The 144,179-nt window shown below is 36.5% G+C and overlaps 1 protein-coding gene across 2 annotated transcripts; it reads left to right on the top strand.

Annotated features, from left to right (window-relative positions):
* The first annotated feature begins 41,975 nt into the window (after window positions 1-41,975).
* GABRG2 (gamma-aminobutyric acid type A receptor subunit gamma2) lies at window positions 41,976-124,163 on the top strand. Of its 2 annotated transcripts, XM_084884118.1 has the most exons (10): window positions 41,976-42,327; window positions 65,641-65,792; window positions 67,338-67,405; window positions 69,970-70,190; window positions 73,721-73,803; window positions 76,830-76,967; window positions 114,958-115,110; window positions 117,870-118,075; window positions 120,327-120,350; window positions 121,729-124,163. In XM_084884118.1, exons 1-10 carry the CDS (start codon window positions 42,221-42,223, stop codon window positions 122,002-122,004), a joined length of 1,428 nt encoding a protein of 475 aa, XP_084740244.1. In that variant the 5' UTR covers window positions 41,976-42,220; the 3' UTR covers window positions 122,005-124,163. The 2 variants fall into 2 exon arrangements, with proteins under 2 accessions (XP_084740244.1, XP_084740243.1); XM_084884117.1 differs by lacking the exon at window positions 120,327-120,350 and having other exon boundaries at window positions 42,015-42,327.
* The last annotated feature ends 20,016 nt before the right edge of the window (window positions 124,164-144,179 follow it).

Raw genomic sequence — 144,179 nt, 5'->3', positions numbered from 1 at the left:
TATTGTTAACATTAGGCAAAACATACTGCATAATTCTCTTTTCATTTTGCATAATTAAAATTGTATGTCCACTTACTACCCCTAGTCCCTGTCAGCATTTCACCTTCTGTGAGTTTGACTATTTTTGGTACCATAAATATCAGTATTTGTATTGCAGTATTTGCCCTTCTGTGAATGGCTTATTTTATTTAACATCATGTTTTCAAGGTTCATCCATGTTACATATGTCAGGAATTCCTTCTTTTTAAAGACTGAATAATAGTATATTGTATGTATATACCATATGTTCTTTAGTCATCTGTATGTGTGTATGTATATACATAAGTACAAATACATGGATTTACGGGTGGATGGATAGATAGTCTGTCATAGTAACCATTGCCATACACAAGAAAATCACAAAAGTATTCCACCTGCTAGTCTTCAGTCAACCTCCTCTCCTTACCTCAAACATCTGGCAATCACTGATCTGCAATTGTTACTATAGCCTTGACTTTTCTGTATTTTTATATAAATGGAGTCAGATAATATGCAGTCTTTTGGGTGTACTTTGTATCATACTTTTGAAACTCATATTATTAAATGTGTCAGTGGTTCCTTCTTTTTTATTTGAGTAGCATTTTACAGTTTGGACATATCACAATTTCTACATCTTTTCACCAGTTCATAAAACTCTTTTTCAAATAAAATTCTCAAAAGATTTTTGCTTCTAAATGTCAGAAGTGAGCAACATTTTAAAAAAATGTACTCAAAACCTGTCATCTTCCCAAATCCCCATCACCTTCCAAAATCTACACCCCGGGAGTTCTGGTATATGCAATAGTCATTGAGAGAGCACAGTATGCCAGGCATTTTTGTAGGGAATTCACCTTATCTTGTTCCTAAATGAAGATTTTACAAAATAATAATAAAATAAATGAAACATATCATAGATTCTCTAAAAAGTTTAGATACATGTCTGCATCATATCTGGAATTTCCTAACTCAATTTTGGTTTTAGAAATAAGTATTTTAATGCCAGTTACTTCCAAGGTAATCTTGAGAAGATGCTAAATTTCTTTGTATTCTTCAAGTGTCACTTTGACACATTTTTGTTCCTACCCAACAGCAGCTAGTTAGAAGCAACTCTCTTTTTAAATGTTAAAAAAAAAAAAAATGAACAAGGTAGTGCAGTATCCTGGTTAAGAACACAGGCTCTGGAACATGTCTGATTTTAAGGCTCATTTCTGCCATTTATGAGCTGAATATTTGGTCATGTTGCTCAGTACTGTCCCTACATGGATAAGCTGGAGAAATAATAGTAACCACCTCAAAGGGTAAGAATTATATAACAATGCATAATGATGCTCTAAAAACAGAGCCTTTTGCACACGCATTTCTCACTATTAGCAGAATTAACCGGATAATAGACTTAGTTCTGTTAATTGTATATTTTATGTAAATAAAGGTTATAAGTCTAATAGAGAATTTAGCTATTAAAATGAAATAAAAAGAAATAGTTCTTTAAACCAAGTACTTCTATTGTGTGTGTGTGTGTGTGTGTGTGTGTGTGTGTGTACTGCTAAGCTCAAGAGTTGGTTCCACTGAGTCAATAGCATTCTCCCTCCATTCCCACAACCCTTTCTCCTATTTGTTTCAACTCTATTGAGTTTCATTTTAACTAAAAGAAAGTGTGAATCTGCAGTGTTTCCCAAACTTTTGACATATGTGTATCCCTTCTATAATTTTCGTAATGCTGAGTTCCCCTCGTAGTCATGAGAATGTAGAATTAGGCGCAGCTAAGCATGGTGCAGTGCATATTCCCACCAAACTTCGCGTACCCCTGGGGGTACGCGTACTACACTTTGGGAAACACTGGTCTAGAGAATTAAAGAATGTGAACCTTGCAGGATTCAAATGGAACCACATTCAACAAGTTGGCTACAGTAGTTTGCTTTGCTTCTGGACAATTCCCAAGCCTGCTCTCATATACACAGCCTGGATATCCAATCTGCACCCCTGCCCATTAGTTTTCCTATAAATTATGTTTACTTATCATCACAATGGAGATATTGAATCAGGAGCCTAGTCAACTTATGAAGATATTCACAAGCTTTATGGAAAGAGATTACAGATCTCTTTGTAATGCATATTCCTTGTAAAGAAATAATATTTTGCTTTATATTCCTCAATATCTTACCAAATCAGATATACATGCGGCATAAGTCATAATCCTCTTGCCCAAGGCGTACACTCACAATACTCATTTTCTTTTGGCATTGCTTCATGCCCTAAAACGTTTTAAAATTAGTATTTTAAAAATGTCCTTTAATCAGATTTCTCATGGTCTTTATCCTTATTAAAATGTTGACTGTCTTACACTGTACCAGAGTCTAGATTTGTCTCTCAGACCTTTGACTATAAAATAGATTTAATTACACAGTTAAAGGATCCATAATCTGTCTAAGCTTTGTTAAAAAATTCTTTGGTTTGGTATTACAAAAGAAAAGTCAAGTTATGATAACAAGCTAAATAGATTATAGATCCTTTTCTTCAAATAGGTTTCATTTTTTACTCAAATTTTAAAAAGGCATTATATTATGATTAACATGTGATTGACAATAAAAATTTAATGCCAAGTTTTGGTCTTTGTACCATCTGAGATAAAAGTAGAAGCACAAATCTCCTATTTTCTTGATTGCTAAAGATATTACAAAGCACAGCTAAAAATAACTCCATAAAGCAATCAAATTTGGCCTTTTAAGGTTCAAAAACGTTTTAGGCCATCTTTTTACTTTTCTGTTTCAAGAACCAAATGTTCTATAAAGAAGTTGAAGGAAAATGAGATTTAATCCTCAAAATATACTTTTTTCTTCTTCCAGTTATTTCAAAATAACTTAGATTTCTGTATAATTACTATCTCATATATTCATTTTCAAGGTAAAGTAATGGATACATATTATAATAGTAAAATAAACTAAATTCCCTAAAGAATGTAGACATAGATATTAATAAATGTTGACTTATTTCTAAAGAACTAATTACAGAGGCATACATTAAATCTCAACATAAGAAATAACATTCAACACATTTAGTGAATTTAGTGCTTCAGCTGTCTGGATAAATATGTCAGTTTTTTCAGGCAATGTGGACATGTTTTTCCTTAATAAAGAATTAATATTACTTTATTTTGTCCTTTCTAGGTGAGCAATCTTTCAGACTCACAGATGTTTCTAATTCATCAGAGAACTAATGAAGTCCCACACTGTGTAAGTTCATGTCCTGCAAAGAACATAAGGCCAACGTGGTGCACTGAAGACATGAGGAATAGTTACTCTCTGAATAATTTATCTAAGGTCCTGTTTTCCAAAACGCTATGTCTTTTCAATTTTTGCCAAAAACACAGATTATAGAGTCAAAAAGATACTGTTTTATTTTGGTCCCCTCACCCAAGAAATACATATTGCTATATTTATCTATTACTGGTTTATGTAAAAAGTGCTGGACCAATGTTAAACAAATGTGGAAGAATATTTGAAATTATTTATGTTAAGGGCACATCTTCCTTACCTGATAAAGGGGAAGTTATTGGTGGTTGAATTTCTGTACTTTTGTAAAAATATTCATGGAGTTCCTTCAGAGCACAGTCTTTTGAATCTAGCTGAGTTTGAAGTGCCACCACTATAAGGCATTAGGACAAGTCTTCAATTGTTATCAGCTCCAAGTTTCTCATCTGTAAAATGAGAACAATAATAAGTTATATACATCAGAGGGTTATTAAAAGATTAAATGAGATCATGTAGTTGAAGTAGCCAGCAGAGAATCTGGCATATAGAAAGTATTTGATTAAGGTTAGTTAGTTAGTTAGTTATCTGTATCACTATTATTCTTAAGGTAATTGCTAGTGCTCATTGACTGCAAATAAATATGAAATAAACCAAATTTGATTTCTGTATAACACTGGTGTAGATAGAAGGCATTTAACACTGACAATGAGAATTTTTTCCCCCCTGGTGTCACTAGTTCATCCATCAAATGTACTTTAACAAAGAGCAGCTATGCACAATTATTCCCCATCAATCAACACATATTCATTAGCAACCATTGTCTATTTAATGTCTACTATGCAATAATATGTAATAAAATAATATGTAAACGTCCAATGGGAGATATTTTAGGGGTATAAGGCATGGATGGGCTGGATTAGAGAAGACTAATTCATATGGGTTACTCGTGAATAATATAATAAATTATAAAATTAAAAGCTAAATATCAAGGCCTAGAGTATTAATGTTTTAGTGTATTTATAAGAAGTTCTCTGGAGGCAAGTACAAAATTCAATTCAAATTAAATGAAATAAAAGTATGCACTTATTGTCTTACATAAATGAAATAGCTCAGAGCCCTGCACTCAGGGAAGATATCGGGTATGGTTGGAATAAGGGACTCAAACAATTTCATTAGTCATCAGTTTCACTCTATGTTCCTATTAATTTTTTTTCTGCATTGGCTTCATTTTCATGGAGGCCCTCACCATAAACTGATTAAATTGTTATTGGCATCTCCTGACTCAACATCTCAAAATGCAGCAAGAGAAGAATGTGTGCATTGATCTTGTATATCATGCTCACCCTGAAACTGTGAACATGAAGATGATGGCACACAGTCAGGCCTGGCTCCAGCTCTTCTGGAGCTGGAAAACATGGGTCATGGTGGAGGAATAATTTCCCAAATCAGAAGGAGCTATTTTCAGTATTATATAGCCGAATCCCTATTCAAACAATATCATGAGACCTTTTCTCTCTTCTTTCTTCTTATGTATCCATTTTCAGTCAGCTTTGCTGGACTTGCGTTCTACACATTTTCTTTCAAGCTCTGTCCACTAGGTGGTCCCTGACTGTCCAAGGTTACATCCTCCCCACCTCAAGGACAAGGATTGAGAAAAATATCCTTTTAATCATCTCAAAAAATAATCCCATAACTATTTCATCTGAATCACAAGTTCTGGCTTGGTTGCATGCCCATCCTGAAGTAACCAGTTTCTATGGATGAGAGAAAGGGTTGCAATTCTTTTTAAACTGCTCAAGTCTGAGTCAAACAGTTACTGTGAGAGCCTGAGGTGAATTCAATACCAGAACCAAATCAAATGATTGCCATATGAAAGGAACCCCACCCTGATGCAAAAAATTAAAAATAATAATAATGATATTATCAAAAGAAGAATGTATTGCCTGACTGGTGCAACTGTTAGTTGAGCATCATCCCATGCATTAGTTCGATTTCTAGTCAGGGTACATGCCTTGGTTTACCAGCTCGACCCCTAGTAGGGAGCTTGCAGGAGGCCACCAATCAATGATTCTATCTCTCCCTCTCCCTTACTCTTTCTCTAAAAAAACAATAAAAACATATTTTTTTTTTAAAAAAAAGGAGACTTTATGGATAACTGGAACATTCCAAAATAGAAGTTCATTACACCGCTGACAGCAGGTTTGACTCCAGATCACCAGCTCTTGCTGTAGAAACCCCAGCACTGCTCCCGCAATTCCTGTCAAATCTTCAGCAACAACTGCTTGATGAGTAAGCCCCAGATAGTTTTACAGTGTGCTTTCAAACACTCTGAAACACTTCATTTACATTACCATCTCCCTTGGCAGATGAGGAACCTGAAGCATACCTGAGATTTGCACATGGCCAGAGGGCAAGTACGACATTGAGCAAGTACACAAAGCCCTGTCTGTCTAATTTAATTACCTTGCTATTTTAGGGACATCAGCCTGCATTCTCTTCCCTTAAGTCTGGAGACATAAATTTCACTGCCTATAGGAGTGAGGCAGGTAAAATAAATTCATGGAGAGAGCAGGGTGGAGAGGAACAAAGTCACAGGGACTCAGGTCTTCTCCCCAGAGGGCACAGCTCCTCCTCAATGTCAGATAATTGCTGTGCAAAAATGTAGGCCATAAATGCCAGATCTTCCAAATGTTAGAGAGAGTCTAAATACTGGAATGTTATGTGAAATGTCCTCTAATTTAAATCGAGCATTCTATTTATTAAAATTAAAAGCTGAGGGCTAACACAAGATATTTCTTATGCTATCCATGTGTGCCCTGCTACTTTAAATAGCTCAGTGCCCTGCACTCCATGTCAACACTGCAGAATTAAGTGTGTTTACTCTACGTTTCTTAACCTACTGTTACTAGAATGAATAATTTCACAGGAGCATAGTACTATTTACTAGATAAATGAGCAGCATACTGTAATCTTGCTCTTCATCATTTCTCTTTGCTCTCTTTCTCCGTAGCACTGTTATTAAACCTCCATAAATTGTGAAAGAAAGTAAGGAAGAGGGAATCGGAATAGAAAAAAAAAAAAAAAGCAGAATGACCAGAAAGATTCTGTCTAGTTAACGTGGGAAAGAAAGGAGAAAGATCACTTAAGACATGTTTCAGAGGGAGAATTGAAAGGGTTTAATCCCATTGGGTAGCTGAAGGAAAGAAAGGGATGGGATTGTCCCTCTTGTTACTAAATGAAGAAATTGAGGTCAAGGGGGCTTATTTAAATCCACAACTGATGGCAGAGATAGACCTAAAAACAACCCAGACATTTTGCATTTTGACTCCCAGATGTCCAGATGTCAGTTGCTTATCTGTTTAAAACTTCTAATAGGTTCTTTCCCTCTGACTCTCTCAGGCTGTGTGTGTGTGTGTGTGTGTTACACAGTAAGGTGACAAAATGTTACAGACAGATGGACTCATTTTAGTGCATTATCATAGGATGCAAATGCAAATGAAAAATGGATAATGGATGTTAGGCATTAAAAAAATCAATAAAATAACAAAACATGTGGAATCTCATAGGGAAGGCAGAGGTGGGTGGGTGAGAAGAAATCAACCAAAGATCTTGTATGCATATATACATAACTAATGGACACAGAAAATAGGGTGATGAAGGCCTGGGGTGGGTTGTGGGACAGGCTAGAAGGGACTACAGGGGGGAAAAGGGAACATATGTAATACTTTCGATAATAAAGAATTTTAAAAATAACAAAACAAACACAATATCCTTTTAAGTCTTCTTTTAGTAACCAATCTCCTTGTTCTAAACTTTCAAAATTCACTTTAAAGATCTAAATACCTATCTCCCTATGATTACCTAAAAAAAAAGTTGCATGCTCATGATGTTTTATCAAATAATATATCTTTCAATTGAACAGATAAATGTCTGCCTATCACTTTATCCTAATGCCCCCTCTCTTTCTCCCATCTGACTTGCTCCAGTCATGTTAGCATTCTTTCATGTTCCTTACACTAGTAGCTCTTCTACTGCCTGAAATTCTCCCCCCCCAAATTTTCACATACTTGTCCACTTCTCTATATTCAGTCCCAGTTAAAGTGTCTATTACTACTCAGTCTGAAGTTAACCCCCTTCAGTTAATTCCTCTGTCTCATAACATTATCATAAAAACAATTAGTATATTTTCTCATTGTGCTTTATTATGTGTCTCTTTCCCTAGCATGCAAGTTCTACTTGAAGAGCCCTTATCTGTCAGTGTCACCACTGCATCCCAGATCTAAAGAGTGACTGACACATTGAAAGTCTCAGTGTCCCTGAGGGGACATATTTTCCACACGTGTTCCAAGACAAAAAGAGCGAGACAGAGACAGTGTGCAGATAAAGGTCGAACCACTATCTACATTACCAAATGGGAATTAGCTGACTCTCCTTCCCTGACTCATGCCACACCAGACTGGGTCTGACCTACTGCAATAGAATATACCCGTGGAGGATCAGATGAAGTTCCTGGCTTACAGTGAAAAAAAACAAAGAGCTGAACTAAGCCTGGCCAGTTTATTCTTTAACAATTTTTAATTGATTTCAGAGAGGAAATGAGAGGGAGAGATAGAAACATCAATGATCAGAATCATTGATCATCTGCCTGCTACACACCCCCTACTGGGGATGGAGCCAGCAACCCAGAGATGTGCCCTGACAGGGAATAGAACCCTGACCTGGTTCATAGATGGATTCTCAACCACTGAGCCATGCCAGTTGGATGGCAGTTTATTCTTTTCAATAAATTCTAACCAGATAAATTTGCCACAGCCCCAAAGATACAGTTATGTGAAGACACAGAAATAAACCAACAGGTACATTAACTAATCTCCTTCCCAGGGAAGGAAACAGCTAGAGTGAGAGAGCAGCATATCAATCATATACCCAACATATCAATCAATAAATATTATTGGAATGAATCCATTTTTTAGATCCAATTGCAGATGGAGAAAAAACAATGATGTAGGATTAAAAGAGATCCCTCCAAGTTTATGTACAGCGGGTGTTCTGCTTTCTAGTCCAATATTTCCCCACAATATTGTAAAAAACAGTATTTCCAACTTTGAAGCTTCTTGGTGACTTGTGAAGGTCACAGGAACTAATGCTGAAGGGTGAACAAAAGAAGATAAATACGCCTCGAAGTTTCAACACAGAAAACGAGAGCAAGTGTTTACATTCTGGACACCCATCAGCTTGGGCCCCAAAAGCTGGTTTCCTCTGCTCATCGCTGCTCTTTCAGAGTCTCCCTTACTAAACGAAGACAAACAAACCATCCTCGGAAGCTCATCTAGCCACATTCAATTAAACTGTGAAGCAATTACTTTTTTCCCCTCAAAGAGTGCAATTAGTCCCCTTTGAAAATGTATTCCAGTTCCGGGAAGGAAAGCAGAACCTCTGAAAATGTATGCCGAAAGCAAACTGCTCTGAAGAAAGTCTCGTCAACCTCTCTTGCCCATCTGTAGCTTCTGTTCCCCTGCTTTGGGCCCCGCTTCCCTTTCTGTGGTATTGGGTGCCTCCCTGAGATGATGTCCTGCATGTCACCTTTCACAGGTGGCGCTTTTGGTCATAGTTCAGAGGCTCCGAGGGTCAGATCTGAGAATGCATAGAGGCAGCATGGCACATGCACTAGAAGCTCTCTGGATCCCGAAGACAAACTCTGATTTCTGGCTCTTTGCATTGTGACTCTAGGCAGCCCAGCTTCCCACTCTGGGCTTCAGCTTTTTAATATTTAATTTGAAGCATTTGGGTTCACCTGGGTGTTATCACAGAACACTTTTTTTTTTTTTTAAATGTTCTCATCCAACTCTTAACTAACAACCCCAAATTTCCAGCTACTCCAGTAAAACAGGTGAGGCAGTGGGGGCTGGGAAGAGCAAAACCAGGGTGTTCCCTCCTGCTAATACCTCAGACCCTCTCAGGCTCTTGGGTATATATGGAGCAAGCCATTGAACTAGACCAGCCTTCAGGTTCTCTCATATCTAACATTGCTGATCCTTCTAGTCTAGGAGTGGGGTCCATGGGAACCAAGAGATCTTTAGTTGTATTCAGGAATCTGTGTGATCCTTGGAAAGTTATTTAATCACTCTAGCAGATAATTTCCCCTTTTGTGAAATAGGGGGAATAAAAATAAATATCTCTGTGTTTTTAAATCTTAGCACCCTTTTTCTGAAACGTTCTGTATAATATCTTAGCAACCTTTCTGGAAAAGTAAATCTAAATCTCCCTCATCTTCATAACTACTTCATACTCTTTTCCATAGCATAGATATACCATAGTTACCATATTACCATTCACATATTTGCTGAATTTAGGGTGTTACATTTTTTTCAAATATTTCATTATTTTTTCAAATAATGCTGCAATAAATATCATCCTTGTGTCTCCTTCCATAGGTGCAAATGAATATCTGGACTATGGACTTGAAGTAGAATCAGATATTCAAACACCTGATTATCAGTTATTTTGTCAATTTATAATCCCAGAAAGCTTGAATTAGATTACCCCTTCTTACTACAAATTTACCAATATTTGAGTTAATCATATTTTTTAATTTGGCAACTTGAGAAAATTTGTAAGTTTTGTGTTCGTTTTTGTCTTATTTATAAACTAGTGCAGAACCTAACACATTTATTTGTGTTAATAAAAATGTATTTGAATAAACCTCTCGTTTTACCTGTTTATGTATTTAGTATTTTTATTTTTGTAGTAAGAATTACTTAAAATTAAAAGCTTATGATTATAGATAATTAGAAGTTAATGATAATAATATGAAAGGTTAGAAGTTAGGTCTAACAGGAGATGTAGTTTCATGCAGAAATGAGCAATTCAGTATTACTCTGAAGTTGGACAGATAGAAATTTGAATTTCAATTCTCTTTTCATTAGTTATGTTGCCATGGACATTTTAGTTTATCATACTAAACATGTGTTTCTAATTTACAGAATGCAGATTGCATAGGCTACTTTTTCAGAGCTACGAAAAATATAATTCACATATCTATAATACTGAAAGCATAATAAGCTAATTAGAATGGACGGCCAAACAGTGGAACAACCATCTGGATGACTGTCTGGACAACCTTCTGGACCACCTTCCACACGAAGCTGGGGGTGCGAGGGCTGAGGCGGCTGCTGCAGCTGCAAGGGCCGACCCCCTTGCACGAATTTCATGCATCAGGCCTCTAGTAATAAATATGTCTAATTTGGCCCATAATAGCTGCCAGGTATTACTGGTCAGGCCTAGATCAAACAGATCTCCTAAGACAATGCCAGTCTGGTGATCCATGCTACAGACTTTATATATGTTCTTCATTTAATGCTCCCCAAAACTCTCTGAGATTATATATATATATATAATATCTCAGAGAGTTTTGGGGAGCATTAAATTGCAGAATTTGAATTCAAACTCTGTTTGTTTTTTATTTCTATAATATACAAATTAAAAGAAGATATTCTAATGGTGAAATAATTGTATTTTTATTACTTCCCCAGCAGTAGTGAAGAAAAGTATGATAAAGTTTGCTTAATAACTTTTGGGTAAACTTGGCCTCAAATTCTGACTGCAGAATGTACTAAGGTCTGTAATCTAAACAAGGACATGCAAAACTTCAGCATTTGTTTATCAGTTCATTGTCTGGAAGAAAGATCTAGAAAGACTTGAGGGTTGGAAGATGGGGCAAAACAATTAGAGTGCGATTTGCTCAATTATTTTTAATTCCTTAATTAAGACAAGAGCCATCTGGCATTTGGCAAGGGAAACATTCATGCACTTAACTCTTGGGAAATTCTCGGGGCTTGAAGAACATTTCAAAAGATGAAGCCCAAATTCCACATAAATAAAATAATAGACTTGCTAACTCAGTGTTCTCCCTGTGTTCCTACCAGCATCTGACACCAAGTATCTCACTACCTAAAATGCCATGGTCACATTCCAAGTGGTCTTCATCAAGACACTAGTTTGTTTTTGTTTTTGTTTTCAAACAAATAGAGGGGAGTTAATAGAGAAAGATACCTTCATAAGCTATTATGTCACAATACTGCCCCACTACAAATTTAAATAGATTATTTCAATGCATTGTGAAAAACAATATCCATTGCTGTGTGGTTATGAAACCTTTACAACCAAATGTTGATTAACCCCTATTCTCTTCATTTTATATGTTCTACAAGCCATTATAGATGGTCTGATTCATAATTGCCTACCAAATTTTCTAGTATATACTTTCATCGTTAAGCAGGGAGAAACACATCCCCTTCTGAATCTGGTCCAGAGAACTCTGGTCCTTCTCCCATCCTACTTTTCACTAGATTCTTCAAAACCAAAACCACTTGCCCCCCAAAATGAGGCAACACTTTTTTCCATGTTGTGAAAGGAAAAAACAAACAAACAGCTTTTGTGAGGTTGTCATCTTCTTTAGGAACAGGCTGATGGGAAAGGCTCAGAGCATGGGAGTCCTGGCCATGTGTGCTGGTTGGTGAGAGAACACAGAGAAAGGAGATTTCTGCCTGTCTGTGGGTGGGAGTAGGGCAAGAGTGGACCAGGAAAGTGTATGTTGGAAGAGTGAAGAGTTTTCCATAGGGAGAAAAAATGAGCCTCAAAGGTACCTTTCTCTTAACTCTTCTAATCCATATTTTTCTCCATGCCTCTATTGCTTCATATGATTTGTGGTTGTCTGTGGCATCTATACATTCTTTCTTCAATCATATGATACATTCCTTGAAGGTAAAACTATGTATTACACCTACTTATTATTCCTAACAGAGATATGTATTGAATTATAATTACTTAGCAAAAGGTAGGCAAGGGGAGAGTTGGACTGTTGATGAAGAGGTGATAAAGTTGATATCATTCCTCTGTCTCTCATCGATTAACCTAATCCTTTTATGCTAAATTCAGATTATGCTTTATACTTAGACATAGCTATAGAGAAGCCTTCAAAATCTTCAGCTCATAGAAGGAAAATGTGGTAACTGTAAGTCTCAGGATTCTTCTTGGAATAGAAGTCCGGAGGAGGGAAATTCCACAGATGATCAGATGTATTATTTGCAGATTAGCTACCATATGGCATGTTTAATTGCATTCCTAAAATGACAGTGAGACTAAAATTGATGGTTCATTTTTAAGTTTCAAGTTATAGAGCCTTTTCATTCAACTTCATTTGAAAATGTCAATGTTTTAGCTAACTGTCCAAATTGTGGAGAGCATTTTTCATCATTTAAAGAATGAATTGGAAACTCCAAAATGGTTGAAAGCTTAAGGAGAAAAAATTACATTTTTAAAATGGGTTGACTTTTCATTCATCTCCTGAAATCACAATCTCCTTTCCCTCTTTCTTTTCCTTTACTTTAAGAAAACCACGAATATTAAATAAACACACATTGCTAGAACCTGAAATTTATAGTCGTCCTTGTTACTCATCTGAACAACAAGTGTGGAAATTTAGCGAAGAAAACACTAACACTAAACTCCAGAAAAAATGTCATTCAGAATCCGCCCTTATATCTGGATGATGATATATAGCTGTCTGGATGATGAAGAGACCTCCCTGCTCTTAGACCTTGCTGTGGTTCACTGTCACTACAGGGAGACATTCAGGACTCCATAGGCAAAGTGGACAAAAGTTTTCATATCACTCCACTGCAATGCCCACTTTCTTTCCACATAATGACTTTTACAGCTTTTAGAGCTCTACTTGAATTTCTGGAAGTGTAAGAACCTCACAGCTGGCGCCATTACTTGCTTGAGGGAAGGGAATAGTGACTGCCAAACTCTCACTGATATATTTACAGATATATATTTATCAAAAAAGTAAGTGAGGAATACTCCTAATCAAAAACGAACCTTAACCAACAGAAGGATGAATATCACTCATCTTTCCTAAGGGCAGATATGCAACTGATCATTCATAAAAAGTAAATTGGTTTAAGAATTTTAGTCCTTATTTATTAGCATACCTTTTTCTTAAAAAAGGAAAAAAAAAAGTATCTTCCTATATTATAGATAGAATGTTTGTGTACCACCAGCACTCCCAATACACGTTGAAAGCCTAACCCACAGCATGGCTATATCTGGAGACTGGGCCTCTAAGGAAGCACTTAAGGTGAAATGAGGTTCTACGGTTGGGCCCTAGACTATTAGGATTCAAGTCCTTATAAGAGGCACTGGCAAGCTTACTTTCTCTTGCTTTCAGCTTGCTTAGAGGATAGGCCATGTGAGATAAACCAGTGTCTCAACCTAATCCCAGGATTAACAAAATTTCCTACAGGAAAGTTAGCCAGAATGGTAACAGCAAGGAAGGCAGTGGCCAGCAGGCAATTCACTCACCTCAGACAGATGCTGCCAGTTCTGAAATGCCACTGGCCCCCAGCACATCCCATTGTCACTGCATTGCATTTGTCCTCTGGTCCCTTTAAAACATAATATGCGTTATACGTTTGGCTTGGCCTTGCAGAAATATGGTAGAAATTATGTGAACAAATGCTATCAGAACTTTCCTAGTTTGTTACTTTAAAAGCAAAGAAATCATGAAATATATTGAATTTTATCAGATTGTTTTCTGAATTTAACATCAGGGGCTTTCTATTTTAATCTCTTAGCTTGGTAGATTATATCAATTAATTTTCTAAAGTTAAACTACTCACTTTATCTTCTGTCATGCCTGTAAATTGCTTATTATTCATGTTAAGTTATTGGTTTTAGTTTTATATTAATTTATTAGGATATTGCTGCATTCATAAAGAAGCTTGGAAATATTAATAAGCACATGCAGATAAAATATAGGTAGCCAAATCTTATAAAATAAAGAAGTAATATGGAAATTGACCCTCACACCCCACAAAATGGCTGCCTAAGACCAGATTGGCAGGGGGGTTAGTGAGGGATGACTAAATGACTAAACAAGCAGGCTGTGTGGGGCAACCAAGCTGGCAGGGGGGTTAGTGAGGGACAACTTAACTGAACAAGCAGGATTCATGGGGCAATCAAGCGGGCAGAGGGGCTGTGAGGGGTGACCAGGTCAGCAGGGGAGCACTTGGGGGTGACCAGGCTGGCAGGGGGGAAAGGGGGGAACATTTAGAGTCAATCAGGATGGCAGAGGCAGGCAGTAAGAGGCAACCAGGCCATGGCGGGGCGGGGGGTGGTCGTGGGAGGGGGCAGTTAGGGACAAGAAGGCCAGCAAGGGGGTGTAGTTTGGGACAAACAGGCCAGTAGGGAGGGGACAGTTGGGGTGACTTGACCAGCAGGCAGGTGAGCAATTAGGAACTAGTGGTCCAGCATTGTGAGAGGGATGTCTGACTGACAGTTTAGATATCCCCCAAGGGGTCCTGAATTGGAGAGGGTATAGGCTGGGCTGAGGAAAACCCCTCCCCCCATGCACGAATTTCATGTTATATAAAGTATTCCTATATAAAGTAATAATTCTTATTATTTTTTATAAAAAGTAAATATTCTCATTTTTTAATAAAAAGTAAGCTTAGAAGTCATATATGACCCTTTATCACCTTATTGTGAAAATGTCAATTAAAAGTATTTAGAGACTGCATTTAGATGTGTGTACTTTTCACTCAAATTTACTATCATGATTAATTAGTGCTATGAAATGTATTCTGTGAACTCTTGTTCTTTATTCCAGGAAGAACATTTGGTATAAATTCAATAGACCTGTGAAATGCACTGCTCGGCATGTGAACTTTCAATTTCTCAGTCACTTCATTGTTTTCAAAAGAACATGAATTCTTATGCACTGACATGTGTACGAACACCTACCAGATGGTACCTTGTTCCTAGCATTTCCTCAAGAGGGAGCAGAATTTGTTTAGGCTGTGGCTGTGTCATTTCTAAACGAAAGACTCTAATTATACTTGCCATCTATCAGGATGGCTCTTAAATTCACAGGGTGACCACACCCTGGCTTTAATGCCTCAGAGTTCAATGGATTTGAGGCTGTCCTCAAGGACTTGAAGAATCTGTGTAAAAACGCCTTCAGGATATTTTAACAATGTATCCATTCTACTGTGGATAAACCTTTCAGCTATTTTTAATTTATACTGTGTAGAAAAAGAAAACAGCTTAAACATGCTGACATATATTGAACTTTCTCAGAATCTGTAAAATGATTTTCCAAGTGGCAGTACCCAATTATTAGCAATGAAATGGGACATTGGCAACATCTGGTATTATCAATCTTGTTAAGATTAGTCATTGTTGTTGGATGCATAGTTAGTTGTATTACATTGTGTTAATAATTTGTATTTATCTGATTATTAATGATATTGCTCACTTTTTGTTGATCTATCAATTGACAACCTTGAGAAGTGCTTGTTTGGGGCTTTGGCCAATTAAAGCTATATTTTTAATTACTTAGTAAATTTTGTTTTTATTTTTATCTTTCTTAGCTATGAGCGTTTTGTCATTTTTGCTCTCATTTTTATTATTTTTAATGCCCTGTTACTTTTACTGACGAGTAGTATTTCATTACATGAATGCACCAATTTGACTATCCATTCATCTATTGAAAAACAACCTGTTGGCTTCCAGTTTTGAAAATTATAATGTGTATACATTTACATGCAGGTTTGGCAATGGATGTAAGTTATAAAATCATTTTCTAGTGGTATCTATGAATGTGATCACTAGAACATGGTTAGCATTGTAAGACACTAGCAACTGTTATCCAAAGTTGCTGTACATTGGAGATTAAACCCTTATCGGAGATAACATTAGCAAATATGTTCTCCCATGCAGTGGGCTTTCTTGTTGTTTTGTTTCTGCTTTCTTTTGCTGTGCAGAAGCTTTTCATTTTGATGTAGTCCTGTTTGTTTATTTTCTCCTTAGTTTCCATTGCCCTAGGAGCTGTATTTGTTAAAAAAAAAAAAAAGATATTGCTACAACAAATGTCTGCTATTTTGCTGCCTATGGCTTCTAGGACTTTTATGGTTTCCCATAGTACTGGTATGCATCCATATGAGCAAAACCAATGGACACAGATGGGGGTGGGAGGATGTGGGCACATGCTGGGGTGTGGGGGTGGCCTGGGAGAGGTCAATGGGGGGAAAGGAGACTTATGTAATACTTTAACAAATAAAGAATTTAAATTAAAAAAAAAAATAACAAAGTACTATTTTGCACTTACATCCCCAATAAATGAGAGACCCCAGAACTTTGCACTTTAGTCAGTTGGTATTGTCAGTTGTTTGGATCTTGCCATTCTCATATGCATTGGGGTGACTGTTTGAATTTGCATTTTCCTAATTACAAACAATTTTGATCATCTTTTCATATTTTTATTTGTCATCTTTATCTCCTCTTGGATAAAATGTCCATTAAGATGTTTTGCCTCCCATTTTAAAAATCCAGTTATTTACTTTCTTATTTTTGAGTTTTAATATTTCTTAGTTATTTTGTATGTAAGTTATCCATCAGGTATATTTTGCAAACATTTTCTCACAGTGACTTTTCATTTTATTAATGCTTTAGTAGAGCAGAAATCTTTCATTTTAATTAGCTCTAACTTATGTGTGTGTTTTTGTTTGTTTGTTTGTTTTTGTTTTTTTCCATGAACTATGATACTGGTTTTGGTATATATATATATATATATATATATATATATATATAACCACAAAAACTCAACACCACACCCAAGTTTATAAGGATTTCTTCTTTGTTTTCTATTAGAAGTTTTATAGTTTTGTATTTCAAAATTATTATATACTCCATTTTGAGTTAAATTTTATGAAAAGTATAAGGTCTATATCTTTTTTTTTTTTTAACATACAGATATACAATTGTTGAGAAGACTTTTCTCTCTCCATTAAATTGCCTTTGTCTTTATCAAAGATCAGTTGGCTGAATTTGTAGGTCTGTTGTATTTCTGTACTCTGGATTCTGTTCCATTAATATAGTATTTATTGTTTTTACTAATTCCAGCTGTCTTCTTTACAATACTTTTGTAGTTAAGTCTTGAAATAAGATAGTGTCTTTTAATATTATCCTTTTTCTTCAATATCATATCAACGTCAAGATAAGATGTTTACTGGAATTTTGACTGAAATTATATTTGATCTAGAGGTTAAAAAACAGTTAAATTGACACCTTAATAATGCTTCCAATCCATGAACTAGAATAACTCCATTTATTTTGATCTTTTACTTTTTTTATCTGTGTTTTGTATTATAGTTTTCCACATATAGACTACCTATATTATTGGATTTATACCTTAGCATTCCATTTTTTGTTAGTATTATAAATGATACTGATCTTTAATTTTTTTTAAATTCCAGTGTTAGTTGTAGCATACAGAAAAGCAACTGATCTTTGTATATTAGCCTTGTATCCTATGGTCTTATCATACACACTTAATACTTGGAAAAGGTTTGGTTTTTGTTCGGTTTTGTTTTTCTAGATTCTTTGAGATTATCTACATAAACATCCATGTCCTCTATGAATAAAGACAAATTCATTTCTTTTAATATGTATAACTTTCATATTTAGATATCTTATTGCATTATATAGAACATCCAAAGCAATATTAAATTTGAGTGGTAAAACAGGACATTGTTGCACTGTTCCTGATTAAGGCAAATGCATTCATCCTATCTCTTATGACTAAATATGTTAACTGTATCTTTCCTCCGATTTTATTTTCTGGAAGAAATTGTAGAGAATTGGTAATAATTGTATTCCTTAAATTTTAATAAAATTCACCAGTGAAACCATCTGAGCCTGGTACTTTATTTATTGGAGCATTTTAGGTATTAACTCAATTTCTTTATAAATCCGTGGCCATAAATTTGTTTGTAGTATTCCTTTAGTATACTTTTAATATTCATGGAATCTGTAATGAGAAACCCTCCTTTATTTGGTTTTATTTATTCTCTCTGTTGTTTTCTTGTTTTCATTTATTTTGGCACTATTTTTTAATATCCACTTTCTTCTCCTTGCTTTAGGGTTAAATTGATCCTTTCTCCTGATTTTATAAGATTATTATGTCAGATCTTTTCTCTTTTCTAATATATGTACTTAAAGCTATAAATTCCCCTCTAAGAATTGTTTTCACTGCATTCTACAAATTGTGATTATTTATATATTTTTCATTTAGTACAAAACATTTTTTAAAATTTATCTTTGAAATTCTTTTTCGATCCATGGGTTATTTAATAGTGTGTGTCTTAATTGCCAAATATTTGGAGATTTTTCTAACTCTTTTTAATAATTGTTAGGTTAATTCAATGTGGGTCTGAAAACATACTTTGTATGATTTATGCCTTTTAATTGTGTCAATGTGTGTTGTATGGCCTAATATGTGACATTTAGTGAATACGCCATGTAAGCAAGAGAAAAATGTTACAAAATGTTGTATTCACTAAATGTCAATTATATCAATCTGATTGGTAGTATTGTTTGTTCACTTTGTTTATATCCTTACTGATTTTCTGTCTGATTGATCTATCAATTACTGACAGAGTGGAGGTTGAAGTTTTCAATTATAATAGTGGATTTGTGTATTTCTCTTTTTATTTCTGTCAGTTTTACCTCACGCTATTTGACATCTGTTGCTAGGTACATACACACTTAGGAATGTTACATGTTCTTAGAGAATTTCCTCCTTTATCACAATGCCCCTCTTGATTACTTGTTATTTTTTCCCTCATATACTTTTTTTTTTAATGTTCACTAGTGCAGGAACCCCAATCAAAGTACACCAGATGTTCAAGGCCAAGTTGAGTGTGGGGGCCTGGTCCAGAGTACGCTAGATGTTCAGGGCCAAGTTGCCATACACAGTTGCAAAAGCAAGGACACAGTGATAGTACTGTACACACTGCACAGGCCTACTTTTCTATAAACCAAATACTGATGTCACCATGTGGCAAGAAGCCTCTTTGTGTCCAAGGTGGAAGAAAGTGTGTTGCTGACCATCTGGTACGAGGCTGCTTTTCTGGGCTGCTGTGTCTGCAATGGCTCCTATGTGTGTGGAGGCTGCTTTTTGTGGCTACTGCTCTGTAAACTACTTAAAAGAACTGTTTTTGTCTGATGAGTCCTTGTTAGCAAAGGTTACTTGGCCTGCAATAAGCCTCTCCTACAGGACTATAACTTCTCCCATCTTCTCTGTCTAATGAAGGTCCATGAAGGTCCAGTTCCTAGCAGGGGAACTAAAGCCCCCACAGTTGGCATAGTTGAGCAGGATCAAGGAGGAACTTATTCCAACAATTAGGCATTATGAAAGACACATGGTTGATATATATTATGTTATGTTCAAAAAGTATCATAATCTGTCAGGCAGTTAAATTATAGACATCACCTTGACCAAGTCAAACTTTGGTTTTAGCCTTTTTTGATGAGCCTATTTCATGTTTGTTTGTTTGTGCTTTTTCCTCAAAACTATGTCATGATCTTTATTCCTAAGCTATGCCTCTACTAGATGTCTCTGGAGCTGGGCTCAGTTTTTAAGTTCTATCACTCAACAATGAGCAAACAATGACACATCTGCCCAGCTCTCCAGCCTGCAGTCATCTTTCCCTGTGTGTATATCGCTGAGGAGTTGGTACAGAAGCCAAGGTGACCTTTGAAGCTCTTTCCCCACTTCCTTCCCTTTGTGGCCAGGTTTCCCAAATCCCAGCTTTCTGGGCAGTCCGCAACTCCAACTCTTCCTGCTCTGCCTGATGTGCCCACTACTTCCTACTTGAAACCACATTTTAGAATAGGGCTTGTGGAAAATTCTGAATGGAGATGGTGGCTATAGTTTGCTGACCCCCTTTTTACAACATGCTTTCAGATTAGAAATCAAAGTAAAAATGGAGTTCAATTCTGACACATCCCTTCTATCAAAATATTTATATGCCATCCAGAATATGGAAAAGAACAAACAACTGGTATTCTTTAATATCCATTTAGCTTTTAAATTCTTGTTTTGTTTTTACCCACATGTGTCAAACACAAGGCCCGCGGGCCAAATCCAGCCCGCCAGGCCTTGCAATGTGGCCCGCACCGCGCTGTCATCATTGCACTCCGCTGCCAGTTTATGACATTGTCAGTTTATGACTGTTCAGTAAACCATTCGGCCCGTGATTTAGGCTGGATTTTAGACTTTGGCCCCTTCTCTAATTGAGTTCGACACCCCTAGGACAGATTCTATCTTTGTCAGGACCAGTAATCTTTTCTTTTTATTCTTATTTCCACGTGAAGTTTATATTTTAATTATAACAAAAATAAATACCAATTATACTGTAGTGATAAATTTCTGCTTTGATTTCAAAGGCAGATTTGAAGCATAAAGTTTAGAGAAAGAGGTGGAAATGAAAAAAGAAGTGAGGAAATTCCTATAAAAATTGGTTTTGCTTCAACCACAGAAGTTACATTGTCACTCTGTCTCAAATTGCACATTTATGTGAATAGCAAGTATGTTTGCTTAGAGCTTTCTAATTTGGCTTGAGTAATTTCTTATTCAATTCACAACAAACCGTAGATACACTCTGATTTGAGAAATATATAAATATCTCAGAGTAATATATAAATAATTTGAAGCTTGCTTGAAGTTTGAAATTCTCCGAAATATTTCCCATTTCCATTAACATGTATTATTAAGAGGTACTCAATTATGAGAGGCTGGTATAGTCTCTTGATATTTTTTTCTGCAAGAGTATCTGTATCTAAGAATACATCGAAAAGATGTATTCTGAGAGCGTTCTGTTCTAGGATTTAAGTAATAATATTTGAGAATAAAAGTTACTTAATGCAGTTATTTATTTTACTTTATTAATGCTCACCTGAGCTTATTTTTCCATTTATTTTTAGAGAGAGTGGAACAGGGAAAGACAGAGAGAAATATCAATAGGAGAGAAACACATCAATTGGTTGCCTCCTGCACTGCCCGACCAGGGCCTAAGCCTAGGAGAAGCCTCCAACTGAGGCAGGTGACCTTGGCTGAAATCAAACCCAGGACCCTTCAGTCCACAGGCCAACATTCTATCCACTGAGCTAAACCTGGTAGGGCAATTCAGTTCATTCAAAAGTCAAATATTTTAACATAGAACTTATTTTTTCCTGAAGGATATTTTCTAACCCCAAAGAAAAGAAAATAAGTGATAGTATTTCCTAAGTAGCTTTATGGAAAGTATTGGGGAAATAACTCACAAAATTTATAGACAATATTTATGTCTCAAGGTCATGCAGCATTCTGATTTTTACTTAATTCAACTCACATCCTTCTCTCCACTCTAAAGCAATGTTTGTGAATGTTAAAATAAAGCCAAGTGTTCTGTATTTGCCAGAACTACATTTGTAAAATCACAAACCTATTGCAAGGAAATGTCCTTGATTTATAATTTACTTCAAGTGAGCTCAATCCAATATGAAATAAAGGGTATTCAATTGCATATACAGACATTCCTTGCTGCAACTGCCTGTGATATATTTATAGAGAAGAAAACTTTGAAATATTTCTAAAATATAGGTGGACAAATTGCCTCTGAGAAGAAAGTATATAGAATCTCTCTGAGTATAGTGTCAAATCCTTACTTGTCATATAACTGATGTTCCCATTCTAAATATAAACTTTGACATGTAGAATTAAAGATTAAAGGATATAAAGGAATATCCTATTTGACGTTTGTTGCAAGTGATAATCTATGGACAGATGAATTCACTGTGTACAAGAGAAGAGCCCCACAGATATCCTATTATAAATCCCAAGAGTTACCCCTTACTGAATCTTCATACACTGCCAAACATTTATTATGTCAAACACATAGGTGACTGTTTTAACTTTCCCACTATGTCGTTATAAAGAATTATCCCCAGCTGAAACCGGTTTGGCTCAGTGGTAGAGCGTTGGTCTGCGGACTGAAAGGTCCCAGGTTCGATTCCGGTCAAAGGCATGTACATTGGTTGTGGGCACATCCCTGGTGGGGGTTTGCAGGAGGCAGCTGGTCAATGTTTCTCTCTCATCGATGTTTCTAGCTCTCTATCTCTCCCTTCCTCTCTGTAAAAAATATCAATAAAAATATATTTTTAAAAATAAAAAAAGAGTTATCTCCATTTTGTAGCAAATTAAACAATTCTGGGAGCTAGTCATTGAGCAAGCAATGTTCATCCCAAGTCACTCAGAATCCAAAGCTAAGGATTTCAATGCCTCTGCCATAATATAAGAGGAGAGAGGAAGACATAAACAAATGGAAGAACATACCGTGTTAATGGATTGGAGAATTAACATCATCAAAATGTCCATGCTACCCAAAGCAATCTATAGATTTAATGCACTCCCCATTAAAATACCAATGGCATATTTCACAGACTAGAACGAACTTTCCAAAAATTCATATGGAATAAAAAAAGACCCAGAATAGCTGCAGCAATCCTGAGAAAGAAGAACAAAGTAGGTAGGATATCAATACCAGATTTCAAGCTGTATTACAAAGCCACAGTTCTGAAAACAGCCTGGTACTGGCACAAAAACAGACATATAGATAAATGGAATAGAATAGAGAACCCAGAAATTGACCCAAACCACTATGCCCAATTAATAGTCCACAAAGGAGGCATGAATATACAATGGAGTTAAGACAGTCATTTCAATAAATGGTGTTGGTAAAATTGGACAAATACATGCAAAAAAAAAATGAAACTAGACCACCAATTTATACCATACACAAAAATAAACTCAAAATGGATAAAGGACTTAAACATAAGATGGGAAAACATAAAGATACTAGAGGAATCCACAGGCAGCAAAATCTCAGACATATGCCAAAGCAATTTCTTCACTAATACTATTCCTAGGGCAAGAGAGGCTAAGGAGAAAATAAACAAACGGGACTACATCAAAATAAAAAAGCTTTTTTCACAACAAAATAAACCATCAACAAAACAATAAGAAAGCCCAATGCATGGAAGAACACATTCGCCAATGTTATCACTGATAAGGATTTAATATCCCACATTTACAGGGAACTCATACAACTTAATAAAAGGAAGATAAACAACCCAATCAAAAAATTGACAATGGACTTAAATAGATACTTTTCAAGAGAAGGCTGAAGGAAGGCCAAGAGACATATGAAAACATTTTTTTAAATCACTAATTATCTGAGAGATGCAATTCAAAACGACAATGAGGTACCATCTCATACCTGTCAGAATGGCTATCATGAACAAATCAGCAAACAAGTGCTGCCGAGAATGCGGAGAAAAAGGAAACCTCAAACACTACTGGTGGGAATGCAGACTGGTGCAGTCACTGTGGAAGACAGTATAGAGTTTCCTCAAAAAGTTAAAAATGAAACCCCCATTTGACCCAGTAACCCCACTTCTAGGACTATATCCCCCCCAAAACAGAAACACCAATCAGACAGGATATATGCACTCCTATGTTCCTAGCAGCACAATTTACAATAGCTAAGATTTGGAAACAGCCTAAGTGCTTATCAGCAGATGAGTGGATTAAAAAACTGTGGTACTTCTACACAATGGAATACCATGCTGCAGTAAAAATGGAGTTCTTACCATTTGCAGTAGCATGGATTCAACTGGAGAACATTATGCTAAGTGAAATAAGCCAGTCAGAGAAAGATAAATATCATATGATCTCACTCATTTGTGGAATATAATGAACAACATAAACTGATGAACAAAAACAGATCCAGAGACAGAGAAGCATTGATCAGACTGTCAAACCTCAGAGGGAAGATAGGGGAGGGTCGGGAGAAGGGGGAGAGATCAACCAAAGGACTTTTATGCATGCAGAGAAGCCTAACCAATGGACACAGACAACAAGGGGGTAAGGGCATGAGTGGGGGGGTTGGAGAGATAATAGGGGATAAGGATACATATGTAATATCTTAATCAATAAATAATCAATAACAGCAGGATTGATTAGTATATAACTAAAATAAAGTATAGTTGGCATACAATATTAAAAAAGAGTTATGCAAACTCAGTTAAAAAAATTTTTGACTAGCAATTAAACTGTAAGCTCAGAGAGAGACTAATTCTAATCTACCTCAAAGTGGTGTTCATTTTTATTATTTTATTCAGTCATTTGTTAATTTATTTGATAAATATTTATTGAGTGGAGATTCCTTGGACATTAGGTATTTAAAACAAAACAGATAAAGTACCTGCTTTCTGGAAATCACATTCTACTGAGGATGACTGAAAATGAGAATAAAGAAAAATAAACAAATGTGATAATTTCCAATAGTGATAAATTTTATGGAAATAATTAAATATAGGGTGTCCCAGAAAATGTATATACACATTTTGAATAGGTAGTGTTTATTAAAAGACATTTCATTTTTTTAAAAAATTGAGCTATCAGTTGTTAAAGTGTATATACATTTTTGGGACACTCTTTAAAACAGAAATGACATCTTATTTAATTCTGCAAAAAAAGGAGACACCCCTCCTTTTTTGCAGAATTAACATTGGAATTGATAAAATGCATAACACACTGAACATTTTGAAGCCTGGATTCTATGTCTGTCAAGCCTGGAGATTGGTTCATTCAAATTCAAATTTACTACCTATTTCTCTAAAATTGATTCAGAGGAAGAGTCATTGAACTCTTCAGCTAGAGATGCATCCTTCTATTGCTAGTATTCTTTTTAATCATGGTTATTGCTTTATAGTAAGAATATGTTTTGAAAAGAATAATTGGCTCCTATGATAGTGTAACTTCAAAGAGAACGATACTTGTTCCTTACCATTTCAAAGGCCCCCTTCTCCCATCATTAATCTCTTTGAACATGGTTCAAACAGAGAGAGTGATCTGCTTAGTGGAAGAGGTGTGTCCATTTATGCCATGGTGGTGAGTTTCTTTTTTACTGATATGTTAAGAAAAGTGATAATCAACCAAGAAAATGGGGGAAATGTAGTCAGAATACCCAATAGTCATTTGAGCACTATTGTGTATTTGGTTTTCCCAAAGTGAGTAATTGTTCATAGCTTGTATGAACCAAACTATTCCCTAATGTTTACCTGTAATGCAACAAAAAATAGTATAGGCTAAAATTACAAAAAATAAAGACATCACAAAATTCTTAACACTATAACAATACACTGCCAAATTTATTGTCTGCTTACTATATTAAGGTAACCTTTGAGTTAAATGTTTATTTGCAATGTTGCCTGATAGTATCAAATAAAAGCTGTCTGTAGAGGTAGTGAGAAACTTGCCTAACACTGGGGAGAATGGATCACTCATGAGAAAGGCTTTAAAAATATTATTTATTCAGAGGACAAGATATCCTATTAAAACTCTGAAATAGCATTGCAAATTGTAATTACATATTGCTCTGCTATGGCAAACTATGATTAAAAGAATATTTATATTCTTATTATCAAAAAGGTGCAGCACATTTTTCTTCTGCTTCCTATTAATTGAAGTGATATAATCTCTAAAGGTGCAAGTAGAACCATCTGCTTTCTTCACTTCCTTTAATTATTTTGTGTTAGCTTAGACAAGGTGTTATTGGAGATTTATTGCAAACAATTTCACCTCACTGCGGCTTAGGTCTGATTGTGTAAGCATGGCCAAACCTGAACTCTCTATGGTTTCTGTACATCATTTTGAAATAGTTATTCAATATATTTCCAAAACAAAGCTGAATATCTAGAAAAGAGACAAGATATGACAAGTGCCAAATATAACGCATGATTGCTAAAGGCAGGATTTGATAACCAAAATTACTTTCTTGTTAATTCCTTTATATCTTGCTTGGATAATCATTCTATATCACCGAGTTTTTGTTCCACAGATGTTAAGTCCTCTGTTTCTGTTGTACCTTCCTGTAAAGTCCATTAGGGATGATTATTTGAAGAATAAACGTTTCCTGTTCCTCCAAGCCACACACTTGCTGTCTCTTTGTAATAGTGTTAGGTAGTGATACTTTCTTGCCCCAGTCAGTGGATAGAGTGTCAGCCTGTGGGTTCAATTCCAGTCAAGGGTATGTACCTCCATTGCAGGCTCCTCCCCAGCCCCAGCCCTGTTTGGGACGTGTGCAGGAGGCAACCAATTTGATGTGTTTCTCTCACATCAATATTTCTCTCTGTCTTTCCCTCTCTCTAAAAAAAAATTAATGGAAAAATATCCTCAGGTGAGAATTAAAAAAAAAAAAAAAAAAAGTGAGACTTTCTTCTCTAAGACTCATCCACTGAGCAATGCTCCCCAGGTAGAACGTATTCTTACCAGACATTAATTATAAGGCATACCAGCCATAATTGCATCATTAGTTCATTTAAGAACATATCTATGGCTAAAAAGATGTAAGTAAACTTTAAAAATACCATCTTTTTAAACATCATTTTAAATATATTTTAATACAGAAGTCTTTAAAGCAGATACAAAGGAATACTGATTGATTGTGATTTGTTCCATGCTAAATACACATGCTTGCTAACCTTGCATTTTCATTTCTCATTTTGTGTCTTTTGATTTTTTAGGGTATATTTAGTAATCAACAATTAAATATATCTCACTCATTATATATGATACATTTATTAGTTAAATGAACAAAGGTGATACATATATACTGTGGGAAGTTAGCTCCATGCACTCATAGAAATTGCTATGTGAATATTTTGTGAGGGAATATGTGATGAATGTAAAAGTTTTCTAAATGAGAGGACAAGGATTCTGCACTTAATCACTGATTAGAAACGATAAAGATTATGTACTTAATCATGGCTTAGAGACTATAAATGGGTAATCTTAATGCCTCTTTAAAAATCATAAGTAGATATCAAATGTCAGTGACAGTGTCGAGCTACTGGAATATATATTGCTTGTGGGAAAGTAAATTGATGAAATAACTTTGAAAAATAGTTTAGTAAATACCTCATAAAAAGAATAATTACATACTTTTTGAGGCTCAGCACTTCCATTCCTAAGTATATGCCTTCTACATTCTCAAAAAGACTTTTAAAATGTTTATAAAATAATGATTTGAATTGAAAAAACAACAACATTGAACTTTCCAAATAACCACCAATCTTAGAAGAGGTCAATGATATACAGTATACTATTTCAATGGACTAGTCCACAGCAGAGCTAATTGTGTTATAGCTACATAAATAACATGGATAAGCCACAATATGCAAAGTGAGTGAAAACTAAAAAATATATGGTATTATTCTATTAAATTTCAAATGAAACAGAAAAAATTAAGAATATAGAAATAAAGAAATTCAGCATACTTTAGTGGCTATGCTGAGGATGTAGACAAGGAAGTAGAAAAGGAATTGGGTACATAAAAAACTTCAGGCTGATGATAATAATCTTTTAATTAAATTGAATGGTGTGCTCACAGAGAATTACCACATCTTTATTCTTTATTCTTTACAAATATTACATAAATATTCTTTTGTATCTACTCAATCTTTAATTTAAAAATCAGTTAATGAATAATAATAGAAAATAGTATAATAGTTGTGTTTAAAATAGGTATTTATTTTAGTAAATAAAAATTCAAACCAAAATCTAAAAAAGAGATAAAACAAAACAAATAGTATGTATTGATATTCCTGGCCTTAGCTACTATCTTTGCTGCCTGTGATATGGTTGCAGTGAAGACACAACCTTTGCCTATCTCTAGATCTTATTTGTGGCGTATATGAGATTTTTTTAAAAAGAGAAAACTGTTAGGAATTATAAATGCTATCATTTTGACTCTCACAGAAGGTAGGATTTTAGACAAGCTTAAGTCTGTATGCTTTGGGGGGTAGATTTTGTATGTGTGTGTGTGTGTGTGTGTGTGTGTGTGCGCATGCACACATGCACATACTATATGCACATGTACACACACCATAAGCAAGCAAGGCACTGAACACTATAACTGGTTTAACACTTTGATTCATTTGAGAAGCTATTTTTGTTTCAGGAGCTATGAAATATGCTTGACGAATTGAATGAAACCTGACCACTTGATGATATATCACCATTATTACATTGTGAATTGTCCCTCGCAAGGGGAGTCATCAATACCAGGCCCCCAGAAAGAGTTGTGGGAAGTAGAAAGTAGTAATATCAACTCACAGAGGTTTTTGTTCTCATATTATATATGAAATGTGCAAGGTCCACCTCACTACTTCCTGAACACTCACAACCAGCTAGTTCTTTACCAAAAAGTTGATTCCATTTAAAATAAGTTTTGCAAAATGTTTCCAAAGTAAGGTTGGGAAATACATTGTCAAACAAAGACAGTGTTTACCTCAGCACATTTTAGAGGATGTGAAAATCTAAACTGCATAGTGATTCTCCTCTAAGTGGGAGACATTATACACATTATTCCTCAAATTCATTTGATTATGATGACTTATTCCTCCTTGGAGAATCACACTATGGGGTTAGTGATTTATGTACTAGACTTTGAGAAATGCTGCTAAAATTTATCCTATTCTGTTCTCTACCTTTTCTCTTTTAAAAAAATATATATATATTATTGATTTTTTACATAATCAATAAAGGAAGAGAGAGGGATAGAAAGTTAGAAACATTGATGAGAGAGAATCATCGGTCAGCTGCCTCTTGCACACACACTACTGCAACCAAGGTACATGCCCCCAACCTGAATCTGACTTAGGACCTTTTAGTCCACAGGCTGCCGCTCTATCCACTGAGCCAAAGCAGTTTCGGTCTCCACCTTTTCTTAAAAAATATATGGTAATTAAGAAAGTTAGGCCATGTCAACAGATTTTTAGAACTTATTTGCGATGGCAGAATGGGAAGAGAAGCAAACTGAAATGAACCTGGTAATATATATACTCTTATTAGGAAAATCATTTTATAAAAGCATATTTTATATTTTTATCACATAAGGTGCTATTAAAGGTTCTCTTTGTCTTTTTGTAATACTACCTGTTCATTCTATTTTCTCTCACCCTATCCCCCACCATCAAGATTCTAAATTAATTGATTAAATTTAATCTGGTCTCTAGAGCTAAAGAAGAAAAAAAAAGTAAAAACAGAAATCTTTGAAAAGATTCACCTTCTCTTTAATCAGGCCAAAGGATTTTCACTTTAAATATAGAAATGTGTCTCACTCGTGCTTCTATACAAATATCATGAGACCCACATCCTACTTGGTTGTTTTTAGAATCTTAGTCCTCATAAAAGGATAAGATCAAGAGGTGAGAAAAGTCAGGTACATGTTCTGAATGGAATGGAATAAAACATTATTTTACACTCCATGGAACTTTGCTTTAAGTGTGAAATTTGGATAAAAATAAGCTATCATGCTTTTATTATGACTTACAGGTTTTCAGAATTTTAAAGTTATTTCATGCCCACGAACTTCCTCCACAAGTTTATTTAGGCTATAGATATATTTAGGATGATTATTTCTATGTAATGACTGGAATGTGCAAGACAACAAATTTAGATAACCTGTATAAAGTTACAGGGGATAGTATGACACATAAAATGAATGGGTTAAATGAAATTAACATTAAGAGATGAGTTTAGATTTAACACTATTTGGATTCTATACCATAATAATGTTCTTTCTGGTCACACTATATTCCAGTAATATCAAGAAGTTACAGCAATAATGAATACAACCAAGACGATATCTCAGGAAGAGGCTTGATACTTGATAGTAACTATTTACCACATTAATTAATTTCTAAATCAGCCACTAATCTTTAGACCAAATGTGATGGCATGTGTGGACTTACCTGGGGGTCATTTGTGCCCTACTTGCCTGGGGATGGGTAGGCACAAATTATAAAGCCTATGTCTATAATAGGAGGAATCCTGCCTGCTACAAGTACATAAAACAAATTAAATGACATTAAGATGCTGGGTGGATTAAATACATTAAACAAATATAAAAAATAAGGCAAATAATGAAATGCCAAATTCCATAATTCGTGGTCTAATGATGAGATTTATAGTTTGTGCTATGAAATCCCCAGAAAGTGAAGACTGGTGGTAATGTCAGCTATTGGGTAAACTACTTGCAAGTACATATGATTATGATTCTTGCAACTTCCACATAGACTGTATACATGAGCAAAGGATAATCAGGTATTAAAATTATAAGTATTCTCCAAAGTGTAGAAAAATATAGGGGAAGACCTATCTTGTGCTGAGATTACTCTGCCAACTGAGAACTTGAAGCAAATCTCTGGTTGCAACCTGCACCTCTTAAAAAATTAGGTGGACAATGGCATTACAGAACTGTGGGAGGGTAAATTCCAATGTTCCCATGTTAATTAAGCCTTTGAAACAATTATTTCAGAATACTCTGATTGTTATTCCCATTATATACAACAGGAAAACATTCCTCGGACAGGTTAAGAAAACTAAAAGATTTCAAAACTGAACATCTCTTCCACATTAGGTGCCTCTAGTTTCGGTAGAATCATCATTATAGTTGATTATAACGAACCCATTTTAGTTATTTATCATTTTATTTTAGACTTTGAGCTTCAGTTGTAAATGAATGAAAAATTCCTAAGAAAGTCAAACTCATAGCACAAACTATAACCAGAATCATCATGCCTTAGAATTTAAGATTTTGAGTGCTGGAATGAGAAACATTTGAATTGGATTTCTGGATTGGTCATTTTCAGTTTTAAAATCTGTTAGTTTTCTTAACCTGTCCGAGGCACCTAATGTGGAAGAGGTGTTCTGGAACCCTGAGATAATATCGTTGTGATTCCCTGTGTGGAAAGCCAATTTGCCCCACATTTCTCTCACCATCAGGGAGAAATTTTGACATATGTCGATGTGAAATTCAGGATACTAAGATCTGAGGCAGGTCACATCTCCTGTTTCAGAACTCAATTTCCCCATTCATATAATAGGAAGGTTGGAGCAGATGATCTTTAAGATTTCCCTCAAATTAAACCCTGTTCAAAATTTCATCACAACTTTTCCTTTAAGTCTAAGATTTAAAAACTCTTCTAATGCATGATTCGATTTGAAAATGAGATCATACCATAAATAACTAAATAAATGTATTGACATTAAGACTTTTCAACCTAAACATAATAGTTCTTTCTACCTTACTCATTTTCATTTTTGTATAGTACTCCAAAGAACTCAATGGTGTCCCATAATACTATATATATTATGGGATAGCATAATTATATAATCATATATGCATACCTCCTCCATCCTATTTACTTATATAGGAAAATATCACAAACATTTCCCATATCTCTAAATATTAGTGAATAGTCTTGGTGAATATATATATTCCCTGTTTTTAAGATTATCTTACTTCTCTTATCAAAGTTGATTGTGCTATTTTTATTTTCTTCTTAATTAAAAGCTGTCTCAACGCAAATACACAAATTAATATTTTAGCTTCTTAAAAAATAAACAGAAAAGCATGGAATTTTACTCAAGAATTATTCATAAAACAAATCAAATATGGCCCTGAATTTAATTCTGTAATCATATATTAAATATAAATTTATAAATACATAACTCATTTAAAACAGTCCCTTTAATTTAATAGCTACATATCACATAAAGTTTTACTCTCTTAGGAATTTTTTACTCATTTACAACTGAAGCTCAAAGTCTAAAATAAAATGATAAATAACTAAAATGGGTTCTCCTCAGGCAGATGGAGATGACAAAGTTAATCTGATCTAAAGAAAAATGAAAAATGTTTGAAAGCATGAATTTTTATTCTTCATTTTTCTTTGCACATACTTAATGCCGCCCCAGTTGAAATGAACACATTTTTCTCAAATAGAAATAAAACTTGAAATCACTGCTTACATTTCTGTAGATGTAAGGTACACAGAGTACTTTTTAAAAAGTATCCACAATAAAAGGTTTGACTGTCAGTTCACTAATTACCTGGGTAGAATCAAGATTCCAAGAAAGAAAGAAAATTCTCTGAAGGGAAGAGTAGGAGGCTGAGAATGTCACCAACTCAATGGTTCAAATCAAGTTCTCTCACTAAACTAGACTTTAACCCACCAACACCACCTAACTGAATCCCACCCCCATGCCTCACAATAAGTACTCCCTTCTGCTGCATCCCCAGTATCATAGTTGATAACCATCATACTGCTACTCAAATAGTTAAATGTCAGGATTCAAATAAAGAAAATCTTCCTTTGAAGACTGGATTAAATAAATAGGAAACAATCTCATATATTGCAGAGTACTGAATAAGAACTGCCCTAGCTAGTGTGACTCAGTTGGTTGGAGTATTATCCTGTACACCAGTACACCAAAAGGTCGTGGGTCAGGGCACATACCCAGGTTGTGGGTTTGACCCCAAGTTAGGGCACAAACAGGAGGTAACGAATTGATGTTTCTCTCTCACACTGATGTTTCTCTCTCTATCTCTCTCCCCCCACAACCCCTGCTCCTTGTCTCTCTCAAATCAATAAAAACGTATCTTTAGGTGAGGATTTTAGGTGAGGATTTAAAAAGACTAAAAAATAAGAACTAAAATATAAATACTTTACAGGGATAATCTTTATCTTTGTCTTAAACTACAAAGTGAAGTTATTTTCTTGGGGGTAAATAGTTGGGGGCGGGGGGTGGATATTTGAGGCCCAGCAAACAGAAAATCTGCATTTCTCTTCCTGGTTCTGTCATAAATCAATTCAGTAATTTGGTATCAGACATTAAATTTCTCTGGACTTAAATTATTATTATTATTATTTTTTTACAAAAAGAATCATTGGGCCGAAACAGATTTGGCTCAGTGGATAGAGCGTCGGTCTTCTGACTGAAAGGTCCCGGGTTGATTCTGGTCAAGGGCATATACCTTGGTTGTGGGTACATCCCCAGTAGAAGGTGTGCAAGAGGCAGCTGATTGATGATTCTCTTTCATCGATGTTTCTAACTCTCTATCCCTCTCTCTTCCTCTCTGTAAAAAAAATCAATTAAAAAGATAAATAAACAATTAAAAAAAAGAATCGTTGGTTAAGTATTTTCTAAAGTCAGTACCAGGTCTAACATAACTTTTACTGAGTAATTAATTTGACATTGATTAATGAACATGAGGGAGAGTAACAAAAGTATGAAAGTATTTAATTTGACTAAGATAACATCAATGAACTACAGTGCTTTCAAAAATTTTTCATTGACATTCTACTCAATATCAAATCCTACAACCAGCCATGTGTAATTTCTTAGAAGGCCAACAAATATTTTATCATCTTAATTGTTTTCAAAATGTGTATACAGCGCCTTAAAAGTGAACACCAGACTTCCTTCCTGGTGAATCTGTGTGAGGCTTAAGGACAAAAAATCATGCCTTTCTCCCTTTCATATCCCCAGTACCTGGCAAAGCATATGAAACTGTAACAGAAGATCAGTAGTATTTGTTAAATGGGTGAATGAATGGATTGATGAATTGATTTGATCTGGTTTGCCTTGGTTTCTGAAGATTAAGTGTAAAATGATTTCTATTAGAAATAGGATTCCATCAAGTAGAAATAAACCTTATTAAAAAGTGAAGTAAGTAGCTGCCTTATTAATATGAATTGAATTAATGACAAAGGAATTATCTCTCCTATTTATTGTCATAATGTTGTAGGACCATCACCACCATCCAGCTCCAGAACATAATTGCCAGGGACAGTGGTATGGGGGGAATGAAGATTAATGGGTACAGACTTTCAGTTTTACAAGATGAAATGAGTTCTGGAGCTGGATGGTGGTGATGGTCATACAACATTATGACAATAAATAGAGATAATTCCTTTGTAATTAATTCAATTCATATTAATAAGGCAGCTACTTACTTCACTTTTCACAATTATGTCACTTCCTGTCTATAATTCTGACAGCTCTAAGTATCTCATGTTTTTGGAATCATGCAGTGTCTGTCTTTTGATGACTGGCTAATTTCATTTAGCGTAACAACCTTGCGGTTTCATCCATGTTGTTGCATATGTCAGAACTGCATTCTTTTTAAGGTTGAATAATAAATTGTATGCATATACTACAATTTTTTTACCCATTTATCCTTTGATGAACACTTGGATTGCTTCAACATTTTAGTTGTGAATTCTTCCTTTCATTGTAAGCCACAGATTTGGAGTTCAAGAGAACCTCTCAAAGAGAACAATATGTGCCCCTTGGCAAATGTGAAGGACTTGGGGACCTACACACGACTCAGAATGGTAATAGTCTAAAGGCAAGAGGCTGTGGCTAGAGCTTTCTGGTAACAGAGGGAGAGACTGGGTGTATTGGAAACATTCTGCACTTTCAGAGCTTGGCAACAAAACTGTGTTTACCATGAGTCAGATGTAACTCCCAGGAAAGGGGGTTGGCTATGGGCCATCTTGACAGAGTCCACAAAAAGGACGAAGGTACTGAGATCTACGTAAGAGGCGCAGAACCTGAGGGAGATCATCGCTACCACTCAGATGTCCGCTTTTGGTGGCTGTGAGAGGGTGTCTCCTGGGAACCGTCATAAGAGCCTCAAAAGAGACAGTAATTGCACATCTCAGGCCCTGACACCAGATTATAATGTACCAGTCAAATGGTATCTTTTCTCCTCCTCGCCCTTGTTAAAAGCAGCTATAGGGATCTTATGTGTTTGGGTGTGAATGTGGTGGTGGGGCAGAGGGTTCTGAGCTAGCAGCAGAATGAGGGAAAGTATGCCAAGAGAGAAATCATTTCTCCCTTCCCTTGTCAGGTTTCTTATCCTGAAATAAATATTTTCAATGCCACAAGAATGTTTTAAATTGCCGAATGTTAAGAGTCTTATGCTAAGTTGAATTGCACATGTTAATACTTGATAAATAACCTACTTGTCTATTAGCTTGAATAGGAAGAGCTGTGGGATATGCCTGAGATTTCATGTGGGAGAAAGAAGAGCGTCCACAGAGAGACTTGAAATGCATTTTTGTGAGAGAAAGATCTTGCAAGAATCTGTCTTAGATACACTGAGTTAGTTGTTTTGGGAGACTGCTAAGTGAAGGGGGCAGTTAGATATTTGTTTATGAGACCTGTAAGAGTGTTGAGAAAGGGCTTATTTTGTTAAATAAGAAAAAATAAAAAAATAAAAAAAGTTAGAATAATAGAAAATTAAGTGACTGAACTATTATCTGTTCAAGAGTAAGAAATATGCTTAATAAAACTTTAAATGATACTTCAATTGAGGCCAGGTAGGAATTAGGTATTAATAAATGTTGCTGATTGTAGTTGAATAATAGAACAATAAGTAATAATAATAATAGATAATATTTTGAACATTTAATGTGAGCCAGAAATTTTAAAAAATTGTTTACATATATTAATTCATTTAATCCAGAGAGCTCTGTGAGCTCAGTATTATTAGGATTAGGCTATATGTAGATAAGAGAAATATAAAAAAATTTTTTAACGGTTGTGACCCGGGAATTATATTAAAATTTCTGATAAGACTTAAAAAGTGAATCACGCCCTAACTGGTTTGGCTCAGTGAATAGAGTGTTGGCCTGTGGACTGAAGGGTCCCAGGTTTGAGTCCAGTCAAGCGCATGTACCTTGGTTATGGGCATTTACCCAGTAGGGATTGTGCAGGAGGCATCTAATCGATGTTTCTCTCTCATCGATGTTTCTAACTCTATATCCCTCTCCCTTCCTCCCTATAAAAAACAATATAATACATATTTTAAAAAGTGAGTCCGTTTTCTTGCTCAAAACTCTCATTTTTTGACAAAGAGAGAATTTTAAAATATATTTTCTGTAAATTTAAAAAACATCTGTTTCTTTCAAGTATTAATCTGAGATACTAACATTAGTTTCCTCAATGAAATGGTCTTATGATTTTAAGCTGAAAGTCTTCTTACAGTTTGATAGATCCATACTGTATTTTCTGTTTTCACATTTGTTTTCTGTTTATGCAAACTGTGTCAAATAAATTATAATGGTTGGAATAATGATTTTATATATAGGTGTGTTTTTGTTACCACAATTAAAATTTTAAAAAATGAAGTCAATCATTTAAGAACTGATTCACCTTTCAATGGAACTACAAAAAATATTAAATTATTTTTAAAAAACATTCTAGGAATATTATAAATTATCACTGCCATATTCACATGTCCTTTTACTCGAAGTTTACAATCCTTCAATATTTGAAGGGATTCTAAAGCCAACAGAGAAGGAAATTGGTGTTCCAGTTCCAGGCCGCCTGCTCTACCAGTCCCATCCACTAACAGTGTCACACTAAATGACATCCTGTGACTCCAAAGTCTGAAAGAAAGTCCCTGGGAGGCATATTATTAGCAGTGAGAGACATTTGCCTGAGGAAAGTAGGTTCTGCCATGCCATGATTGCCAAGAACATCTGAGAATCATTTCAAGATAATTCACAGCCTTGATCAAAGTTCTTACATCATGTATAAATATTGAGAATGTTTACAATTTTTAAACCACAATTTGACATTAATATATATATATATATATACATATATACATATATGTATATATATATATATGCATATATATATATGCATATATATGCATACACACACACACACACACACACACACAATGATTTCAAAAGATTGGTCAACTTAGGATCTTAAGATCCATACTTTGCTTTCAAACTCACAATGACAAACTTCTGGAAGATACCTTATAAGATTCAACTTTTAGATTTAAACAGATTTTCAATGAGCATCTACTATGTGCCAGGACCTCTGGGTGCTGAGGAAAGTTCATTAGAGATGGCAAGTGAATACCCTGCTGTCACGGAGAACTGATGTTCTTACATGGTGGTAGCATCATTACAAGAGGATGGAAATGGTGAAGTGGAGATGTCTTTGGGCTCAGTCTTCAGAACTCACACATACAAACATTCTATTGCATAAAAGGAATCATAAGGCCAGCCCGATTCAAGCTTGGGGAAACAGACCCAACCTCTATATCTGGTTCGTCTAGTATCCTGAGCAATGAGGTATTTTCACTCTCCCATGAGATTTGAGAAGATTAAAACTGAGATAACTAAGCCAAACTTTTTCTTTTCAATTATTTTAATACTGTATGCAATAACATGAACATTAACCCTTGTAATATCATGCTGCAATTAAAGAAGATAACATTTGAAAGAGTTATAGATATCTCTTCCCATGTCACTCACAAGGAAATGCTATTCAAGTTAGTCACTAACTGTTAAAACTTAAAGTATCACCCATCATTTTATTGATGAAAAAATATGACAGAGAGAAATAAAATAATTTTTCCAAAGTCACAGAGTTAATGACAAAGATAAGATTTCTGATTCTGAACTGTATGCTCTTTGTATTATATCATGTTGCCTCTAAAGTTTTATTATAGCTGATGACTAAAGAAGTGAATTAATAGCTATGTTATTTACTACCAGAATCATGTTATTGAGTAATGGTTTACAACCATTCATATGAGTTCAATTTCTTTCATCATATTGCCTGGATTTAAAGTCTGTTCTGCCATGAACTGCATTATGAATTCTAGATTATATTAGGCAAGTAACATAGCCTTTCTAAACTTTAATCTTCCCAGATATAAAATGTTGATATTAACAGTACCCACCTTGTAGTTTATTAATGAAGATACCATAAGGCCTGTCAAAGAGCACTGTGCCTGATTATGCTTATTGATAAAAATAATATTTATTTTATCAATTGAATTTTTATTAAGGTGAAATTAGCATTTTCAGATTTTAAGTATAACATTTCATAATGTTTATCAGTGCATAAGACTTGTAATTAAGATATAGAATACTTAATTTACCTCCAAAATTTATCTTGTGCCTCAACAATTATAGGCACACTCTGTTCCTATTTTAATCACATAGAATTATCTTGCTGCCCTTGAAGACAATATAAATGGCATCATCAGACAGTATGTATTGTTTTTCTGACTTATTTTGCTTAAAATATTTTTGAAATCTGACCATGTTATTGAATATATTTTTGTGTGTATATGTATATTACATATTTATATATGTGCACTAATTTATATGTCTTATTCATATTGGGTAATAATATATGTGTTTTAGTTAAAAACACCTTAGAATCTAATTATCTACTTTCCAATTGATGATATATTTGGATTGTTTCAATATTGAATAAATCTTCTACAGAATTCTTGTTCTGTGCTTTGTTTGGGGCACATATTTTTATTTTCTTTGATAAATATCTTGAGAAAGAATCAGTTGGTCATATGGAAAGAGAATGTTTAACATTGTAAGAAACTGATAAAATATTTTGCAAGTAGCTGTACTATTTTAGATTCTCACCAGAAAATATGAGTTTTGTTTACCCTATATCCTCAGAAATTTTTGTTAATTTTGTAACTTTTATTAATTATCAGTTTTGTTAATTTTAGCCATTATAGTGCATATAAAAAGATAGCATTATCATTTTAATTTGCATTTCCCTAATGAAAGCTCATTATTAAAACTTTACTATGCATTTATTAGATACACACATGACTTTTTTTTCATAGAATCTGTTCAAATATTTTGATCTTTTCATTTTTTTTTACATGTTCATCATTGAGATTTAGAATTTCTTTATGTATACTAGATATATTCATTTGTTAGATATTTTCTCTTTTTTTAAAAAAATATATTTTTCTTGATTTCAGAGAAGAAGGGAGAGGGAGAGAGAAAGAGAAACATCAATGAAGAGAGAAAATCATTGACAGGCTGTCTTCTTTACGCCCCACACTGGAAACTGAGCCCACAACCCAGGCAGGTGCCCTTGGCTGGAACTGAATCCAGGATCCTTCAGTCCACAGGCCAATGCTCTATCCACTGAGCCAAACCAGCTAGGGCCTTTTGTTAGATATTTTCATTGTGAATATTTTTTCTCCGTATGTGACTTTGTAAGTTATGTAAATGTCTAATGACTAGTGGTACACTTGAAATTAATATAATATTGAATGTTAACTGTGATTTCAAAAATATTAAAAAATAAAAAATAAAACCCATGCACAAACTTGTCCTTTTGATCATTATAAATTTTAGTTCTAGAATTCTGTTTTGCTTTTTAAAAAATAGTTTTCATATATTTACTGAGATTCTCTACTGTATACTCATTGATCATATAAACATTGTGACCATTTTTCTTTTAAGTACTTGAACTATTAGAAATAGTTAATTGAATGTCTTTACTTGCTGGTTGCATTTCAGGTTGGGTTGGCTTATAATGACTGCTAATTTTTATATTTTTATTGATTTCAGAGAGGAAGGGAGAGGGAAAGAGAGATAGAAACATTAAGGATGCGTATCATTGATCAGCGGCCTCCTGCTAGCATATGTCATCACTGGGAATTGAACCCTGGCATGTGCCCTGGAAAGTGCCCTGGCTGAGAATTGTACCATGATCTTCTGTTTCATAGGTCCACACTCAACTACACAGCCACACTTAACAGGCTTGGCTGCTATTTTTTAATGTGTCTTTTTATGTTGTACTTTGCATATCTCATTATTTTTTTTTACCATGTGTCAAACATGTTATATATTATCATTATCCTAATTTTTAGTAAACCTCTGAAGAATGTCAGTATTTGTTCTAACAAGAGATAAAATATTAACAAATCACTTTAATCTTATGCAGGATTAGTTTATACTGCTTCCAGATTAATTCCAGTTTTGCCCTTAGGCTTCCAGCAAATTCTTAGTTCTAAAACAGAGAAGGGTTATAGTACTTCCAGGGTTTTAAAGGAAAGTCTGAAATGCTTATTACTAAGACCCTCTCTCTGGTGGGATTCAAACTCCAATCCCATTACCTCCTGCAATGAGTGGCAGCTGAAATGTTGGCTCAGCTTTTTCAGTATTTTAGTTTTTGCTTTATCCCAGGTTTTTTTTTTTTTTTTTTTTTTTTTTTTTTGTTTTTTTTTTGTTTTTTTTTTGTGTGTGTGTGTGTGTCTTTTTCCCCCTCTTTCCACCCCAAAACAAACATCTAAGGAAAGTTTGCATGCGAATTTGGAGTTTTACCTTTTGGTTGTTACTTTGTTTCTATGATTTGCCCCTCAATTTGAGCCTCTCACTAAAAAAAAATAAATATAGAACCATAAGCCACCTATGTTTTGTGGGGTTTTTCTGTAAAAACAAACAAAGCTTAAATATAAAGAGGGCTAAAGTTTCACACAGTGCAGTAAGGAACAAGAAATGTACAAAGGGGCTTACATTTGTATTGCCTCCAATTAAATCATTATAGAAAGAAGTAAATTGGCTGGGTGGTGAATGTTGTTGCTTTAAGTGGATTATTCTCTAATCCCATAAATAATGGTCTAAGGCAGAATTCTAAAGACGTGCAGGAGTCCAGGTTGTCTGTTAGGCCCTTTTTGCTTCCTAGTCAGAATATGTTTCCTCAGCCTGTTGTCATGAGCAGAAGTCACCAGTAATTATCTCTGCTTTCCTTGGGAATATTTTAGGGTTGGAGATGGAGTGTGTACCTACTCATCTCAGGTTCTATTCCTAAACCTCCTGGACTCCTTATTCATGTCGCCTCCTGGGAAGACTTAGTTCATATAGAAAAGGCACTGGCTTTGATAGAACTTCCTGCTATGCTCCAGAAAGGAATCCAATTGGTTCTCTTCACCTGCATCTCTACATGAACATCTTTGCTCTGGAGTGGACTCCACAGGAATCTTGAAACACACCTCTACTTTCTTCTCTGTGGTCAGTAAATGGAGTTCCTTCTGTGGTGGATGGGCTAGGTTGTCACAGAGGGTATCTCCCAGGTATCAGTATCCATGGTAACATCCTAGGTAAGAAGGAAGTATGCTCACCACCACTCATTCACCACAGACATTTTCAGGATTGTCACAAAGCAGAATGAAGAAAGAAAGTCAATCCTGCACAGCAGAAATCTCTTTGTTGTTAAAATGCCCTCTTGACCTTCTCCCTTTATTCAACTTCCCTTCAAAGAGTCCCCTCCTGTTTTATGGTTTATATTCTTTACCCACGCAGCTATCCCCATGCAATTACATTATTCAGTCTTCAAGTAGTTTGTGTCTTTGCATTGTCACTGGCGGGTGGAGAGCAGAAAAGGGAGGAGTGCATCCTGGGGACACAGAATTTCTTCATGTCTTTCAAATCTATCCATGTTTGCTTCCTTCAATCAAACTGAAAACCCATCAAATCTGTTTTGAAACAGGATGGTTTTACAGTGAAACAGCCATTCCCCCCCTCCCCCAACTTGGCTCCCCCCCCCCCCCCCACAATGTAATCATGATTTCTAACACTGCTCGATTTTAAACCAGGATTAAGGGCAGATCTAAGGAGACAAACCTTCTGCCATTGGGTTTGCTAAAGCATCTCCTGGCTTTCATGGGGATGAAAGCCAGCCTTGCATACTTGTGCGTGCAGTGAAGGGTTAAAAAGCACTGGAGAGAGGCAAGGCATGTGTTAATTCCTGCTGCAGCAGCAGTAGGCATCGCTTCCACTTTGACCTCACAGCTAATCTGCGTGATAGTTGATCACGCAGAGACTCTCGTCATTTTTGTGTCTTTTAAACACACACACACACACACACACACACACACACACACAGCCCTGCCCACTCTAAAAAAATAAATAAATAAAAGCAAAGCAAATAAATAAACCTACAAGGATGGAACAGGAGGAGTATGTGTGAATGTGAGGGACATGAGAGTGTTTAGCAGGGTCCCTGCTTTCTCACCACCGCCACCCCCCCCCCCCCCCCCGGTATTTTTCTCTGAGTGTCTTTCCCTGTACCCTCCCCCTACCTCAATTATATTATTCCCCCAGACTTGGAAGCCGCTCCCTGAGCTGACGCTCTGATGGTATCTGCAAGCGTGTGTGCTGATCTTATTCCTGCCCTCTGAATATTAATTCCTGACGCTGGTAGCAATATCTCTCCCCAGTGACGGGACCTACTAGAGGCAGGTGGGGGGAGCCACCACCAGATCATAAGCATAATAATAATACAAAGGGGAGGGATTCTTCTGCAACCAAGAGGCGAGAAGCAGAGGGAGTGGAGGGGGTGGGGGGGAGCGATGAGTTCGCCAAATATATGGAGCACAGGAAGCTCAGCCTGCTGCACTCCTGTATTTTCACAGAAAATGACGGCGTGGATCCTGCTCCTGCTAACGCTCTACCCAGGGTAAGATGTGCCGTTTTTTCAGCTTCGTTTTGTGCCGGAGAGGTGGGGGGAAGGGTGAGGAGGTGGCACTACGGAGGAGACCACCCAGATTGAAGACAGTGCTCTAGGATTTGGGGCTTTGTAAATTAGGGGGGATGTGAATGTGTGGGGAGGGAAAAGGAGGGGGAGAAGAGGAAGGTCACTTTCGTTTATTCATGAAGGTATCGCATTGCTTCGTTTTGTCTTAAAGCTGATGTATTCAAGACTTGGTGTGTGAGGAGCAGCATGTTGACATTGCTGCAGAATGATGTCTAGGTGGGCTGTGCTGATACATGCTGGCATTTGAGGCCATGTTGGAGGAGGCATTTGGGGAGGGGGTCTCGAGGAGAAAACTGCAAATGCGGGTCCTGGCGTACACCTGGGAGATACACGTTTGGGGGAGGGGTTCTGTTCTTAAACATCCAAGTATCGCTTGCTCCTGCACTTTGGCATTCTTAAGATCAGTTTTCTATCCAGCCCCACTGACCTGGCAGCAGGCTCCGCGACACACACACAAGCACGGTTCAGCACCAGGGACAGCAGTTCCGCTTACAGCCAAATGGAAAGAGGCTTGTCTCAGCCCATAGGACATCCTCAAATTCACACAGGACATCCATATAGTGCAGATAGAAGGCCAGCGGAGCCATGGAGCACTAATGACATCCGAGGACCCTACTCTGATTATTCCCGCCTCCTCCTTGAGATGGGAGGGGGGCTCTGGGGCATGAGCTAAGGAACCTAGTGGATGAATGCATGGAAAAATATAAATCTGGAAAGAGTTGGTCTTGCTGCAGCATTGAAAACTATGCGGAACCAAGGGGATGTGATGCCAACATTGTGAAGTATGCATTAATGCCCTAGAGCCTTGATTCACTGAACAGAGAAGATGGGAGGGGAGTATGGATTCCCCAAAACCATGAGCAGGTGTGTGATCTGGAGTGCTTTCACCTACATTTTTTTTTAAATTTCCTTGCACCACAAGTATCAGAGGAATATTCCTCCAACTATAGTTCACCATTGATCTACCAACCCACACATTCACAACCCCCCTTCTGCCCTCCTTCCCCACACACACCCCTCAGGATTTCCAGCAAGGACTAAGTGCAGGTTAGAAATCCACTATTTACAGTACTTGAACTCTCCTGTATTGCCATTTTGAAATAAAACTCTATATTTAGGGTAGTTCTACACCCCTCTAAGAAAATTTTTAAAAAGTAGCTACAGAACATAGCAAGCCATTGCCCTCAGGTTTTTGTGGGAGTTGAAACTCTTGTGTAGTAGTTGTATTGATGTGAGATAAGAAGGATGGACATGAAACTGTTATTTGATTTTTATTAAAATTAATGAGTTAACTTCTCTGATGCTTCATTTTTAGGGCAGGTAATGGAAGATGCAGATTTCTGATAAAGAAGAGACTCAGGCAAAACAAGGAGTGAAAGCCTCTCTTGGAGTTTCTAAGCAGAGAGAGGACCTACTTAATCTTTCCAGCATTTTTCTCACTTCCCTCCTCCACTATAAAAATAGAGTTCATTTTCCTTAAGAAAATAATATTAAGTATATTTTTTAGAGGAGGAGAGGTCCTTTTGCTGGAAATGGTTATGGGCAAATACATTTTAGTGGAATCCTGGAAAATACATTTTCCTATTCAAAATTTGCAGGCAGGTTTTTCTGTCTAATGTTTTGCCTACCTCTTAATTTGTTTCAGAAATTAGACACTTGATGGTGGTTTTTGAATAGAAAACATCATTCTCATATTCCTACATTTTATAAAACCTGTGGATTAAAATCTACACAAGACAGAGGGGAATAGATCTTTCCTTCCTATTCACCTTCCATCCATCTTAATAAACAATTTTGCAACTAAATAGACAAGGGCATTCTTATGTATTTCATCCTAATGGTCTTACTCTAGCAAAAAAAAAATCTGTAATTTTATAGTTATTCATAATAGTGGCTATTCCTCAGTTACAATTTCCTAGCCATTCCAAGATAGACTTTCCACAGTTTAACCACAAACAGCTATAGTGAATGGAGAATATCTAAGATGTCTTACTTTTTTGCAACAGTACCACTTTTTCTTTTCCAATATAAAAAACATAACACTTAGAAATACATTTTGCTTTCCAATTCTTGGCAGGGTATTTCAAATAGCTCTAAATAATGGTAGCCACCTGACATGCGAGCTCTCCCATAGGGGGATTTCACATTTCCTCAGTGATGACAGCAACAAGGCATGGCAGGTCGGTGCAGAGAATGATATCAGAGTTTCAGTTTGCTGCAATCCCATAAAAAAGCCAGTCGCATGGCTGGATCAGGATGGATGGAAATCGAGACTTTGCTCTGAAGCTGCTCCTAAAGGACCATAAGTAACTGGGAAAATATGGTGTCCTAGAAGACAATCTAAAGAAGGCTCTGGGGCCGAAACTGGTTTGGCTCAGTGGATAGAGCATCAGTCTGCGGACTGAAAGGTCCCGGGTTCGATTCCGGTCAAGGGCATGTACCTTGGTTGTGGGCACATCCCCGGTGGGGGTTGTGCAAGAGGCAGCTGATCGATGATTCTCTCTCATCAATGTTTCTAACTCTCTATCCTTCTCTCTTCCTCTCTGTGAAAAATCAATAAAATATATTTTTAAAAAATAATAAAAAATAAAATAAAACGAAATAAAAAAGAAGGCTCTGGGGGTAAATAGTGGCAGTAGAAAAGTTTAAGGGCCATTTTAAAAAATATTTAATTGACATTTTCATTTATATAACTCCAAAGAATGTTTTCCTACACATTAAATTGACTAAATTCATTAGCTTGTGTTCACCTAAGGAGGAATAGAAGCGTTGGAGGGGAGATAAAAATAGCTAATATCTCTTCTTATGTGTGAAATCATTAATTTCTAAAACTCAATATTACCTAAAATGTCATCTTGTATATAGCGCGGTCATTAGCTTCGCCTGAAGAACGTGCTGCAATGGAGATTTCTGGACCATACTCTGGAAGATTCTGAATCATTATGTCCTGGGTGTAGCCCAGGAGTATTCATTTTCAACAAGTACCTTAGACCACCATTGAAGAAACGTGGTATATGTCTCACTAATCTCCAAAGTTTATTCGCCACCATATTCAATGTTTACAAGTGCTTGGAGTATTGCCACTTTTTTTCATCAGCTGAGCACAATGAGTCAATTTCCCCTCAGAATTTTTTGTTTGTATATAAGTCATTGAGTATATTATACAAACCATAAAGGGTCAGAAATAGCTATAAAATTTTTAGTAAACTCATTTTTCCTGGATACCTCCCATCCATACAGTAGGTTATACATGTTATCAAAATCTGTTTAACCCATCTTTTTATTACAGCCAAGAACCTAGAGAGTTAGGAAAATAAATTATTTTTCCTCCCCTGCATGTTTCTCCGAAGTACTTCTGCCAAATTTACAGATCATAGAAAATTGGTTAAAAGTTATAATTAGCACAGTTCTGAAATTGTTTGACCACCGTGGGTGTCAGCACAATTTATGTGCTTAAATTTCAGTATTTCAATTGGGATGAGCATATATATCTGAATAGGTTATCATATCGTAGACATAATATTGCAAATAATCTACTCTGAGGCAAACATCTACCTGAAAAAAAGAAAAACAAAACACAAAGGAAAAAAAGTGTCACCAATTACTTCCAAAATCCAGCAGCCTACTACCCTGTAGACAAAACATCTGGATCACAGGCAGGAATTTAAAACTTGGCCTTTAATTTAAATAGTTGTTACATAAATAAATATCTGCTTAATATGCTAAACTCGGTTTAGAAGAGCTAAGAGCTAATCTACTCAAAACATTGAATTACAGAATATTTAATGCTTGAAGCCTCTGTTGTACATATCTTAGAGGAATAAGAAGATATAATTTTTAGAAACTGGAGCCTTATTTTTTTTCTGAGAATGTTTGCATGCATGTTCTTATTCTCTCTATACCCTATAAGTTAGGTAAATAAGATGATGGCTATAAAAAATGAGATACAAAGAGCCTAAGGGACTTGTCCACAGCTCCTTGAATATTGTTTGGAAAGCAGATTTTAGCCTTCCCAGTGTCATTTTAGTCTGTATGCCATATCACACAAGTATAATCAGCCCTTTTCTTTCTAAAAGTAAGGAAATAGTTGGATTGTATCAAGATACAAAAGGCCTCTTCAGTTTGCATTAGTGGAATGTTATTTGCTATGCATGTTTTTATTATTCTAGAGAAAAAATATCCTTCATGAGGAAATAAAAAGTACTTTTAAGTTACACATTTGGGTAAAATAAAATTTAACTTCAAATCATATTAATTTGTATACTTTTATGATATGGGTACACAATATGGTAATAATTCTATGTCATTATGAAACTCATTGTATAACTCTACAGATAAAGTGCTATGTAAATGCTAAATAAGTAGTGCTGATATTACACTCTCCACCCATTCATAAAGAAAACTGTATGAATCCCAAATAACATAGTAAGAAAAAAAAAGGAAGTCTTTTAAAGCAAAGATCTCTGTAATTACTGAAATCCTGCCACAAACTCAAGTTTAGTTGTACAATCAAAATGTGCTTAGACAAATACATACTGAGTTCTGTAATTTATTTAGATGTATTTAAATAAAATGGCTGAAACAAACTGACTATAACTTGCCAATGTAGTCTTGGTAGAAAAATAAGTGCCTGACTTATTTATGTTATATTTGGAAGGTTATCAATTCTTTTTTATAGGAACTGCATGAATAATTATGAGGCAGCAGAAGCCATGATTTCTGCTATCATGGAGTTTGAATCTCAGGTGATAGCAAAGATCAAAGAGATGTAGAAATAATTATTAAATTTTAACTCAGGTAAATACCACATGAGAAAGTCACATGGTGCTATGACAGCTCTCTAGCATAGTGAAAGCAAAGGACAGAGAAACAGAGATCCACAATCCTGCTGAAACTGATCTACAATCATCAAATTGGTTGATTTTTTAATAGTCCATCACTTTTCTTGGTTATAGTACAATAGTTTTTGCTGAATTTGTTAGCTTCAATTGGAGAGATTTTCACTTGAAAATGAATGGTATTTTGAAGAAGTAAAAAAGTGATGCAATTTTTTAAGGTTCTGAGAACGATTTTTTCTTTAGTATTTTTAACATCACCTACATAATAAACAAAGACCATATTAAAAACACTTAAATAAAGCAATATGGTCATATATGACACTACTTTAACATAGGCTAAATTTACAAATCAATGCCAGCTGACAGATTTTTGCTGCATTTACTCCCTGTCTTATAGGTATTGAAGGTACATGCATAAAATTGATCTATCTCCACTCTACCTCCCCACTCCCCCGCCCCCGCCTCATTACCTGCAACTGATTCACCTTCTCTGAGTCACTGTCAGTAGTCAAAAACAGTCAAGCAGTAGGGAAAACAACACAGACATAACCACCTCGCCCTTTCTACAAGGATGGTGCCAAAAGCTAAGAATGAAGCCCCTTCTTCTCCTATAGCTATAGCCAAAGCAAAGGCTTTGAAGACAAAGAAAGCAGTGCTGGAAGGCATCTGCAGCCACACAAAAAAGTTCTGCACATCACCCACCTTCTGATGGCCAAAGACACCAAACCTCCCAAGAAAGCCCAAATATCCTCAGAAGAGCACACCCAGGAGAAACAAGCTTGACCACTATGCCATCATCAAATTCCCCCTAAAGAAGATAGAAGAAAACAATACACTTGTGTTCATTGTAGATGTCAAGAGCAACAAGCACCAAGTCAAATATGCTGTAAAGAAGATCTATGACATTGGTATGACCAAGGTCAACACCCTGATCAGGCATTATGGAGAGAAGAAAGCATATGCTTGACTGGCTCCTATGATGCTTTGGATGTTGCCAACAAAATTGAGATAATCTAAACTGAGTCCAGCTGCCTAATTCTAAATATAAAAAAATTTAACTGTAAAACAAAACAAAAACATAACCACATTAAATATAAATACCATTAAATTTCTGAAATTAATTGAAGTTGTGAGCTTCAATTAATTTCAGAAATATTAGGGCTTGAAAATTTAGATGTAATAGGATAAAGAAACACAGTGAACATTTTGAAGCTTTTTAAAATTAAGTGCAAAATACACTGCATATGACTATTAAAATCCATACAGAAAAAGATTTTAGTGCCTCAGTATTTTTTTCAGTATTGATATATTATAATCTTTGGTAGGAATATAGATCTTAGTAATTATCTATATATATGAAAGCCTAAGCAACCTTCGACCAGTAGCTATGATGCTCACTGACCACCAGGGGGCAGATGCTCAATGCACAGGTTTGTAAACATGGAGCAGACTGATGAATCTTCAAGGGAAGGGAGAAAAAGAGAGCGCAGGAAGAGATTAACCAAAGATCTTGTATTCATACTAGAGGTCTGCAGGATCAGGCCAAAACCAACATTCTGACATCCCTCAAGAGTCCTGGATTGCACAAGGGCACAGGCCAGGCCGAGGGACCTCACCAATGCATAAGGACCTGTGGGAGTGCACTTACCACCAGGTGGCAGCTCCTGCATTAAACGTCTTCCCCCTGGTGGTCAGCTACCAGCATGTCATCCGTCATCCAGTTGTCCAGTCTTACTGGTCGCTTAGACTTTTATATATAGATAGATAGAGTCATCTGCAAATAAAGACAATTTCACTTCAGAATGACTTCTTAAACCATAAATATGGTCATGTTATATTGTTGTACTAAAGCTTTGCAATAACTTCCATTTCTTCCTAAGATCCAACTGTCTTATCTAGAGTTGTAGGCAATATGACCATATATTTATTGTTCAAAAATGGAGATCTTTTTTTTAGTGAAAGAGGGCACCATTATGAATAATTATGTCAGAACCACAGGTGCCAACTGGAACTTTCCCAAGCAAACTGGGCATATGATCACCCAATATGGTCCTTCATGATCTGATCCCTGACAACCTCTCCAGCATCACCTCCTGCCCTCTCTCAGACACAAGTTAACTGTCACCTCACTGTATTTCATTATATTCCTATAAATATCAGCAATATTTTCCAAACTTCTTTCCAGCTAAGAGCTTCTAACCCTTCTTCCATTTTGTTTTAAACTTTTTAGTCTTTAATACAGAATTTTTATCTGAGAGATGCTTTAGGATCTGTGAGATATTTTTATTATAAATCTTTTGTTTGTGGTTAAAAAAAAGAGAGATCACAGTAAGTTAAACTAAGCTAAAATTTTTGAGAGCATGAAAAATATTCAACAGGAAAAGTGATTCTGAATAGATTACATGATTTTTTCCACTCATATTATATGCCACTTGACAAAAAATCCTTTATATAATAAGATAAACAGGAAATAGAGTCAGCTCAGTGCCATGAAACCAAGGATATCTTGGCACACAAATACTGCTAGAAACATCTATCACAGTGACTAGGTTTTTGCAGGTACCCTTGTGGGCAATAGGCCCTGAACAGAATTTCCAAGGTCCGTGCCAGGAGCTCCTTTTTGTAGACCTGCTGCCATTTGTATTTTTGCAGATCAATTTCCCTGATGACTGAGCATCAAAGTAAACTCAGCAGAGAATCACAGGGGAAAGAAGAGAGTTCCTCATTCAATTTTATTCTCCTTGCCTTCAGACTTTAAGTACAATCTCTCAAACATATTCTTAATAGATGCCTCAGTATCAATTAAATTGATCAGAAAATTGCAGATGAACATAAAGCAGAAAACTGGAGATAGAGAGTTTGCACACTCTGATTTAGGTGATCTAAATAGTGACCTGTTTAATTCCTATTTATTTTGTGAATCACGATAGGTTTAATTTGCATCCACTATGTTCCTGGAACTATACCTGATACAGAAAAGAGCATTCAACAAGGAAAGAGGGTCCTTGTTTCTGTGGAATTTGTAATCTAGAATAAAGACATGCTTTTAAAAAACATACACTATATTACATTAATACACTATAATTTCGCCTGATGTACGAAATTCGTGCCAGAGTAGGCCTTCCTTCCCTGGGCTGCCTGCACCAGCTTCCCTCTGGCACCCGGGACCCGGGCTTCCCTCCAGCTGCCAGCAGGTATCTGGGACCTGGGCTTCTCTCACAACCCCAGCTTTGTCCAGAGGGATGTCAGGTCTAATTAGCATAATATGCTTTTATTATTATAGATGGTAAAATATTTTATATATTGTAACCATATTTTTACTTATAGACACTGTTCTAGCTTTATATTGATTTGTTTCACTTATTACCTCTGTTGTATGTTGTATAATCAGATACAACTTTTATATTCAACCATTTTTAACCCACAAATTTATGTGATTCTGTCCTTTTTCCCTATTAAATGGGCTAACATGGGATATCATTGGACTCTTGTTGAGTTATGTTAAATGTGGAATAAAAATCAATGCAAAGTGGACAAATTTCTTTCTTTATGCTTCTGGCCTTTTGTCATAAATAGTTATTGAGTTCCTAATACTTGTTTTGCATTGTACTGGAGATAAAACAGTGAGAAAAACAGACATCTTCTTAATCCCCTTAGACCTTGCAGTTTGAAGACAGGCAGACAGTAAACAAACTTCTAAATATGATGTATGCTGAAGAAATCATCAAAAAAGTGGGGTGTCATGGAGAAAAATTAATAAAAATGTACTTAGATAGATGATCATGGAAGACTCTTGAATAATGGATAAAAAGTTGAGATTATGAGGAGATGAAAAAATCAGCCAGGAAAAAGCTGAAGGGAAGAACTTTGTCATCATTGGTAGCAGCAGGTTTCCAGGACCCGGAAAGGAGTGAAAGCCTGGTTTGGTTAAGGAACTAAAAGATGTCCCAGATGCTGGAGGACAATGATTAAGAATGAAGAAGTCAGGATATAGGGTTTGGGGTACAAAAAGCTGCTTCCTATTGCACAGCCTTGCAGCCAGAGTGAAGAATTTGAATTATATTCCAGTAAGGGATTGGAATCATGAGAAATACTTCAGTTTCCTGTTTAAGGCAGACGTGTGCCTTTATAATCTGGGAAATGGTGAGGGTTGCAATTTACCTATCTGTATTCAATTGCTTGGTAATTAACTTAATGGTTGACTTTTAGCTTCCTTAGAGGTATATATAATATTACATATATAAGGTTTTATATAGTTATATATGATTTTATACATAGTTTTATATATATACAAATGCAATCACAAAATTTTATCAAGATCATGAATTAGTTATTTAAAGCATAGTAATTATTTTATGCAATTGTTATGAAATTATTGTACTACATGTAACTATCGTATTTAAAATGGTATATTTTTATGAACATAAATACTTTGCATCTATGAAATGGCAAAGAGGGTTCCTAAATTCCAAATTAATCAATATTATTTGGGAGCAATTGTTTGAATGACTGATTTTAAAATTTTAACAAATTCTCAGAAAATTAACAAAAGCACACTTATTTCTTGTCCACAGCATATGTTGTTGGAGTTAATTTGTGTACAGCAGAACCAGGGAGGGTAATATCCCATATAAGCCTGACAAAGACACAAAAATCTATGTACCAAATTGAAAGAAACTATAATAACATTTTGTTTCTCACCAGGAGATTTTTAAATTTTTAGACTCAATTATCTCATACTTTAGTATCAGGGAATTTCATCAAAATCTCATGTCAAAGTCTATTTTAAAATTCAGTGATTCACTTTACAACATGATAGCTTTGTTTTTCTTTATTAAATATACTTTTATTGATTTCAAAGATGAAGGGAGAGAGATAGAAACATCAATGAAGAGAGAATCATGGATTGGCTGCCTCCTGCACCCCAACAGTGGGGATTGAGCCCACAACCAGGCATGTGTGTGCCCTGTGAATCGAACCATGACCTCCTGGTTCATAGATCAACACTCACCCACTGAGCCACCCTGACTGGCCTTTCATTTTTAAGTTTGTACAGAGCAAGACTGACCTTCATTGGTGTACAGTTTTGTGAATTTTAACACACATATAAATTCTGTAGTTCAGTATCCCAAGTCAAGACAGTAAACAGTTCTATCACCCCTCCCCACAAATAGTTCCCTCTGCCACCTGTTTGTAGTCACACTCTCTCCCACACTTCTGGCAACAACTGTTCTCTTATTTCTCACTGTAGTTGTTTTTCTTATCAAGAATGTTATATAAGTAGAACCATGTAGTTCACTCAGCATAGTGCTTTTAAATTCATCTAAGTTACTGAGGTGTTAATAAGCACATTAAAAGATGTTCAACATTAATAGCATTAGATAATTGCAAATTAAAACCATAATATGATAACATTATATACCTATCAGAATGAGCAAAGTAAAGACAATATTGGCAAGACCAAGTTTTGGTAAGGATGTAGAGCAACTGGAACTTCAGTGATTCACTTTTGTAAAGTGAATCACTGAATTTTAAAATAGCAAGTAGTAATATAAAAATGGAGAAAAAACTTGCAATTTTGTTTAAGATTAAACATGGACCTAACATATTATTCCTTTTTAACATGTTTAATATATTTGAGTTTGATACAGGTGAATATACATGTAAATATATGTAGATACTTAATGCAATAGAATCAGCCTTCATTTTTATTCCAAGGCTCTCAGTGACCTCTAAACTATTCTAAATCTGCAAGAGTTTCACCTTTTGTTCATGGACCATGGGAAGGTACAGTAATTCTATCCACTTGTGACCTCCCTATAATTAAGTGAACTATTTTAAATGTTTATGTGTACGATATTACCTTCTATTTTCTAGAAGAGGGGATAAGAACTTTTAGCAGTTCCCCAAAATGTTTTATGTTCTAGAAAAAAAATATTCCTCTTACCTCAGAAATTGGAATTTGGAAGTGAATACAGAGTCACGCTGATAGAAATAAACTTAATAGCAAGTTGGAGGTGCTGGTAGACAGAGATTAGTCATAGTCTCCCCTATGACAATGTTTTTCTATTATTGCCTTATATTGTGATGTGTGCTGCATTTTTCTAGCTGTTAGGGTATTTGTCTCCTCAAATAGAAGAGAGGTGTTTTGATACCAATATTGCAGTTTGCACTTCTTCCCATCTGTGACTGCAACTTGCACAAAAGAGTCTAAAGTACACGTTGATTAATGGAAGGGTGAAAAAATCTAAATCCATAAGGGATTGTTACCCAAGTCTGGCCACTTCCACTGTTTCACTTTTTATGACAGAAGAAAACCTCAAAGTAAATACAATGAAACCAGAATAATGTGATCATGTTGTAATTATATATTGTTTTCTATAAGAAGTGCTGAGCTTTATTTGGCTATCACTAGAAATTAGGTTAGCAAATTGGAAAATGTGGTTAAAGGCAAATTGCAAATATAATGAGACTCTGTCCTTAATATAATTAGAGGTGCTGAAAAAATTAAAAAGGGAACATTTTTCTAATTACGTGTTTTTGTGTCTTTTAATGCAATGCCTATGTGACATTTAAAATTGTCTTGGGAATCAGGGGCAGGTACCGTCAACTTCGGAAAAGATTAACATGGGGCCAAAACTGGTTTGGCTCAGTGGATAGAGCATCACCCTGTGGACTGGAGGGTCCCAGGTCCCAGGTTCAATTCCGGTCAAGGGCATGTAACTTGGTTGCGGGCAAATCCCCAGTAGGGGTTGTGCAAGAGGCAGCTGATCGATGATTCTCTCGCATCGATGTTCCTAACTCTCTATCCCTCTCTCTTCGTCTCTGTAAAATAAAATAAAAAATCAATAAAATATATTTTTTTAAAAAGATTAATATGGGGTAAGCTTAATAGGACATAAATATTAATGGCAATCACATGATGGCATGTTATATAGGCAGCTCATTTCAATATTAGCTGCAACTCTTAGATATGCATATTTGAAAAGAGTGAGTTTTATCAAGTTAATTTTCACAAACACTGAATCTTTAAAAATAACCCATACTCTCGTCAATTCATTTAATACTTTGAAAATCATTTTGTTGCTATTTATCAAGTGCCAGGCTCTTGCAAAGGTTTGGAAAAGATGTTGAAGTCAGAAACACTTCTTGCCCTCTGGGACCTAATAATGTTCTACTTTTAACTCTCACACATCTAAACCTATTTTTAAATGCTTTTATTGTTTCTAATGTGAGGGAACATGTAAGAATTCATAATACATAAATATGGCTTCATGAATTATCACAAATTGAAATAAAAACCCATATAATCACCAACCACATCTGAAAATAAAATATTGCCAACATCCCAGCAAACAACCTGAGGCCCATCTCAATTCCTTGCCTATTTCTCATCCCTCAAAGGGATCTTTGTTCTGCCGAAGCCGGTTTGGCTCAGTGGTAGAGCGTCGGTCTGCGGACTGAAAGGTCCCAGGTTTGATTCCAGTCAGGGGCATGTACATTGGCTGCGGGCACATCCCCAGTAGGGGATGTGCAGGAGGCAGCTGGTCGATGTTTCTCATCGACATTTCTAGCTCTCTATCCCTCTCCCTTCCTCTCTGTAAAAAATCAATAAAATATATTTTTAAAAAAAGGGATCTTTGTTCTGATTTCAGCTCTATAGTTGAATTTTGCTCATTATTAAATTGTACAAAAACAGAAACATACTGTGTATGTGTTCATATGTATGTGTGGCATCTTTTTCTCAAAATTTTAGTTTTCAGATTCATTTTGCTGCATTTTGTAGTAGTTCACTAATTTGTATTGTCATATAATATTTCAGTGTGTGAATATACCATAATTTATTTGTCCATTATTCTCTTGATTTGGACTCCAGTCACTTCTATTATCAATAATGCAACTGTGAGCATCCTTATGCATGTTTTTGAGTAGACATATGCATGTGTTTCTTTTAGAAACCTAGTGATGGCTTTTCTGGGTGATTGGATTACCTGTGTGCTCATTATTAGAAGATAATAACAAAATGTTGTCCCTCCAATAGCGTTGCAGTCCTAGTTGCTCCACATTCTCCCACTTCTATTTAAGAAGGCTAAAACAAACAAGAAATAGTAACAAAACTACAAAAATGGGGTTAACCCAAAGAAAATGGACTTCAATAATAATCCTAGAACATGACCTGATATTGATGGTCTTTTCTTGTTTATACCTCTTGCTCCCAGTGAATATTGTAGTTGCCTTCTCCATATTTTCCCTCCTCACCTTCTTAATTATCCCAATTTTCATTTGACATTTTTAAAACCCATGTGCTTTTTGAGAAGGTGATTCCATCTTTGATACCAGTGGTGGGAAATGAAATTAGACAAAATAATTAATATAGTCCAATACTGTAAACAAACATATCAGTTTCAAAGTATTCAGGCTAATGATACTCAAAATGAGATAGGTTCTGTAATTATATATGCCAGTGCCTCTCAATTTAGTTTGGATGTCCTCATTCTTGCAATAAAGTTCATCTTAGCTAATAAAATCATACACATTTATTTGATATGGGCCATTCGTCATTGCTAGTAAAATACACAGTTTGCACATGTTGGAAATATATAGTTCTGATAATGGACTGAGTCAAATAAACACATTTGGCAACAGCTGTTATTAAACATTAAAAAAATGACCTAGGCATAAACTAAGGAAATAATTATAAGTAGGATAAATCAGTATCAGAATTGATACTTAGGGATTTACTTCCCTGCCCTAACTCTACTGTATTTGCATAATGACCACCTGTGCATTGAGCACCTTCCCAAGAGGTTCTATGCAGTGTGTGCATGTCCTTCCTGGGAGGTATAGAATCCCAAAGGCTACCAAAGGGCCTGTATGGGAGTGCTATGGGTGCCCCAATGCTCCTATTTACTGAACAACACTATGATGTCCCTCAAAAGCCCCCAGTCCTCCAGAGTCCAGAGAGTACAGACAGAGTCCCCTCCTCCCATGATCAGACTCTGAGACCTATGAACTCTGATGATGTCTACTCACTAGTACACACCTGCTCCTAAACAACCTACTAAAACCCACCTTTTGCAGTGGCTGGAGGAACCCTATGAAATGACCTATCTTATATGTATGCCTTGCCCCTGCAATGTGCATTGCTTTCTAAGCCCAGAAATTGTTTTAGTGAGGCATCTTATCACATCCATTAAGTGTAAATTGTGAGCTCTGCTTTTATTCCTCAGCGTGGGGAAATCAAATCACTGCTATCTGCAATGGCAAGCTTATGAAATTCGAATGATATTAACTTAGTGCTGAGGGTGCCATATTTTTATTGAGCTCAGGCATAAACTAATTTATTACCCTAAGGGAAAATTAGCTCAAGCAACCATTCATTTTAGTTGATCCTATTTTTTGATGAATGTCCAGTGGCAGATTCTCTGGCCCCAAATCCTATTTCAAAGCCTTGTGGCATAATGGTATGACATTGTGGTTTTGGCAACCTAAAGTGACTATTTGTAAATGTCATTGTTTTCCTTCAAATCTAATGGTGTTTGGCATCATGAAGACAAAATACATGTATTTCTCTGACACAGGTATGTAAATAGGGATAATAATAGAAATATCAATGTTTTAAGGATTAAGTAGAAAAATGTATGTGAGTCCATAACTTATTCTTAAAAACACAGTGAATATTTAACAGTAGTTAGTGTTGGTTTTATTATTTACCTTAGGAAAACTAGTTAGCAAAGTAGCTCAGTTGGTTGGAGTGTCATTCAATATGCCAAGGCTGTAAGTGTGACCTCAGGCCAGGCACATATAAGAATCAACCAATGAATGCATAAATAAGTGAAACAACAAATAAATTTCTCTCTCTCTCTCTCTCTCTCTCTCTCTCTCATCAATTTAAAGTGCTTCTTCCTAATTAAGCATGTACTCATGAAATATATAATCTAGTAATAGAGGCAGACAATAGATAATTCAATCAAAATACACATTATGAGAGCATTATGCTAAGCCAGTTGGAGAAAGATATCACATGATCTCACTCATATGTGGGATAAAATGATCAACATAATTTGATGAACAAAAAAAATAGACCCAGAGACAAATGACAGGAGAAGTGGGGGGATAGAGAACAACCAAAGGACTTGTATGCATGCATTCTAGAATAATCAATTGAGACAGACACTGGGGTGGTGGGGGCTTGCCAGGAGTGGGAATGGCTGGGGGGAGGGTGTCAATCAGGGAAAAAAGAAATATATGTAAAACTTCAGACAATAAAAAAATACATTATGACAAATGCTAAGAAGCAAATAAGGGATTGGATAGAGTATACAAAGGTGGAACAGTTGACACAGGTCACTAAACAGTAACAGATGGCCTCCATGAGAAGGTGATACTTGTGTTGAAAATTAAAAGTAAAGAAGGAATAAACCATGCCAAATATTGTCTTGGAAAATGGAGAAAAGGAAATATTATCAGTAGGAAGGACAATATATGCAAAGGTACAGGAGTTTGGCCAGGTTTCTGGAGCTCCACAAACTCTCAGGTAACACTCTGATGTAAGGGACAACACATCCTCCTGTTACTGATGCTATAGGACCCTGAGAATCCCAACAGGATCTTATAGCCTGATGAGAATTTAGGGTAGCAGGGGATCCCTGTGGCTATAGTAAAAGGAAAGAATGTATTTTATGTTATATAGTAGACATATACAATACAGTAGGCCCTCGGGCTACATCGGAGATTCATTCCTATGGTGCAACGTAATGTGATTTTTGCCATAAATTGGATCCCGCCTACCTAAGCACCTAAGTCACTAACATGGAGCACATGCACAGCAGTAATGAAGTGAAACAGTAAAAAATACATATATATATATATATATATATATATATATATATATATATATACACACACACACACACACACACACACACAATTTCCGACCTTTACTTGTGGTAAATAAAAAAAAAAAACATAAAGCACATATGTACATACATTGAAATGACAGAACTATTTTTTTAATAAATACTGTAAATGGGAGATGGCGATGTAACCATGAAACGACCTACATGGAGTCTGACATAACCCAAGGACTGCCTACAGGTAATACTGACAGAACAGAAAGTCCAGTGCACAGGAATGTTTAATATAAAATTTTCAAAAGGTTTCATTTTGCTGACATACTAGTATACGTATTGGGAGATTTATGTTGACATCTAAAATATTATGCTTTTGACTCATTACACCAATAAAATGAAAGTAATCTAAATATTGTACCAATAAAAAATAGTAATGATTCAAAGTAATCAAATATTAATCATTTAAAAACATTTCAAGTATAAAAATAAATGAGTTTTTGTTTATACAACTACTTACCTACTTGTGTCAGAGAATATCTATCTATATCTATATATACAGGGTGTCTCAAAAATGTATATATACTTTAACAGCTGATAGCTCAATTTTGAAAGTGAAATGTATTTTAATAAACACTGCCTTTATAATTATTCAAAAGATGTGTATAAATTTGGGGGAATATATATGTACTCTGTCTTTATGAAGCCAAACTATAGATTTAAAGGTACCCAAATGAAATGTTTTTATACTCATCCAAATGTTTGCTGTTGTACTACTTGGGGAGAGTACAATGACTAGATTTTTCCCTTGCAAAACTTAGGGCTTTTTTAAATCTATGGTAATCTGAAATAACTAAATTGAAAATTTCATTAACTGCATTATTAATGTCTACAGTGGCAAATATTCAAAAAATGCAACAAAATTCAAATATTTAGAATTGTCTACATTAATGAGAGCAATTTCTCATTATACTATGTCTATGCAGTATTTGGTTTATTATTATAAGCCACTTGTCCTAAATAAAATCATTTTTGTTTCTAATTATAAACACGAACTCATTACATGTCAGTATTCATGCATAAATTTAAATCATGCATAAAACTGTAAATGTGAAAATAAAAATTAATAATCTTACTTATAGCATGGTGATCCAGAGTCATATCTAAGGTATGAACCTAGGAATCTATCATTTTAAAAGAGATCATCCCAACATACACACACAAACACACAAACACACACACACACACACACACACACACACACACACACACACACCCTAGAGTGAAAACCACTTATTGAAACATTCTACTATTAGGATTCTCAAATTTTAATATTTGAAGATGTTGTTGAAACAAAGATTCTGATTCAGAAATCTTTGTGGGGCTCAGGGTTCTGAATTTCTAGCAATTTTCCAGGAGATGCCCATTTTGTTGTCCAAAGTGCTGGGTCAGATGGCTTTCTAACAATTTTTGAAAGCTTTCATACAACATTTTCTGTCAATTGTCTTTCAGAAATTATCACTCAAGAAGACCTACGTGTAATCACTTCTAGAGGCTATTTATTTAAATAGGTGCCTTCAGCTAGAAGTTTGAATCTGTGTTTGCTCTTAGCCCTCTCAAATGTTAAGTGGATTTTTAAAAAATCTTTATCATTCAACTAGAGGCCCCGTGCATGAAATTTGGGCATGAGGGGGTATCCCTCAACCCGGCCTGAATCCTTTCCAATCTGGGACCCCTCTCATAATCCGGGACCACTGGCTACTAAGAGCTCACCTGCCTGCCTGCCAGCCTGCCTGCCTGCCTGCCTGCCTGCCTGAATGCCCCTCACCACCTCTGCCTGCTTTCCTGCCTGACTTCCTCTAAACACCTCTGCCTATTGGCATAATTGCTCCCAACTGCTCTCTCCTGCCAGCCTGATTGCTCCCAACTGCCCTCTCCTGCCAGCCTGATCACCCCCTAACTGCTCTCCCCTGCTGGCCTGATCATACTCTTAACTGCTGCTCCCCTGTGCCAGCCTGTTTGCACCCTAACTGCTTTCCCCTGCTGACCTGATCATTCCTAACTGCTTGTTCCCCCACACTGGCCTGATCTCCCCTGTAACTGCTTACTTCCCTGCCAGCTGATTGATTGCCCCTAACCACCTCTGCCTTGGCCCTTGCCACCATGGCTTTGTCCAGAAGGAAGTCGGGCACCCAGAAGATGTCCAGCCGACCCAGTCTAATTAGCACATTAACTTTTTATTAGAATATATTCTTATACTGGAAATCTCATGATGTTCACAATTCTAAAGAATGCCTTCTTGAATGGTCAGACCTCATTACCCTCATAGATTGTTCACCTGTAAATGTAGATGTTTTTGACTCCAAAGAATGATAAAGAAACAGGCAACATTGAATGAGAGAGGTTCTTTTGCTTTTTTAAAGACAAATCTGGACACAATCCCAGATTATGTATCAGCCCTATTAATTTATACCTCAGCTGGGAAAACTCTAAAGAACAGTAACTCTATTTATTTATAATGGAGGGGCTCATTATTTTTCCTCCTGTAAAACATCTGTTTTTATAGTCCTTCTCAGACCATATTAGTTAAAAGGCAGCATCTGTCAAATCAGGTTTTAGTTACATGGTTGGAGGTATTATTTTTTTTTGAATTTTTACAGAGAGGAAGGGAAAGGGATAGAGATCCAGAAACATTGATGAGAGAGAAACATCAAACATCGACCAGCTGCATCCTTTATACCCCCTATTGGGGATGTGCCCACAACCAGGTTACATGCCCTTGACTGGAATCGAACCTAGGACCTTTCAGTCCACAAGCCAATGCTCTATCCACTGAGCCAATGGGTTAGGGCTGGAAGTATTATTATAAAACTAGTAAGGGTTTCTTTAACCTATCTAATAAAAAAGAGTAATATGCAAATTGACTCTCACTCCAGCACACAGGATGGCTGTCCCCATGTGGTCAAGGATGGCTGCCACAAGATGGCCAGCAGAGGAGGGCAGTTGGAAGGTACCAGGCCTGCAAAGGAGGGCAGTTGGGGGCGATCAAGCCTGCAGGGGAGGGCAGTTAGGAGTAACCAGGCCAGCAGAGGAAGGAAGTTGGGGTGACCAAGCCTTCAAGAAAGGGCAGTTGTGGGGGTAGGCCTACAGAGGAAGGCAGTTGTGGGGGGACCAGGCCTGCAGGGGAGGGCAGTTAGAGGTGACCAGGTCTGCAGGGGAGGGCAGTTAGTGGCAATAAGGCTGGCAGGGGAGCAGTTAGGCATCAATCAAGCTGGCAGGAAAGTGGTTGAGAGGGGATCAGGCTGGCAGGGAGAAGCAGTTAGGGACAATCAGGAAGGCAGGCAGGCAAGCAGTTGGGAACCAACATTCCTGGATTGTGAGAGGGATATCAGAGTGTCCATTTAGGCCCAAGTAGGATCGGGCCTAAATGGGCATTAGGACATTCCTTGAGGGGTCCCAGACTAGAGAGGGTGCAGGTTGGGCTGAGGGACACACATCCCCATGCACAAATTTTTGTGCCCTGGGTCTATAGTAATAATAATAATTATAATACACCTGTTTTTAAAACTATGTGTCAAGCATCATGCTAAGCATAATAACCTTACACCAAAATTCGATATAAACTCTAGTATTAACTTTATTTTCAAATGAGAACGTTTCATCTAGCTGGTTTGGCTCAGTGGATAGAGTGTTGGCCTGTGGACCAAAGGTCCCTGAGTTTAATTCAATTCAAAGACAGGTACCCTGGTTGCAGATTCCTCTCCAGCCCAGTTCCTGGACAGGGCTCATGCAGAGGCAATCAATAGATGTGTTTCTCTCACATCAATTTTTCTCTCTGTCTTTCCCCCTCTTGTCTACTCTCTCTAAAAAGCACTGGAAAAAATATTCTTGGTTGAAGATTAACTAATAATAATAATAATAATAATAATAATAATAATAAAATAAGAAGGCTTGTTTAGCTAGGTTAAATAATTTGCCCGATGGCATAAACATAGTGACAGAGGCAAGACATGAATCCAATAAACAGACCTTGTAATTTCTCAATCCCAAGAATAAGTCATTAGTTTCTCCACTCTGTTTAACCACTCTGTGGTTAAATTGGTTTCCTAAAGTCTGAAAAAAAAAAAAAAAAAGAAAATCCCATCACAGACACTTTTAAGTGCAATCAATTTAAATATTGTTCTGGCATCTGATAGGTGATAATATTAAGAGAATTACTGGTGCAATTCTGGAAAGTAGCATTTCTTCTAAGCAAGTATCCCTTATCTTTTCTTTTGATGTATTTTTTTCTCCTTGTTAACACAATAATAGCAATGTCAGTAAAACAGCACGTTGAGACTTAGAACATTTCTTTCTTAGTATGAAGCAGTGTTATAAACAAGCCAACCAAAAAACTTACTATACATGTCACCTTCCCTTGGAGAAACTTTAATGGGGTGTATTTGGAGAGAGAGAGAGAGAGAGAGAGAGAGAGAGAGAGAGAGAGAGAGAGAGAGAGAGAGAGAGGGAGAGGGAGAGAGAGAGGCAGCAAGAGAGACACAGAGGGAGAAGGTAATGAATGAGGGATAATTTTTAAAGGCCCTATTGCATGACCGAATCAAACAAGAGTAAAATTCCATTATAATGACATCTAATGGGGACAAATATATTATTTTCCCTGGTGATTTATTGAAAAGATTTAAAATTTTCTTAGACAGTTTTTTTTCTTATTAAAATAGTAAGATTTAGGTCATAGGATTAGCGTTCCATTAGGCAGAGTTCACACTGCTCTGTAGAAATGATGAATTGAGGCCTGAGAGGGATTTTCCTGGCAAGAGAACTGGTCTCTGCTAGTTGGAGCTTGTCCAGACCTTCATATCCTCTATAAATATGCTATGAAATTCACATTTTGTTTAAAGTTCCTATGCTACTAAAGCGCAAGATGTAAAATACACAGGCTATGTTAGGTGTTATGCAGATGTGTGACTCTGTTTCCTTTTCATAAAGGGTTAAAAGAATATAAAAAGAAATCACTTGCTTACTAAGTTTATTTATGCCAGTTCTTACTCTTAAAACATCATCTCTCTGTCCTGGTTGGTGTGGCTCAGTTGGTTGAGAATCTTCCCATACACCAAAAGGTCATGGGTTCAATTCCCAGTCAGGGCACATACCCAGGTTGTGGGTTTGATCCCTGGTTAGGAGGCAACCAATTGATGTTTCTCTCTCACATCAATGTTTCTCTTTTTTTCTTCCTTTCCCTTCTCTCTCTAAAATCATTAAAGATGTATTTAAAAATAATGAAAACTTCATCTCCCTTACTCATTCTCAAACCACATTAATTATCAGTTTTCATCTACCATATTCAACCATCTATCTATCCAACTATCTACTTATATCCAAACTACATATATAAAGCACAGCCATATACATGACAATGACTGAAGAAAGGTGATAAATATGGTTTGAAAAAAATACACACACACACACACACACATATTCTTAGTGGCCAGATTATGATGATCTCTGAATGTATAATAATCAGTATATATATTGGGTCGGCAACTAAGTAATTGCGGATTTTAAAAAAATCAAAGACAATTTTTTCATGGAACTAAATAACTTTATTCTGTAATGCATTGCCCATTTTGATCAATGACCTTTTGCCATCTTTCAGGCAGCATCATAATCCCACGTTCAAAAAACTTCTGGTTTTTATTAGCAAAAAACTGAATCAGGTACGATTTGACATCATCATCATTATTGAAATTTTTACCATTCAAGGAGTTTTGTAAAGATCGAAACAAAAAGTAATCAGATGGTGCAAGGTCAGGACTATATGGTGGATGTGGCAAAACATCCCAACCAAGCTCCATTAATTTTTGCTGAGTGACCAAAGATGTGTGTGGCCTTGCATTGTCATGATGGAATACAACACCTTTTCAATTTGTCAATTCGGGCCGCTTTTCTTCAACTGCATTGTTTAATTTCGTTAGATTAGAGGCCTGGTGCATGAATTCGTGCATAGGTGGGGTCCAGCCAGCCTGGCCATGGGGAGGGGACATGGGCGGTTGGTTGGCCTGCCTGCTGGTTGAACTGCTGGTTGTGGGAACAATTTGCATATTAGTCTTTTATTATATAGGATATACACTGAGTAGCCAGATTATTATGCATTTAGAGACTATATATATATATATATACCTTTTTCATTCATAGTAATGTGGCAGTGATTTATTTTCTAACAAGATCCAGTCTATACCATAAATAATTGGGAGGGGGGAACTGATGATGGGTGGGAAATTTTATATTCTACATTTGTAAATTTTTATAATAAATCATAGAAAGTACCTATATTCACTGAGTGCTGATAAAAATAAAAATAGTAGATTTCACAAGGTTTTGCATTGCCCCTAGGTCTGGAAAATATCTTGTGGGGAGGGGGAATGAGGGGAAATGGAACTTGGAGTATTGGAGAGATAAGCTATATAAATTCTTTTTAAAAAAATATATTTTATTGATTTTTTACAGAGAGGAAGAGAGAGGGATAGAGAGTTAGAAACATCAATGAGAGAGAATCATTGATAGGCTGCCTCTTGCACACTCCCTACTGGGGATGTGCCCACAACCAAGGTACATGTCCTTGACTGGAATCGAACCTGGGACCTTTCAGTCTGCAGGCCGACTCTCTATCCACTGAGCCAAACCGGTTTTGGCTATATAAAGTCTAATATCTTTCCAAAGTCAGCCTTAACTTCTGGCCTAATCGTGGGGAATTTTTGGGTCATAGAAAACTGAGTCAGGATATTTTGTGGCTTTCTAATCACTCATAATAGGTAATTTCATATCTACGATTGTAGTACACTAAGCAATAGTATGAATTTCCAATGAAGGAACTTTTGCTGTAGTAAAAGGTGGTTTAAAGTCTGTGACTACATTTTCTTTCATAGTCCCAGGTTCTTAACAATCCAAGATAAATGAACCGCCCTTGCCTTCAGTGCAAGTGAGGAGAAAAAATGCACATACACACACCCTGGGGGAGGAAAAGGCAGCAAGCCTGAGCTCTCCTCAGTAGTTCAATTGAGGAGGGAGAGGCTCATCTGGCGGTTTGTGGGAGTGAATCTAATTATCAGTCTCTTACTTTCATTAATAGGTTGAAGCAAGTTAACTTCTCAAAGGAAAAAGAAGTAGACATTCTGCCTGAATTCTTAGACTACATTATGATTGTTTAAGCATCACTTTCACAAAAATAATGTGTAGGGTTTTATCCATCCTTCATAAGGCTGGACAGGTGGGCTAAAATTACCACTATGGGAAAGGCACAAATTGGAAAACATGGTCTACTTAGAGATGGGAGGGCAGAGCATTCTGCAAAACTGAAGAGTTAACTTTTATAAATTATAATGTACATCAGTGCAGTTCAATTATCTAGATGAATCCTCAGGTGAAAAGTTTCGCTCTAATTCATCTTAATGGATTCCTATAATCTAGCGTCATTTCTCTTTTCCACCAAAGGTAAAAGTTAATGTGGGTATAGTCTATATGTTTTTAACCAATATTTTTTGTTTGCATAGCCTTACTATCCAAAAATCTGATGATGACTATGAAGATAATGCTTCTAACAAAACATGGGTCCTGACACCAAAAGTTCCTGATGGTGATGTCACTTATATCTTAAACCACCTCCTAGAAGGATATGACAATAAACTCCGACCTGATATAGGAGGTATGTTGAAGTCTTTTTTGCCATGGTATGGATAGAAACTCATACACATGCCTGCCACATTAGAAGATAACACCAGCATATTTCAATAACCAGAATTATTTAAATGAAATCTTCACATATTATAAATATGTGAAGGTTTCATTTAAAAAATTCTTATCAATGCCCATCCTATCCTCATATATAATCTTTCTGGCTTGAGGACAGGATTGGCATTGATAAGTTCAAATGAGGAAATATGATATTCAAATGAGACTTGAGAGCTAGAAATTCAATTTTTGCTAGATATCCCAGACAAAGGCTGTAGAAGAAAAGTGATAAGTTTTTTTTATGAAGAGACATCCAAAAAATAAAAATAACAAGCATAATGTGATAAAGGAAGGATATACTTGTTACCTACTGCTGTGTAACAAACAACCACAAATTCTCAATGGCAAATTACAATAGGCATTTTCTCAGCACCTGTGAGGGGTGGTGATTTAATGTAAGCCAAACTGGGGCTGTTCGTTAAGGAGATCTGTACTCTCTCTTATTTTACTCCTGGGACCAGCACACTAGCTAGGAGTATTCTTCTCATGATAATAGAAAAGAGCAAGAGAGAAAGCAGAAGCTCATAAGGCTCAATGCTTGTGGTTAGAACTAGCACACCCACTTTTGCCTGTATATTGTTAGCCAAAGCCAATCAGATAGTCAAGCCCAAAGTTTGGAGGAGAGAAGTAGCCTCAATGAGGTGACAGCAAGGTTGTAGATACAGGGACTAGCAAAGAATTCAATCCACCACTGAGAATTAGGGCACACTTTCAAGGAAAGTGGATAAAAATGAGACACATGTTGAATTGAGGCCAGGAATGATAATTATGAATCCTTGTTCAATAATGTGAAATGAAAATTGGGGCATAGGCATTTGCATTTAGTCATAAATGTAACACTTCATAATTTTTAATATCAGTCTTCTTTGACAAATAGGTGTGTGTTGGGTTTCCATATGGTTTCCTAATATTATTTGATGAGTCACAGATTCCATGAAGACACTGAGGAAGATTGATTTAGTGTTGGTTAGAGGCATATTTGGATAAAGCAGTCATAAATGGAACCAACAGGTGCAATTATTCCAAAACAATTCACTATACTTGTTGATCTTTATATTTACTTCATGTTTCTCATGCATATTTTTCTAGGTCACTAAGTAGTTATTTTTTTTCTATATGGGGCAAGTCAGGTAATAATGCCCAAATAGAGCTTGAAGGAAAAAATGTTAAAATTCAGGATATCTGCAGAGGGGAAAAAAGAAAATCTGAGGAGTTTTCCTTATTTGTCCATCTTTATATAGTTTTAAAAGGATAACCAGTTTTGAAACTCTACTATGCTTAGTTATAGCATTTACATGTTAAATGGAGATATTTCATTGAAAACAGAGTCATTTAAAAGAAGAGAATTAGTCACTGGCACCAAATTAGTTGTAAATAAACTACTTCTAAAATGGCAAAGTAGATGTATTTCTAGAATAGCATATTAAAATACTGTACTTTTCTGTGGTTCTCTTTACAGTGAAGCCAACATTAATTCACACAGACATGTATGTGAATAGCATTGGTCCGGTGAACGCTATCAATATGGTAAGTTTCTAATAGTTTGTCTGTACTATTAGCATACTAAAGGGCCCATGTAGTATGATGAAAATAGCAATAAATATGCTAACAAAAAATTCAGAAGGGGGAATCTTTCAATTTTTCTCTTGCAACATAAAGATAATTTTAATGATTTGTTATGAAAATTAAATGTGATCATATGTACAAAATTAATTTGTGTAAAATCTTATACTTAAAATTCAGTAATTGTTTACTTGGTAAGTACTACTTACTACAAAATACAATATAGGGCTCCACTATTTTTTAGAATAGTGTTGGTGTGGAGAAGGCATAGTTTGCTTCAAAATCAGAACTGTTTCTCAGAGGTAATAATTGATTAGATGTAACAATAAATGCAAATTGTTATTATATAACACTTTCTATCCATATCTGAAATGAGAAACTAAATTGGAGTCTATAGTATAACATTATATAATCTTATCTAATAAAAGAATAATATGCAAATTGACCATCACACTAAGACACAAGATGGCCATGCTCATGTGGTCAAAGATGGCTTCCCCATGTGGACACAAGATGGCCACCAGAAGATGGCCTGCAGGGGAGAGCAGTTGTGGAAAGTTAGGGGTGACCAGACCAGCAGAGGAGGGTAATTGGGAAGGACTGCAGGGGAGGGCAGTTAGGAGGACCAGGCCTGTAGGGGAGGGCAGTTGTGGGGGACCAGGCCTTCAAGGGAGGGGAGTTGTGGGTGATCAGGCAAGCAGGAAGTGCAGTTATGGGTGACTGGGCCAGCAGAGAAGGGCAGTTGAGGGAGACCAGGTCAGTAGGGGTGGACAGTTGGGGGGGACCAGGCCTGCAGGGGAGGGGACCAGGCCTGCAGGGGAGGGCAGTTGGAAGCGAGCAGTCCTGGATTGTGGGATCAGGCCTAAAGGGATAGTTGGTAATCCCTTAAGGGGTCCCAGATTGGAGAGGATGCAGGCTGGGCTTATGGACACCCCCACCCCATGCACAAATTTCATGTACCGGGCCTCTAGTGTGACATAACATCATATATTAAGACCTTAAAATAGTGTTACCAAGCTAGCAATTAGTATATTATTGAGTCAGATATATGAGAAACTTTAATTGCTCTCATAATTCACAAAAATAAGCTTACTTATTTAACCATTAGACAAATGCCAACATATTTCTTCTTTCCAACTAAAAATCATAGACTATTTAGCATCTTGATGCATACTGTAAATCTAAGAAGAAGAAGAAGAAGGCATAGAACTTTTACTTTCCAGAATGCTAGTCCTCAGAGCTACTGGTTTGAATAATCTTAAAGCTCTTATTTTGAATTTTCCTTATTTATTTGTATGTGTTTTGCCAAAGTGTACATCAGAAATTGTTTAATTACTCTACTTACTGACACATCATTAATTCGTTGACAAAGAATTTCACTATCTAGGTTCCCTTCTCATTATGTGTAGACTGCAAATATGGAATTAAATGGAGAACCAAGTGGTGTGTCTTAGCCCAGTGGAAATGTAGTTAAGTGCAATGTGGTGTGGCAGCAGGAGGTACTAGGAAATAATACAGAACAGTATGGATGAGGCAAAGTAATGATAGTCAAACTAGAATTTGGGAGTTCTGATGCTAGGCCTCATTCATGGTCTGAATTCACATCATATTTAATTCTCTTTGATAACAGTCAATCACTTGCCACTTTGGTGGTATGCCCTTGAGAGTAATCATTGCAGAGTAATTAATCACCACAGCAATTTGTCATTTTGAGAATATGCTTTGTGATAGAGTTAGTAAAGTGTTAAAAATTATTTGCAATTGGTTCATTTCTTCTTGTTTGGAGGAAAAGACAACAACTATAATAGTTTTGTGTTTTTTTTTTTTAAAGGTTACCTTGTACATTGTATTGGTGTTTGCTACCTGCCAGACACACTGTAAAGCACTCAATGTGTGTTCTCTTTTTCTGTCCTCACACTACCTAGCAAGATAGATCCTTTAGGGTCTCCATATTACCATGAGATGACTGAAGCTCCACAGCTCCAGTTTAGGACTATTTTAAGTGCTCTTCACTTTTACTCTATAGCAGTGGTTCTCCACCCAGGTGATTGTCTTCACTGAGACATTTAGCAATGTCTAGAGGTTGGTATTTTTCAGTTGTCACAAGTTGGTGGGTGAGGTTTGTGTTGGTGCTACTGGCATCTAGTGAGTAGAGGCTAGGTATGCTACTACCTTAAAATACACAAGACAGTCCCCACAACAACAAATTAGCCCAAATAACATGAGAATCTCTGCTCTATCAATACCAAATGCAAACAAATGTACAAGGGCTCTGACCTTTTGCCAGAATTAATTTAGATTAGTCTTTTTTAATTGTTTTCTTTTTCTTTTTCTCATAGAAATATCAACTTGTCTACAAGAGATTGTGGGTCTCCTTAGCAAAGTCTTTGCTTTATTTTGGACTATTCAATTACAAAGTGTAGCTCAAAATAGTGATGAGAACAAAGATGACAAATACAAAAAAAATACTCTATAATATAACCCTACTGTTTTACAAATATTGTGTTTCATCTTTTTCCTTGTAACAGGAATATACAATTGATATATTTTTTGCCCAAACATGGTATGACAGACGTTTGAAATTTAACAGCACCATTAAAGTCCTACGGTTGAATAGCAACATGGTGGGGAAAATCTGGATTCCAGACACTTTCTTCAGAAATTCAAAAAAGGCTGATGCACATTGGATAACCACCCCCAACAGGATGCTGAGAATTTGGAATGATGGTCGAGTGCTCTACACCTTAAGGTATTCTTTTTAAAAAGGAGTAATTGCTGGGAATAAAACAAAGATCAACCAAACTCTCCTTAAGGACAAACACACACACACACACACACACACACACACACACACACACACACACACAATGTCAAGCCAACATCAGGATTGCCATGTTTGAACAAAATAGTATGCTGCAGTACAAAATTAGTTTTCTTTCTGTTGTCAGTAAGCTTTTTCAAAGGACTAGGAATGGGCGAAACTTATTTTCTGTGATTGATGTGAGAACTCTTTTTTTCCCTCACAAGCACATGCAATTTTCCTTGCCTTTGTAAGATCACCCGATTTTTGCATCAATCTTGGCTTTTGTGTGTGTGTCCTGCTACTTTAAAATATGGAAACTAAGACATAGACATCCTTGGACTACCAGTTGTTATGCTTGGAAATGTCTCAGTTTCCAAGGAAACTTGCAAAAGAAGATTTATTTATTTTTTATGCAGAAGTCTCCTGTATGTCTTTCTCTTCTTAGCTACACAATGGCAAGCACCTAGAATGAATTCCATCTCCCAGCACCAACTCCCCACTATACTGGTAGGCTGTTTGAATTAATTTACTGGCTATTTTGAAAGACATCTTTAGGGAAAACTTGGAGCTATTTTATTTTTTGAAGTTAAACATATAATATTTGGGAGGTTTTTTTATGCCATTTTCTTAGCATATTATATGTATTTAAAATAATTCTATGCTGAATTTTTTCCATTGGTGAGCATATATTACAAAACAATATAATAGAGAAATACATAGGCTTAAAATTAGACAAACCTGGCTTCAGTTCCTAGCTCTATAGCATACCATATATATGCACTAGGGCAACTCTTCAGAATTTCTATGTACAGGACTTGGGGGCAGCTATCTGTAGCATGGGTCTTAGAGCTAGATAAAGGATAGATCTCATAGCCTTATTTGTACAGTAAGTTTGATGCTTTTAGTTGGTTACATTTTTATTTAGAAGATTTAGGTAGGAAATAATGGAGATTATTGGGAACAAAGGCATAACCACCCTAAACACACTGCCCATCCAACTGAGCTAACTCTTACATCTAATTTCTTTGATTTATATAAAATAGAGACAATGATTCTGATCTTATGGAGTTGTTAGAAGGACTAAAAGGGGTGATAAGGAAAATGCTTAGGCTCTGATATATAGTAAGCACAGCACATACTAAATTTATTCAAAATATTTTTAGTATAAAATATATAAAATATAAATATGATTCTTCTAGGTCTTAGTATCCTAGAACTTTTAGGATACTAATGATTCATGTTAAATGCCCTTGTGACATATACATAATAACTTACATAATAGTGAACATACAAAATTAAATAAAATGGCTTGAAACCTTTATATCAGTTTAACAGAGTTGCTCACTAGGGAAAAAATGACTACAAGTATAGAAAAAAGTCATCATATATATTCTGAATTCATCATGAGTTTTATTAAATTAGAGATATAATAATGACTATAATTAGAATTTAGTGAAAACCAAAGTTTGATAAATCAGGGCTTGGTCTAGCTTTTGAAGTATTAAGTGACACTATCTCAAGTTCCTTTATATTCTCATAACAGTATAGTCATTTTTCTCACTTCCCTTGATTTGCAGAATCACTGCAAAATTTTTAATTATGGAAAACATCATTCATAAAATTCAAAGTTTGAATGAGTTGCCAATCTATACTGAGATGATTTTATTCTTGTTCTTATCAATAATGCGTTATTAATGTGTGTGTGCAGATATGTATGTATTTATCTTTGTTTCTGCAAATGATCTATATTGTTTTCAATTTTAATAATTCTAACTTAATTTGGAAACATTATACTAAATATACCAAGTTTAATTAAAGTTTTACATATGACTAAAACTAATCTTTTCTCTAAGAGCATATAATTATTGAGTGACAATGATTAAAACCTCCAGCTTTGGAGACACATCATAATCTTGGGTTCAGATTTCAACTGTGCCACTAGCTTTGTGACTTCAGGCAAGTTCAAAGAAAATAAAGCCATAATAATGCTTATTAAATGACAGAAAAAATCACCTTTACCCCATGCCATATAAACAATTAATGGCTCAGTGATTATCAGTTATATTTCAAGATCAGTAATTGCTCTATTATACTATAGAATAGGGGTGTTGAACTCAATCAGAGAAGGGGCCAAAATCTAAAATCCAGCCTAAATCGCGGGCCGAATGGTTTACTGAACAGTCATAAACTGACAATGTCATAAACTGACAGCGGAGTGCAGTGATGACAGCGCGGTGCGGGCCACATTGCAAGGCCTGGCGGGCTGGATTTGGCCCGCGGGCCTTGTGTTTGACACATGTGCTATAGAAAAATAAAATCTCACAAATTAAAAATCATGCTAAACTGCAAAATCTTTTAAATTAACAAATGATCAAAAATAACATTTTTATTACTTCAAGGTTGATAGATATCATTGTAAGAAATATAGCTAACAAATGTGAAATTTAAAATATCAATCTATCACTAGTATTATACAATTTTAGAATATATTCATACTTTCTCCTAAAGTGATCAATACATTTGAACACCTTCAAATTTTCTCCCTCCAAGAGTTCCAGCCCATTGAGATCCAGAAAACCTATATGTTTAATAAGTATTCCCAGATGTAAACTATTTGAAACTCATTGACAGACATATTTCTAGTATGTCTGTGTATCTGTATTCAACATTGCCTGTTTACCATTAGACATTTTTCTACTCTATAAAACCCTAGTTAATGGCATCATGGTGTCCCATTGTAAAATGCATAATATCCTACTGTGAAACAGGTATTTTAAAACTCACATGTAGTAATTGAATGCTAACAGCTAACAAGCACTTACAAACAGAAGGTTCTGCTTTAATTAGCAGAGAAGATCTGAGAATTATCAGCATTCATTTATATGCAAACAGTAAATGAACTTAAGTCCTTAAAACATTTTGTTCTGTTAAGTTAAATATAGTCAATGAACAATTTCATGTGTGCAATTAATTTGCAAAAAAAATATTGTGATCCTAAGGCTCTATCCATTGGGCCGAAACCGGTTTGGCTCAATGGATAGAGCGTCGGCTTGGGGACTGAAGGGACTTGGGTTTGGTTCTGGTCAAGGGCATGTACCTTGGTTGTGGGCACATCCCCAATAGGGGTGTGCAAGAGGCAGCTGATCGATGACTCTCTCTCATCGATGTTTCTAGCTCTCTCTCTCCCTTCCTCTCTGTACAAAATCAATAAAATCTATTTTTTTAAAAATGAAATTGGGGTCAATGAGAACCTACTGTTCAGCTTGTGAAAGTGAAGGGACCACATTAAGTCTTAATGCTGTCCAACTGGACTCAGTGGATTTCTTCAGTGAGGATAATATTGCATTATCCATAAGAATGTGAGACATACTCCCCAGGAATAAAGATGAAGAATGGTCATTAGAAAATGTTCTAATGTACATTTTTAAAACTATGTCTAAATTATTTTTAGTTATCTTTCATGTATTTCTGTTTAGGTTGACGATTGATGCTGAGTGCCAATTACAGTTGCACAATTTCCCAATGGATGAACACTCCTGCCCCTTGGAATTCTCCAGTTGTAAGTAACACTCATTCTGTAGTCTGGATCTCCTCTCACCAATAGTCTAATTGCATTGTCAATTAATTGGGAGATTTACAGAAAATACAAAATTGCGTTAAGCAATGTTGTTTTCTCTGAAGATTTTGACAGTTTATTTCATCATAATACCAGCTTGGTCCTATTAGAGTGATTCTTGCAGAAAATGATCTAATTTATCAGGAGTTACAAATAAGTTTCACTGATGTATAAACTTTTAATAAGTTGGCAGTGGTTGCTAGAAGACCTTAGTTGAAAAGAATTGTAAAACCAGGCCTTTGCTGAATAGAAAGGGGTTAGATGTATTATAATCTACCTCCCTCCATGGGCCCAGGAGAAGAGTAGCAGCACATTTGTTACTTATTTTCTCCCTTACCTGTCAAGATGCAGAGATCTAACAGCGTGGTTTACACACTCCAATTCTGTATACCTGTTAAAGACAACAAAATTAATAATTACCTCCCAGTCCTAGAGTTCTAGTAATACCTAGAGCTAGATATCCACCAGTGAGTAAAAGACTGATTATAGTCATTCCATAGGTCCAGTTCAAATTCCAACTCTATCATTATAGACTTGAGCAAATTACTAAATCTCTCAGTCAGTAAGTCCACATTCCCAGGTACCCAACAGAGCTTATAAGGCCTGCCCAAAACAATACTCTCTTGTCTGTAAAATGCTTGGAATGCTATCCCAATACACAAGATTCAATAAAAAGCTCTATTATTTTTCTTAGTTATTATTACCATAATCAGATTATAGACTGTAGTAAAAAGATCCATGATGATTCTAACACGAACTACATTAAGCTTTAGTAACCTTCACTTATTTCCTGCCTGAATTAAAAACAAATATTTGTCTCACCACTTGTTTAGCAAATGTGTTAGGTTGCTCACCTCCCCCTTTTTATTGATCTGCCAACTGTACATATAATTCAATGAAAACTGGTTATGAATTTAAATTTTTTATTTTCATAAATATAATTTCCCAGCCAGGGATTGAAGAGACTCCTAAGAACCAATTAAATCATAATAACCATCATTTCAAAAAATCAGTGATGAAAGAACCCATCATTAGTTTATCATTACATCAATTCCAGATGTAATGATAAACTAAATACAGGAAAAATATCACTGTATCTTATGTAATAAAAGCCTAACATGCTAAGGATCCAGTTGTTTGTTCAACCAATCAAAGCATAATATGCTAATGGTATGCTAAGGCCGCTCAACTGCTCACTATGATGTGCACTGACCACCAGGGAGCAGACAGTAGACCATTCGCTATAATGTGCACTGAGCACCAGGAAGCAGACACTCTGATAGGTTAGCTCACTGATAAGGTCCAGCAGATCAGGACTGAGTGAGATGGGCTGGACATGCCCTAGAGCGCTCCCGTGGTTCCTCCCGCATTGGCCAACCTCCCAAATCATTCCCAGGCCCCAATCATGCACCTGTGGGGTCCCTTAGCCTGGCCTGCATCCTCTCATTATCCGAGACCCCTCAGGGGATGTCGGAGAGTCGATTTTGGCCCAATCCCGCAGGCCAGGCTGAGGGTGCATGAAATTCATGCACCGGGCCTCTAGTATCATATAAACATGATTGTGCAAAAGTATATTTAAAGTTGTTCATATAAAAATACAATAATAAATAACAATATAAGAATAACCTCTTCCTTGATACAACTGCAAATATACTTTTGTCCCACCCTGTATTTAGAAAGGTTTCATTATAAAACTTATTTCATATGTTTTACTTCATCCAAGAATGGAATATTTTTTAAGTGAAAGCTTTCCCAAGCTTTAGGAGATTAGATTTATTTTCTTTTGCTCTTTCAACTGGGATTACTCCTGAATCAGTGAAAGCTTAATAACTGGTGATTTCTGTGTCATTACATCACCAATTGTCAAATGTCTTCTGAACCCAAACACAACTTAATATTACTTATTGCTATCAAAAATTAAATCATAATTACATTATCCAGAAGAAGTTCCCTAATATCATCATTATTTTCCTCAGTTTCCAGCACATCCTGCCTCCCACCCTTGCTCCATCAGGGGATACTGCTTTCTCTTTTCCTTCTTCTTAATTAATAAGTACACAACAGTCATAGAGTTGGACCAAAGGAAAAGAAAATGAAGAAAAGGAAGACAAAAAGAATTTTATGCTAAGTAGTGAGTCAGACTTCATAATCAAGACTCATCTTTCCATAGCATGATTAGTAGACAAATAGTTGAGATGCTTTCTAATTTTTTAAAATCTCTCCCTATTTAACTAATTTTTACTTGAAAGAGTTTATTGTATCATTTACTTAATAGTAATGTTTATCCATTAAATACACATTGATCATCAATTTCATGAAATAAGTATTATTATAACCACCATAAGGAAGCAAATGATTTGGAAAAAACATTAAGAAACTTGTCTAGGGTATTGGGCAAATAAGTGGTACTGATAGTCATTGCATTATCATTATAGATTTCTGTGTACATTAAAATGAAATTCCCCCAGAAAATGAGAGAGAATAATTAATGTAAATGTTGAGTTTATTATTCCCCACCATCTTCTTCTAAGGGTGCATGCTCTGGAGAGGAACTTCTCTCAATATTTTCTGTTTCTGCATGACTCTCAAAATTTTGCCCTGGTTGAGTCCCCTTCATGCTGAAACAATATCTTACATATGTACTATTCATACTGATCACTTATTACATCTTACTCCAATGTAGACTGCACATATAGTATATATTAAACCATGGATTGTATATTTGCTATACAATTTAAGTGACTTTCAGGGAAAATTTTAACCTCATAATTTTTAAATCTAACTTCCCATTAGGATAGGATGTCATTGTATTTATTTTCCCTACGGTGAGGCTCTTTAGTCCAGGGTTCTCATTAAGTTATAATTTTATCCCTCTCGGCACATTCCTTAATGTCTTGTTTCTGGAAGGTGGTTGCTACATTTGTTCATTTATAATCATTTTAAACGGGTGCTTTCCCACCTCTTGGCAGATGGCTATCCACGGGAAGAAATTATCTATCAATGGAAGCGTAACTCTGTTGAAGTGGGTGACACAAGATCTTGGAGGCTTTATCAATTTTCATTTGTTGGACTGAGAAATACCACAGAAGTAGTGAAGACAACTTCTGGTAAGATGCATTTAAACAGAATTCTAACTGACCCTTTAAGAGCTAAAATTCTGGTGTATCTGATCCAGAAGGCTTTTCAGTAGTTGTCTACTGGTGCTTTTCAGAAAATTAAAGTCTTTTAATTTACTAGAGAAAATTATAATTGGTATTCTTGTATAATAGAATATATATAAATGGATTATTTCAATCTGAAGCAAACTGAATTCAAATTGGATTAGTAAATTATTTGCTTACTTTCTTTAAGAATAGGCAGCGATTATTTAAAAAGAAAATATTTATTAGTTATATCAATAGATATAATGCTTCTTTTAAGAAATGTTTCATAACATATTAAAATAGAAGCATTTAAAGTAATTGCACAGAAAAAAAATCAATTGTGCAAAAATATAGAAAAGTGACCATGGAGAATATGGACTAATTCTCCATTCAATAAGTTAATCTTTTGAACGACTCCATCACTGGTGTATCAAATAGATCTGTGTTCAAACCCCAATTCCGTCATTTACCAGCTGTTGATATTGAGAAAATTATTGAAATTCTCAGGGCATCAGTTTTCCCAGATAACCAATGTGAACAAAAAGAGCTGCAACAGGCTTACTATGTGTAGGAGGAAAATAGTAAAATGCTTCTAATCTCATATATAAACCTTGTGTTCTGAGATATCATTTATTAAGACGTGTCTTTCCATAAGGTGAGCTGTTTTCTGTTGATTTACTTACATATACTTGATTTCCTCCCCCTCCCCAAGTCACCCCCCGCTCCCTGGAACTTGTAAGACATAGTGACACAGTTTTGTGCTGACGTATGGGGAATAAGGCCTTGGTCTTTTGTACAGAAGGAAATTTAAGGCCTAATCAAAAATGGAAATTTAGTATTCTACCTTCATAAAAACCAACCTCAAATTCAAAGAGCTATCTGGCCCTCACATTGTTATTGGCGTTTTCAGATTTTTCCTAAATACTCTTTTATTTTGAAAAAGGAACCTGAATGAGGGTTAAAGAACTGCTCAAATACATATTTTTTAAAAGGGCTTTCTACTCCATTATTCACTAAAAAGCCTGACCATCAAGTACTAGAACAGTGTTTCATTTCGTGCCAAAAAAAGATTCAGGATTGCCTTAGAAGTAAAATCTTCCATCTGTGGAAGGAAGAACATGTGTAAAAATAATCTCCAAGTCTGCACACTTCCAGAATGTGAAATTGAACATCAAGTTCTGTTGTATGTTCATATCTATAATTATTTCAGCACCCTAAAACAGAACCCACAAAGTCATGACTATCCAATCTTTTGTTCAGTCATTTGAGCTGAGTTGCATTAAAACCAAAAGGTGGTGAGGAAGGGCCTAACATCAGCCCCTTCCCACTGTCTCATATTGAGGATGATCTAGAGTATTTAATGTCTCTTAAGAGATGCTGCCAAAAGTAAGTCATCCACTTACTGAGAGCAGAGCAAGAAACATCATCCAGGTGTCACAAAGCTACTAGTCTTCCTAGGGAAATCAAAGCGATACTGCATTCAGATCCAATTTGATACTGAGTAGCATCATCTAATTGATCAAATGCAAACTTAATGCAAATTTTAATATATTAGTTAGCCTTTGCATTGGTCTTCTTGTCCATTCCGTGCTCTTGCTGGTTTGTATTTTGTGGGCAGTCCTGTTGTACAGTTGCCTCTGTGAAGAGGGCTGAACTGAAACTGAACACGAATGCCGAGAGGCAGCCTGATTCTTGTGACAGTTGATTTTGTAATGACTGGAATTTTCCACATGCTCTTTTGTTTGATGCCTGATGTCATTCGTTTCTTTTCAAGCATAGCTCCATAATTAGTTAACATCTACAGTTATGCTAACAACAATCTTGGAATATCAAGAACAATATCTAGTTCTAGTCCTTTTTCATCTTAACCATTTATTGCAATGTGGTTTTCTCCTAGACTTATAAGAAATGTTTTTCTTTAAGAGCCTCTGTGGGAATATTGCTTGAACTGGTACTTAGTTTACTGTAGGGGATTTCTAAACTTCAGTCATTCAAGCCTATCTTTCATGACTTTATTAAGCCAAGTGACTCTACTGCTGGTTCCTTAGTATTTTTTTTCTTTAAATTGACTCATTGTTTTTAGTTATATGATTTTTAAAGAAAAGTTCATATTAGGGCCATAATTATAAACTATAAGCATTTGATATAAATAGAAATTTGTATCAAAATTTCATTAAAAATGTTTTTATATTATTTAAAATGTTCTTAAATGTTAAGTGCATATACATTTGTGTTCCCCAGACTCGGAATATGTTGAAAAAGAAACAGAAAGAGAGGTATTAGAAAAAACAACAACAGGAAAATGCAGCTACTACGAAAGTAAAAACATACTTGATGTAAACAGGACAGAGAGAGCATTTCATAGGAAATAATTTTCTCACCTTGGAGAAAACCCATGCACCCACCACCCGGATCATCTCCTACCACCAGCTGATCTTTATCACACTTGATTAAAACATTGCCTTGGTGACAGTTTGATAAAACTTGAAGAATATCTTTAACCCATAGTCAATACATCAAAACAGATTATGGGTCCATAATTTCTTCTCCAATCATCATGTCTTCCTGGTTAGTCTATATCTGGAAATAGCGAGCCAGGCATGAACACTCAAAGAGTCACATCTCTGCCTCCCACACCTAATGAATCATGAAGGCGCTTATGAAATATCTTGTGTAACTGTCCTCTTTTAGTTGCCACTGCCATTATCTTAGTTCACAATGCCGTCTGTTATCATCTGGACTGCGTTGATAGCTTATAAAGTCCTTCCCTGTTTTCAATCTCTTCTACAATCTATCGTTTACTCAACCATAAAAGCTAGCGTGTACTGAATACTAACTACATGCACCATAGCAAACATTTTACATAAATGACTTACTTTAATTCTCATAATCACAGTCATAGTTACTATCATTAACACTGACAGTAACACTGTGGGTGAGGAAACTGAGACGCCTAGAGTTTCATTGACGAGCAAGGATCATTATGAAAGATGGGATATAAATTCAAGAGGCTTATTGGCAGACTCAGGCTCTTCATCCCTACACTGTGTTACCCCCACCATGGCCCAGGTCTTCTGAAGCGCAATTTGCATCTTCTCTCAAGAATCCAGTATATTTCATGAAGCACAAGCAATTGTTCCTGATATGTGAGCACCTGATCTCAAGAACTTCCCAGCTTTGTTTTGTATAATTTGCCAGCATGTGATAAAACTAATCAGTTATGTTTTCTTGACTATAACTAGCCAATCTCACTGAATCTCAGCCTCCTTTCTCTTTTAAATGGTTTCCCCACTCATCCCTTCTTTGTGACTTTAAGGTTTAAATAAACAGCATCTCCTCAGTGAGGCCTCCACTCACCCTCTCACCAAAACAAAGTAAAACAATTTTTAAGAATGCACACCCTTGGAGTCAAGCAGCTCATGTTTTAATACTGTCCTTCCTGTATACATGATTTAATATAATTTAGTTCAATAATATTGCTGGGTTGCTCTGAGGATTAAGTAAGGTACTCCATTAAAATGCTGAAAACTGTCTAGCACATACAATGCCTCAGTATATGAAAGGCATTATCATCATCATCATTATCCCATTAATTCCCCTCACAGCATTTTCACCCACCATATGAAGTCATAATTTCTGCTTAATGTTGCTGGGCATTCATTTTTCTCCTTTTCTACCTCATCACTCCAAAAATTACCATATTTATGATGCTTTTAGCACATAGCTTGCCTAGAGTTGTTGTTAATTAGTAGATAAATAGAACTGATTGTTTATGACAACTATATGTATAAAACTGTACATTTTCCCTCAATTTAATAAATAAGGCAGGATCCTAATGTGTATTTTTCTATCACTCAATGATTATTCTAAAGTAGAAGACTGTTATTTTTGGTCATGCTCCCATTTCTAGTTCACTAAATTATCTAACCCAATGTTTAGTATCAAGCAGAACTTTGTTCCTTCATATTTTCAATGTGAAATGTGGGCTAGAAAAGAGGGAAAATTAGTTTTATAGGGGAATCTATCTATGTTTTTGGGATCCAAATGCCATCACAATGATTTAAAAATAATATATCCCAGTCTCACATCTTACCTAATAATAGACAAATGAGTAAATTGACCATACCTTCGCTACCCCACCAGCCAATCAGGAGTGATATGCAAGTTAAACTAACAAAGATGGGGTTAATTTGCATAAAGAGGTGCTGAGATACCAGGGTAGGCAGGATGCTTTTGTCATCTCCATGTCGAGGACACAGGCATTCCGCCCTACGCCTGGATTCTCAGGGCCTTTGGGCAGCATGGTAAGGCAGGACTGGAGCGGAAAGAGGTGGCTCCAGGGCTGGGCCAGAGTGGAAAGGTGATGCTGGCAGCCAGGGAAAGGAAGGCCCATTCTAGCACGAATCTTCGTGCATCAGGCTTCTAGTATTAAATAATATATCCCAGTCTTCCCATATAAAAATGCCATTAAAACTTCCATATTGTGGCTCTGGTCAGGTAGTTCAGTTGGTTAGAGCATCATCCTCTTAAGCCAACATTGTGGGTTCAGTTTCCAGTCAGTGAACATACAAGAATCAAGCAATGAATTCATAAATAAGTAGAATGACAAATCTCTCTCTCTCTCTCTCTTTCTCTCTCTCTCTCTCTCTCTCTCTCCCATCCTTCCTCTCTCTCTAAAAGTCAATGAATAAAAATTTAAAACTCCCATATTGTCTTTAGCAATGCAAACATCATGAAATATCTTCATAATTTTTGTTTCTTACAAACCCATGTACATTAACTATTATTTACTTCCTTTTTGTCTTTAACATCTTTTTTACTTAGATTCCATATCCTAGTTATATTTTCTTGGTTTCCAATGCAAGAAATACATAAATGTTAAAAAGTTCACATACACTAAATTCATCTTACTTTCCAACAGCAACATGTAGACCACAATTTTAGAAAAGTCAGCTCCATGAATAAGTCCCTGTTCACTCCTTGATTCCTAACCTTTCGTACTATTCTCCCACTTTCCTTCCCTTTTCTGTGTAAGTTATACTCCAGGTCTTTGTGCCCAATTTGCCTTATTTAATACAAAGCTCAAGTCCAAACTTCTCTGCTTATGTCAGGGTATATACTAGTATACTGATCAAATAATTCAAATAACTCTCCAAGTAGGAAAAAATTAAAAAGCTCCCATTTTCTAAGCTGTATTGTTTTTTTAAGAATTAAGAGGCTTATAGTTTCTTTTTAGAATGTTTATTGGTTATTGTTTGTTTTTGTTTCTTTAGAGAGAGAGGAAGAGAGATAGAAATATCAATAATGAGATAGACTCACTGATTGGTTGCCTCCTGAACACCCGACACTAAGGATAGGGCCCCCAACATGGGATATGCCTGACCAGGAATAGAACAGTGACCTCCAGCCGAAACCAGTTTGGCTCAGTGGATAGAGCGTCGGTCTGCAGACTGAAAGGTCCCATTGGATTCCGGTCAAGGGCATGTACATTGGTTGCGGGCACATCCCCTGTAGGGGGTGTGCAGGAGGCAGCTGGTCGATGTTTCTCTCTCATCGACGTTTCTAGCTCTCTATCCCTCTCCCTTCCTCTCTGTGGAAAATCAATAAAATAAAAAAAAAATTTTTTTAAAAAAAAGACCAGTGACCTCCAGTGCATAGGTGGATGCTCAACCACTGATCCATGCCAGCTAGGCCAGGCTGTATTTTAATTAAGATGATTTTTACTCATTATTGAAGTGAACTAGTTGGAGGAAATAAAAATGAAATTTTTAAAAAGATACACGTTAATGGTAATTTTTTTCCACTGAAGATGTTGAAAGAAAATAAATTAGGAACCTAAGTGATAGAAGTAAATAACTACAGCATAAATCCTAGAATCTCCCAGCACTTCTAAGTCACAGTAACTTGTAAGCCCATTTTAGCCAATAGTAAACTTTTCAAATTACTTGAAGCAACATACTATCTTAAAATAAGTCAGTGGAAGACTGCATAATAATATAGTGTTGTTTTCTTTAAGCTTTAATTTAGAGAAATTAGTATGGTTTCAGGAGAGGAAAATGTATAAATTATATAAAGAGAGTTGGGCCTTAACAGCCATGGGAAGAAGCTTAAGATGAAAGTTTATTTTCTTAAAATATATTTTTAGTTATTTCAGAGAAGAAGGAAGAATAAGAGAAAAATAGAAACATCAATATTGAGAGAGAATCATTGATTGGCTGCCTCCTTTATGTCCCCCTCTCAGGAGGGAGGCTGCAACCCAGAAATCAAACTATGACCTTCTGGTTCATAGATCAACGCTCAACCACTGAGCCATGCCAACTGGGTGAAATTTTCTTATTTTTAAAATAAATGCATTTGACTAGATACCCCTTTAAAGTCTTTGTTCTTAGAGCTACCCATAAGCTCTGATGCAACCAAGGTCACACAATACATGTATAATGTAGGAGAACTTTCTTTATAAATTAATGTTCTCCTAAAATGTTTTCCTTCATTAACTTTTCAACATGTTTTTAAAGCAAGTCTAATGCAAAACTCCATTAAGTTTTTGATTTAGGGGGAATGGCACCCTTTTTTCTCTCTATTTATATATACCCAAATATTTTTGTTATTTTCTTTCAGTTGCAATATTCATATATGACATTTAAGAATCTCACATTGGAATTTTTAAGTTCCAAGGTTTTTCTGGCATTACCCACTGGAAATAGGAGTTGGAAGATAGAGGTTGCATAGAGAAGTCCTATTAAAATTTGGAAAATGTTTGGTGTAGAGGTGACCTGTTTCATTTCTGCTTACATTTCATTGGCAAGAACTAGTTGCATGTTCCCAGGAGATAAAATGGGGCTGGAACGTGTAGCTCATTTGTGTGCTAGGAAGGGACAATGGGTTTTATAACTTCCTAACATCTGTGCAACATGCATGATATCATTTTTATTTCTCTCAACAAACTTCTGAGAAAGATACTATTTTTCCATTTGCCAGATGAAGCAACTTAATTTGATAGGGGCTAAGTAATTTCTCCAAGGATATTCAATAAAATAGTTATTTATCCAGATCAAATTAGATTAAAAGATGAATTAATTAAAAGTTATTTCTAAGCTTTATAAGAGCTAATTTTACAAAGGCAAATGAAAGAACAGCTCTTAATATGACAAATGCATGCAGGCATCAACTAAATGTTAACTTGTAGAAATAGCAATTATATTTACCTATAGAAATAAGATCAAGTGAGAAACAATTAAGCAATGATATTTTTTTCATTTTTCCAAAACATGTTTACTGTTATGAGATGTTATCATTCACTTATGAGATGTTATCATTCACTTGCTAAGTAGACCTAAGGGTTACCACCCAAATCTGGACTTTATGAACTGTTGGATCCACTGTATTTGTATAAAATTTTTCTCCAAAGAGAAATCTCATCAGAAATAAAACACAATAAAAGGTTTGCATGACTGTATTTACAGTAGTTCCAAGGATTAGTATCTTATTTTTACAGTCTATCAAAATCAACCAGATGGAAATAACATTAATTTTTATCCAAGTTTTTGGTGTTTCCTAACTCAATTAAAAATCTCATTTTGCTGTGTTCAAAAGACAAATTCATCAGTGTGATTGATATAATAGAGCCCTCCTGTCCAGCTGCTACCCCAAAATAAATGTAAAACTGTTTTTTTTTAAAATATAGAAATGTGAGTGAAATTATGGAGACCGAATGAATCTACAGACACCATGTTGTGTACTCAGCTCATTCCTTTTACTCTATTTGACACAATTGAATAATTTCCTCATCTTAGTTTTGCATTTTCAGAAAAGAATGCTCTCCAGCATTGAGATATGTAAATTTAAGGATGTCAGAGACTGTAATGGGCAGTGAATAGCAATAAGGAAAATAATTTTCATTTTTTAAAACTTAAATTTCTTTCTTCAAAAGGAAGCTATTATGAGGATCATAGCACATAGCAGTATTTAACAGACTAGGAAAGAATTTACTGGGCATACAAACTAGGACTGACCAGAATTTGTTTACCACCCTCACCTGCCAATCCTGTAATCTATTGCGTTTGGAAAATCAATTAGTACATTCAATAAGGTAGAAAAGTTCAAAGAAAATAGATTGACAAATATGTTAAACATGACTTATGGTAATATAATATTTTTTGTTTACTTTTATGTATGTGGGTGTTTTTGCTATCCAAAAATTGACAATGTTTCACATTTAACATATAAATCACATCATAAATGTATAATTGTTCACATTTGTCTTCTTATGTACCCACCCCAAATTAACTGCTTCTGCTATAAACCATCTTTCAGAACTATGACAAAAATAAATCCTAACAAGTAGTGTTTTTTGAAATTACAGTTCTCCTATCCCCACCACAAACCTAATTGTTTTACCCATAATTGCTTTTCTACCAGCAATATATCTTTATTTATGAATACTGAAGTACAATAAGTGATATTGCTGATAATATGAAAGCTGCAATTTAAAAAAACCTGAGTTCACTGGAATAATTTCCAAAAACAATTTTTAATCTGCCTACACTCATATTACTTACAGTATCACACACCTTGTTTTCCATCATTATATCTATTGTTCATTGCTAAGTGGTGAAGAACTATGTAATATAAAATGAAATGTGTAATTCATGGGCTGTGTAAGAGCTACTTGTTAAAGAGATAAGAGATAATGCAATTATGGACAGAAATTGTAACCACCTAATAATTGCTTTTTCTTAGTTGGTGGTTTATTACTAAATTAGTGACAGAGACTAAAGTTATACTAATATAAAAATAAAAATTAGGGCTAAATCTTGAAGATCAAGCCCAATTTTAATTTTACTTACAACAAACTTACTCCAAAGAGGCAAAGTTGCTTATAGTAAATTGTCTAACTCTAGCCTAGATCACTGATCATTAGACAAGGACAGAGTTAAATTTTATTTATTTTAGTCAACATTGAACAATTGGGAAATTTTGCATGGGAATTTTAAACATCTTTCCATTGTCAACATTGGGGTCTTCACTGGCATTTGAAAATGATTGGATAGAGCTGAATTGTGACCTATCCCAATAGGTAAGGCACAATCTTGGGTTTACCAGGGTCCATACCACTTCCTGTTGTATTTTCAGGGCTATATGTCTTTCTTCTTAAATAACTATTTCCTTATTTTAGAAAATTATGTGCCTCTATCTCTTCCTAAAAATAGGGAAAATGAAAGATGAGATCAAATGAGAAAACATATGTGTCTGTGAAAATAAATTGTTGTCCCTTTGATAGGCAAAGGGAGTTTCTATCATGAAACCATGCTCTAAGAGATGAATATGATATTTATTACCCAACCAAGGCTTGCCTGAGAATATATAATGAGTTACAGAGAAGTGCTAGAACCTGGCTGACCTAGGTTTCACTTGATTTTTACATTCCAAAACTGGGTTTATTTATCATAACTGTCTAATACATACAATTCAAATTGATTTTAAGTTCATTCACATTAGCTATGTGATCAACTTTCATGGAAGATGGACTTAAAGTAAATATAAAAATCTGAAGTTTCCTATATAAACATCTGTGCATCTAGCCTTCTCTGTGTTTTGTTTTTCAGTCCACATCCAAGCAACCAAAAGCTTTGTTGCAATTTTCCTGCACATTACTGATTAGCAGTTTCGCATAGCCAATTAACACTTTTCCCACTGTACTTTTTTGAAGATGAATACTAGTACAGTTATCATTATGTAATAAAGCCCTGTTCTCCATTTTCTTTGATAAAATGAGATAGCTGGACATAAAGCAAAAGACTATGACTGCTATTTAAGAGTGGCCTTTGAGGTTGTGCTACCTTATAGGTGAATGACCTTGAACTAGTGATTTTTCTCTCTTGCCCTTTAATTTCTTCATCTCAAAATAAAACAACAGACTAGATTTAAATTGAAGGTGCTTTTTGTCGCTGAAATGTTATGTTGTATTTCCTTATATTTAGCAGCTCTGTGAAAAGCAAACTTCTGGTGGGTATTTAGGTTTTCTATATCCCCATGAGTTCCTAACAGAAATTTCCTCTGGTTTTCTGATTCTATGGAACTCATAAATTTAACAGATCTATTTTATCTATCTTGTATAGAGAACTTTGGTGGCAACTGTGGGAGCAAGAGGCCCAGGGTGTTGCCATAGAGATGGTTGATAAGTTAGTTAAGATCTGAAAAATGAATTTGGCACAGGAAAAATAGGCCTGCTGTGGGTGTGAGGAACAAGGGTGGATGTCAAGTGAAGTTACTGTGAATGAGAAATTGATAGAGGGTCAGGATAGGACAATGATTATGACAATGCTTTCAAAAGGAGAAAGGACAGTAATTAGGACCTTAAATAGAGAGAATACTTGTAATCAGCAGTGATTAGCATAATCTTATCATTTTATTTTTAAAAGCTTAATTACACAAGTTTGAATATATATATGCTGTGAATTGGCAATCCATTAAAGAAGTACTGATGCTATCCTAGCTGGCTTGGCTCAATGAATAGAGCATCAGCCTTCAGGCCAAAGGGACCCAGGTTGGATTCTGGTCAAGGGCAAGTACCTTAGCTGCAAGCTCCTCCCAAGTTGGGGATGGGCTCATGTAGGAGGCAACCAATGGCTGTGTCTCTCTCACATTGATGTTTCTCTCTGTTTTTCCCTCTCTCATCTACTCTCCCTAAAATTCAATGGAAAAGTATCCTGGGGTGAGTGAGGATTAACAAACACAAACACACACACACACACACACACACACACACACACACACACGAAGAGGGGGAAAAACACACAAAACAGTATTGATGATAACCCTTCTACAATAATAAGACAGACATGATGTGCCAGCATTGGTAAGCCCTTTATATAAACACTAGAAACCCAGCACGTAAAATTGTATGGCCCTGCCCATTTGCCTCCTCGTGACCAGTTTTGGTTATCATGGCATCACAACCACTGGGTTTTTTTTATATAGATCACCTCATTAACTTTGCACAATAATTCTATAATATGATGCTCATTTTCCAGGTGAGATATTATCATATACAGCCAATCTTGCAGACCTGTACCCACAGACAGTAAGGACCTTGTTCAAAACCAGAGAGCAAGTTACTAAACAGACACCCATTTTCCTGACTAACAGGTTGATTTTCCAATCCAGTGATGACATGAAAGCTAGAGCTTTTTCTGAAATTGTATTTGCAGAAAGGCTTGCCTTTGGCCATTTATCTTCATCTGTATGTAATTTGTTTTCTTTGTATTGTTATGGCATCTATTTGTCCTTCTGTCTGTCTGTATATCTTTCTATATCTGTCTATCCAAAGCTGGTTGTATACAAATAAGGCAAAATTATATGGTACTGGCCAGTTTAAGCAAATAGCCCTCAAGTCTCAGTAGTTTAAAAATAATATGTAATATATTGCTCTTCTCTATTTCTTTTCATTCTGTGGCTTGTCATTCTCATTGTCAAAGGGAGAAATAATTTTTTAAAATGATTTTTGAAATGTCTGCTATGATAGGCATGTGTCACTTGACACATATTCTATTTGCCAAAGCAAGTCACAGGGGCAAGCAAAGGGCCACCAGGAAAAGCCTCTGTGGTATGAACTTGGTAGAAAAAGATAGCAAATAGTTTGGACTACAAAATTATAACCAAAATTTACCATTAGAATAATCATTTATCCTACACCTAGCCCACCTACCTGGCCACGTAGGTAAGTGTAGCTCAAGATCATATGTCAGGATGTCATCCCAGCCAGGGAAAGGAATGACTACCTGTCAAAGAAAATAGAGCCCAGGCATAACATGTCTTTCACTCTGAGAATTATCCTCTTAAAAAAGACTGTTTGAGGTTAGGCCTACTTCACTTTATCAATGTCCTAGAGCCATGATTCCTATTTATGTAAAATTGGCTTCAGAAGAAGAGGTGAGAAGACACAATATTAACATGAAAATGACTGTGGGGTGATAGGAACTGTCAGGTTTTATAAACATGGGCAAGATTTCCTCTGCTGTACTGCTGGGACAGCTTATTAATTACAACAAAAAACAAGTCCATAAATATTGGTCCCTTACTAAATTCAATTTTACAGATATGAGGCAGTGGCGACTTCTAGGAAACAATAAACCAGAACCATCCTCATGTCAGTAGGAGAAAGTAATTGAACATGATTTAATAAAGAATGGCCATAAAATAATGCAGAGGTCAGTTTGTCTTGATTGCTGTTACTTTTTGCATGGAAAAAAAATCTTGAATGTCCCTAACAGCCCTAGGAAAGAGTGGAGATAGAGTAGCTGCAAGTAAAATTTGTTTTATTTCATTTAATCATAACAATGAGCTAAAATTTTAACCCTTCCTCTATGAAACATTCTTTAAATTATTTCTCTATTGACAGATGAAGTACTTCATCTATCAATAATTTAAAACATTTTCTTTTGTCCAATTATTAATAAAACTAGGATTAAACAATAGCATCTAAGTCCCGAAGCCCCTGTCTCCTTGTTATTATGTAAGACTAATCCTATATAATAAAGGGTAATACGCAAATCCACCAAACAGGGAATGATCAGTCGCTATGATGTGCACCGACCACCAGGGGTCAGACACTCAAGACAGGAGCTCTCCCCTGGTGGTCAGTGCAATCCCAAGGGGGAGCACTGCTCAGCCACAAGCTGGGCTGACAGCTGACAAGCACAGCAGCAGTGGCAGGGAGCCTCTCTGGCCTCTGCAGAAGCACTAATGATGTCCAATAGCAGCTCAGGCCCGCTCCCTGCAGGGACATCCCCTGAAGATTCCTGGACTGCAAGAGGGTGCCTTCTAGGCTGAAGGAATCCCATCCTCCAGTGCACAAATTTTGTGCACCAGGCCTCTAGTCTAATTTTAACAAAGGACTTCCATTTCACTGGTCCGCATTGGACAAGTAAGTAGTAGGTATTTTGGCCCTAGAAATCTGCTACTATTAATTATTAATCTATACACAGAGAAGTCATGTTGATAATGACTTGATGTTGATTTGTGGGTGTTAAAGCCAGCTTTTATTGAGCATGATACATCTATGTGAGACACTGTGCTAGGTGCTTTTCAAGATTCATGTAAACATGCAGCAGAGTTAAAAAAGATGACGTATGTCTATTTCTATGCTTTCTGGAAAACCTCGGCATTCGATGCTTTCTGTAGGATAAATGGCATGTGCTTTAGTATTTTTCATAATAGCTTGGATAGTTAAGTCATTAGTTACAATATCATGGAGTGTGAAAGAAAAGCTTTAATATTTCTTAAAATCCAGTTTCACTCCCAGGCCTGCTTCTAACTTGTTGGCATCACCTTGATTAAGTTATTTTTACCCCTGGTGCATCAGCTTCTTGTCAGTAAGGTATACATGACTTTTCTCAGACAGGTGGAGAGAGAGCCAATGGAGACAATGGATGTGAAAATGCTTTATAACAAAGCATCATCATCATCATTGCTTTACTAATTATCTATAAGGCCCCTGGAAATATGATGTCTAAAGCCTTGGAGTTAAGACTTAAGATATATCTATACTACTAAAAGGGCAATATGCTAATTAGACTGGGAGACCTTCCAGGAGACCTCTGGACATCCTTCTGGATAAAGCCATGGTGGCAGGGCCGAGACAGAGGCGTTAGGAGTGATCAGGCTGGTGGGGGGACAGTTGGGTGTGAGCAGGCTGTCAGAGGGGCATTTGGAGGTAAGCAGGCCAGCAGGTAGAGTGGTCAGGAGCAATCAGGCAGGCAGGCAGGTGAGTGGTTAGGTGTCAGCAGTTCCGGATTGCAAGAGAGATATCCGATTGCCAGTTTAGGCCTGATCACTCAGGAATCGGGCCTAAACCGGCAGATGGACATCCCCTGAGGGGTCCCAGATTGGAGAGGGTGTAGGCCATGCTGAGGGACACACCCCATGCACGAATTTCATGCACCAGACCACTTATATATATAATAGAGAAATATGCAAATTAGCCAGGATGCCATAACATCATGACCAAACAACAGGGACCTGAGGCAACATGGTGCCTGGCTGGGGAAAAGGACCTCAGGTCATGCCCCCCCACCCCATGGGGCTTGACGGGGACCTCAAACCTTGCCCCCAACCCCAGCACCAAGCTGGGAGATCTCAGGCCACACCCCCTCACCCTAGTGCAGGGCCGGGGGAACTCAGGCTGTGCCCCCTGCTCTGCGAGGCTTGACTGGGGACTTCAGGCCATACCCCCAACCCAGCAGGGTTTGACAGGGGACCTGTGCCCCCTGCCTGGCTTGGCTTGACAAGGAACCTTAGGCCGTGCCCTGCACCCTGGTGCCAGGCTGGGAGACCTCATGCCATGCTCCCCACTGGGCTGGGGGATCTGAGGGGCTTGATGGGGGTGGGGCTGGCTGGGTCTGGGTCTCATCCAATGGGAGTAGGGCCGGCCGGGTCTGGATCTCCTGCGTTTTCAAAGCATGTGCAGGTAGTGGGTGGGGACTTGACTCTAGGTCCCATGGCATGCCCAGACTCTGACAGGAGGGAGATTTTCATATACATTTTACTTATTTTCTTTTATCTGTGACATATATATATATATATATATATATATATATATATATATATATATATATATATATATATATTTGTGCCAGTAAGGAAATGAAGACATGAAAAAAAAAATGAATCATTTATCCCAGCTCCAGAAGCAGCAAGCCTGAGAGTGTGACTCAGGTTCTGTTCTCACTCTTGGGTTCTGTGATCAGATTTTGTCATTAGCACTTTATGAGAATAATAATCTGATAACAATCAGAGTAATTATTAAAGCAACACAGAAGGTAAACTTCTGAAAAAAAATATATATATTTCTATTCTTGGGCGGGGGGATTGCTATTTTTTATAAATCAAGCCTGAATTTGGAAATGAAAGGGTAAATAAAGTTACATACAGAGGGAGACGGAAGAATGGATTCTGCAGTCCCTAGGACTAATGCATTGTCATCTAATGCCAAAAAGGAACCTGTAGCATTTGACAGTTTTGAAGTCCCTAGGGGTTTGCAAGAGAGCTGAGCAGGGCTAATCTCAGCCCTTTAACTTTTCTGGGACTGTTAAACCTTTACATGAGGAATGTAGGGTGAAAACATAGAATTCATGTAGCGTTTTAGAAACACATTTTAAGAGAAGCCTGCTTTCATTTTGACACACTGAGTGCAGTCTCCTGCCTCTAAGAGGGGGTGCAAGAAGCATTACCAAACTTTGTATGAGTGCTAGGCTCTGTTCTGGTTGGCATGAGAGAAACAAATGCTTAGTTCTTTAAAACTGATGGCCTCATTGAACATTTCTCTCAGGATAATTGCTGTTTATTTTAAGGTAATACAGTTAGTCAATGAAATAATAAATAATATGATTTATTTATTGAAAGCAAATGGCAGAACTGCACATGGCAATTTCTATAAAGTATATCTCTTAATCCCCATAAAAAGCTCCAAGTAGATATGATTACTAACTTCTTTGAGAGAGAACAAACTGTAACTCAAGGAAATTAGGTACCCAGTCCAAGCCCTGACATTCAGTCAGAGAAATAGAGGGTCCAAAATCAGAGCAAACCAGGTTCTTAAACATTTTGCTCTGTAGATTTCCTTCATGAGGATGTCTTGGGTGAGGGAGATGGGTGAAGAGATTGGGGGAAAATGATTCTGCAGTGATGATGTACCTTAAAACCACTATAATCCGAGACCAGCAAGCCTAAAAGGCACATGTCAAAATGCGACTAGTTTTTGCCAAATGCAGTTTCAACAGTGCTGCTCCAGTTTCTATCTCGTTCCCTCACCATATGGTAACTAATGAAAAGAAACATTGTAAAGGTCGCCTCACAGGCACCTGAATGTGTCAGTTTCCTTTTGTTTGAGAGGCTTATTTACTGTTGAATTTCAGCAACTCTCAGAATAGTCAGATAAGCAGTATAGAATGCATGCAAATTAGTGGACAAACCCACTCAAAACATACTGGACAGAAGAAATAGTATCTTCATTGTTTTCTTTTAACTGGCTCAGGATTTTTATTGCTCTAAAGAAAATGTACCTCACTTCATTAAAAAGAAAAATTAAAGATATTTTTTGCTATTGAAATAAATAGTGTCAATGTTATTTCTCTCTCTCAATGACCCCAGGCAGTGGATGTTAATACAGCCATTTAACAAATGAAAAAAAAAAAAAATAGAGGGTCACAAAGGAGGTGTAAGCTGCCCAAGGTCACAGGTCTAATGAGAGGGTCAGACTCAGTTCAGATCGCAAAGCCAGCCTGTATATATCTGTGCACCGTGGCTCCACTCGACCGAAGCCCTAGCTAGCTCCTCTCTGATATCAGCTGAGTTCATTTCACTGTAATTCATTCAGGACCTCCCATGTTTCAGCACCGTTAATAGGGTCCAAGGCGATAAATTAAACATGGTTCTTGCCCTTGAGCAGCTGACAGTCTAAGGCGATGACAATGAGCTGTATCTAAGTGAATTTTAAATAATTTTACATGAATCTCTGTGACCAACCTAATGAAGCATCACGCACAGAAACCCATACTTTTTACTGCACCAGAGCACATCAATGCATACATGCTTCAATAGCACGGAATGTCATCCTCATTCTTTTTTTTTTTCTTCCTGAATGAAGAAACTATTATCCTAAAAATATCTCAAAATTTTAAAATACCTTAGTGCACCTTTGGAATATAATTGGAAAGTATCATTATAGTCATTAACCGGTTTAAGAGCTATTGTAGTTCTTAATCGTGACTGCTCCAGGGGTTTATGTTTGTGAGGTGCCTACCTCCACCCATTCCTCTTTCTGGCAACAGGGATGCTCGCCCCAGGCCTGCAATGCTGAGTGCCTCCCAGGCAGAAGCTGGTGGGAGAGAGGTGTCTGCAGAGACCAGCTGCCAGCCACACTCCGAGAAATGGAGTTTGCCTGGGGAGCCTTCACTAAAAACTCAGCCAGAGTGCGGTTTCTGTAGCTGTGTGAGTGAGATGCTGTTTTTCTGCTTGTCTTCCCCTGCTTTTTGTGTTTCTCTCCCATGGAAGTGCCAGGAATGAGCTTTGCATCCAAACAACTCTGATCTCTAGATATGATAGTCATTTGATGCTGCAGTCAACCTTTGATCCACCATCAGTTCCACAGGAGTCCTCTCTGTGGCCTGGGAGAATATAATAGATCACAGTCGAGGACAGTATATATATTGAGCTCTTCTTGAAATCCATCACTCTAGGATTGAAATCCCATGCCTGACATGAAACCATACCTACTAGGATTCTCTGCGCAATGGTGACATTAGGAAGTTGCAATCAGCACTCTGGTACTGTAGCATTTATTCGAAGGATCCACATTTCTAGCTAAAGAGGGAGACCTGGGAGAATTCTGGATGAGGCAGCAGACACCCAGAGCTCTGGTGCTATCTCTGCAAACTAGATGGACAAGCGTAGGTTTCTGAGCTAGTTTCCATGCTTATAAATAAGGACTAAAATATTCTATTTAGAATCTTTATAATAATTAAGTGAGATTAACGTATGTGAAAATGGCTTTGTAATTGCAAAGCATTATACATAACTCTTTAGGATCATTTATACAGCATTATACAGCAAGGAAGCTTGCCAATTTACATTAAGAATTACTATTAAACATGTTATAAAATCTGTTTCTCTCATTAACCAAGGTGTTCTTCAGTTAGTTACTTTGTTCATCATTTGTTTAGTATTTCCTGAGCACATATGATAAATAAAATACCGTGTCAGGAGATAACAGGTTAAAAGTAATATGAGGCATGCATCTCACTTTTAGGAATTTTAAGGACTACTTATTTTAGTTAGTTATTCAAATACTTATAAAACCGTAGAAGTGCTCTTTACTCCCTTTATTTAATTCACTTAAAACTAATCTATGCAGCTGCCCTCTCTATTATCTCTGCAGCAAGTACTGACTAATGTCCAAGCCAATTTGAATACTTGAGGCTTATGGGTTCCTATATTACATGTTCTTAAAATTCTTTGAATTTAATATTTAGCCAGTCTGCTGAATTTCTAACCAGATCTGTTTGTAAAAGTTAAAGTATTTTAATAATATATTAAATACTACAGAGAGGCATATATTTAGTTGTGGGCTAATAATAAGTTATTATAAAATAAACATATATATTTTTAAAATCTTACATTTGATGTTTTTAAACTGGATGAATTCATATGTGATTCATGTATGAAAAGTGATACTTTGATAACAAATTGGCAGGTTCTTATTCAAAGAAAAAAAGCTTTGGATCTGTTTGTTTTTTCAATGATGATAAAGTGTATATATTTTTAGGTTAAAATGCATTTTAAAACATTGTATAAATCATATTTATTAATACCTGATAAAAGATCACTTCTAGTTAACTACCTACTGCAGACTCTTTGTACTGGATGACAGGGCTTCTCCTTTATAAGCCTGGGTGCAGATGAAATGCCATGGAAGTCCAACCTCATGGTCATCTCCCTGGAAGCCAGCTCAGGACCTGGCACATAGTAGGGGTTCTATGACTACCCGCTGTAGAATTAAAGGAAGGGAGCTAAAACAAAGAATTGTGGATAAGCAAGCATTTGACTGAATCTTGAAAACAGGGAGAAACTAGGTTGCATAGAGATGTGGACAGAGCAGAAAGAACATCAATGTGTTCTCTCTAGACTAGAGCAAGGGAGTATTGCTTAATGTAGTTATTTGTAGGCTTATCACAGAAAACTATTCAAAATTCCAGGCTTGCACTTCTTCTCACCAGTATTGGCTTCAACAGAGAGTGAGAAGGTGACATCAGGAAAATTAATTCCTGTTTGTGCTGAAAGATCTTAGTTTGGCATTTAAATGTCTGTGCTTGTAAAATGTGGAAGAGTTGCAATCAAAGGGTCAGATAGAACTATGCATGGATGAATAAATTAATGTTTTCACTGGCTTTGTGATGTCTTAGTGTTACTGAGGGCAAAAGTCAGGTTTTAAAAAGTTGTTAACTTTAAATTATACAGAGAAGCATAATAGAATTTGTGGAATTGAGTGAGATTAGTTTCATATCTTTATTCCACTATCTTAGAGCTTGAAATATTTTGCTGACATATTAAGGAACGCGCACGTGCGTGCACACACACACACACACACACACACACCAGACAAAATGTATTTACATATTTTGAAGTAATTTTGATTTATGCAGAGAGTTGCACTGATTTTTATTATTTATTAGTTACATTGATCAAAATTAAGCAGGGAGTTGAATATTTAAATGCAATTCATAGAGTTAGATCTCTAGTGCAATGCTGTGCCTATAAAAACCAAATCAAACCAAAGCAAAACTAAACTAACTCTTTTATAAAATATAATTAATATTGTCTACATCACAGGATTATTCTCAGATGTGGAGAATGGGCCTGACTGAGTGAATGATAGGGTAGTATTGGTTTTTCCATTACCATCCACTACAATTCTATTCCTCCTCCTTAAAATACTCAGCTCCTTTCTTTCTTGTCAAATCATGCACGGCCTTTCAAAAGCGAAGGTCTAATGATACTGTGTGCTGACATCTTCCTTGACTCTTGTTTATTACACTGCTGTTTTATTACACTGATAGTCACTACCATCAGCTAAGCACTTAGTGTTTCCTTAATTATTGCATATATGTTTGTTGCCTCTCCAAATAGATAATTATAAATTCACTAAAAAAAAAAAAAAGATGCATTCAGTTGAACCCCCTGCTTGTGGCACAACTTTGAGTAAATACATAAGAGATGCTCAGTGCAGTCTTGGGGAAGTTCTAAAGCCTACTTGGTCACTGGTTCCACTCAAGAAAGAATGGTCCACATTTTCCAAGTTATTTAAAGACAGTCACATTCCCTTTGTCTCAAAGTACTCTAAGCAAAATTTACTTTGAGAATCAACGTATGTGACAGACAGGAGGATTATTTAAGTCAAATTCAGTTACTCAAAAAAATGTTATCAAAAATCTGACTTCTGTCTTTGTCTTTCCTCTTCTATCCATGGTTTGGCTTCATCCTCTAGTCTGTGGATGATCCACCATGAAGATCCAACTTCTCACTTAGTAGTAATAATGATCCAATGAGACCAGATCTCATATCTTCCCACCACACTAAGAAGAGAACCTCTGCTTGTAGCTTCTGATATGTCTCTTTACTGGCTCTGAATTTGTTCTGATTCACATCCTTGAATCACTCTAGCCACAGGAGTGAGATGCTTATACAAATGCAATGGCTGAGAAAGGAGAAAAGTAAATTCCTAAAGGGAAATTAGGGTATTTTGGCCAAAGAGAAAGGAAGGAATGAGATATTGAGTAAATGACCAGTAAACTTCCATTACAATGGTGCTCATTTTCTTAAATCTAGGAAAGATTAGAATGAATTTCACTAATATGAAGAAAAATAAATAATAAATATCAGTACAAAAATAGTTTATCATCAAATTTACATTGTCTTAATATTTAACCCTTTGCACTCCACTGTCCCCTCTCAGGGGACATCGGAATTCTAGCATATCACTCGGATGTCCCCTCTCAGGGGGGACATTGCAGTTTATTAGTGATTACGGGGAATTGAGTTAATTCAACACACGTTTCCGCTGCAAAGTAGCATCGAGTAGCTGGTAGCCAATGTCCAGAATGGTTTGGAGTGCAAAGGGTTAAAAGTAAGCCAAGAGTTTGGAGCAATCTTTGGTATCAGACCAAAAATATATCAGAATATATTTTTACTAAAGGCCCAATGCACAAAGCTTCATGCAAGAATGGGCCTTCCTTCCTCTAGCTGCCAGCACCACCTTTGCTCTGGCTGGAGCTGCCTTTTTGCTCTGGCCTGGAGCTACCTTTCTGCTTTACCACACTGCCCAGAGGCCTGGAGCAGCTGAGGTGGTACAGAATGCCTGTGTCATTGCCATGGCAATGAAGCAAGTGTCCTGCCCCGCCCTCAGCAGCTTGGCACCTGTGTATGCAAATTAACCCACCATTTTGCTGGGTTAATTTGCATACTCACTCCTGATTGGCTGGTGGGCATCACAAAGGTACAGTTATTTTGCATTTTACTATTTTATTAGTGTAGATATTGTTGGTAGAAATGGCCCAGGATAGGAAACAGTGGTAATGACACAGAAAAATTAATACACAACATTATTAATTGACTAAAAGCCTGATGCATGAAATTTGTGCATGGATAGGGTTCCTGGGCCTGGCGGGTGATGAGGGCTGATTTGTGGGACAATAAGGGGGCCTCCCCCACTGGCACCGGCTCTGGCTGGCCTGGAGCCTGTGTGCTGGGGGCAGCTCCTGCATTGAGCATATCCCCCCTGGCAGTCAGTGCGCATAATTGCAACTGGTCGTTCCACTGGTTGTTCTGCCTTTTGGTTGATTTGCATATTAGGCTTTTATTATATAGGATGCTCACTTTGGTCAGTTTAGAGATTATAAATGAAAACTGAAGTTAATAATATACATGCAAAGCAATAAAACCAAGTAGCAGTAGATTAGTGAGTTCTGTAATAATCAGAATTAGGCTACCTTAGCAACCACATGACCACACCTAACTCCAATCTGGATGAAGGAGTGGTTTACTACCATGATCCAGAATACAAAGAGAAGGTGAATATTCATGAGCTGCACTAAATAACTACATGAATGCATACAAGCAAAACATTTTAGGAAATAATATGAAGAAATTTTAAAGTTGCATTTATATTGCCATTGAAGTGCAGTTTTTCTTTCTTAATTTAGTAGTGAAGGAAACAATTTTTGAGCCAGGCAGTATAGCACAGTATAAAGGATCTATCTCATGGTCCTTATAGTCAGATCAGCCATGTTCTTATCCTACTCTGCCCCTCCCTTGCCTGTCATTGAGAAAATCATTTAACCCTCTGGGCATCAGTTTCCTCACTTTCATGATGAGATGAGAGCAATAAGCCATTTTCCCCCAGAGGAATATTGTGAAAACAACAACAACCAATCATATGAGAAACACAATAAAATGCCGGGCAAATATTAAGTATTTAATAAACTGTTGCTATTAAAACTCTATAGTGTTTTATCCACAGTATTCAATCTCAAGTGACAGCATTAATCGGAAAATTAAATCTTCTATTTCATTGCCATTAAACCAACCTGATCTCAACACATTTGGCAGAAAGAACTGACCTAAAAGGACATAAAACTTGTTATAGACTTTATCTCGGTTAGTATATTCATACATTTTCCAGCAGAAGCATTGGCATGTTTGAGTATGGCTACTATCCCAGACTTTTCCTGAATTGTGAACAAGACATAACCCATGTCACATGCATAATGTTACCATTTTAAAATCATTTTAAAAATGCTTCAGAAACACAACTATCCCCAAGAGGCATGGAATAAAGGATTTTATGTCTTTACTTAAAGCTCTGCAATTGATCCAGATGACTGTGTTATCCACTCCTGTTGGTCATTAAAATGACTTATGGGGACAGCTGATTCTCTTCCCCTTTAGAGCAATGATGGGGCTTTGAAAGAAAAAGGTAGCATTGGAATCCCTCAGCTGTTGGTTTGTTCCTAACCTTTGTTAACTGGTCCTCTACCCCTCTGGTTTTCTTTTTACTTTAGTTTTAATGCTTACACTATTACAGATATGATTTTCCCATCTGACTTTTTAGAGCATGGTTTCTTACAGGACAGTATGAGTACTTGAACATCATTCCTGTTCCTTATTCAAAGTGCAGATTTCCAGGCCCCACCTCAATCTGTGGAATTACAAGCTCCAGAAGTGTAGCCTTAGAATCAGCATCTGAAACAGGACCCAGGGTGACTCTTAGGCATCATAAAGTTTGAGAAGTGCTGCCTCAGATATTAAGGATACACTGGCCTTGGCCTCATTATTGCCTCTTACACAAGTGATTCCGTCTCACCACAACACATATCTGCAGGTGTGACACTGTGAATGCATTCTCTATTCCGATTCCCAGGAGTACCACTGGATGCCTACTGCATTTATATGCTACTTAGTTCCTGGCATACTTATCTGGACCTTTCTCATCACCAATGCTTGCCACCTGGGCTTAGTTTCCAAATAGAGGTCTCGATACAGCACCTTGCAGAAGGAAAAGGCATGACCTTTTTCAGAAAATTAATTCAGAGAAATCAAGGGACTGAGGAAAGTCCTATTCTCTTTTTAGCAACAGCAGGAATGTGACAAAAGGTGTGCTTCCTTTCTTAGTTATTAAGAGGCATGTGGTGAGTAAGTGGTCTCTGGAGTCCAATAATACTATGGAGCTTCAAATGTTTCCAAGGGAAGCCTCTAAATAGATATTAATTTGTCACCTTAGAGTCATTAAGTTCCCACAGGCCCTGGTTCTTCAAACAAGCATGAGAAAAACGTGGCTCAGTAGCTGGGAAAACTGAGGTTTAAGCCACAAACTCACAAGGGAGCTGTTTAGTAAGTCATTCATTTTATCTGTTTTTAACAGACATCCCTTTATCTGTAAAATGGGGAAAATATGTGCTGGGAAGTTTACTTGGATTAAATAAGTGGAGGGCAAAATACAGTGCTTGACATTTTATATTTTATTTAGCAGAAGACTGACTTCAACCCATTGTAGATTTGGATTACTTTTTTAGAAAAAATATCAGATAAGAAAACCAAACTGCACTGGCTCCTCTTAAAAATTCCCAGTAGCAATGAAATAGAACTGAAATTCTTCTCTGCAAAATGGCTCAGGAGTGCTTCTAAGTCACCTAGAAAGGGCGTTTCATAAACATAAGTACAGTCTTGAAGTCAGGAACAGTCTGTTCCTTTTGCAATAGAGGAATATGAGTGTGTGTTTGCACCTAAGCATATGAAAAACTGTGTGCAAGACAAGGATCCTCACCTTGGATCGTGGGGGGAGGGGGTGTTATTTTTTTTTTTCTTACTATACCTCATCATGTTCAATAGTTTGAATAAATAAAGCCAGAAAGATAAGACCTTGGGATAAATATGCTGTATCCTGAGATGCCAGAGACTTGCACATTTTGGTGGAGAAATAACTACAAGAACCTATTGCCTCTAATTTTTTTCTTCTAATTCCTAAAATGTGTATCTATTTGCTTCAGGTTGAATTTCTGGGCCAGCTGTATTTGCTGCTGGAGTTCTATTTAATCCTTTGGATATCTAATGTTATCTTGTCTTATGTATCCTTTCTACCTTAGAGTCAAGTTTTATAAGTCATTTTAGATTTTATTTTCTTTTTTTTTCTTATGAGGGTATAAAATAATCAATGGGCATCTGGGTTCTAGTGATCAAGCCATTTCCCGCCAACATTGTGGGTGACACAGACACTGAAGAGCCCTCAGTGCAAACACACAGAACACCTGCACTGTAAGGCTTATCGGGACCCTGTACAGCAGTGGTTCTCAACTTTTCTGATGCCGCGACCCTTTAATACAGTTCCTCATGTTGTGGTGACCCCCAACCATAAAATTGTTTTCGTTGCTACTTCATAACTGTAATTTTGCTACTGTTAATGAATTGTAATATTATAGTTACAGCAAAATTACAGTTATGAAGTAGCAACGAAAACAATTTTATGGTTGGGGGTCACCACAACATGAGGAACTGTATTAAAGGGTCGCGGCATCAGAAAGGTTGAGAACCACTGGTGTAGACCATTCTACAAAGTTAGGATTCCCAGATTTCTAAATACTATCTGCTGATGCTGATTGCCTCCAACTTACTATGGCAAGAGGATGTCTGGACTGTCTAAGGAACAGCAAGAAGGTCAGCTCTGCCTGGAAATCTGGGATTCACCAAGGAGGTCAAACCAGAGGGAGGGAATGTGACATGAAGGAGAAATGAGTGTAGATATGAGGGAACTGATACTTCAAGGAACTCAGTAACTTTCCTAACATGATAAACATAGTGTAAGAAGCAGGGTCAGGTGCACGCCCAGATTTGCTCTCAAAGACTACACTGTTTTCATTGCATTAACACCAGTTGAGCACAGAGCATTGCCTTGAGCAAGAAGAGGCTATGTGTGAAGTTAGGCAGCAGGGAGGAAAGGAGGTGGTGGATCGTATAGGACAGAGCACACAAAGAGGCAAGAGAGCAGAGAAAGGGGAACCATGAGATAGAAATTCAGCTTTTACTATGCTTTTCCTTAGATCCACAGAATTAACCAGAAAAGGGGGAAAACCTCATTTTCTTATAACTGCCGGTCCGGTCCAGTTTCCTGAATGCCCTTCCTTTCCCGGTGATTAAAGAATGTGGCTCCATGCCAAGCCAAGATGCTCCTCTGCTGAGCTATCCCAAGTGCTCTTTCTTGGCTGAGACCCAGCGAGGAGGTGCATTGATTTCAGCTCAGATTCTCATCAGGGTCATTCAACCTACACTCAGCAAGTGGCGTGCTTTCTACTCATAGAGGCAGAGCAGGCAGAGACACTGTCAGTCTCTCCCCGGAGGGCAGCTGAGTAAGTGTGGCGAGCCTGTTTGTTGGCATCCCTTTCCTTGTCTGGGTTTGTTTTACATAACAACATGCCACAGCTCTTCAAAGAGCAATGCTAGAAACTGCCCTGGCTTTCCTTCTCCTGACACATAGCAAGGAGACCTCGGCACTGGCAAATGCTGTTACTCCAAGCTCTGTTCTCAGCAGGCAGATCATCAATTTTCCCCAATGCCAAGCTCCTCTCTCTCTTCGACTCTCCTGCTTCTGCCACATTACACATGGCAGCCTGACAAGGACACTGACAGCTCTCGGTTCTCTAGGAGGAAGGGTGGGGAGGGAGCAGTCTCTCTGGACTCGGTTTCCCTCATTCCCAAGATGAAAGAATTGAACAAGTTGATAACTAACACTGTGTATCTCTATGATTATGTTAGCGTGTTATTATTTTAGTGGCATGCCATGCTTTTAATGGGAAGTCACTATGAGAAAATTTCAAATTCCAAAAAAATTTTTTTTTAAGATCCAAGCTACTGGAATTTTATATTTTGTATCTCCCAGTAATTAACGGTGTGACCCTGAGTATATAATTTTAACTCTGAGTGTTAGTTACAGCTGGGTTAAGTGATTTTGGAGATCCCCTCTAATTCTACATTGTTTAAACTATATGCTTTCTCTTTTTCTTATTAACATATACTTCATTTACTCTTAAGTGATAGTGGTAAAAGGAATTATTTCAGAACTGCAACGAAAGCAGTCTGTTTAGAGTTTATTCTGTATTTATCCATGTCTTTCTTTAGTGTGAACAAGGGCCAAACACTACAGGAGGGAAATGAGAGTTTATGGGGAATGTTAGTTCACTAGAATTTTCTTTGCTGCTCTATGAAAGATGGGCTCCACCTAAGCTCAGTGAATTTGTCATCAGGGACTATTACAGATTGTTCACCAAAGCTGACAGATGGAAAGGAGGATCTTCTCCTTTTTCAGAACACAAGTCTGAAAACATCACCAAGGATATCTTTCATTAAAAAACTGAGGATACTAATATTTAACCTAAAGCAGCTTCATTCAGTTCCATGATGTCCTAAAGCCGGCAAGCCGGTTTTTACAAACATTTCCCATTAGTAATTCTGTGCCATCAAATCAAATAGGTTGTTAAGAAATTGGTTGGCGTGAAAGACCTATACATTAGTGTTAATATATTCTACAAAGTGCACATCCTATGGAAACTACTTGAAAAGAGAGTGAGATATTTTTCCCCTTTAAGGAAGACTAGAAAAGGGAAGAAAAAAAAACAGATTTCTCACTACTTAAACAGTTTTGAAGCAGGTTACATTTTTATTAGTGCCAATGTCAAATCTTCCTTGAGAAATCTCTCCTGGCCAGCTGGCTGAGAAGTTGTCTCAGTGCTAGGAGAACAGTAGTACTTTAGCAAATAATACAGATTTTATAATTAAGTATTATCATTAGTTTTCCATCTTATTCTTTGCAAATCATAGAGCAGTTTACTCCATAGCAATGGTTGTTTAACTTTGGACTATATTCAGGAACTCAAGCATGGGAAAAGAGAGAGAACCTAATTAAATATTTAATGCATAAACCACAGATCAACTTTATAGCTCAAAGTTTAGTACTTAAATGATAATGTTAATGGGAATAATAAAGCACTCAGTGGGAAACTGAGAGACCCAGCTTCTGGTACAGGTGCTATGGGTGAACGGTGACCTTTAGCAAGCTCCTGTGGTCCCTCAAAGTTCTCCTTTCTTGCATCTAAAGCAAAGACACTGGCCAGATCTCCACATTCCCTTTCAACTCTGACACCCAGAATCAAAACCCCAATTCTAATTCAATAATAGAAGCACTGAAAATGAGTCAGTTTTGATGAGTAGAGTGTTATACCATTATTCTTGATGAAATACCAGCTGTGAAAATAAAGCAAATGCCAACTAAAGAAAAAAAAAGGGGGGGGGGAATTTGGAGAAGTTTCTGATAATTTCCTTTCAATCTGGCAATAGCAGAAGCCAGATGTGAGGCAGATACCACATACATGGGTTCACATGATCCTTCACTCAAAGCATTTGCTTCCAGAGGGCCATTTTACTCAAAAAATAAAACACTGTCCTTATCCTTCCTGTGGACAGAGAATGTTGGACATCAACCTCCTGATCTAGACTGACCTTTATAAAATGAAAGAGACACAACACACCATGAGGCAAACAGGCTAATGCTAGAACCCATTCTTTCACACATAAATTGAAAACTCAAAGAGCCTTGAGGTTTGAATCCCAAATGTAACCAGAAAATTGATGTAGTTGTCTGCTTTCCTCAAGATCCATTATCTAAGTGAATTAGTTATATTTTGTAAAAAAGAAGTAAAGAGAAGCAGAAAGGAGGAGGGATTTACTCAAGATCACACAAGATCATAGCCAGGCAGAAATCAGAATCCAGGCCTAGTGACTTGAGTCTAGTCCTTACGCCATCAACATAGAAAGTTTCTTCATTGGGGGAAGTTGAGCCTTTTGAGAATCAACTTTATGTAGTATGATGTGATTTACAAATATATTTTTTTACAATAGTAATTATTTTTGATAGACATCTTAAAAATTACCTTGAATATTACAAAATGAAAGACTTTCTGGTGGAGGGAATTCCAAGAGAGAAAAACAAACAAACAACAACAACAATAGCCATAAATATATATATATATATATATAAATTTTTAAAAAATACTTTGAAATCGAGTGCTTGGGCAAAGATCAAAGGGCCAGTAAGGTCAAGTGTTAGGCCTATAATTTTTCAGAGTATCCCCGGCAGTGGCTTCACATCTCAGGGAACATTTTGTGATTTGACCTTTTGCAACCATTGCCTGCAGTTATACTGAATTTAAACATTCTCTTTCCAGCTGCTTTCAAAGCCATTTTAGAAAGCATGGTATTCTGATAGCATTAAGTTTCTCAAGCTCTGTGGATTCTTTTCTTTAAGAAAATGTCAATGCCTGGCTTAGATTAACCAGGTCTCACTTCAAACACAAAGCTATGTCAAGCCCACTGAAAGAGTGAAAATAAGGAGAAAATGAAGTATTTCTATTAACATGCTTCTTTCTCCAGAAGAGGTTTCTGAGTTTTGACTTATAATCATTAACAACATTTCTATTTTTGTCTTCTTATTTTTGGAACCATTTGTAAAATACATTCATAAATTAAACAGAGTTTAAATACCATCTTCATTCCTAGTAGTATTGGTTTGGAAGATACGTCTATTGTCACAGATGGGATTCTTACTCTTCAGCATCCAAATCTAATCTTTGGTATTAACATACAAAGGACAGGTGAGTGTGCAAGACCTACATGTTTGCTACGAATAGCTTGCTGGCACCTATTGAGTTCTTAAAGAGAGGATTGAGGAAGACAAACTTTTAGATTAGTTTTTAGAAATTAAATCACTTATTTTTTTTATTTTTTCTTATATATTTTATTGATTTTTTACAGAGAGGAAGGGAGAGAGATAGAGAGTTAGAAACATTAATGAGAGAGAAACATCGATCAGCTGCCTCTCTGCACACCCCCTACTGGGGATATGCCCACAACCAAGGGCCATGCCCTTGACAGGAATCAAACCTGGGACCTTTCAGTCTGCAGGCCGATGCTCTATCCACTGAGCCAAACCGGTTTCGGCTAAATCACTTTTAGATTAGCTTTTAGAAATTAAACCACTTTTAGATTAGCTTTTGGAAATGAACCCAGGCCTTGATTCAGAAGAGCTTACCAAATGTATAACAGATCTGCTTGTGTCACAATAATACTCTAAGATTAACCACACATAAAAGGACATTTTGTTGCCTTTTAGTACCATTTTCATATGTAATTTTTCTAGGCTTCAGAGTTCAAGTTGAACAGAAAAGAATATATAATTTTTGTGACCCAGCCTATGAATTATAGTTAAGTGATGGTACTAATGGTGTTCAAGGGTACATTGATGTTCATATCAACAAGAACAAAATTGACTGCTTTACTATTATTCTTGACCAGTTCCAGGGAGCCTTTTAACAAGGTCTGAAAACAAACAAACAAACAAATAAAACAAAAACACACTCAACAGGCAACTTACCTACTAATGTCGTGGAAGCGCTTTTACAAACTATGGTATGGCGGCCGTGGCATACGCAGCCCCAGGGCGCCTTATGTGCCACGCCAGCTCAGCCAGGTTCAGTGAGCCTGAGAGAGGGCGGTGAAGGATTGAGAAAGACAGACAAGAGAATAAAAGCTGGCTCTGGGTGGGACGCTATCTTCTCTGGTGGAGAGATAGCAACAGTGCCATGGCTTGTAAGCCGTCTCTTTGTTTTATAGCAGATTCACGAGGCAAAGAAAGGGCGTGGTCAAGATGTTTACAACATTCTTGTGGGTTTCCATCCTACTCAATTATATTCACCTGAATTCTATCAAGCCCACATCACTCAGGCACGTGGGACCACCTGTTTGGGCCATAGGTTCAAGCTTACAACTACAGCTTCTGGCTTTAATTGTGCTGGCAGGGCTCTGCCCTCCACGCTGGGACTTGCACGTGGCCATGATAGGACTGTGCCCTTTCATTAGTTCGAAGTTTGAACCTGTCCAAACACTGTAGCCGCCCTCCACAACAAACAACTGTCCTTAGGAAGCTACAAGTACCACCTCGTCGAAACAGTGTCTCTGAAAGATTACAAAACACTTTCCCGACCATTAGCAAATGTGGTTTTCACAAGAGCCTTAGCAATAGGTATGGTATCCCTATTTACAGGAAGGATATAACTCACCCAAGTCTTTGCACTTTGTTAATGGCACTAGTGTTTGAATCACAGGCCTGAATCCTGTATGTTTTCTGCCACCATAAACCACTCTGCTCCTACATAAACACATGTTTCAGTATCTAGTCAGATGTTTGTAGGAGTCAGATTTAATTATGCTGGGAAATAGCGTTCCCTTTGGGTGGATCAAAGTGGCAAATGCATTCATTTGTAGCTTCGACTTTAGACTTCTGAGCCAAAGTTGTTTTATTACTATAAATCCCAAGGTGAGTTTATTCATTGTATTGCTGGAATTTTATGATGGGCTCACAATAATGAATTGTATTACAAAAGGCCACCCTGAGCTAATAATCTGATGGCTTTTTCACAGGGCAAGGAAGAGAAGCTATTACACTAATAAACTTCTCTAGTAAAGGCACAGAGAACTGAGATATTAGCCAATAGGTTCACTTTGTGAACCTAGAGAAAACCACTAATCTCTGGAGGCTGTAAATATTGAGCTTCCTTCTGTCTAAAGCTATTCTCTGAGAAAAAATCTCTAGTATGGTTTGTTGAGTCAGACAGTCTGGTATTCCAGACAAATGAGTTTTTGTCCTCCTAAAAGCACTACAGTGGTTACATAAGGTTCAAGAAGAAATGAAAGGAATTTTTCTCTGTGTGGTTGGTGTGTCCAGTTATCCAAACCAGCTTTGTATATTAACCGCATTCAATAATGACCCACCTTTGTTTTACATCTATGATCCTGATCACAGGATCAGAATGAACAGGCTGTTGACGCCAGAAGCAGTACTGGTTTGGGCAGCGGGATTCTTGGGTCTGACAGTTTCAGTTCCTAAGATAAAACGTGCATCGTTTTCCATGAATTTCAATGACTTCCTTTATATAACATTACACTAGTTTGTAATAACTGACATGCATGGACCTTTTACTATGAGTCAGGAATTATACTAAGGAATTATACTAAGAGTGGTTAACTCTTCTTATGTTCACAATAACCCTGAGTTCTAGCAAAGACGTTGAGACACAGAACGTTAAGGAATGTACCCCAAGTCACACAACCAGGTAGTGAAGGACTAGGATTTTTTTTAACCCTGGCAGCTGCAGGGGTTGGCCTCTACCAGCCTGCTACTGACTCCCTCTCTGAAGAATTGCTGCTGGCCACCACAGAACCATCTCATCCAGCCTTCAGAATACAAATGACTGCTTCTTCTGCCTCAAGGGGAGACTAACTCTGTGGTGCAGTTTGTTCCAGAGCCTCCTGGAAGTCCCACTGCACAGGCTGAAATAAATCATGCTTAGCTTTTCCCACTGATCTTTCCTGCTTCCTTCATCCCCTTTTCGTGACAGATCAGCCTTGAAAGAACTCTGGACTCCAGTTCTGCCTTTAACCTGAAGTGGCCCCTGCTTTTCATCACCATCTTATGCTCTCTTTCCTCACTGGGGATAGTTTAACCTGGAAAATATGATATTTTATACTTTAATTTTCCAATGTATTTCCCCAATTGTTATTTTGTTCTTTTTTTCACATAGGAGCTTAAGCAAGCAACAGATGAAATAAAAATGGTGCAGCTCTGAGATGGAAACATACCTATTAGGCTTGATGTGGCAGACTTATGGTTCTGTTTCAGCAGCCAAGCCCTTTGTTCTCGTCTGGCACTAATTGGATCTGGCTGAGAAGCTGAAATCGCCAATCGATTCTTTAATAAGCATAATGTAGCCACTCTAATGTAGCTGATTTCCTTCCCCTCTTTTCTCCTTGGCAAGCAGTTAATATTGCTAACAGCTCTCTCTGACCTTATATGTACATCTGCAGGCTTCAGCAAAAGTACCTAGTAATGTTATTTCCAGAATTTCTAAAGTAAAAGTTTAATATTTTAGAAGTCTGTGTTGATCTCTGCCTCGATTTTAATTACTTCTAGTGTATAATTTACCCAGAATTTTCTTCAAGGCCCTTTAAGCTAAATTTACTCATCTATATACCTAAAAGCCTAAGGCCTAAGCTTCAGAATGACAGGTCAACCAGTCATTATGACACACACTGACGCTCAATGCAGGAGCTGCCCCCTGGTGGTCAGTGCACTCCCACAGCCAACCTCCTGTAGTCCCTCCCCTAGGCGGCCAGCCCTGATCAGCCCTGTTCAGGACAGGGAGAGATGGCCCAGATAGACCCTGGTCACTTGTCAGGGATCCCCACCTGTGCATGAATTCATATACCGGGCCTCTAGTTCAATAAATAGTTGTTGAATTCCTTCTATATATCAGGCATGTACTATATGTTGAGAGTAAAATCAGTGAGCAAAGAAGATACAGCTACTATGCTCATGGAGTTCATGGACTAATTATAAACTAGAGCTTATTCCAACATGCACAACAGTTATATACCAACAGGTATAATCACCTTTAATGTGGTCATAGATGGTGCTGTGAGATCTTACTAAGGACATCTGATCTAATAAGGATTGTTAATGTTGAGATAAATTAATTGACATCTGAGAAAGAATAGTCAGTTAAGATGGAGGTATGATAGTTTGCACCAAGGAAATTATCCTGTGAAAAGACAGGCAAGAGGCAGTAGGGGGCATTGGAGGAACTAGGAGAACTACAGATGGAGTGTGAAGAAATACTATTTAAGATTAGGCTGGAGGTATGGTAAGGGAAATGACCATACAGAGAGTTATGGGACATGTTAAAGAATTTTAGTGTATACTGACATCAACTGGCAATTATATGACAGTTTAAAGGTGTGCATGTCTGTCATGATTAGAGGAGCAGGAGTAGAGTAGAAATTCAAGGTACTATGATGGACAAGCGAATGAGCAGGTCCTTTGGGACAATCCGGTTGGGTGATCATAAAATGGGAAAGGTCATAAGTGATGTCAGGTATGGTATAGATCTAATTTCAGAAATTTCCCCAAATGAAAATGCAACCAACTCTCCTACTTGCTAGTGGTCGAATAAACTTCTAAGAATTATGCCTCAGATTCAAGAGTTTAACAAGAAAGACACAGCTGGGATGGTGCAATTTGGATCAGGGCAAAATAAACTACAATCATATATGCTAAGCAGTGTGGATTCTATACTCAAGAACTTGAAGGAAATGAGCAGAAATTCATTCCAGAAAGATTAGTTTAGACCAGCACTGTCCAACGGAGCTGTGCACAATGAAGTAACTTTTCTACAATCTGTGATATCACAATATAGTGTTATACCACTAGACACGTGTAACTATAAAATGTAGCTTGATCAACTGAGGAAATAAAGTTTTAACTTTTATTTAATCTTAGCACAGGTTTGGTCACAGTAGAGAGTTGCATGTCTGTCGGTTGAAGGGAAGTGTTGAAAGGTTGGAATGAGGAAAAGGAATGAGGAGATGAGTTAGGGATCTAGCTGAGATATGATTCCAGGACAGATAAAGACAGAAAAAATATAGAAGCATGCAATAAAAATATTTAATTTTCCATGTGCAGTATTTAAATTCACAGATAATTTTGGGTCATTGGTCCATCCATTTTTAATTTATTTTTATGTGTTAGGTATGGTATAGATCTAATTTCAGAAATTTCCCCAAATGAAAATGCAACCAACTCTCCTACTTGCTAGTGGTCGAATAAACTTCTAAGAATTATGCCTCAGATTCAAGAGTTTAACAAGAAAGACTAAAGGTAGATATAATGCATTGTCTCAGCATAGCACTTATCTAAGTTGTAGTCAGAGATAAAATACTTTTGTTCCCATTTAATCCATTTAATTTAGAATTAGTTGTGCAATTCCTTTGGTGCTAACCTCCACATTACCTAAAATAAATGTTCTATGTATAGCAGAGATTAAAAATATATGTTGATTTAAATAAAGATGAGACTATAGAAAGGAATGTAAAAAAGAGTACAATAGTAATTATGTCTTCAAAGTTAACCTGGTGGAATAAAATGTACTCTATTCACTATAGTTAAGTGGAGGAAGAATCATGAGAGTAACAAAATAAAGCTTTATTATTACCGTGTTTCCCCCAAAATAAGACATCCTCGGAAAATAAGACCTAGTGCATGAAAAAATAAGACATCCCCTGAAAATAAATCTAGCACATCTTTGGGAGCAAAAATTAATATAAGACACTGTCTTATTTTTGGGGAAACAGGGTATTTTGACAAAGTGATTAGGATGTTTAGAGATAATATATGCACATCATTCAGCCCAGTGTCTGCACATAGAAGGGCTACATTACTGGTAACTAGAAAGTAATTAGTTTTTTCTAATTTGGGGTGTTCAATGGAGGGGCATATTTCTCTATCATGGAATCTTCAAGTTTTTAAGAGGTAGTTTCATGTATGAAATAGAGCCTAAATGCTCTAATAAATTTGAATTTTAAAACTTTCATATGGTTTATTTCACTCCAAGAAAATAATAACTGATATTCATTATTCACTGATGTTGACAGTCTCTTCCTGAGACTAGATATAAGAAGCTTACAAAAAATAAAGAATAGACATTAATGGGTGTCTTTCAAATTCTATGTCTTCTCTCCTCAATCACAGCTTGCCTATTATGTCCTAACTTGGGACAAAAGCAGGGAACACAATAATTTATAATATGCTATGACTTTAAATATTTATGTTAGAATAATTCAATAAAAAGAATAAATTGGCAGTGGTTGAAACAGCCACCTTAGACTGAATTGACACTGAACCCTTTGACTTGGTGAATCACTGATGCAGCACCCTCAGGGATTTGATTTCATTGGCTCCTGGGCCCAAGAATTTTTAAAAATACAAAGAAGTGATAAGGCCTTAGAGATAAGACAGGCATCAAGGCTATCACTGGGAAGCTGCTTTCTTTTTAAATGGGCCATTCCCAAATTTGAATCTGTACTCTAGTGGAAAAAAAGTTTTGGATTTGCTGGTAAAGATGAAAGATGCTCAGAAGCTATTATCTTAAAATAGAAATCAATGGATTAAAAAGCTAGGGGAGTTTAGAAGCTGGCCTAAAGGGAGGAGGAGAATTGAATTGAGATAATTATCTTGTTACTTGAGAAAAAATTAAAGTTCACCTTTCAGAGAGTCAGATCATTAATGCCAAAGTGTAAATTCTCTTTCATGAGAGGGAGTAAAAAGAAGTTACTAAAATTGTCCAGATTTATTTAAAATAGTATAACTTCTAAAGTGTCATTTAACACACTTAAAATATGCAGAACACTCTCAAGGACTTGGAAAATAATCTTTCTCAAGGGGAGAAAAAGTATCTCCTGAATGTTATTATTTTAAAAGAAACCTTTTTTTTTTCTTTTCCAATCTTGAATTTGCCTCTGGTATTCAGATAAAAGTAACAGAGTGTGGAAAAGATAGCCATTAGTAGGGATTATCCCAAATGTCTTTAATCCTCAATCATAGCCTTTGTATATTATATTCTAAATTAAAACAAAAGTGAGGCCCAAACTCATTTATAAAATGTTTGACTTTAAATAGTTTTAGTCCAGATAAATCAATACAGAGAAGTATAATCTCAAGGAACTAATCAAAATCTAGTTGACATCAATAAGGAATTTGTACCTTTGCACCTTTGCCCTAGCTCAGTGGTTGGCAAATCATGGCTCTCGAGCCACGTGCAGCTCTTTGGTCCCTTGAGTGTGGCTCCTCCACAAAATACCACAGCCTGGGCAGGTCTATTTTGAAGAAGTGGCATTAGAAGAAGTTTAAGTTTAAAACATTTGGCTCTCAAAAGAAATCTCAGTTGTGTTACTGTTGATATTTGGCTCTGTTGACTAATGAGTTTGCCGACTACTGCCCTAGTTGGTTTGACTCAGTGGATAGAGCTTCGGCCTGTGGGTTGAAGGATGCCAGGTTCAATTCCAGTAAAGGGCAGGAACCTCAGTTGCAGGCTCGATCTCTGGCTCTGATCGGGGTGCATGTAGAAGGCAATTAGTTAATGTGTCTCTCTTACATCCATGTTTCTCTGTGTGTGTCTCTCCCCCTCCCTTCCTCTCTCTCTCTCTCTCTCTCTCTCTATATATATATATATATATATATATATATATATATATATATATATATATATATATATGAAAAAATATCTTCAGGAGAGGATTTTAAAAATAATAAAATAAATTTGTACTTTCAACCAATGAGAGCCAAATTCCCCAGTGTCCAGCTCATTGTTACTGCCTTGGCCAGGCCTGACTCAGACAATAGTGCATTAATCCACCAAAGGCAAGGTTAGCAGATACTCATAACTCCACTTAGAAGGGAAGAGTCTTTACTTCCTTGAAAATGAGCTATGAGGACTTTCTGTCTCAGCAGCTTGGAAGGGTGTGGCCTTGTGTTTGAGAGTGGGAGGAGGAGCTGGGCTGAGCAGTAATATCTCATCCTGCTGAATCAGTCTTGTCTGCAAGAGGCTTCTAAAGTACCTTATTTTCAAATCAGATCTAAATCAGCCAAGTAAGCAGGGAAACGTGGGCATGAAGCCAAATAATTAAAATGAAACACATAATTTGGATTTCATTCTTCTTGCATTTTAAGACAAATTATACTTTGGTAAAGAGAAAAGAAGCAATATTTGAAAACCAGTCTCTCATGTGTTCATTTCCCATTGTAAGAGCAAATATAGTCTTTAAAACTGATGTTCTGCAAGCACATAAAGAAAACATAAATCTGTGATAACTGGGATATATCCCCCTAGTACATTTTCTAAACTTAAAAATCAAAATTCCCTAAAATTTCACTTAGAACCATGTAAAATGCAGGGCATGGACTTTTAAAAGCAATGCATGACTCCTGATTGTAAAAAAAAAAAAACAAAAAAAACTAGAAACCTCAAATCGTGTCCTATTAAGTTGTTCTCATGTATAGCTTTCATTCCTTGATTCCTTTATGACTCTATTCTGGATTATTTACATAAACTCCCTTTTTTAATCCAAGGTTCAAAAATTCAGACTCTGGATATCTTGCTTTGTTTGTTTGTTTTTTTGTTTTTGTTTTTTTGTTTTTTTTGCTTTATGTATGCTTACATTTTTAAGTGTGTTCATTTATTTGATCATTTATCCAACAAATGTTATGAAATACCTATTTAGAATCAAGCAGGATGCTAATTATTAGTAGTGTAATGATGGGCTAAAATAGGCACTTTTTGGACTCAAGCAGTTAAAGTCTAATATTGGAGACAAACATTACAAAAACAACTTCACGAATAAATGAGAAATTACTAATTGAAGTAATTGCTATGAAGTAAAACCATATGATTCAATGAAAGTATGAAAAAAAAATGTCTCAGCATAGGAATTTCATTGTGAACTAGTCATTTACTAGTTTAAGCACCAACATATTACCCTATGGTTTGTATGAAGATAGGTCATGAGAACAAGAGAAAATTGTTACAAATCTTAGGATTCATTTTAGGTAAGTATAAAAGCTCTCCTCCATCTCTCCCCAACAAATAAACAAACTAAGTATATTGTGTCTATTACGTAGCCAGAAAAGGCACCATCAAAAATCACCTGAAAGAAGAAAATATGATGAATATGCTCAAAAATGCTTCCTTCTTTCTAGTAGTCACATTGCTTCTAGAAAGATCAGACTTCAGTTTCATCTGGATTTTGCTTTTTTAAATTTTTTTTAAACCCAAGTTGGTAGAAGATGGTTTTCAACATACCCCTGAATGGAACTCTCATTTTAAAAGTGAGAAATTTGAACATATGCTCATTTTTAAATGCTTTTCAGTTTTTGATAAGGGGTTGCATGATGCTATCTCTGGTCTGTTCCCAGGAGACTATGTGGTCATGAGTGTCTACTTTGACCTGAGCAGAAGAATGGGGTACTTCACCATCCAGACCTACATCCCCTGCACACTCATTGTTGTTCTATCCTGGGTGTCTTTCTGGATCAATAAGGATGCTGTGCCAGCCAGAACTTCTCTAGGTAAGACACTGTTCTTCATCTTACATCACTTAGTCAAGGTAAGTACCTAAAAGGCATAATCTTTATCCCCCTTTCAAAATTGATTTGCTTTTAATTCAATCAGCAACTATATAGAAATGCTCTTTGTTTCATTTTAAAGAAAACTAGTATATTAAAAAGGGAAAAATGTTTAAAGTTTCCTAATTCTGTTTTTCTTAACAAATTTAATATGCCCCCCCTTCAGTAAATTATCTTAATAAATTTAAATTAGCTAAAAACAAACAAACAAACAAAAAGCCTTCTAATTTCAATAGATTTTTCGTTGTGGTCTTTGGGCAGTTCTGTAAGCTGGAACTACTGACACCAACTCATGAGAACTGATAATTTGTCCTTTTCCAATAGTGTTTCTAGTGATGTGACATTGGCAGCTTGACATCAGCCAAGGTGAAAGTAGTAATATCATCGAAATAAGCAAACACTAAAAATCAAAGCATTCATTTTTTTCTAAAGTAATTTGTCACATCTTTACCAGCACACCATGGGCTGTTAATTAATTCCAACATGCATAATCATGATGACATTAGAGGACATACATACATGTTAATTGGCTACTTACGAGCCAGTAGGAAGATTATTTTTGGGAGAACAAAATCACCTATGAAATTTTGAGAACCCATCTCCCCACTTTTAAGGTTATGTACAGTTTTCTTAATCTATTGTATAATGGTGATATTTGTCTCAGGTTTTCACATATTTTTTTCTCACATGAGGAAGAAGGTGCACAGAGATGATAAGAAAGCCACAGAATCACAGGGACATTGGAGTCTAGGTCCATGAATAAAAATTTTATGCTACATAAAATTCCCTAAAGATTTAACTAAGAATAAAGCTATTGAAAGATGAATTATTAAACCATAATCCCTTTCATCCTCTATGAGGAAATTAGAACCACATCTCTTGCTCAGTCTTTTCTGGGAAGGCAGTATCTTGCAATAGTTAAGAGCTGGGGCTTTGATATCTAACAAACCTGAATTGCAACTCAGAATTATAGTATGGACCTGGAAATATCCTTTAATCTCTATTCATTACAGTTTCCTCACATGTAAAACATATAATTTTCTTTACCTAACAGTTGCTAACATTCCTAGATCTTACTATGGTTTGTATTCTTTGCATAGAATAACTTATTAGGTTAAATAAGTTATTCTATGCAAAGAATACAAACCATAGTAAAATCTAGGAATGTTAGCAACTGGGTCATTTTCTGACAAAAGGATCTGTCCCAGGCTACTAAACCTGAGGGCAGAGTGATTCCTGGGGAATTTTTTTTTTAAATATATAATTTGCATATTTGTGCTCTGCCAAATCTAATTTAGTCTCCCATCTGTTTCAAAATAAAGTTATTTTGATTTTCCCATTATATGTGGTACTTTATGTTACAAGTACTATTCAACAATAGTGTCTAATGCTACATGCTAAAACAAACCCAAAATAGTGTGAGCCTATTACTTTAGGATGATTAATTGTCACTGTGAGTAGAATGTGCTGTATAACATGCTATGTCTGTCTCTCACATTAGCATACAAATATCTTTTATTCCCAGTATAGTGCATGGCACATAGCTGGTAGCACAATGATTATTTTTGAGTAATATATTTATACTTACGAATAAACTAGAGGATGGTGCACGAATTCATGCATGGGTGGGGCACCTCTGGGTGGCCTGCAGGGATCAGGCTGAAACCCACAGACCAATGCCACCTGCAGCTCCTACCTGCCATTCCCACTCATCCCGGCCCCACTGTGCCTGTAGCTGGCTTGAGCCCAATCAGTCCTGATCAGGAGAGGCTTATGCTGCTGGAATGTGAAAGGTGCAGGCCAGGCTGAGGGACCCCACTGGTGCACGATCAGACTGGAGAGGGACCATGGGAGGGCTTCAGGGTATGTCCAGCCCATCTCGCTCAGTTCTGATCAGCAGTACTCTAGCAGCAAGCTAATCTACTGGTTGGAGCATCTGTCCCCTGCTGGTCAGTGCACACCATAGCAACTGGTCAGTCACTCAACTGTCTGCCCCTTGTGGTCAGTGCACATCACAGTGAGTGGCTGAGCAGTCTTAGCATATCATTAGCATATTACACTTTGATTGGTTGTTCAGTTGTTCTGCAGTTTGTTCTATTTGCATATTACCCTTCCATTATATAGGATGGAACAAATACATTTCTGCATTCCAATTTTTCCATCCCACAAATATTTTAAGAAAAATATTTCAAATCAATTTCCTCTCTTGAAGTACACAGTTCTGCTATCAAAATCCCTCTTATAGCCACTCTGGTAGCTCATTTAACTACTCATTAAATGAGTGCTCACTGGCAAAAGACCATGGTAGGAGAAGGCAGCAAGGTGAGTAAGCTAAGAATGAGGGAGAGACCCCTAAGCAAAAAGCAGTCATTGACTACAAGTTGATCATTGAGGACAAATCAGATATATTCAATATGGCCCCCCTGCCTGTTCTACTCTTCACAACTAAAGCATGTAGAAGTCGTTGTAATGATTACAAAAAATATCACACTTTTTTAGAGCTAAGAAAGCAGAGGTGCTGCAAGGTTAAATGGCATTTAAGAGGCAACAAATATTTGTGGGCATAGTCTATGATTCTAATTACACTTCCTTTCCCATTACTGAGGTTGCTTATCAGAAACCACAAAACTTAGTCCATCGTGACTAAGTCACCCAACTTGCTAATGTGGTCACATAACCTTTTCTACCTTGCCTCTCTTCAGGTATCACAACTGTCCTGACAATGACAACCCTCAGCACCATCGCCCGGAAGTCACTGCCCAAGGTCTCCTATGTCACAGCAATGGATCTCTTTGTGTCTGTCTGCTTCATATTTGTCTTCTCTGCTTTGGTGGAGTATGGCACCCTACATTATTTTGTCAGCAACCGGAAACCAAGCAAGGATAAAGACAAAAAGAAGAAAAACCCTGTATGTATCATTTCCCACTGGGACCACTGAAGTTTTTATGCAGAAAAGATCACCTGGTTTTGTTTGGATTTTGTCTTGGTTAGTCTATGTTCAGGTTATGGCACAACACTTTGGGCTCCAAGATGAAAACTGAATGTGTGACTTTGACCAGAACATAAGGATTCATTATGGTTATTAGTTAAGAGATACCTGATTCACTAAGGCAGACTCTTGCTCTCTTCATTTCATGGGGGCTATAACCATTGCTGAGGGATGCATCTCTCTTCTAACGGCTATTATTCCAGCTTTTATTTATTTTCACCTTTCTGCCCCCTTACTATAAGATTTTAAAATTATTGATATTTTAAATTAAGATTTTCTATCCAAAGCTTTCTACCAGGAAGTCATAAGATTCTTTAAATTTCAAGAATCATCACACTTTTGCAACTGTGTGTGTGTGTGCATGTGTGTGTGTGTGTGTGTGTGTGTGTGTGTGTGTGTGTTGCCACCAGAGGACTTCTCTTGGCTTCATACTCTGTGCACCTGTTTATTTTAAAAGAAATATCTCATCTATTGTTTGGGCAAGTTACTTAGCCTTCCTATGTTTTTCTTTAATCATATATAACAGAATATTATAAAATACTGTGAAAAATAACTATAACAATGGTAAAAAGCATTACATAGTACCTTACACATGAAAGTTCTTATCATTTCCTAGTTGACGATGATGGTTGATGTGGGTGATTATATAAGTACTAACCTGGATTGATTTCAGTGATTTGGAACCAGAGAGAATGACTTCACCTTGCCATCAAACTTAAAATAGAGATGATGAAGCACAAACATGAATGCCGAAAGCAATTGTCTTTTATTATTAATGTTGAGAGAGCATATAGCTACCCAATTACCTACCTAAACACAATATCTGGCTCATAGGAGGCCCATGAAAGTCAAAGTCCCTTCCAAGGCAGGGGCCAAGGAATTCACCCCACTGATAGCCTTTCCTGATCTGCTCTAAGGGCCATGAGAGATATGATAGTGGCTAACTCTCTGACCCGTGGACTTTGGGAGACTGAATTATAATGAGGAAGTCTGGCTGATTCTAGGTTGTATCCCGATGCATCTCCAAGGACACCAGTGAAATTCTCTACACGGTATATGTTTGTTTGAATATAAGAATTTATAACAGGTAAAGAAAGAAGCATCATTTTTTATGATTAATAAAAAAATAAATGCTTATCTCTAATTCCCCAAATACTCATTACACTTTATGCAGTCCTTTTCTTCCCTGTGTGTTCTGCCTCTCTTTGCCTTCACATCTTCTCTCTCCTTATTTTCGTTTTCTAATTGTGTTTTTGTTTTCTCCCTTTCCTTCACTTTCCATCTCATCCCTCCACTCCCCCACCCAAGAAGATGGTTCTACTGATACTTAGCATTATTACCTGCCAGTAATTACAAGGGTACAAGAGGACTGGCTTTCAAACAAATCTAAAGAGTTCTCTCTCTCTCTTTCTCTCTCTCTCTCTCTCTCTCTCTCTCTCTCTCTCTCTCTCTCTCTCTCTCTCTCTCTCTCTCTCTCTCTCTCTCTCTCTCTTCCTCCTTCTCTCCCTCCCTCCTTCCCTCTCTTTTTCTGAGTCCTTGGGAAAAAACCCTTTGCCCCTCTCTAACAGCTAGGTCACTGCAGAATGCATTTTGTTTCAGAAATAGAAACATATGGATTCCTTAATCCATGGTCATGAAGATGACAGAAGAAAACAAGGCAGAAGAGAAAAAGATGAAAGAAACTGAGAAAATAAAATTACCTGAGAATTTCAAGCATTTCTCCCTTTTAAGTCAATTAGATGCTTTATCAGAGCAGCAAGAACATAAGGTACTAAAGAGAGGCTGAATTTAATTTGCCCATTTAATATGTGCTTTGATTCATTATGTCAGGATTCACTTAATAAGACCTTCTTAGTGATAATTAGAAAATAAAATAATAAGAAGATTCCTCACAAATGAATAACCCTGGCTTTTGTAGTTAGATAATTGTGGGTTAATTTATGAAAGATTTCACTAGCAATCACCAAATTCTCTTTTTTCAACGTTAGGCATATACTTTGTTCCATGTTCAAAATTGTCCTTCTGTGCCTATAATTTTAGTTTATTTCACCTACTATGTTTTCAAAATGCATTTTTAATTTATCTTATTTTGTCTCTTTTTTCTTTCCCTTTTCTTCCTCTTCTTTTAATGAAATGAAATGCATTCTCTTTTCTGTCTACAAACCCAAAGCTTCTTCGGATGTTTTCCTTCAAGGTATAATGTTTTTGGAATGGAAATTCACTGCATGCAACGGCTGAGTTTAAGTATTAACGCTTACATGGTGTTTGTTTGTTTTTTATGAATAGACATTTGAGCATTCTACTAAAGATAAAACATTGAAAATACGAAAGTTCTGTTTATTTCTAGAGTTGATTCAACAACCCTATGCTAATTCACAAAGGTTTTGACCTTACATGAAGCTAAAAAGCTATCAATATAAGCAATAAGAGATGCTGTTAGTGAAGAAGGCTTCTTTAAACATCAAAGCCAAAACTTACCCTTTCTTCCGCAGATGAAAATGAAATCCAGTGTCACTGGATCTGCATCTGCCATATACCACATATAACCTATGTGCCCTAAAATTCTGTAAATCCTAATGCAAAAATAACCTCCTTTGGCCTAAGCTTTACCTGTCTGTTCTGTAAAAATAATACTCTCTTTAAAATGCTTTAGTTAAAAAACCTATCCCTTCCTTCTAGGATGGCCTTTTGGCTCTGTCTTGCAATATTATAAGATTTCTATTCCCAGTTGAATTCTGACAGCTGATTCGGAGACACTGGGATTTATATTTATATTATCGTAAAACTAAGTCATCAATATTAACTTCAAATAGACCACTGAGTCTTAAAACAATTTTATAATTCATCCCAAAACATAACTTATATTAGGATTCAGCTGATTAGTACTAATTTTTTTTCTCAAATGCTAAATAATGTTTGACAGGCAGTAGAATATTTTTCTGAATCTCACTGTAAACCTTGCTGACATTCTGAAACTTCTAGATGGTGAATATTACACAAAGTACCATATTCCTCTAAAACATGAGCCATACTCTTGTAGTACAAATTCAGGAAACTTCTATAGTATGCATATTTTTAACATTTTATATTAAAAGCATCTAATAAATTTGCTCAGTATGATGGGGTTTACTATTTGCCGATAGGTAAGCATTACACAAAATTTGATTTCAAAATTGATACTTTTTTTTATTTCTCTGTTCTACTCACATGCAAAACCATTTAATGCCTTCATGTAACCCAGCTCGCATCTAATATTTACTAGGATAAGATTCCATGTAGTTGTTTGATTTAAATCTTTAAACTTTGCGTTCTTTTGGTGTTTAATCTTCTTGCTCCAGCTATAAGCTTGATGGTATTATTTTCAGCTGCACTGCTTAAACTCAAAATTCAAAATCTGCAAATGTGCTATCCTTCTGAGTTCAATTTCACCATTGTAGATCACGATGTCATAGCAATTTCCTGAGTACTCATTTTCAGATTCATCATTCACTTTGCTAACATTGTGGAGAAAAAGCCCAGGATTTATCAAGTGGAATTAACTCTGATCCCTCTTTGTCCCTCCCCTGCCTCAGGCCCCTACTATTGATATTCGCCCAAGATCAGCAACCATTCAAATGAACAATGCCACGCACCTTCAAGAGAGAGATGAAGAGTATGGGTATGAGTGTCTGGATGGCAAGGACTGTGCCAGCTTTTTCTGCTGTTTTGAAGATTGCCGAACAGGAGCTTGGAGACACGGGAGGATACATATCCGGATTGCCAAGATGGACTCATATGCACGGATCTTCTTCCCCACCGCCTTCTGCTTGTTCAATTTGGTTTATTGGGTCTCCTACCTCTACCTGTAAAGAGATAGGGGTCTTAGTGTTACAAGGGTCGTATTTACTAAATCTCATGGAGAGAAGGTGTCATTTCAAAGTCCACTTGAATAATCCCTCTGTGCGGTTTATAATGATCTGAATTTGTTTCTTTGTTCTAACCTGGTAAATTGTTATTAATGTCATATTGTTTGCACTCAACTCGCCTTTGATAAGTGTAATTTAAACTATAATGTTTCTGTGTTGCAAACCTGCAGGGCAAGTTGAAATTAGAGCAAGAACATTGAAATCAAACAAGGTATTTCCAGCTACAGAACTGAAATAGGAAAAGCAATGAGTATTTGCAGTGGTGGTGTCCTCATCCCATTCAAAATACAGTTAGATGCAAAATATCCCAAACTGTTCCCTAAGACCATTGGGGGGTCAAGTTGTAGTGAACTGATCCCAACAGAATATCTCCCACATTTGAGACAAATCACAACTCATTTTAAATATAAGAACCTAGACAAGAAACCTATTATACCTCGATTGCTAGATAGAAAGAAAATTCCCTTCATATCACATGTACAATGATGTAAATATTTCAATAACTTAGAATGCTTCAAGTTTAATGCATGCATCTCTTTAGAGGCAAAATAAATGGATTGAAGTTAACATCATAAAGCATTGTCTTTTACTCTTTGTGTCTTTGGGCTACAAAAGAATCATGAATGCAATTATAAAGATTTGGGATTGGAATTGGAGGGGAAATTTTTCACTATCATTTCCCTCTTGGATAAAGATTGAAATAGCTTATACTTCCTCGTATGATATATTAAACACTCTGAGTAAAATACAGACTGAATATTTGCCACCTCTAAATATGCCAAATTTCATAGAGAATAAAGTGATTGTATGTGCTTGCTGCTATTTTTCCTTCCTTTTAGGACTATAGATCTTAACAGAACTTACTCTCCATCGCAAGATCTGCTTGTAGTGACTGTGAGTGCCTCGGTGGCAGTGTCCTTTTCATGTCCTCTTTGGGTCCTAAGCACCTTGCACAGTGCTTGGCACACAGTTGGTGCTCAACAAGTATGGTTTGGAGTGAACTGGACCCATATCATGCCAATGTATTTCTCTGTGCTGGCCTGGAACCAGTGACTCATCTTTGCATGTTGGCAATGTCAAGTGATATTTGACTTTGTAGATATAAACAGAAGGATCCAAAGAACTTAGGCTATTTATATTCATTTTCAAAAGTTTATTTTAGCTAATGTCTATATTCCTTTAAAACAATACTTACGTCCTCTATTTGTATACAAAAATTAGTCTGCTAGAGAATAATTAAAAGTTCTATATTATTTCTTCATGAGTCAACCTTGACCTATGACAATTGTCCTTGAGGACACATGACAGGCATGATCAATACTCATACCTGACTAGTATTTAGAATATAGTATTCTATACTCTGTGAAAGAAAAATTTAATGTACTGAAGATTAAACTTAAAAAATGAAATAACAAATGAATGACTTACAAGGAGGCTGAGCCTATGCAATCATGCAGGTAGATTGTAATCACATAAAGTGGTTGTCACAGACTTCAAAACATCATGAGTAGAGCTTCATCTTTGTGGATTCATCCTGAATCCTTATTTTTCTAAGTTAGCATCCTTTGCCAGTTCTTCTTTATGGCAATCATTGCTCTAAGTAAGAATTCAATCAGAGCTAGTGAAGCTTTATAGAGTAAAAAAGAGTAGAAAAGAATAGGAAAAAAGAGACAGTGACTTTGTTAATATAAATCCATGTAATGTCATCTGGATGAATCTTGAAACACATCTAGCTGCCAATTTTACAAATGTTTAATATACCAGTGCTCTAGTGTGTAACCTCAAACACATGTAAATAGAATCAATTATTTTCTTGTTTTGGATTGTTAACATATTAAATGTTGACTCCTTGGGAGAGTGGTTGGCAAATTTTCAATGGTGAGACACATTATTATTGTCAACTTGAAATGTATTCCATAATGGGGAAACTCAGAAAAGCTGGCTTTCCAATGTGTGCATAGTATTGGCAATATGAATATATATTATACATACCCTAAATCTTCATTATCAACTGCTCCCTGTCTATGTATTTGAAAACCTTTTTGCAAAGGGAAATGCCTACTATGTGGACTTTTACAATAAAAATGCTGCATTCTCATTCATGGTGGCATCCCAGTGGTCTGATTGGACGTGTATGTCTTAAAGAGTGTGACCGTTTCTTCCTGGCTCATTCCCCAATACTGCCTTCCCTTTCTGTGAGTTTCTCTCGTGAGCAGTGAATCGTTTTTTGTATCACGATGCCCTTCACTTCACAAGAATTAAGAGATGCATTTGGGGTGTGGCATTAGGGACAGAAGGTATTGTAGAAAGGTCATGATGTAATAAAGCTCAGGCCTTCTATACCTCAAAACTTGTGGTGTGGTTAAGAATATGGACACAATGTCAGACATAGTTGGAATCCCAACTCTACATTTGAAAAAAATATATTTTATGAATTTTACAAAGAGGAAGGGAGAGAGATAGAGAGTTAGAAATACCCATGAAAGAGAAATATTGACCAGTTGCCTTCATCATGCCCCCGACTGGAGATCAAGCCTGCCCACAACCAAAGTATATGCCATTGATCAGAATCAAATCCGGGACCCTTCAATTCATAGGCCGACGCTCTATTCACTGAACCGAACCAATCAGTGCCCAACTCTACATTTACTAGTTATTTAACAATTGTCAATTCAGCCTTAATGAGGCTCCATTTTCCCTGCTATAAATTAGGTACAATAATGCCAACCAATGTAGTGTCTCTCAACAAAGGGGCAAAAGTCCCTTCCCTGACTTCTAGTGCCTATAGTGCTCAACTAACCATGCACCCCGTTGGGTCAGCTCTCCTAAAGGAACGCAGCCTTATTGTGACTCTATGTCACAATGTTTGATCTTTAAAGAGTACGCATTGCGAACGTTCTTTAAAAATCTAGGTTGAAAATCTAAGTCTACTGTTGAAAAAAAGAAAAAGAAAAAACCCCTCACACATTATATTAGTTTTGGTGGGTTTTTTTGTGTGTGTGTTTTGTTTTTTTTGTTTTTTGTTTTGTTTTTTTAGGCTAAAGAGCCCTTCTCTGTAGCCCTGAAACTTAGAAACATAGAGAGCTATTCTCCAGAACCCCATTTTCTTGAAGTCCTTTGAAATTTTCAAAAAAAAGTAGCATCATTTTTTACAAACACAGCTGCTCTAATCTCCCTCTGCCTGTCATTATCCTGGTCCTTCATGGCTTCCAGCATCCAATTTAAACATCTATTTCCCACCTCTCAGGCATGTAAAGAAAAAGTTTTTAGCTAGGTCTTGTCTGTTCTCTAGTTAATGCCCTTATCTTTAGCTGAGGTATGGCCTTTCATGGTATGGCCTTTACACACACACACACACACACACTGTTTTAAGGTAGCAACATTATTCTGACAAATAGCAACAATTTTTATGTGGTGAAGGTCAAATTACATCAACCAAATGAAGTGGCCTTTGGGGATTTTGTCAAAAATTGCTCTCTTTATGCTTTGTCACTATGGTTTCTTGTCAAACATGTAGGAGAAAGGGAGACTGACCTAGGCCAAGAGCTCTGCTATATTTTCTCAGTACACGTTAGGTTTCCAAAGGTCACACTACCAGTTAATGGCAAACATGAAAAAGCCACCTGGGCATTGCTCTTTCTTCTGAACCTCATAGTGCCTCAGGATTGGGAAGTAAAATTCTGAAACACTTTATTCTTCTATCTTTAGGATTTGCCAAATTTGCTGATCTTGACCTCACTTTCATTGTTTTAATTTCAATTTTAATTTCAATTTCAATTTCAATTTTAAAATACCTAGCAGCAGAAATGAGTTAACAGATTTTGCATTTCATTTCTTCTCTAATATAATAACTAGTCAATATTGAATGTTACAAAATTCAAAATTCTGTTTGAAAGGTGAGATCTACAGTGGTATGAAAAATTGCAGAATAAGAGTTGGCCTTTGTCCCTCAGGGATTGAGACATTAGACAACCATGCAGTCTCCTCCTATAGGCTCATTCTTTCTACTATAACAGGAAAGTTGTGTGAGCGATCTAAACCATTCATTCTAATGTTAGAAATTATAGGCTACTTACAAAATCCAATTGTCACTTACTTTTGCTATAATTCTATATAATAAAACTCTAATATGCAAATCGACTGAATGACCAGTGGAATGACTGGTTTCTATCATGCACACTGATCATGAGGAGACAGACTCGCTCAACGCAGGAGCTGCCCCCTGGTGGTCAGTATATTCCCACAGGGGGAGCCAGCTCAGCCAGAAGCTTGGCCCATGGCTGGTGAGTGCAGTGGTGGTGGTGGAAGTCTTTCTTGCCTCTGCAGCAGCACTAAGGAGCAGCAAGAAGGTGGGTGGTAAGAAGTGAGGGGTCCCAGACTTTGAGAGGGATCTCGGATTGCAAGGTGGATATCCCAGACTCTGAGACGGTGCACACAAGGCTGAGAGATCTCACACCACAGTACATAAATTTCATGCACCTGGCATGTAGTTAGGATAATAAAAGTCTTCCCCTGTTATTGTTTGTATAACAAAATGAAAAAAACAAAGGCTTTTGCCCTAGATTACCTCGGTTCAAATCCTGACACTGTTCAAACCTAGTGTCCAACTTCATTTTGCCTCAGTTTCTTCATCTGAAAAATGGGAATAATGATGGTTCATAGTTTTATTGTAAGGGACAACTGTGTTACTACTAAAGGATGATTGAATGTTAGTAATTTTCCTCAGCACAGATATGAAGTATCAGAAATAAAAGGGCACAAGAATCATAGTCTACCTTGTTTAAGAATTAGTATTTATTATTTTAACTACTACAGTTTTCTACTATGTACGAATGCATTTAAATAAACATCTTTACTGACATCATGCCATATTTGGAAAATTCGTGTACATAAAGAAAATTATAGAGCTAAGTAACCATTTCCAAGTGGAACTGTGTATCATTTAAATTACTGTATGTGATATATAAGAAAACACAAAAGTAGATATTTTTAAAAAGTGCACATTATGACTTCCCTTAAAAATACAGAAATGCCTAATTGAATTACTAAATAAATAAATAATGCTACAATAGATGTGTAGTGCCATTTTAATGTAGTGTTTTTTGGAATATAACTACATCAATATATTATTTGGTAGCTAAGTTTGCAAAATTCTTAATGAAATGAACATGAAGATGCTTAATCATTACTGAGAACTCTTTCCACAAATAATAATAATAATAATAATGGCACTGGACTAGAGGTAGATAATTCAAGTCACACCTGGGATTTTCCTAAATATCCCTATCTCAAGAGACTCAGTCTCATCTATAAATGAGGATATTTAGTCACTTATCCTTCTGACATATCTTTATTTTTCTTTTATTTATTTATTTTTTTAAATAAATTTTTATTGTTCATATTATTACAAATGTTCCTCTTCCCCCCCCCCTCCATTGCTCTCCTCCACCGGGTTCCCACCCCACCCTCTGCCCTTTCCCCACCTCCCACTGTCCTCATCCATAGGTGCACAGTTTATGTTCAGTCTCTTCCCACATCCCCCTCTCCCCTTTTCCCCAATAATCGTTAGTTCACTCCCTTCCATACCCCTGATTCTATTATATTCAAGAGTTAATATTGTTCATCAGATTTTTTAAATTTCCTTGGTTTTTAGATTCACTTGTTAATAGTTACGTATTTGTTGTTCATAATTTTTATCTTTATTTACTTTCTCTTCCGAAAGAACCCCCTTCAGCAATTCATATAATTCTGGTTTGGTGGTGATGAACTCCTTTAGCTTTTTTTTATTGGTGAAGCTCTTTATCTGGCCTTCGATTCTGAATGATAGCTTTGCTGGGTGCTCTGGTTTCTCTTCAGACCGTATAAATCTTTCGCCTTTTATTTTTCTTTCAATTGAATTTGTTGGGGTGATATTGGTAAAATTATATAGGTTTAAGGTATACAATTCTATAATATATCATCTGTATATTGTATTGTGTGTTTACCACCCCAAATCAAGTCTCCTTCCATCACCATTTATCCCCCCTTTGTATTCTTCTATCTCCAAATTCTTCTGACATATCTTAACTCTATGTCTCCTCTGCTGCTTTTTTATGGTATGATGTTATTAATCATCATCTAACATTCAGACCCTCCTAAACTCTTTCATATCTTCACACTGCTATCTTCACTCATCGGTCCTGTTTTCTCCTTCAATTTTCTCCAAGAGTGTCATATTCCTAGAATGCCTCTCTCTGCTCAACAGGCAGAATAGTCACTAATTAAAGATTCTACCTGGTCCATAAACTTTCCAATTTCACTTAAAGTACAATAGGCTATTTTCTTTTCTCTCTCCCAGTACTTGATGTGATTTTTGAGTAGCCTAATCCCAAATGTTTACCTCAGCTAAGTACTTACATTCATCCAATCCTTTCAGTAAACATATTTTAAATGAATAATTCTGTGACAAGAATATGATATAAATAATTCACCATTCATTTGCATCTTAAGAATCTTCTGTGTATTTCCTATAAATTTGCCTCATAATTCCTTCTGTTACTTGCATTTTTATGGATATGGAAATGTTTCAATTAAGCATCTATAAATTCAATTCAGTATAAAGCTTTCTGTAAACACATACTGCAACTCTCACATACCTGCACCATGAGTGCAAGACAAAATAAAATACAGGGCATTCTCTGCTGTAAGATGCCCATAATTTGATAGAGGAGTAAGATAAGAATATAAGCATTCCTAACGGGGCTGCATAAAAATAGTTATAGGTAAAAGAAATCATTATTCTAATTGTTAGTGAAACCATAAAGTATTTTTTCTGGCACACAGAGCATTCCACCATATGTGAAGAATTCCCATTCCTGCTTTAAAACTTCCATTTGTAAGACTATAAATGAAAACCTTATAGAGCATTTTAAAGAGAAAAAACATCATCTTTCATCTACTAGAAAAAGTTAACTACTAAGCACATCATTTATCTCCCCCAAAATTAGCACGTACAGCGCATGACAGAGCCTCTTTTATTTGCATGGTAGTCATATTAACTCTGATGATAAAGGTAAAATTTAGGTCTTTAATTGATTCCTGTTTCATGAAAAAAGCAGTCTTTAACAGTAATCACATTGGAATACTAGAGATTTATATATGTTATATGATGTATTCGGTTCAACATGAATGACTTTCCAATTGGTTTTATAACAGTCAAGCAAATGCCCCCAGAATACTGCTTTCTGGGAGTTAATGTGGGTTAATAGCTGTGGCCCTCTGGTGAGCACCATGCAAGGGTGCTAAGTCAGTCAGTGATTTGCAGTCAGAGCAGCCTGGAGCTGTTTTAACAAAGGGTGGACTTTCTGAGCCAATACTTCTCATCTGCTCCGTTTTAAAAGAGACAGGCCTTCTGAGTCAGTGGGAACCCAAGGGTACAATTCTATATTGGGTTTAAGGCTAAAAATAGCAATACCAAGAGTCCTGGTATTATAAACAATATGACTTCAGGAACAATTAAAACTTAACTGGTACAACTAAACCTAAAGTGACTATCGCTGGACCAGATCAGCTCAGTAGACACTCTGAACCCAGTGTACAACAGAATGCAAGACTATGATGTCTTCACTGAAGAGCTTTCACTCCCATAAAAGATGGAGGAACTAGTCCTCTTTAGAACCTGATTTAACTCTGTTGAACAGAAGTATAGGGCAATTTTACTTGGTACTTAAATTTAGTTCCTTTCTTTTTCTAAGGCTCTAGTTAATCTATCTTTACCCTTTCACTTTTTTCCCCCCCAAAAAATAAAGGTAATTGATGCATTTGCAAAGTAATGAAGATGTGATTCCATTCGATTAAATATATTGAGCACCTACCATATGCCTAGCAATTCAGTAAGCTTTAGAAATATTGTGGTAAAAACTATTGGTACAGGCCTAACCTTACAGAGTTTACAATATAATGCCAAAAAAAAAAGTCTTACATTTGAAATTCAGTAGGAGGTGAGAATTATTACTACATAAGTAAAGATGTGATCGCAAAATAGTTATCTCTTCCCCAATACTATAAATATGGGAAAATTGCCTTAAACTGGTATTCTGTCATTAATTTTAATATGTTTATATCTTACAAATAAAAAAGAAGCATAAAAGTGATGGGTTATAGGGTTTCCCTAAACTAGGATTATACATTTTTATATAAAAAAATCACTTGTTAAAGACATTAAGTAAAACTTTAGTCAATACTGCACTGAGGGTTTGTAGTAGGGGAGAGAGAGATTGAACTCAACTTCAAATATAGGACAAATGGAGACTTATAACAAAGAGCACAGTGGGGATCAGTGGATAAAAACACATAAAGGGAAACAAGCAAGGCTAGCAGGATTTTTCCAAAATGGACTCAAGAGGGCTGTTGTTGAAAATGGGCAAAACAAAGATGACTACAGATGTCCAATGCTTGGTTCTAGGGGACCAAAGGGTTGAGAAGAATATGATTACAGTTTAGTCAAGGAGAGAATCTTTTTCAATATATAACACAGCATTTAATCTCTTTTTCCTTAAAAAAAAAGTCTTCTGGAATATAGATGAAGTTATACAGGCAATATGCATTTCTTTTGGTTTTCAGGATTTATGATTTTTACTTAGGAAATAAGCAATAGAAATTCTTAAAGTGCTCTGAAAAGTGTTTTAAATTAAGTTGCTGACCTCCCCCATTTGGTAATGGAGAATTAGTAGCAATTATTGAAGTAAAAAAAAAAATCCTGCTGCTACCATGAAAGCTGGGGCTCTCAATTAGTATTTTTTAAAAAGAGTACATAGTGTATAATTCTATTTATATATTTTAATATACTTTTATTGATTATAGAGAGGAAGGAAGAGGTAAGGGAGATAGAAAAATCAAATGAGAGAGAATCATTGATTGGTTGCTCCTGCACACTCCCTACTGTGGATCAAGCCCACAATTGGGACATTGGAATAAAACTGTGACCTCCTAATTCATAGGTCAACACTCAACCACTCAGCAACACCAGCTGGGCTCAAGTTTGTACTGATCTATAGTAAAAAAAAAAAATCATTTTATGTTACAAACTAATACACAAGCACTACATACCATATAATGGCATAAAAGTATTAGATTTTAAATTCAGTAGGTAGTGAGAACTATTAAATCCGAAGAAAATATATGATCACAAAATTCTTATTGCTCTTCACCAAATCTGCAAAATGAATACATGATGTGTATCATGCATACACATAATTTCTTATAAATCTTTTCTATGTAAAGCTTCCTTATAAAGCTTCTTATGGTATTCATGTAAAGTTATAAGATCCTTAAGAGTGCGTGCTATAGTTTTCACCTCTGAATCTTTAATGCCTAGCAAAGTCCTATTCCATAATAGGCACTTGAGAGATGAAGGAGAGTTTTCAAAACAAAATCTGTAAAATGAATGCTACTTATTATTATTTGTGACATTTCCACTTAAAATACTAGTGATATATATATATTATAAAAATATATATATATAATTTTTATGTATTTATTATGTATATATATTATATAATTTAATATATATATATAATTTTTAAATATATAATAATTAAATATATATAAATAATTAAATATATATATATAATTTTTATGTATTTATTATGTATATATATATTATATATATATATAATTTTTATGTATTTATTTATGTATTTATCCTATGTAATAGAAGGCTAAGATAAAAATTGTCCCAGGAGTTCGAGCAGGAGTTCAACCAAGCAGGAGTGAAACATGCACTAACTACCAGGGGGCGGTGCAGAACATGGCAGGTGTTGGTAATGTGGCGCTGGCAGGGGCAGCAGTGGGGGCACTGTCAGCTCCAATGGCCCCCAACAAGAGCCAGACTGTGGCGGCATGGTAGAACAGGTGAGCGGGTGGTGCCAAGCCAAGGAGGGTGCCAGCGGGGACCCTGATTGCCCTGCTGGTCCCCCCACTGATGGCGATCAGTGGCAGGGGATGGGGGTAGGGCCAGCAAGTGGGTGGTACCAGGACAAGGCAGGTGCAAGCAGGGGCCCCCAATAGCCCTGCAGGTTGTCCCACAGAGCAGCCCTGATCACTGGCCATGCAAGAATTCTGTGCACCAGGCCTCTAGTATTTACAGAATTCCACAATCTTCCAAGGCACCCTTTCCACAACCCATCCCTCAGAAGAGTACACTAACTTGAATAACATCAAAAGTAATCTTCCACCCCAGCCAGTTTGGCTCAGTGAATAGAGCATCGGCCTGCAGACTAAAGGGTCCTGGGTTCAACTTTGGACAAGGGCACATACCTTGGTTGCAGGCTCTTCCTTGATCTGGGCCCTGACCCTTGCATTAGGCAACAAATCGATGTCTTTCTCTCACATTAGTATTTCTCTCTGGCTTTCCCTCTCACTTCTAAAAAAACAGTGATAAAATAATTCTTTGATGAAGATTAAAAAAAACAAACACATAATCTAAAACCACCATCAAAGCCAATATCTAGCAATAGAAACAATAAGATTTCCTAAAATATGTGTGTTGTTTTTTTTTATTTACTAATTATTCATCAATGCAACCAATAGACTGAATTAGTTTTGGGGGGAAACTAAATATATATAAATATTTCCTTAAATTAAATTTTGCCAGGAAGAGTCTGTCCAAAAAAAAGTCAAATCTAGAAATTCTTTTCTTCCTGATAAGTTAGCTATTCTTTATAATTTTCTTAATTAACTTTTTAAGTAATTGTAAAACCAATTTCATGTGCTTCTTGTTTTTCATACCTAATGTTCTAATATCTAATCAGAAATAAGAAAATAAATTATTATTTAATGATTATTTTATATAACTTCCGTATCAAATAATTATTTTGACTACATCATACAGTTTATATGAAATATAATAATTAGGTCATCTTTATGTCTTCTGAGTGAGTGACAGTAAGAACAAGACTAATAACAAGTTATAAAGATGAAGGATGGGGGAAGGATAAAGATATCCATACTTTCCTGACTATCAACCCATTAATGTGGGGAGTAATCTAACTAGAATTCTAAATGTAATAATTCTGTCATATGTGATTTGATTTTTTGCTATTAAAATTTACATATTACCACTTGTAATAATTTAAGCACTTATATTTATATATTTAATAGAAAATATTTCACAATTTTTCAAAATGTTCTGTTATTTATGACATAAAGCTTAATCACAGTATGCTGCTCAAAGATGTTACTCAATAAATGCCTGCTTTAGTGACAATTAATAATGACAAAAGTTGACACATATTTCTATATTTCAGATGTGCCACTATATTTTGATACACATTATTGTTATACAGTTTACTTCACAAACATTGATATTTTAGATCTTTGCACATTCCCAAAGTATTCTATTTTTCTCCTAACAAATTATCTCTTGTAGAGTTTTATGTTATGTAATTCAGGCAAAAATTTTAAATACTTAAGAGGTCTTGAAGGAAGAAAAGATGTCTTAGTTAAGATTTTTTTTAAAGGTACTAACCATAATATAAACAATGATGAATTGAATTATATTAAGAACTTTTTTTTTAAACACAGATTTAAGAAAGCAACCTATAGAGAAACTAGAAATTGTTTGAAATACATTACTATGGCAAAGGACCCATTCAAATTCTAAAGAGAGGTCATATAAGTCAGTAAGAAAACAACAACCCAATTAAAAAAAAAATGGGCAAAAAGTGAACAGGCTCTCTTCACAAATGAGGATACTCAAATAATTTTATGTAATCCACACTGCTGTGTAAATTAAAACTACAATTCCATGTAACTAAACAACTGCTGAAACTAATTTAAAAAAAGAAAATGTCAAGCATTGGCTAGTATGGAGCAACACAAACTCCCACACTCTGCTTGTAGATGTGTAAATTGCACAGCACTTTGGAAAAATGTTGAAAGAATCTACTAAAGATAAACTATTCATAACCAAATGACCCAGCAATTCTGCTCCTAAAAGCACTTTGTTCCCTAAGATGAAAATGGTTACAAGAATATTCATCATGCCACTATTTTTAATAGCTTTACTTAAATATCTATCAACTGTAGAACAGATAAAAAAGCTTTGATATACTCTCACATAGCACATTCTACATAGTAGAATTCACAACAATTAGATAAACTACAAGCAATAATACAGATGAATCCACATCTGTGATTTAGAGCCAAATGACAAACTCAAAGGAAAGCACCTATAAGATTCAATGTATATAAAATTCAAAAAAAAAAAAAAAAGCCAAACTAATCTCTGGGCAGAAGTACTAATAGAGAATATTCTTATGAGTGTTGTGTGTGTGTATCTGTGGGGTTAGGGGGTGTATGAGGATAGGAGAAGAGAATTTCTTGGCACAAGAGAGGCTTCTGGGATACTGTTAATACTGTTTTATCATATGGATGCTGGGTACAGAGATTGGACATTGTGTGAAAATTATTTATCAGTGTACTTTTCAATATATATACTAAAATATATACTTTTAGTACATACTTTTAAATATTTAAAAGGATATGTTTATACATATTCATATTTCATATTCATTCTTATCTATCTACAAACATTATTAATCCTTTGGCTGTGAAGTCATGGGGCACAATAGAAAGAATGTTAATAGAAAAACAAATTTTAGTCTAGCTCTGTTTTTGCAACTATCTGACATTGTGACATCAGGGGGATCAGAATGTTCTCATGAGGGATTTGGACCATATTAACTTGAAATTTATTTATTATTTACACTAATAAAAGAGAAACATGCAAATTAACCATCACTGCACTATGCTCACAAGCCACGCCCACCAGCCAATCAAGGAGTGAGTATACAAAGTAAGCCAACCAAGATGGCGCTGGCCACAGAGCTGGAGCAAGCAGGAGGCTTGGGTTTCCCCAGCAATGAAGGAAGCCAAGCTTCCCACCTGCCCTGGCCAGCCCTGACCTACGCTCAAGGCTACAAAGTTTCAATTATAGAAGATAAATAAACCCTAGATACTTGCTTCCAGCTAGCCTTGGCCTCTGCTCAAGGAGGCACTGAAAAAATATATAAAAAAGAAAAAGAAAAAAGGGAGGGGCTGGGACCTTGTGTCGCCTGGGGGTGATCAGGCTAGGATGAGATGTCAGGGGCTGTTGGGGGTAAGCAGACAATCAGGAGGGTCAGTTGAGGGTGATCAGGACGGGGGGGGGGGGGGGGGGTACAGTTTGGAGTGAGCAGGCCAGCAGGGGGCAGTAGGGGAGAAGCAGGCTGGCAGGCAGAGTGGTTAGGGACAATCAGGCAGGCAGGCAGGTGAATGGCTGGTGCCAGCATCCTGGATTGTGAGAGGGATGACCAACTGCCAGTTTAGGCCTGATCCCTGTAAACCAGCAGTAGGAAATCCTTCAAGGGGTCCCAGATTAGAAAGGGTGCAGGCCAGGCTGAGGAACACCTCTCCCCATGCATGAATTTCATGCACCAGGCCACTAGTATTTTATATAAACAATTGAAAAAGAATGAAGAATATATATGGTTTGTTGAGTATTAGTAGAACTGTTATTATGTTTATTTAGGTCCTCTGACCAGAGTACCATGGCCCTCTAGCTGTGCCTAGATCTCAGCTGCTTTGAAAGCCAGCTCTCAAAGAAAGCTCTCCAATGAGAATCTAAAGTATTTTGCCACCCGTCTGAGAACAGGCTACAAAAGTCATGCATGTGTGAAGCAAATTGTGACCTGCAATCTCTCTGGGTTTCTAACCCTGGGCTCCCCAGAGTAAATTTTAACTATGCCACTTAGCATATTTTAAATCAGAAAATCATAAAGACAGCTTCCAGATTTGGTACATGGATTAGATAAATGAAAGAAAAGATGATAGAAAGATATAGATACAGATATAGACAGAGATGATAGATAGATGATAGATAGATAGATAGATAGATAGATAGATAGATAATAAACAGATAGGTATGAGGAGGGGAAGCTAAATATATTTATGCTGTTTGGAGCATTAGAGATTATTGGTGCTTTTTTTTTTTTTTCAAAAATCCTCAACTATTTCCTAAACTCCTCAGTTATACAGATAAATTAATTTAGTAATCAGAAAAGGGATATACTATTAAATTAGAAAATTGCTATTATCTGGATTTAAAAATAATGCATTATATGTGGTCAGTATATGAAAGCTTAGAGAACAAGAAATTCTACCTAAAAAATTACTACTAGCAAAGCAGGCCTCAGTGGTACATATACACCATACACACACACACACACACGCACAACACAATTTTTTTTTTTTTTATTTCAGGAAGCTATCTGAAAATTTAGCCCATTCCACATCCACACCTTCACTTTCAATTCCTTTTTATTTTTTAAACAGAACATGTTCATGGGGAGTGTCAGAACAATCTTTATATTTCTGTCATTGGAGCTCAGGAGGCAATAGTCAGTCTATGTTGCACCATTCCACAATGTGGTTTTAAATGTTTCTCTAGTGACAGGGCCCCAAACTGGGTCATGGTGGTCCTCCTCCAATTAGTCAGAGCTACTCTGCTGTGAGAGCGATGAAAAACCATTGCAGTGTTCTTCCCTGAGGTTAAGAATGATTCAGTAGAGTGCTTTGCTCTCCACAGTGCCCACAACAAGACTATAAAGTGACATATTTCAAGAGGACTCTATGCAAGGTGCACATTGATTTCTTTTATTATTATAAAATCTCACAGCTTACAACAAGAACCTTGAAGATCATCTACTTCATTCAGTGAGAACTCGATTCAATTATTCATTCATTCAGAATATTTATTAAGCTTACTAAGTGCTACAAACTGGGGATTCAACCATAAACAAGTCACCAAAACTTTCTCCCTTCTTTTTTAGAAAAAAAAAAAAAACCATCACTTATTTAATAAATATTTTTGAGTACTTACTATTATATATACCAAACACTGTCAGGCATTAAGTCTAGAACCATAAACTAGGGCAGATGCTATGGATTCAACCTTCAGCTGCCAGCTCTTAAATTTCTTTATTTGGGGCCTTTGTGTTATTGGAGTTAATTGTGCTTCCTACATAGCAGGCTAGAAGTGTCAGAGAATCAATACCCTCTCCTCCACTTACCTGCTCTCCCCTTAGCTGTTTTCAACCAGTAATTGATAGTAGCTGGTGGTAGGGTGATTAACTACCCTGGTTTGTTCAGGACAAGGGTTACTCTGGGCTAAAACCATAACTGTCAGTGGAACCAGGATAGTGTGTGAAAAAGCTAACTCTCTCATGTGGGGTAACTCTGAAGCGCAGGTTTTATTAACACTGTGACCCAGAGTGCCTCAGGATATTAAGCTCCACTAACCCACACTGGTAATAGACTTGAGCTCTTCGTGGACTACTTTTCCTTCCCTGCCTCACTTCTTTACAGTCTGCCTCCAGGATTTATTGAGATCACCTCCAAAATTATTTATAATTGAACCATTCCCTCAGACTCTGCTTGTGGAGAAAACAAAAATAAAGTCATGATGGCTACTCTTGAAGGAGCATAGTAAAGTGTAGCGACAGTCAGGCAAGCAAATGGGTAATGATGATGTCTAAGCTCACTATGTCTAAGCACCATGGGAGAACATAGAGGGATCTTGGTGGTAGTGAGAAGGATCACAAGAGTAAGTTCCATCTAAGCAGAATGTAAAGGATGAGATGCAGTTAAAACTCATTAAATGGGGAAAGAAAGACACAATTTTTCAGCAAGACAAAAATAATTTTTTTAAATCTTACAATCAAAATAAAAGCATAGCCTGCTTACAGATCTGTTCATAATTGGAATTTAGAGTGACGTGAGTAGCTTGGATAGAAGATGCCATGGCTTTGGAGAGGCTCCGTCACAGATGACCTTGCATGCCCTGAGTTTGGACTTTATCCTGAGAGCGGACCAAATAGCATTGACAGGCTTTAAGCCAGCAAGGAAATGACATGAACAGGTTTGACTTCAGAAAAACAGTCAGCCTGCATGGAGAGAAACGGATGGGAGGGGCCATGACCTGAAGCAGGGACACCAGTCAGAAAGCTGCTACATTGATTCAGGGGAAGATTCTGGTGCTCTGACCAGCAGAGATGGGTAGAAAGTGCTGTATTTTCAGGTGCTAGGGGACTAGAAGTAGAAGTTATTTTATAATAAATAGCAAAAATTTGTGATTTATTAGTTATGGTCTATAAAACAAAAAGAACAGTTTCTTCATTGTCTAAATTGATTCAGAGTTTAAAAATCATTGGGTTAATAAGTCAAATGAAAGAGTTCAGTTTAGGGCCTGCTGGATTTGAATGTTGGTGGAGAATGCATTACATATATATGAGTCAAATTGGTATAAAAAATGGTTAACTGCATGAGATTAGGGATCAAGCACATCTGGGATTCTATAAATATCTCTAAGCCTCAGTTTACTCCTCTTAAAATGGGAATAATATTTGAAGCTATTTTTTTTAACTTTGAGATAATTCATAGAATGGATTTAGCAGAATGGCTGGTTCACAGGTATTTTTCAATTATTATGATCCTTACATTTAATAGCAGTATTATGATCCAGGTTGTGATATGCATTAGGTACTTGGCTACTTAGAGTGGAGCCAAAGAAAAATATAAATTGAAAATGTCATCTACAGTATATTGATATAAGAAATGTCCAAACCTGTAAACAATTTCTATAAGGTTTTATGTTAGCTAGACTGATAATAATTACCTGGAAGCAAGATCTCAAATGCTCCTGAGAATAAAAGTTTTGCAATTTCTATTAGGCATTTGAAATTAAGGAGGGGCCTTAAGAGAGATTACAAGAAGTTTCCAGGATAAAACAAGGCAGGGACTGGATTACAGGAGAGTTAACAAGATTATGTGCTCTCTTGAGGATGGTTAGATTATTTCAAAGGTGTGTTAGCAAAGATGCACAAAAACAATGGACAGGATTTGCTTAAGCAAAGATAAAAACCTTTTACTAAAGAAGTTATATGCCAGGGGCATGACCACCCACAATGACCTGCCCTGTTAGAAATTTATGATCAAACCACTCTGAGATTACTTTCTGTAGAACCCATTTTTCATACAGGATTATCCTATACTAGGGGCCTGGTGCACAAAATTCATGGACTGGGGAGGGGTCCCTCAGCCCAGCCTGCCCCCTCTCACATACTGCGAGCTTTCAGGGGATGTCCTACTGATGACTTAGGCCTGCTTCCTTTGCAGGATGTGACCTGGCTGATCAGGGGAAGGCACCAGCCACATCACCCCATTGTTGCTGCCACTACCAGTCACCACAGCCACCAAGGTATTTTCATCAACACAGACTCCAGTCTCTTCACCATGAAAAAAGGACAACTTTCTTTAGGCATTTTCAAGACGTGTCTTTAATAGAGTATGCCATTTCTTTCTTTCTTTTTTTTTTTTTTAATCCTCACCTGAAGATATGTTTCCATTGATTTTTTGCCCTTCCCTCTGATCCCAGGCTTGGGCCTTGCCCAAGCCTAAAGCCTCTGCCTGAGGCTTTAGGTTTGGGAAAGCCCTCCTCCCCCCCTTCCCCTCCAATGGCCAGCTGGGAGTGACCTAGGTGCCAAGGAGGTTCCCAGGAACCAGGTATATATGCAAATTAATTGCCATCTTTGTTGGGTTAATTTGCTTACTCACTCTGACTGGCTGTGGGCAGTACCGAAGGTATGGTCAATTTACATGTTTCTCTGTTATTAGGTAAGATAATAAAACCCTAATATGCAAATCGACCAAATGGCAGCTATGATGCGCACTGACCACAAGGGGACAGACACTCAATGCAAGAGCTGTGCTCCCACAGGAGGAGTGCCACTCAGCCAGAAGTTGGGCTCATGGCAGGGAGTAAGGAGTGAGGGGTCCCAGACTGTGAGAGGGATATCTGACTGCCGGCCTAAGGATTGGGCCTAAGACAGCAGGCAGACAGCCCTCAAGGGATCCCAGACTGCGAGAAGGCACTGGCTAGGCTGAGGAACCCCCCTCCTCCCCCACCCAGTGTATAAAGCTTGTGCACTGGGCCTCTAGTTAGGATATAAAATAGTACATGAAAATCAGAAAATGTATAGTATTAGTGAGGGAAAGTGTTTAGAATAAGAGAGAAAGAGAAACAATATAACTAGGATGAAAACAAAAAGAAGTTCCAATAAGGACATAGCAAAATGTGTGATATCAGAGTACCCTTGCCTCCTCTAAAATAGAGGGCAGTGCAAAGAGAAGTTCAGGAACAGATTAAATTCTGCAGAAAGGCTAACTAGAACTAGGATTGAGAGCTTTCTATTGAATTTAGTAACAAAGAAGTCAATGGTGATTTTATCTATGACAATTTCATTTTAGTGGAGGTGGTAGTAGTGGTCTGAAGCACAAATGGAAGGTGAAAAACTGGAGACAATACTTGTAGACATCTCTTTTAAGACACTTGGTATTGAAGGGAAAGAAGAGAGATAAGAAAATAGCTCCAGGGTTTTAAAAGAGGTGAATGGAAATATTTATCCTTTAAAGATGGGAGAGAATTTCACAGGTTTAAGTGCTGTTGGGAAGGAGATAGAGAAAAAAATAAAAGTTGAAGATAAAGAAAATCTTATCACTAAGATCCAAACTTAAGAAGACTGCGGAGGGATCCTGTGTGCAGGGGCAGGAAAAACAACTTTCATATCATAACTCAAGAAGGAGTAAAAAATAAATAAATAAATAAATAAATAAATAAATAAATAGGTGCAGATGTGATGAAATAGGAAGGTGGTCTGTCGAGAAGATAATAACATAACTGATAGATCTTGGAAGGAGAGTGTTTTACTTTTTAATTAACATTTTAGAGAGCTTTCAGTCAACGAATTTACCAATCTATATAAATATAAAGACTGTTAATATCATTGTCAGTATCTTAGTCTGTTTGGGATGCTATAACAAAATATCTAGGCTAGGTAGCTTATAAACAATATAAATTTATTTCTCCGAGTTCTAGAGGCTGGGAAATCCAAGACCAAGGGCCCAGTAGAGTTGTCTGGTGAGACCCCTCTTCTTATTCATAGCTGGCCATCTTTTCACTGCATTGTCATATGGCTGAAGGGACAAGGGAGTTGAGTTCTCTGGGACCCCGGTTATAAAGGCATTAATCCCATTCAAGAGGGTTCCATGCTCACGACCTAATCACCATCCCAATGGCCCATCTTCAATACTACCACATTGAAAAGTTTAATTTCTCTGAGGCTCATTCTCCTCTACTGCAGAGAGAGAGAAGGCTTCCTAGGGTAGATGTTAGAAATATATGAAATAATGTATCTAGAACAAATCAAATGCTTGAGCTATAATACACATTCAAAAAATAAGAACTGCTAATAGTATGATCATGACAATGGTTTTCATGGAACACCAATTAGGCAAATTATTCAGTAATGTTTTTCTCTAATCTTTAGTGTTTGATATGCTAAATATGGTTAGAAGATTAACTTTACATATAATTGTTAATATAGCACTTAAAACTGCATTTTAAGGTGTTTTGTAAACTCCAAATAACCAACTGGGTGAATGTAATTTATTCCTTTGGATAAATCAGATTCAGTATGAAAGTCAAAAAGTTCAGGATTCAATTCCCTATGAGCACTATATCTTTTTATGCTACTTTGCATTGGCTTTCCCCCTTCCACTAAATAAATTGTGTTTGTCTCTATAATATGTCTTCTCACACTATCCATAGAGAAATGGAAAATAGTGATATTTTTAATGTAGGCTTTTTTGCTCCCCAGAAATTGAACTAAAAGAAGGTGAGAATCTATCAGAGTTGCCAAAAGAGAAATGTTTGGTGATAAATTATCTATCTGAGCATGCACAACGGACATACAGGATATTCAAAAACTGTCAAATTGAATGTGAGCATGATTAGAATAAAGTTGCTTGGTGTCAGGCAGGGTCTTGCTTAAATAAAAGTGACAAGTTCTGACAGAATTTCTGCCTGGTGTGAATGATTGACTGAGCAAACAGCATAGAGATGATTTCTGAAATAGCTTTTTTTTTTTTTTTGTCAAGGAAATATTAAAAAGGTCAAAGTTTTTTGCTCTATACCATCTGAAGAAAACACTTTGGAAATGAAAAACATATTTCCCCAGAAGCCACACTTTTCACTGATTCCAATAGTGTGGTCTTTCTCCCTTTGTCCCTGCTAGCTGGACCTCATCCTTGCTCAGCTGTAGGTAAAATGACACTATGGTTTCCAAAGTTACATGGGCAAGCACATGAGTTAGATTACACAGCTTTAGACTATCACACATGGATTGAATTCTGGGAGGGTGGGGAGTCAGGGTCATGGTTTTACCTCTGGCAGTAACTAACTGACCCCTATTCCTCCCTTTGCCAGGCCAGGATGAGCTGTATTCTGATTCAGTTAATGCTGTTGAAATACATCTCCCAATACCTAACAGCCAAGTATGCCTCTACTAAGGGCCTGTGGGTACCGAGATGGATTTCAGAGTCCACAGAGATCAATTTTCATTTTCTTAGATGGCTTCACTAACACTCACACAATATAAAAATATGATTAGATTGTTTGCCAGTTCTTTATTTGTTCATTCTGGCCTTCCCAACTGGTGCTTTTTCAATGCCCCAGAGGAAACTGATATTGTGCCCAGGAAGAAACAGAAACCAGAAACATTTTTTTTTCAATTAAATACTTGTTATAGCTTTAGCTCCTGTTTTCACAGCCAGAGGGGTAAATAAATTTATTAAATAAAAAAATGATCCCCACCCCCTCTCTTTTGCAATATGTTGTTCTCTTAATATGTGAAAACATTCAAAGTAGAAAATTATTTTAATGAGGTCTCCTTATAAATATGACATATATAATAGATTGATCCAGCAAAATTGTGCTTTCTGGGAACTAATGATGAGTACTATTACCATGGACTACTACTTGATTTTTCCTAAACATAATTGTCTTAGCACATGTTTAGATTCCTTATGTGGTTGTTGTTTTTTTTAAGTAATATAAACAAAGAGATTAATAGAATATGCAACATGGGTAACTGTAGGGGTCAACAAATGTTAAAGGCATGAAGGTAGAGGAAGAGGAAGAGGAGGAAGAAGAAGAGGAGGAATAAAAGGAGGAGGTGGAGGAGGAACAGTTACATTCAGTGGAGAACAGAATCCAGAATAATTAAATACCTTGTAAGCCATTCATGAGCAAGGGGTGGTGAGGGAGGGACAGAAACATAATCCATTGGTGAACATTATGACATTATTAATGGATGGATCCTTAATGATATTAGTAATCAAGCTCATTAAAAGTAAAAAATGGAATTAGCCAATCCATCCCAGTTTTGTGATATATCAGATATTTTAATAATATATTCCATCATTAAATAAACATTGTAAATACTATGTGCTGAACATTTTGTCATGCTTCAAAGAGAGACCAATTAAAAAATATTCTTTTGTTTTTATTGTGTTATTTCTCAGGAAGAAGGACAGCATCTTCAAATTTAATAATTATTGACCTTAAAACTTTCTCAAAATATAAACTTAATGTTAAGAATCTACATAAGTTATGACCAATATACATTCATTTGGCACTTAAACATGTGATATCTAATAAAATTAAATTGGTGTTTATATTAACTATCACCACTATCAAGTTGTATCAACCACACTGTTAACCCAATTTTCCTACCTACAATTTTGTTGCCATAACACCCACTGCATTATCATCCATCCTATGCCCATTGCAAGAGGAAGTCCCAGCCAGCAGGCATGCCTCCTAAATATATTTAGCTTTTACTGCTGGTTCTTATTAGTGCTAACTCCTGCTAGGCATACAACCAAAGATTCCTAAATCAAGTCCTAGCCAGATGCACCCAGAATTGCCTCAAACATCATGCATATTTAGAACATTTGGGCTCCTTTTATTCAAATGTGATTGCAATATTCTGTCTTTTAACCTATGTAGTTGCTTTCAGCAAAGTTTATTTGTAAAAATATATGTACCCCTATGTTCACTGAAATATTATTCACAGTAGCCAAGACATGGGAACAACCTAGGTGTCCTTTGACAGGTGATTAGATAAAGAAGATATTGTACATATATACAATGGAATACACTCAGCCATAAAAAATGATGTAATGTTGAGAATTATAAAATG

Source organism: Pipistrellus hanaki (assembly GCF_964339955.1).
Source record: "Pipistrellus hanaki genome assembly, chromosome: 5".
In the NCBI taxonomy this organism is placed as follows: Eukaryota; Metazoa; Chordata; class Mammalia; order Chiroptera; family Vespertilionidae; genus Pipistrellus; species Pipistrellus hanaki.
This window is presented reverse-complemented; position numbering and strand designations above follow the sequence as displayed.

Bases quoted from the DNA above. Each gene is read 5' to 3' on its own strand.
- GABRG2 (XM_084884118.1), top strand. From the start codon at position 42,221: ATGAGTTCGCCAAATATATGGAGCACAGGAAGCTCAGCCTGCTGCACT. The intron at 70,191-73,720 runs GTATTCTTTTTA...ATTTCTGTTTAG, and splicing joins CGAGTGCTCTACACCTTAAG to GTTGACGATTGATGCTGAGT. The intron at 73,804-76,829 runs GTAAGTAACACT...ACCTCTTGGCAG, and splicing joins CCCCTTGGAATTCTCCAGTT to ATGGCTATCCACGGGAAGAA.